We start from the raw sequence: 144,179 nt of genomic DNA, 5'->3' as shown, positions 1-144,179 counted from the left end.
TGTGTTCTAGGAATTATTTTGGGGAAATCCTCTGCCTTGTGCTACACAGGAGGTCAGACTAGATGATCACAATGGTCTCTTTCTGTTACTGTTGTCCCAATCCCAGGTTTAATATAGGATTTGGAATGGCTGGTGCAACCTTGAGTGGCATGGTTTATGCAATATTATTATAGTTTTTTATTGTTATTTCTAGCACACTGACATTATGCCAGTTAAATTAAAGACAGGTGTAAAGAGAAGGGTTGAAATCCTTGCCACAGTGAAATCAGTAGGAAAACTCCCATTGACTTCAGTGGGGCCAGGATTTCATCCCAGATGTCTCCTTGTGTTTCATATTGCAGTCCCTTGGCTTGAAATGGAAGCTGGAGATGCAGTTTTGAAAGTGGTTTGGTGAAAGTGAAAAGGACAGAATGTAATTGTTTTTGTGTAGCTGGAAGAGGGCAAACCTATCTGAGTGGGTCTTTGACTGGCTGGCATGTGTGTGTAACAGTGGTCATTCGACAAATATCAGGAATTTCTGGTTTGTGCTATTACATTCCATAAGAAGAGTCTTTTTATCTTGCTGTTTTATTGTATTTGTAAAAAGTCCTTGTAAATACAGAGCCTCTGATGTGCCAAGAGCCTTCACTTACCATTAAAGTCAGTGGAAATTGAGGACACTCAGCATCTTGCAGGATTGGGCCTATATTTTCACCACACTTCGTGTAAAAAGCAATGAGATCTTCCACAGTGAATTCAGCTTTAAGCTTAAGTCAAGACTTACTCTTTCCTTTGGGAAAGTGAGACCTTAATTTACAGTACTTCCTGTTTCTTCTCTTGCTTTTATATGCTCGTTCAGTGGAGTCTGCTGTGTATCTTTTGTTTCAACGTTCATCAATAAAAGCACTGTTGCTAGACGTTTTTATCCTGATTTTTAATGTTCTAAACGTATTTGTTTATTTTAACCACCCAGCCATTTTCCTTGTAACCACATTCTGATAAGCAATTTTTCTCTCAGAAATATTCCTTTTAGAAAGTAAATTATTGTTAAATCTGTTTAAAAAATCACTTTCCAACCTTTTCAAATGATTATTAATTATTTGTGTTACTGGAGCACCTAGGATCTCAAGTCATGGGCCAGGACCCCACTGTGCTAGGTGCTGTACAAACACAGAACACAAAGACAATCCCTGCTCTAAAGATATTCCAATCTCAGTATAAGGTACGAGACAACAGACGGATACAGACAGATGGGGGAGTAGAAGAACACAGAGAGACTCTGCTTGGCAGCATGTCAGGCTGTGACCTCAGCACACCAGCAACCTAACATTTGCTCCCTCTGTCTATTGTTTGTGTCGAATAACATTGCATTCATTGTAGTAATTCTGGGCCATATTGTTTCTTACCTCTGCCACCATAGGATCAGGGGACAGATACTGTGATTCTGGACAGTGTGGTGGGAAGGAGAAAAATACCATCTTTGTGACACTGTTCACCATCTCCACCACCCCTGAAAGACACACTGCAGGTGCTGCATAGCGATCAGACTCCATACAAGGGGAGGGTTAGACTGAGGGCACTATTCCTCCTCCCCCCACCTTGCCAAACTTTACTAGGTTACTGTAATCTTAATCTTGTTAGTATTAATATGCTGTTTTCTTCATTGGTACTGAGTAACCTAATAGCCACAAACATGGCTTTCTGAGGGAAGTGAGGACTGAAAGGGACTAAAAAAGGAAAGATGTACAGAACTTCCCCACAGCTATCCCAAGCACCTACAGAATGTGGGAGAACAGGAGTATCTGCCAGTTTTGATGGCTAAATTCCTACAATCCCAGTTTCTACTTCTGAGCAGGACAATCTGGCCTCCACAGTGAGCTCCCTGTGACAATAATGCAAAGGGAAATCCATGACATTGTCTATACCGGTGGTTCTCAAACTTTTTTTTCCGTGGACCACTTGAAAATTGCTGAGGGTCTCGGTGGACCACTTGATGATCTTTCCAAATGTTGTTTGTACCATTAGCTAACTATTGTAAAGCGCTTTGGACAAAAGGGCTATATACAAAAACCTTAATAATAATTAATGTTTTTGGTTCTACAAAAAAAAGTGCACAATTCATATTTTAATATCAGTAGTCTTAAGCTTTCTAATGCGATGGATGTGCCCTCTCTCCCCCGTCACGGCAGCCCCCGAACTGGTGCTGGGAAGGAGGGGGGGTCTCTCCCCCGCCATAGCAGCCACAGAGCTGAGGCTTGGAAGGAGAGCTGTCTCTCCCTAGCAGCCGCTGCCCTGGAGTTGGGGAAGGTCACCTCTTTCTTTGGTTGCTGCAGCCCTGCATGTCCCAAATTCCCACACCCCCTCTTCTCACCGCACTGCCCCCTCCCACCTATCCCCTATTCCCCCCAAGATCACCACCTCACCTTACATGTGCATCTTCTCCAGGGTCCAGGCACCTAATTAGCAGAGCGCCACCTGTGTGCTCCACTAATTAGGTGGGTGGCCCTTCATTTTCTCATGTGCGGCTGCCCAGGCACGCACCTTAGAGTGAACTATCCACGGACCACCTGAATGGAGCTCATGGACCACTGGTGGTCCGTGGACCACAGTTTGAGAACCTCTGGTCTACACTAACTTTTGTCTTAAAATTTTCTTAAAATATCACTGGTGGAGTTGCACCAGTACTAGTAATTGGGACTGCTAGTGTAAAGAAGCTGCCAGGTTTTCTACATAGTCTCAATGTGAGTTCTACATAGTCTCAATGTGGGGTTAGAGAAAAAGGTGGCAAAAATGCTAGCTTCCATCTAGACTAGCATTCCCATCATTGCTTTCACCGGTGGAGCTGACCTAGTCGTGGTACAACAGATGTGCCTGTGGGGGGGGGGGGGGGGGAGGGTGTCAGTGAGTTAAGAAAGAAGAAGTGGTTTTTTTTACCCATGAAAGCTTATGCCCAAATAAATCTGTTAGTCTTTAAGGTGCCACTGCACTCCTTGTTGTTTTTATGCTCATGTAGACTTCGCCCTAAAGTTCAAATCTGCACCATTTCATGTCATGTATGCAGGAGGAGCTCACATATGGGACGGTATGTATTCATTGCATTTAGATGTAGCTATTCTGTATGCTGAGCAACCAGAAAAAAAGTTATGGGCAGAGGCATACATACCCGAGTAATGGGTGATATGGAGTCACACCAACCCAAGGGCTTTCACCAGTGCTAAATTTGTAATGAGAGAGGTGCCGGACTCAAGCAATTAGGTGCCGGGGCTCAAGTAATGTTTTACTTTCAAAACTGACTCTGCAAGCCCAGAGGTGCCAGGGTTATGAACTGCCAACCTAGAGGTGCCGGGGCTTAGCCCTGGCAAGCCGCAGCACAAATTAAGCACTGACTTTCCATGCTGTGCTGTGTGGGATGGGATGCACAGGCACCTTTAGTTTGGTGAAGCCTATTCTTCCTGGGGCACTCTGCCTTCTTTGTGGGTTTGCAGCAATGCTATGGCCCCATCTCTTCTCTGTTCCCTATGAGGCAATATGTGCCTTCAGGGGTTCATAGAAGAAGCAGAAACTGGAATTTGCTGTGGCCTTTATGTGGTGTATGCAGCAAAGAGATGTGCAGCTCCTTGTACCCGTGGTGAGCTGGAGCCGGTTTGCACCGGTTCGCTAGAACCAGTTGTTAAATTTAGAAGCCCTTTGAGAACCAGTTGTCCCACAAGGAACAACTGGTTCTCAAAGGGCTTCTAAATTAATTTAACAACCAGCCAAAAGTGGCGCCTTAGGTGCCGACTCCGTGGGTGCTCCGGGGCTGTGCAAATTTGATGGGTGCAGAGCACCCACTGACAGCTCCCTGCTCCACGCCCGGCCACAGCTCACCTCCGCTCCGCCTCTGCCTCCTCCCCTGAATGCGCCACCCCACTCTGCTTCTTTGCCCCCCCAGCTTCTCGCAAATCAGCTGTTTGCCTGGGAAGCGGGGGGAGGGAGGGGTTGAGAAGCAAGCGGCGGCTTCGTGCTCAGGCCCAGGGAGGTGGAGGCGGAGGCAGAGTGGAGGTGAGCTGGGGCCGGGGGGATGTGTGTGTGAGGAGGGCTGCCCTCACCGAAGCAGGTAACCCCAGGGGAGGGGGGAGCAGGGGAACCACTCCCCGCCCCAGCTCACCTCCGCCTCCCTGGGCCTGAGCACGAAGCTGCCACTTGCTTCTCAGCCCTCCCCGGCTTCCCGCGCGAACAGCTGATTTGAGGGAAGCCGGGGCAGGGGGTGGAGAAGCAGAGTGGGGCAGCACGTTCAGGGGAGGAGGCAGAGGCGGAGCGGAGGGGAGGTGAGCTGGGGTCGGGTGTGGGGCAGGGAGCTGCCGGTGAGTGCTCTAGCTACACCCCCCCCTCCCCCCAGGAGCCAGGGGGACCTGCCGGATGCTTCCTGGGAGCTGCCCCAGGTAAGCACCGTCCGGACTCCCCACCTCGCCCCCCAGCAGATCTCTCTGGCTCTTAGGGGAGGGGTGAGCACCCACTATGGTGGCCCACGAGACCCTCCTGCCCAGTTCTGGGGCAGTCGGGGGACAGGGGAGGGGGTTGGATGGGGCAGGGGTGTGGGGGGGCGGGGGTTGGCCACGACCCCCTCGTAGGGTGAGGAGTAAACCGGTTGTTAAGATTTTGGCAGCTCATCACTGCTTGTACCCCTCCACATGCACCAGGTCACTTGCAAACTGGCTTTATATGTTGGCTATTTTATTTAATTCTTGGTGTCTTTTTTTTCTTAAGAACAATTGGACTGGATTTATGAACCTGTGCCACAAAATCCATTTGAGATAATCATTACAGCTTTTCCCTGCAAAATGTAGTCACTTCCAATTACTATACAAAGAGGCAGCAGAGGTTAATATTTGTCAAATGTTCTGGAAATCTAAGATTTAAGGTATTGGGAAAAATATCAACATTTCCATAAGTTTGCACTAGGTTAGAGAAATGACTCCATTACTATGGATTGGTTTTTCTCCTAATCAATTCAGGAAGCACTTTTGCAATTTCTAATTACATTAATTCACAGCAGAGGTTCCTCAGGGTAGTTACTACTTGCCCTATTTTGGGTCAGACACCGAAGGATCTTTACTCACTACTGTAAAATAGCTCAGAGTGCACCATTAGCAGACAGCTTTACCTATTCACGTTCAGCTATTACCATCTGCCAGTTGGAATTTATGAATTTTTAAAAACAAAATATTGAGAGTCAGTAAAGATTGAGACCTATTAATAAATCTTTCTTTATCTTTTAAGGAACTCCACACCTGATCAGCAGCTGGTTTCCACTCAAAAAGTCATGGAGAACTTAGCTTTCCTCTGGGTGTTGTTCTAGAACTACACGAACAAAAGAATGGCCATATTGGGTCAGACCAATGATACATCTAGCCCAATATCTCATCTCTGACCGTGGCCAGTGCCCGATGCTTCAGAGGGAATGAACAGAACAGGGCAATTTTGGGTGATCCATCTCTTGTCATCCAGTCACATCTTCTGGCAGAGGTTTAGGGACACCCAGAGCATGGGGTTGCATCCCTGAGCCTCTTGGCTAATACCCATTGATGGACCTTAACTAACCATTAACTAATCTAATTATTTTTGAACCTTTTGGATCTCACAATGTCCCCTGTAACAAGTTCCACAGGTTATATTCTTATGACTCTTTTCACAAAAGAAGACATTACCTACTTTTGCTCATTGATTCATTTCATCATCTCTTTCATCTCTTCTTTTTTTCTCATCTGGAAAAAAGAATGAAGATTCAATACCATGTGACCAGCCAGCTCTCTGTGGATCACCAGCAAGTGCTCCTGAAACCGCAGTGTGAAAACCTCTCTGTAGCGGAGTACTGCACTAATCAAGGTTCTGTCTTTTGGCTGTGGTGTATAATCAAGGTCCTATTTGTAGCAATCAACAGAGATTTAATCACATTTTTTTTATAGGATGAAGGTGGTTAGTCTCATGGTCCCGGTCACACTGTAATTTGGGTAATTATGTTCTGCCTACTTTAATTCCTACTGCAGTTTGATTTGGATCCAGAATCAAATTTGTCACCTAAATCACTAATTCAAAGATAAGATGTGTGCATTCTTTTTAAGCAGCAACTTTTGAAAATATGGCCCATAATACTCTTATTCACTTCTTCTCCTAATCTTTTGAGTGGTGTTGAGTCTGGCAGTAAACAGCTGCTGTGGAATGTCCCAGAGATGGTTGCATTTCAAGGGTGAATGAAATGATTCCTGTAGTCCCAACGTTTGTAAAATGCTGAGGTGGGCTATAGGAAGAAAAGAGCAATATAGAATATTACTAGTATTGTTTCTGTTTACTACGCTAATTAATTTCCGCTCTAGTTTTGGAGACCTTTTAGTTCACTCTCGGCTTTGGCATTTAGAGCTAAATTCTCCTTTCTTCACACAAGTCAAGTGAGTGAGCTGTATGCTGAGGGATCCACTGGAATCTGGTGGTAAGGAAATCTTCCCCTAAGGCTGTGGAGTATTTGCAGAGTCCAACTGCAATGGACTCTGAATTTTGTGCTCTTCCTATTGGGGTGGGAGGAATAGCTGATGGCTCTACATAGTTGCAGACCCCCTAGCACTGCCTCCACTCCTACTCTGGGGTCCACCTCAGCTGCACCCCACAACGGAATGTTGGGAGCCAATGTAGAGCTGCATTCTGGTGTGCAGGGCATAAGAACCTCACCTGTGGGCTCTCAGTATTCTGCCCACCCCTCCCATCCAAGAGAATTGGTATGGGCTTTTCATGACCGGGATGGGATAGCTAAGATTTGCCTGTAAAATAGTAAACAGAGCTTTTTTTTTTTAAACTGTCCTACACAGTGAACTGATTTCATTTTCCATTTTTATCATTTTATCCTAACTGCCTTTATCAGGATCTGGTGAGGCACCTTTCTCATGGCTCTCTGGTTTCTGACGGAAAAAGTAATGTATAATTTAAAACGAATGAAGTGCTTTTCTCTGGTTATCATTCTACTGCAGGCTTTTTTGTTGCAGATTGTCTAGCAGAATCTTATGACCATTTCCTCCTGTAGCTTGTGGAAACGATCTTTTTCCTCATCATTAGAGAGAAATATGCCCAAGGCAGATCTGTGGTTTATTTGTTGGGTTTACTTGCATTTTTCAGTTTGAACATCAACTGATTTTCTCTCTCTTTCCCTCCAGTGCACTTATGTTTTTATGTCAAGACTTCCACTGCACTGCAGATAATTGATAATATGCTTAGTAATTTGTATACACTTTGTTCATGTTTTTATTAACTCTTTGGTAAACACAGCAGATAAAATTCACCCTCTTGCTGTAATTCCACTAATTGCAATGGTCCAGTGACTATCCATTTCCATTATGCATATTTGACTGCATACAGTGCAGTGAAACAGAGTTAGCATCAGGTCTGAACAAGAATCACTGACAAATAGAGGGTGTACATGGACTGATTATCATCATTTCCTAAATGACACCCACCTCTTTTGGATTTGTTAAAAAGATTCATCCAGATTATCATGAAATCTGCTTTTGCAGGGTGTGCTATGAAGGAATAATATCATAATAACTAATCCAGTGTGACTGCTTTTGATCTTGAGTCAGTTCATTTATTTTATTTGTTTAATGGAGGGGAACACCCAGATATTTGGTTAGGAGCTAACTAGACCTTCTGCATTCAGAGGTTGCTTTTTTCTCCCCACCCTTCTCACAAATCCTCCTCCCTTGTAGCTGTGACTGTTTTGGCTCTTTTCCTCTGAAGCTGCTATCACAGCACTACACTGCAGATTGGCCAGATGGCACATTTCTCTCCCACTATAAATGCATCACCTTGGAGATACACCAAGCCTCCACTAGTGCAAGGAGTGAGCAGTGGACCTCACTTTGCAAGAATTGTGGGAATTTTATTGTAATTAAAATGAATCCCACTAAAATCAATGATTCTATTTTCATCTGATATGACTATAAAACATAGTGTCGTGAGAGCCAGGGAGGAACACAGTGCATTCAGTTCCTCAGAAAGCAATTAGTCAGACTCTGCCCATGCTTCTTGATTTGATAAAAGACATAGCATTTTAAGGTAGCTGGCTTTGGGGGTTTCCTGCAGCTGGGGCTGAAACAATTGATTCTCTAACATATTTTAAAGATGCATATTTTCTCCTTCTGTAGCCTCATGAAAACGTGAACTTTCAACCTTTCAACAGAAAACCTTTATTTTATTTGTGGCTTTTTTCAGCAACACTGATTTCAGTAGCTTCCCATTCATCCAGCAAAGTGGCTTTGCTACATTGATTTCAGTGTTTGCAGATATTTGAAATCTAGAAGCCTCCTGCATAACTTGATTTGTAAATAATGTTTTCTGTGTAGGATATGGTGAATTATTGTTTATCATCACAAATATGGAAAGAGGTAGCAGGCACTGGAGATGTTTTGACTAGAAGGATTAATGTGGCAAATAAAAAATAAAAGCCTTTCAACGAAATCTATTATCTAGTGAGGTAGAACTTGGAACTAAAATTTAGACCTAAACTGGAATTATCATACAAATGTGCTTAATACTAATATAATCACATGCTTGATTTTAACCCCAGCTCTGGCTCTTTCAATCTCCAACCCATTCCTTTGGTTTCTGGGGGGCTTGCACTATTAAGTGTATTTCTTATGCCACTTCTGCTCAGCCTAGCTGCTTGTTCCATGCCACTAATCAGGATTTCTCTCCACTTTTAGCATATAGCCAGAACTTGGCAGCTGAATGCTAAGAGCAGTGAAATAAACAGGACAGGCTCATGTGAACAGTGGTGGAGGTGGGGGAGATGTGTGGCCAACATAATTCTGGCATTTCCTAACTTTTGAGTGCTTGCCTTTGTAACCTTATATGTAATTTCCTAGGTTTTTTTTTAAAAAAGCAAACTAAATCCCTCCCCCCCCCAAAATTTTCATCATGTACAATCATACCGACAGCCATCTGGTTCATCAGCAGGGTTGAAACCTTTATATCCACCTCACAGACCCCGGACCCTTGAGCTAGTAGAGTAGGTTGCCAGCCACTATTAGGACCTGCCACTAAATGGGGCTGAGATATTTTTGCAGTAGGGTTAACAGCTATTTGCTGACATAGGAGAATGGTGAGACTCAGGGATCCTGAGTTTCATTCTCTGTTCTGGAGAGGACTTTTCTACTGGCCATAGGCCCTTTTGCCCCTGTTTCCCCCAAAGTGGACCCCTTTTGTCCTGTATCCTACAGCCTGTCCCAGTATCAGTCCTGTCACTCCCCCTCCCTCTAGCTCCTCAGTCCAGTCCCAGCCATCCCCCTCCCAGATCCCAGTCTCCTTTCCCAGCCAGTCTCAATACCCCCACTCCCGGATCCTTGTCTGACTGTGCTCCCCAAATTCATTGACTCCCTGTCCCTCCCCTAACTTCCTCATCTAATGGAAGTTCTAATGGAACTGTCAGGAGAACTTAACTATAATGGCATTACCAGCTGCACCTACAACAATATACCCATCCTACCTGCGCTTAATTACTTAAGTAACATATGCTCAGAGGTACAGAATGTTTTGACAAATTAGTTAAGCCTTTCTCCATTTAATGCCTACAGCTCTTCTGATGTTGTCAAATTCTGCCATTATCCTAGGAGGTATATGCTCAGTGTATAGCAAATTCATTAACATTATTAAATACTTGTCAGTGAGAAATGGGGTGATTTTCTTTGTTTTTAACATCCTCCAGTAAATGTGTAACACAATTACCTTCTGGCAATGCATACCTATTAATTTAACACCGTCTGTTTCTCCCCCTGCCCCACCCCTCATGGTGATAGGATAGGAGGATAATTTATGTTACTAAATCAGCATAAGCCAGTAGTGTATAAGTTGCATGAGAGGGTGGGGTTGTTGAAGGAAAAGCAATCAGCAGGAGAATGCAAGAAGGCTAAATATACCCAGGATCTGCACCAATTTACACTTGGAAAGAGATTTACTGTAGCATAAGGCAGCTCCCTCTCCCTTCCATGAACTGCCAAGGGCATGCAGCTCACCAGTGCAGCCCTACAAGTAGACAATATTGACTGGAGTGGGGTTAGGCAATGCATTGATTGAGTGCATCTCTTCAGCAGCGTCTGCTTGTGGAGACACTGGTGGAAATAAAATTGCCCTTTCCAATAGAAACCCTGAAGGAGGGCAGGTGGCATAACTATATATTTAAGTGCAGTAGGAAGGCTACCATAGGAGGTGAAGTATGGGAATTGCTGAAAGAGAATGGGGCCTCACTTTCTGTAGGGGACTGTGATAGGGTGCTCAGAGGGCCAGGTGGCCTAGTGGTTAGCAAACCTGTCCTCTACACTCTGTCGGTCTCTTGGGGCAGTGGTGCCTGGTTCCTGACACTGTGCCCCTGCATCTGGGTCTTTTCCCTTACATAGGGCATGGTAGGGAGGACCCTCGCCCTCCCTCTCCACCAGATCCCAGCCCAGGGTCTTGGCACGTTTCTTCTCTGCCATCCTAGGCTACTTCCTACCTATGTGCTCCTTCAGTCTGGGGCATGGCCTCTATAATGTCAATAATGTCACAAAAAAGTCCAAAGGAGCAGTGCCCTGCAAAACCTGATGTTTCTCAAACTGAATGGTGGTTGAAGAAGGCACTGCTTGGGGGCCTTACTTGCTCAGTGATTGCCTCTCAGGCTCTACCTTCTGTCTGGCTTCCCAGAAAAGGATTCTTCTGTCGCCCGTCCACTACCCCACGCCTGTCCTTCTGAGCTCCTTTTAACCCATTCCTCCAGTTAGAGTGTGCTTGGAGTGCATGTTGCCTTTTAACTCCTTTGGGCCCAGTGTGTCCTTTGTATACCCCATCACAGGAACTGCTGCCTATACTGTTTTACAGAAGGAGTAAGGGTACATCCCAGAGCAGAGCACAGGAGGTAAATTCCTTGCTTGGAGAAATGTGTAATCTGCAGTTGGAGCTGGGTAGAATATCTAGGCTAGCTTTAATCTAGCTAACTCAGGTACCAATAGCAGTGAAGTTGCAGAAACATGGGCTAGCCACAAGAGTACATACCCACGTTCCCTGGTGGGCTTGCACTCAGGAGGCTAGCTCATGTTGCTGCAACTTCAATGCTATTGGTACCCAAGCTACTTAAATTAAAGATAGCTCAGGTATAGCTATACATGCTGCATGTACACCACCAATTGCAGTATCAACATGACCTAATAGATGCTGCTTCCAGCCAAGTCAGCTGGGGTAACGTTTCTCCTCCTATCTCCCCAGACTGTTACAGCCATACAAGAATCATAGAAGATTAGGGTTGGAAGAGACCTCAGGAGGTCATCTAGTCCAACCCCCTGCTCAAAGCAGGACCAACCCCAACTAAATCATCCTAGCCAGGGCTTTGTCAAGTGGGGCCTTAAAAACATCTAAGGATGGAGATTCCACCACCTCCCTAGGTAACCCATTCCAGTGTTTCACCACTCTCCTAGTGAAATAGTTTTTCCTAATATCCAACCTGGACCTTCCCAACTGCAACTTGACACCACTGCTTCTTGTTCTGTCACCTGCCACCACTGAGAACAGCCTAGCTCCATCCTCTTTGGAATCCCCCTTCAGGTAGAATCATAGGACTGGAAGGGACCTTGAGAGGTCATCCAGTCCAGGTCCCTGCATTCATGGCTGGACTAAATATTATCTAGACCATTCCTGACAGATGTTTGTCTAACCTGCTCTTAAAAATCTCCAATAATGGAGATTCCACAACCTCCCTATGCAATTTATTCCAGTGCTTAGTCACCCTGACAAGAAGTTTTTCCTAATGTCCAACCTAAACCTCCCTTGCTGCAATTTAAGCCCATTGCTTCTTCTCCTATCCTCAGAGATTAAGAAAAACAATTTTTCTCCCTTCTCCTTGTAATAATCTTTTACGTACTTGAAAACTATTATCATGTCCCCCCTCAGTCTTCTCTTTTCTAGACTAAACAAACCCAATTTTATCAATCTTTCCTCATAAGTCATGTTTTCTAGACCTTTAATCATTTTTGTTGCTCTCCTCTGGACTATCTCCAATTTGTCCACACTCTTCCTGAAATGTGGCACCCAAAACTGGACACAATACTCCAGTTGAGGCCTAATCAGTGCAGAGTAGAGCAGAAGAATTACTTCTCGTATCTTGCTTACAACACTCCTGCTAATACATCCCAGAATGATGTTTGCTTTTTTTCCAACAGCGTTACACTGCTGAATAATATTGAATGTGTAATCCACAGATGGGGAAGAGATGGCCAGCCCTCTGTGGAGATAGAGGTGGTTAGGGACTATTTAGAAAAGCTGGACGTGCACAAGTCCATGGGGCCGGACGAGTTGCATCCGAGAGTGCTGAAGGAATTGGCGGCTGTGATTGCAGAGCCATTGGCCATTATCTTTGAAAACTCGTGGCGAACTGGGGAAGTCCCAGATGACTGGAAAAAGGCTAATGTAGTGCCAATCTTTAAAAAAGGGAAGAAGGAGGATCCTGGGAACTACAGGCCAGTCAGCCTCACTTCAGTCCCTGGAAAAATCATGGAGCAGGTCCTCAAAGAATCAATCCTGAAGCACTTGCATGAGAGGAAAGTGATCAGGAACAGCCAGCATGGATTCACCAAGGGAAGGTCATGCCTGATTAATCTAATCGCCTTTTATGATGAGATTACTGGTTCTGTGGATGAAGGGAAAGCAGTGGATGTATTGTTTCTTGACTTTAGCAAAGTTTTTGACACAGTCTCCCACAGTATTCTTGTCAGCAAGTTAAGGAAGTATGGGCTGGATGAATGCACTACAAGGTGGGTAGAAAGCTGGCTAGATTGTCGGGCTCAACGGGTAGTGATCAATGGCTCCATATCTAGTTGGCAGCCGGTATCAAGTGGAGTACCCCAAGGGTCGGTCCTGGGGCCAGTTTTGTTCAATATCTTCATAAATGATCTGGAGGATGGTGTGGATTGCACTCTCAGCAAATTTGCGGATGATACTAAACTGGGAGGAGTGGTAGATACGCTGGAGGGGAGGGATAGGATACAGAAAGACCTAGACAAATTGGAGGATTGGGCCAAAAGAAATCTGATGAGGTTCAATAAGGATAAGTGCAGGGTCCTGCACTTAGGACGAAAGAACCCAATGCACAGCTACAGACTAGGGACCGAATGGCTAGGCAGCAGTTCTGCAGAAAAGGACCTAGGGGTGACAGTGGACGAGAAGCTGGATATGAGTCAGCAGTGTGCCCTTGTTGCCAAGAAGGCCAATGGCATTTTGGGATGTATAAGTAGGGGCATAGCGAGCAGATCGAGGGACGTGATCGTTCCCCTCTATTCGACATTGGTGAGGCCTCATCTGGAGTACTGTGTCCAGTTTTGGGCCCCACACTTCAAGAAGGATGTGGATAAATTGGAGAGAGTCCAGCGAAGGGCAACAAAAATGATTAGGGGACTGGAACACATGAGTTATGAGGAGAGGCTGAGGGAGCTGGGATTGTTTAGCCTGCAGAAGAGAAGAATGAGGGGGGATTTGATAGCTGCTTTCAACTACCTGAAAGGGGGTTCCAAAGAGGATGGCTCTAGACTGTTCTCAATGGTAGCAGATGACAGAACGAGGAGTAATGGTCTCAAGTTGCAGTGGGGGAGGTTTAGATTGGATATTAGGAAAAACTTTTTCACTAAGAGGGTGGTGAAACACTGGAATGCGTTACCTAGGGAGGTGGTAGAATCTCCTTCCTTAGAGGTTTTTAAGGTCAGGCTTGACAAAACCCTGGCTGGGATGATTTAACTGGGAATTGGTCCTGCTTTGAGCAGGGGGTTGGACTAGATGACCTTCTGGGGTCCCTTCCAACCCTGATATTCTATGATTCTATGATTCTATGATCCCTTTCCACAATACTCCTTCGTAGGCTCTTATTTCCCATTTTGTATGTTTGCAACTGATTGTTGCTTCCTAAATGGAATACTTTGCATTTGTCCTTATTGAATTTCATCCTATTTACTTCAGACCATTTCTCCAGTTTATCCAGATTATTTTGAATTTTAATCCTATTCTCCAAAGCATTTGCGACCCCTCCCAGCTTGGTATCATCCGCAAACTTTGTAAGTGTACTCTCTATGCCATTATCTAAATCACTGATGATATTGAACTGAACTGGATGCAGAACTGATCCCCGCTGGACCCACTTGTTATGTCCTTCCAGCATGACTGTGAAACACTGTGAGGTCTCTGAACTCTCTAGGAACGGTTTTCTAACCAGTTTTTCACTCACCTTATAGTAGCGCCATCTAGGTTGCATTTCCCTAGTTTGTTTATGAGAAGGTCATGTGAGACAGTATCAAAAGTTTTACTAAAGTCAAGGTATACCATGTCTACCGCTTCCCCCGTCCACAAGGCTTGTTATCGTGTCAAGGTAGTTGAAGGCTGCTATCAAATCCCCCTTCACTCTTCTCTTCTGCAGACTAAATAAGCCCAGTTCCCTCAGCTTCTCCTCATAAGTCATGTGCCCCAGCCTGCTAATCTTTTTCATTGCCCTCTGCTGGACTCTCTCCAATTTGTCCACACCATTCTGTAGTGGGGGCCCCAAAACTGGATGCAGTACTACAGATGTGGCCTCACCAGTGTCGAATAGAGGGGAATAATCACTTCCCTCGATTGGCTGGCAATGCTCCTACTAATGCAGTCCAATATGCCGTTAGTCTTCTTGGCAACAAGAGCACACTGTTGACTCATATCCAGCTTCTCGTCCACTGTAATCACGAGGTCCTTTTCTGCAGAACTGCTGCAGAAGTCGCTCCCCAGCCTGTAGCAGTGCATGGGATTCTTCCATCCTAAGTGCAGGACTCTGCATTTGTCCTTGTTGAACCTCATCGGATTTCTTTTGGCCCAATCCTCCAATTTGTCTAGGTCACTCTGGACCCTATCCCTACCCTCCAATGTATCTACCTCTCTCCCTCCCCTACCAGCTTAGTGTCATCCATGAACTTGTTGAGGGTGCAATGCATCTGATCATACAGATCATTAATGAAGATGTTGAACAAGAGGCATAACTGTGCCTGGAATGTCATTGTTTAAAAATTTTCTTGACTCACAGAGAAGTAGATTTAGCTAAAAGAATCTTGTGTAGTCTTTTTCTTTGACCTGGAATCCAGAAGGGCTTGTGAAGTTGATTTGTATAATAAAATAGCACAATGCCCACTTCAATATCCAGAATAGATTTAGCTGGAAATACAAGTTTACAGCTGTCTGTTTCTGTCCCAGTGGCCTGAGGAAGTTGAACACCTGGGCTGTCTGTTCTTTCCATATAATTACCCTCCCACAGATGAATCAGATGTAAATAGAATATTAAAAAAACCCTGACCTATTAAAAGTGCTATCAGGATGCACTAGTGATTTGTAGATAATAATGAAGAGTTCCTTGGGGCTCATTCCAGTCTAGAGCCACCTTAACCTCTGAGGTATATGCTGCCCTCCTAATGATATAAAAATGTTCTTCCTCCTTTAGATTCTTTTCAACCATAACAATTAAAAAAAAAAAGGAAAGAAAAGACCCTGACAACTATCCAAATTTTTCAGCTGCTATGGAAACTAAATGCTCTTTCACACAGTAGTACATATTAATGTATTTGAACTTCATTATGAAATTCATGTAAGGCTTATCGTCTTGTCATAATGAAGAGTTTTATATAACCTCTATCTAAAGCTGATGCAAAATAGTAAGCCTAATCTATGGTAATGTTTCATTATATGATTTTAACTTGGGATACTTTGGGAAGCAGATCCTGTGGTCAGAGCAGCAAAGAATTCTGCATATATGAGAGTCATTTGTATGTGTTATAGTAAAATAGAAGAACACTTGTAAGGAATGTCCTCAGCCCTTTATTATGGCTTTGCTCAGATAAAGTATAAACCAAAAATCTGAAATATAGAGCAGTTCAGTAAAACTTCAGTGGAACGAAAAAGAAAAGGAGTACTAGTGGCACCTTAGAGACTAACCAATTTATTTGAGCCTAAGCTTTCGTGAGCTACAGCTCACTTCATCAGTTTTCCGTTGGAGAATGCAGTTCCATCAAAATTGAAACACTTTGTAAAATCATATCAGTTTAGCTGAAATTTCATTTCTTAAAAAAAGGTGAAAATATAAAAAGGTTGAAAAGATTTGATTTTTCCCTTTTGAAATGACTTTTCATTTGGTATTTTTTAACTTTGTATTAGAACATATAAACTAAAAGAAGGCAAAAGCAACAAGGAAATATCTTGATTTTGTCAAAACGAAATGTTTTGATCAGTCCAAAATTATTTTTTTCCTAGATTGTCTTTTGCAGAGATTTTCTAGTTTCATTCCTAATTGGAACAAAAACAAATTTCAAAACGTGAATACTCTGCTGTGAAATGGAATTTCTGTTCTTTGAACAGTTTGACTGAAATTACGCTCAGTTCATTCAAGTTTCAGAAACCAAGAGGAAAATATGCTCTTACTTCCCACTTAGCTCCACCCATCCTTCAAATCTTTGCTGCTAGACTCGCCCCCAAACTCCACTCAATGCATTTCTCAGTGTGTGGTGTGCTGGGGAAATTAATTTTCTAAAGCTGATCCAACTCCATTGCTTTACAAATACTTGCACTTGGATTATGCAACTGTGGTTCTTCCTCTTGCTAGAGGAAAAGTATTAACCCCTTTTCTAATTATACACCCCTGTCAAATTCTGTAAAGATTCAGATACTTTTGACACCTGTTAATAAAGGGATGGGACAAAATCCACATATTTACCTTCTTGGAGAACTTTTTGTGAAGGTGATTTGGAGAACACATCTGTGAGGTCTGCTTAACAAACCTTTCTCAATTACCGTCCACTTCTGGGAGGTATTATTTAGAATACCATTTTGCAGTTGGGTAAACTGAGGCACAGATTTTTTTTTTTTGGTCCAATGCCTACAGTAAGTCAGTGGCCAAAATGGAAGAACAATTCTGCTTTCAATTCGCAACCATTTGAGTTCTGACTTTTTGTTCAGATCTGAGACAATAAAAGTTTTTAAATTCTCAAAAATATTAAAGGGACAAGAAAACCATCTAAACATCTTTTGTGGGTAACAAAAAGGTCTCTAGACTTCACTGGTAATTCCTTTCATGTTCCTATTCAGAAAATGCAACAGACAAAATAGCCTAGCCTAGTCTTTTGACTAGTCCCTTAAGGGCTTAATCATGCTTCATCCAATTTTTTCTCCTTTTATGACGTGGTTGTTGGAGGGACCCCTTTTGTAGGATGCTCCAGAAGGAATGATATAAAGGAAAACATTACTTTGTTCAACAGAATACTAATGGGGGGCATCATTTCCAGTGTTGTGATTTAACATGCTGCTCATTAGAAACCCTGCCTGGTTAATGCTCTCCACACTAATGAGACAGGCCGTCAGAAATACTTCAGCACCCTATATTTTCTCTCATGCCACTCACTGAGGGGCATAAGACACCATGTATTATTTTTATATTGATGTAGCACCCAAAATGTTCTCGGCCCTGCACAAACAAATGGAGATGGTGTGCAAACTTATGTAAAACTCTCCTAATATCATTATAATAAGTGTGTTACCTATAAAATTGCACATGTGCTTTTACTCTACTGCTGTGTTTACCTGAAATCCATCAACAGGCCTCTCAACTTGGGCTGGCTTTAAGGTTGAAATGGAAATACAAACTTGCTCAAACTGGCCACATTCAAGTTTGCCACACCAAACCAAAAATGGTTTCACTTTGGAACATAGGAATTGCCATAGTGATCAGACAAGTGATCTATCTAGGCTAGTATCGTACCTGGGACTGTGGCAAGTACCTGATGGTTCAGAGTTTGCAGCACTAGATATGATGTAATGCAGCTTACTGCAGCAATTCCTCTGGGCAGCGCTAGTGGTAGCAGTGGGCTGGCTTTATTCTGTACTAAGGGGGGATATTAAGAAATCTTCAGGGGAGAGAAATAGGAGAAATATAAATAAAAAAGAGGTGCGTGTTTTGTTTAACTTCTGTGAATCCCTGTTTCATGAAGAAAAGGTCCAATCAATTAAGACCTTTATAGTTCCCAATAGTAGTCTGTGGTTAAATTTAACAATATAAAACTCTATGGTACTACTGAAATGCCAGACTTTAAACAAAAACTATTTCATTGTCAAAATATTACAATTTCATTCTTTGCTATAAATGTACTTTTTGATCTTCCTCCAAACAAAAGAGTCATTAGGTAAGTATCTCAGCATCAATCCTAACCAACAAGACTCATCTTTGCAGAAGGGGATTTAAGTTTCCTCTGTGCTATATCTTAATGGTTATTTCAATATGGCTGTTGCCAAGAAAGTATGCAGGCATTTAGTGTTTCTTCATGAAAAGGGAAGAGATTCCTGTGGAGATGTTGCGGATTTCCAGTTGAACATCTGGGTAGCTGCAGGCTGGGTGTTCTGATAAGCAAGTGGTTTTTATCTATCTATCCATCCATCTACAGGTTGCTGCGGCTATGGTTTCTGATGTCATTTCTGGAAGGAAGACATTAATTCAGAGCTACATATGCGGTTTTATAACCATTGTAACATTATCACCCTTCTTGAGGTCATATTTTTGGGAATTATATAACCACAGAAACAGACCAGAAGCTAAAGTAGATACAGCTGTGGACTAATATACTATAGATATTTTAATGCATCATTCATACATAGGTAGGCTGTGTGGTGTTTCCTGAACAGTGAATATAAACCAGGTGGTTTTACAAGGTGAAATGGAACTAGGCCATTAGACCTCTAACTTTAAACTTAAATGTTTAAAATATCATATTCCTTTCACAGATGAACACATACACATACATCTTATTTTTCCATCCCTATACTACAGGTAACACATGGATAAGCTTTCTTCTGATTTCATATTCATCATGACCTCAGACATTTTGGTCAGCAATACCCTTCCTCTTACATAGGACCCTTGTACCTCTAAGGCACAATTCTGTACTGTGGGAGTTACAGACACACACTGCCCTAGAGGGTTGAGGGGGAAGCCCTGGGAGAATACCAGCCACAGTTCCCTGGCATACGTCCCCTTTCATCATACCTACATGCTGGAAATGCTGTATTGGCCAGTGTGGGATGGGGCCATAGCTGACACTGTTTCTCCAGGCCCCTTTAGTGACATCACGCATCCCGGTGGGAGTATGCTGGGATTTTGGTTATGCCTGATTGTTACATGGGTCTCACACTGTGTGGAGGAAACTCCTCACACCCTGCCTCCACACATGTGGAAGGCCTAGGTACAGTCTCACTAGTAAAACACCTTCAAAATATTCCAAAGACAGGAATGTCTGCCATCTAGTGCTTCACCTATCTCTTTAAAACTCCACATCTTTGTGCCTTCTTTCTTTAAGATGCCACCAATGTTGCAGAGATGTTAATGTGTTATTCATCATCATACTTCTCTTCCCAAGTTTACTTTCTGGCCTGAATATTGTATACTACTTCCTGTTATGCAATATAATTTTGAACCCTGGCTTATTTCTTAACACTTCATGCAATGAATCATAAGTGCTGCTTCTCCAAATCAGCATGAGTGGGTTGGCTTGATTTTCATTTACTGCCCCCAGTATTTTCTCAAAAAAAATTTTAGGAACTTTGGAAACTCACCTTTTTAGGTTAAACTATGTAAACACAAGGCTAGCATCAGTGATTTCAGTGCTGATCCTGTTGTCATACCTATCTCTTTATACCCTGTAATGTTGTGTTCACATCCATAGTTGCCAAGAGCTATGCAGGTCTTTGAGTGACATTTTTCCCCAGATGAAAATTAGCTTTTTCTGACTCAACCCGACTCCCACAATCTGTTTTTAAATTTAAGATGAGGGAGAGAGAAGAGAAAACTTCTTATCTCTTTCCCTCTCCCCTTCATTTCTACCTCCTCCCACATTGTCTCTTCCTCCCTCCAGTTTCTGCCCCCCCTCACTTGTCCTCTCGCCCTCCCCTCCCAATCTGTACAAGCTCAGGTCCTGTCTTTCTCTCTCAGCACCTCTTTTCTGCCTGTTTCCCCTCCTCCCCCAATTTATGTAGTCCTATTAACCCTCTCCTCCCATCAGTCTGAGGTGCTGACTTTCAGCAGTATAGCTGGGAATATCAGTTACCATAGTCTTTGATCAAGTGTATGGAAGTCTATTAAAATGACATCATCTTCATAAAAAAGCATAATTAAAAATGAGGGGAAAAGAATCATTGAGAGAGCAGAGAAGAGATAGCATCTGCAAATGTGGTAAAACAGAGATGATCTAGTGCTTCTGACACAGCCAAAACAATGTTGTAACAGGAGAGGAAGTCATCTGGAAAATGGCTGTATTAGTCTCACACTGTAAGGCAATCTCCTCGTAGGTAATGATATCAAGATGAACAGCTTAAAAACGTGAGAGGGCAACTTGCTCTGTTTTCCACTTCAAGACACAAAACACATTCTTGTAGAATTTCCATTTTTTAAACTAATAATCATCTCCCCTGCGGCTCTTTCACAGCTCAAGTCTCCTTTTCCATCACGGCTTTGCATTTGCAGATCCCTCCCCGACACTCTTTTGCAGGCAATCCAGAAGGGTGAGTGATCATAGCAGACGCCACTCTGAGATCAAATAGAATAAGGTGTGAGATGGATCCATGCTCACAGGCAAGAAGCAGGTCATCAGGCAGCTGGGGAAAGGGGGTGGGTACATTGCTGTTAGAAGGTTGAAGAATAGAAAGTCAGGCTGAAAGCAAACAGGAAGATTCAACGGCAGAGATGTTTTGAGAGAAGACTATTTGCTCTAGAAATGGATGTTTGAGGCAAAATGGGAATTATCAAAGAAGTTTTTGCAGAAGAGGGGTGATAGCAGCAGCTTTAAGTGAGATGGGAAATCCAGTTGAAATGAAGTAGCTAACAATGGTAGTACTATAAGGTGTCCTACAGGGTGAAAACTGGAGTTGGAAAGAGGTCTAGGGAGGGGATCCTTTACTTCATAGAGGCCATAAGATTAATGATAATTTATTTAATGAAGACCAGAAAAGAAGGGATGAGCTCTGAAAGGATGCGTTGAGCACAACAGGAAGTGTGGGTTCAAGGCAGCATTTACAAATTGCTTCTTTGTGATTGCTTATTTAGTTATTGTTCAGACACATATTGTCCAAGTAAGAAAATAATATCCCTGAATTCTTCGAGCTGTGTTATGGCACAATCCTTCATTTGCCAGGAGAATGGATGTATTGTCCAACTACAAAAGTAGTAATAAATAAAAAGACAATAAAAATGGTAACAGTACAAAGACATTTACAATTTTTTATGGGATACACAATAAGACACCCACAGGATTTATATTCTGAAGTTAGTTCCACCATAAGGAATCAACCCTTTCTGTACCACTGCCTACCTTCACTTAGTGTCAGTCTCTAAGCTTTTGAATTGGTAATAGCTTGTATGTTTCCTAAAAGATATTTCTATGCCAACATTAGACAATTATCACTTATCTCAGTAACTAAGCCAGTCAGACAGCTGTGGAATTGTATAATTTTTTCCTTTGAAGAAGTGGTGTAGTAAACCTCCCTTCACAGTGCTCACTGGAATATAACATTTATATTATGCTATACTTATTAAAATAGCCAAACAAAACCAGAAAGAAACAGTGTACTTGCTCAGTTGAGCAATTAATGAACAGACTTGCATTACATTATTTAAAGGTTTTACAATCGTATGTTTAAAAAAGTGATTGGTTTCAGGAAATAGCAACAGAATCAACATTTCACTCCCAGTAATTATTTTAGAGGGCCTTTGCAGGCTAAATTAAATGCCACAGTCTGCTAGTCTTTTTGGTGTACCGGCACCTACTCTATCAATATTTTTTAAAAGCAAGGTGTGTGCCATAGGCATGCATTATTTAGGTATCTATGTCTTTGCAAAATAAAAGACATCCCACACATATTAGATATCCCATTCCACCAAAAAAAGTATGCTAGATCCTCAGAGGATATAAACTGGTGTAGCTCCATTGCCTTCGGGGGAGTTTGCAGATTTGCACCAGCTGAGGAATGTGAAATTACAAAAAGAGGATCCTGTCTCAATCACCTTACACAGCAATATTTCTTTCCTGGGAATCTGGCTGGTGAATCTTGCCCATATGCTCAGGGTTCAGCCGATCGCCATATTTGGGGTCGGGAAGGAATTTTCCTCCAGGGCAGATTGGAAGAGGCCCTGGAGGTTTTTTGCCTTCCTCTGTAGCATGGGGCACGGGTCACTTGCTGCAGGATTCTCTGCTCCTTGAAGTCTTTAAACCATGATTTGAGGACTTCAATAGCTCAGACATAGGTGAGAGGTTTTTCGCAGGAGTGGGTGGGTGAGGTTCTGTGGCCTGCTTTGTGCAGGAGGTCGGACTAGATGATCATAATGGTCCTTTCTGACCTTGGTATCTATGAATCTATATGTGGGAGGGCTGTTGGTTCTGTCAGCAGGCCTAGTGGCATCTCTTTTCATCCAATGTGTCCAGGACCCCTGAATTGGGTTCAGCTGGGTCAGCTTCATTGCTGCTAAATCTCTGGTCTTGCCCATGTCAGGGCTAGGCATAGAGGAATCCGGGTGAGGTGAGGGGGCGGACCCAGGCCTTCCCGCTCCACCAGGTCCCAGCCCAGGGGCCTGAAAGAATGGCAGCCCAGGCTGGCCTACACTTGGCCCACCACCTGTTCACCTGCTCCTGGGCCACTTCCTATCCCACCCAATATCTCAGTTTGGAGCATGACCGCTGTTTCATTATAATCCTTTGCTCCAAACTACCAGTATCAGGTTTGATGCAGACAACCCTCTGGTGCCCCCACACAAGTCTCTCTATGCCTGGAGTGATGTCTCAAAGGAGGGAGGGGAAGACTCACAGCCAGATCCCCTCACCAAGAGCCTCTTCTCCTCCTGTCTCAGGGCAATGCTCATCCTAGAAATAGCTTCTCTCCTCTCCTACTTGGGCTGCTGGAGCTCTTTTTATACTTCTCATTTCCCCAGGAGCATGCTCAGCAGTGCCTGAGGGGTGGAGCTTTCCTGGCCAAGTACTTCTCTAGCCTTTCCCCGGACTTGGCTTTAGTGAGGGTTTGTAAACCCCATGAAAGGATACTCCAAGTCCTACTAGTTTGTCTCTACCTTCAGCTTTCTTTTTTTCCTTGATCACTCTTTTCATCTTCCCTCATAAACCCCAGTCTTGGAATCAGTTTCATTCCTGCAGATCTGATTGCTAGACTGAGGCCACCATCTGAAATCAATCTGTACTCAGGATCTGGCTAATGTTTTCAGAAGCAAAATTGACACCATCTAGCAGGAGAGGGGCACGTAGAGAGAACTCTATACAGTTCTCTCCTAAACTTATCAGTACTGCTCAGATCAACCAGGAGAGTATGGGGAGGGTCATGCAAGAAAGGCAAAAGCTGATCCATTGACCCGTAGTAGACTTGTCACATTGATTTGACACTGCTCTGAACTGCCAACCCAAGGAATGGTTGTGCTCACAGTATGTTCTCTGATTAATGAATTGTCAGAATTGATTCTGCCATTTTTTTCTGGTAACAGGAGTGAAACTGCTCTCCAGTGATTCAGTAAACTTGTATACTCCAAGTAACTTTCCGTGGTAAATCAACATCACCCACCCTCTGTGTCACGCATCACCTTGTTTGCTCACACTTGAAATATTTTCAGTTATTCAGCACATAGTGGCATCACTAACAATAATCTCAAGCAAAAGAATTTCATTCATCTGGAATTAAAATTGCCAGGGCAGGGGTTGGGGTTGGGGTTGGGGTTGGGGGTAGGGAAAGCCTTTGGCTGCAGACATTTAAAATCCAATAAATTGAATCTATTTTTGCATTTTGCATGCATAGTCAGGAACTCTGTAGCAATTACTGTTGGTTTTGTACATAAGCATGTGATATCTAAGTGCAATTTTCCCTTCATTTTGCATCCCTGGCATGTCTGCACCTAATTTTGGTCCACCCCTTAAGAAGTTTGCAGATGTAGATTGTGTATCAAAGTCTCATAGTATGGCAACACATACACATGTGAAAACAAATCTCTCTGGGAAATTGTCCTGAAAGATTGTCCTGGATGTGGGCACTTCTAGTGAAGAGATGTAAAAACCTGTCTTTTTCTGATGACTACATATAGATTTAAGGAAGGCAGAAGTAGTTCACTTCACTGTTGTAAAGATGGGCAATTTGCATTAAATGCCACAGCAGTGTACAATACATCATCAAGAGTCAGGTATTGAGGACCAGTTCAATCCTCAAGTTTTAGAGCCTGTGTTGCAATGTGCATTGTTTAAGGGTAGGATTGTCTCTTATTTTTTGGTTGCTTTGTGGTTAGTGATATAAGGGCAGGTTGATGTTTAGATTATCTTGTATGTTTCCATACGTTTGAGTTTTTAAAATTGTGATATTAACTTTGAATTTCCAGTCTAATATGTTTGTTTTTCAGACAAATATAAAGTTCTAATGAGGGTCTTTTATTCTTAAGTCAGACTTCCCAACCTTCTATTACTGGAGCTTCCTGTGTGATTAATGTCTCCACCCATGTGTATACTGCCTTCCCATTCCTTCAACCCCTGTCCCTGAAAAGCCTACATGCTGCAAAGAGATGGGCCATGTTCCTCCCCAGATCAACCTCAGTCTTCACATGTGGCTTCTTTTCACAGTCTCCAGGCTGGACCATTTCGTCCCACTGTAGGGTTTGCCTGCTTCTTGCTCGCTCCATCATAGAAGTTTGGGGACATATCAGCTGAATTTAATGGAATTGAGGAATAATCTCTGGAGTGGTAGCTGGCTGCCCTTTCCTACTGGATTGTCCTCACTACTCCCCATGTGACTCGATCCCTTCTGCTCACCCACAGATCAGTCTCTACTGCTCCCATGTGGTTCTTTCTCCTGTTCTCCTACCAGACTCTTTACCCACCTGTATAAAATTTCTTATTTGCTATTTCTACCCTTGTGACCATTTACATTGCAGCCCTGCTGGCTTTAGAAGCTCTGTGATGTGGAAAGAAGATGGAAATTGCTTGTTACTGCCCAGTCTTGGTTCTAATGAAATAAATAATTTTGAAATAAGGAATTTTGCCAGTGATTTCCATAAATAATTCCACAAAGAAATCTCCTAGAACTAGTCAGAAGAACCAGCCCTCTTGATGACCAAGTGAAAAAAAAATGTGGAGACTGTAGGCAAAACAAATGTGGAGACTGTTTTGGAATTATAACCATCCAAAATGATTAGGAAAATCTTTAAAAGGTGCGATCACCTCATTTTCCTAATATGTCAGATATGTTTGCCTCAGACTTTACAGAACATGTCTGTCCTGTCGTAAAATAATGTGTGAAATAAAAGTGGATTGGTTTAGCTTTGGCCAACTTGCATGGCACCAAAAGCAGACCTATAATAGCAGCTCTCCATAATTCTATGCTTAGTCATTCAGACTAATATTACATTAATGGAACCATACTAGAGCAAAACTCCAAGGACCAGCTCACCTTCTCCCAGGAAGGGTCAGAGAAGCAAGAGAATACAATAAGTTTCTTTCACAGAGTCTCCTGCAAATATCTGAAAGGGTTAGGTGTTTGATACACTGTAAAATGTATAGGGGAAAGCCCTCTTTGCCCTATGAATCCTGGAGATCTGTGCACAAGAGACAAACTGCCCTCCTCAAACATCTCGTCTCATCTTCCCAGGAGTAGGAGCCAGGCTGCGGTTGGGTGGGTCCATTTTTCATATGATCAGTAGCAGCTGCAGAGGGGACCCCAGAGAAATTTAATGTACTTTATGGTGCATTAACTCTCCTTCAGATATCAAACCCCACACTAATCAGAGCAAGGCATGAAGCAATAGTGGGCTGTGGGGCATGCTCCTGAGGAAGGGACTACAGGTTGCAACAGGAAATGAGGGTAACATGTGGAATTGGGGGCAGAGTGACTAAAACATTGATAAATCCACTCCAGAAGCAGTGATCTGGATTTCTCTCCCCATTTTTGGAGATGGGAAACCACGAGAGGTCCTGAAGAGCAGGATGTTAATCCCATGGGCAGAGTAAATTGCTACTACTAAGATTGTGTCTGTGCCCCAAAGGGAGGAGCTCCAGCCCAGTAAGAAGAGATGAAGCGGGAAGTGTAACTTGGGCTGGACCATTGGGTGGTCTGGACACTACAAAACCCCTTTAGGGAACTGGGTTGGGAGCCAGTGGAGTGGGGGGGATCCAGGTCCCTTTACTATGTCACCCCTTCCCCTCTATTGTGACAGAGCCCTGACAGGAGAAGAGGAAACACAAAAGAGTGGTGCTGGGGAGTATGGCTGATCCTTTGGTCTTTCCTCAGCCATGCTCCCCCTCCCACTGCTGCAAAGCCTCTTCTGCATAAAGAGCATCTAGTGGGTGCTTCGGCGACTGGAGTCTTGGTCACCCACCTCTGTATGGGAGATTTCTCTCCACAAACAGATTACATGGAACTGACCTGGTTATAATGAAATAGGGCAGAATCTCTTTAACTCTGCCACATGGAAATTATTCAGACGTCTTGTAATATGTATATTTTTAAACATTGTAAGGGAATCTCTCAGGGGAAAAATGTGAGCTAAATCGGAGATTTTGTTGATAAGCTGAAGCTAGTGGAGTTATTTCAAGAAAGAATCTTGCCCTGTGTGTGAATATGTTGGAATCAGAGATTAATTTGTGCTGGGTATTTCCGGGGCTGAGCCCCAGCACCGCTAGACTTGGTAGTTTGTAGCCCCGGCACCTCTGGGCTTGCCACGTCAGTTATGAAAGTAAAAAAATCTCTATTTTTTTTTGCTAGGAAATGTGTTTTTTCTTAAAATTCACAACACAGTTGTACCCATTAGGGACGAAACCCAGGGTGGGGCAAGTGAGGCAGCTACACAGGGTGCAAAGCCAGGGTATGCATGTGGAAAATGAGGCGGATGAAAAAAATGGTAGGGGGTAGAGCCCTGCCGTGGGACTGGTATCCCATACGTCCTGTTACCCTTATTTCTGTGCTGCTGCTTGGGGTGGCGCTGTCTTCAGAGCTGGGTGCCTGGCCAGCAGCTCCTCCTCTCTGGCTGCCCAGCTCTGAAGGCATGCAGGTGGCAGCGCTGCCTTCGGAGATGGGCAACAGGAAAGCAGCGGCTGCTGGCCAGACCCCCAGGTCTGAAGGCAGTACCGCCGCCAGCAGCAGTGCAGGAGTAAGAGTGGCAATACCAGACCTTACTTCAGTGCTGCTGGTGGTGGCGGCACTGCCTTCAGAGTTGGTCACCTGGAGAACGCAGAGGGTGCAGAGGAGCCAATGATTCAGGAAGCAAGGAGAGAAGACCAGAGGACAGCCAACGAAATATGGCTATGTTATGGACTTTTCTGGAGAAGTAAAGCACAAGGCTGTATCCAGAACCACTGCTCCCATGCACTGCAAGGTTAGGGTAAGGAAAAATCTTAAATCTTTTTTTAAAGTTTGGTTACATTTATTCATTCCATACTGAAATATAATTTGTTGATTTCTATTAACAATGTTTCTTAATACTATAAAAAACAAAGCAGACATAATTAACGACTTTTATTGATTATTTATTTATTTAAAAGTGTTACTGTGATGTACCATAGCTGATTGTTAAGTATTAGTACAGTATAATACTGCAGTTATTGTTATTTCAGCTGAACAAAGAACAGTAGTGGAGAATGTGTTACGGGGGAGTGTTACAGAAAACGAGGGAGGCAGGAGAATAATATCCTCTACAAACACGTGGGAGAAAGCCAGAGCAAAGGTGGATAGGTCTGTAGCTAGAGAATATATTCAGACATATTTTTATTTTTTTATTTTTTCCTGCAGTTGCTTTTAATTTATTTTTCTGGACAAAGTACTACTTTGTAAATGATGTAGAATACGTGGTTGTAAACATCTAACACTAGTACATAAAGTAGGTTTCATAGTAGCAGCCGTGTTAGTCTGTATTCGCAAAAAGAAAAGGAGGACTTGTGGCACCTTAGAGACTAACCAATTGATTTGAGCATAAGCTTTCGTGAGCTACAGCTCACTTCATCGAATGCATCCGATGAAGTGAGCTGTAGCTCACAAAAGCTTATGCTCAAATAAATTGGTTAGTCTCTAAGGTGCCACAAGTCCTCCTTTTCTTTTTACATAAAGTAGGCCATTCTTTCAAATAAACTTGGTATGACTGAATGTGCGGCAATATTATTGTAATTGGTAATACAATAATACCACCACCCATTCAAAGTCATAACAAGTTTAAAATTTAAAATTAAATCATGCTTGAGCCCTGGCACCTCTTTCATTACAAATTAAGCGCTGGGTGGAATCCAACACCCGCTGAAACCACTGGGACTCTTTCCATTGACTTCAGTGGCCTCTGGATGAAAGCCTTGATATCTGTCTTGCAGGGTTATTCAACTTGGGCGTCCACAGAAGCACACCCATTTATCCTAAGAAAAAACAAGAAAAACGTTTGTTTTATCCATTTCTACTGGACATGCTTTGTGCCTCCTGTGGAAGATATTGGAGAGTTTTGAGAGAGGCCAACTCACAATTGAAAACACTGTTTTAGAAGAATGTTTTGACTTTAATTCTTTGATTATTGAAATATTCAAAAATATAGTGCCATTGGTATTTTTTTCAAGAGGAAGGAAAATAAAGGGTTCCATCTTGAGCTATGCACAGGTACTGCAGATAACTGATAGCCTACATATACTGTGTATGTAAATTTGACAAACTAGAAATCCATCTGCAGGTTTGTTTTGAGTATATAATTTGAGAGGTCACCAGGTCATATTCTTGGTGAAGGGAAAGTAAAGAAGGCAGCACTACTTTAACAGGCTGGAAAAGAAGCAAGACAGCTTTCATTGAGTATTATACTCTCGTCTGGATCTCCTATTTATTGCAATTTCATGCCAATGTTTGCTGCAGAATTTACCATTTCTTCCAGCTGCCACATAATTTTTTTTGCATTCACTGCAACTTTAGGCCTTGATCCCACAAAGACAATGCATCTACCTAACTTCACAAACTTCCTTGAAGTCAGTGGGAAAGTCAGTGTGCACCGTTAAGCTTGTATATAAGTCTTTGCAGGATCAGGGTCTTAGATGCCATCTTATGCTTTGTGTTTTTCCTCCAAGTCAAAATGTTGCCTTCCTCCTCATATAGTAAAAAATAAAAGACTAAAGAGGATGGTGCAAATACAGAGGGTTCAAGGTCCCTATTCTAACTCTCTGGGTCCTGCCACACTAAAAGAAGTAGGAGACCAGCAATCTTGTTGGAGCCACCATCCTAAACCTGGAACCTTTTAAGTTTTGCTGTTGCTATTTTTAATTTTATACAGGTATCCCCCTTCCTCCCCCCTGCCTTTAACTTCTGGCTGCACAATATTTTACTGATTTTTAACTTTTTACTGTTAGACACTGAATGTTCTTAAACACTAGGAAAGTTCTTGCAGAAATTACATCTCCATGGGGCTGCCCCAATAAGTATACATTTTCCCCTTTGTAGTACAATGATGGTTCATGTTTTCCTTTTGTATATATTTGACTTCTTTTCTTTTATATTTTTCCTCAAGGGTTTTACTTTTTTTAAAACTGTTTTTCATGTTTTTTTTTGTGATTGCCTCTTGTAATCCATATATTTTCTCTGGAGATAGATTGACCTTTTGGTGCTTTCCTCGCTTTTGTTCACCCTTGGTGTATGTGCAGCAAAAGGCTGCCTTTATTACACCATAGTCCAGGAAGGAGCTGAGATTTTGATCTCACATTGAACTCTGAAGCAGGTGGGCACTTCTGCATCCATATGCATCATTGATTTTAATGCCACCAGAGCTCTGCACAGGTTCAGGGTGGGGATTTACCCTTGTGAAGAGTGTAGGATAATTATGAAATTTCAAAAATTAAAGTTAGTTTAAGTTTAGTTAAGAAAACAATATATTTGCTTTGTGGCTTGTGGCTAGTAAGGAAAAGGCCCCAGTGAGCAAGTAAAAGAAAGCCACGAGAATAAGTAGCATTGCTTTTAGTGTGGGAAGGATGTATGGTTCAAAAGGTAACAAATAAAATAAACATCTGCAGTAACTATCGTAAAAGAAACAAGCACAAATCTTCCCACTGTTTTGAGGGTAAGCAAGGAGGAGGAAGAAATAGGAAAGAAAGGCCTTGGGGAGAAAGTAGGTTGTAAATCTTATTTGGATTAAGACTGAAAATAAAGGTGAATAGTCTCAGATTGGTTTTTAGCTGAAGTTTCTGGCAATGACTTCACCTGTTTGTTAAAGAGTATAAACAGCAAACTCTTAAAGGGTTCATTGCTAATACCTGTGCCTGATCACGCTGGAGCCTACCAATACGGGTGTAAGCAACCCGGAGTTAGCCTTTTTTAAGTAATTTGATCAATGCTTATCAATGTTTTGTTACTGTTGGGTGTAGTGACTGCTTATTTTTAGGCAGTTAGACATGTTTAGAGCAACTATGTAAAATACCATTTGGCCTTTGGACTTAATAAAGGAATTTATGGTTAAATTTGTGTTTGGTAGTTTCCCGTATCAATAATTTCAAATACTATTATTAATTCCAACAGAGGGCATTTTAGGATTGAATCCAAAGGGAGCTGTTCCTAGGCCATACATTCTGGCAGGTATTCTTTTGCAGTAAATCTTTGAACATGTTACTGTGATGACTGTATTCACAGAGCAAAATGGCCTGAGAGTGTTAAATTATGTTGATGTTTATACTAATTGTATGGGGCACTTTTACATTTAGAAAAACCCTACATTGTACAATGACTTTACAATCCGTTATCAGTGATGAATGACTTTGTTTTCTGCAGAATTTACCACTATGCATGAAGGATTCAGGGTCCCCTGATGTAGAATTTAGGTCCAGTATGCCACAGAAATCCACATTGTCACCCCCAAAGAAGAGTATAAGCAATCTATTGTAGGTAGGCTGAGAGTCCGTAGGCTATATTTTACTCTAATGAAACATTTCAATGACTAGTAACTTTGGCTCAGATGCTGCTAGAGAAAAAAGGCCCCATTTTTAAGATTTAAAAAGATAGCCGGGTGAAATATGAAAACAGTCATCCTCTTTTCTCACTGTTATACTTACTGCTCCATTCTTCTATTTTTCAAGTAATGCTGCAGCAGAATAAGTCACTTGCCATGGATAACCATTGCCTAACACTTCAAAGACAAATAAAGAAAACAATGGAGAACAGCTTTTCAGTTTGTTTCCTAGAAGTGACACAAATCTTTAATAATGTTTCCATTGATTACATCTTCCTGCTCAGCACTTAGGCTCATACAAATTTGTTATAGTCTATGACATACAGGGATCTAGTATTGGTGGCTGATTTTATATTTCTATCAATTACTTAATTGTAATTGAATTATTTGTAGACTTTCCTGATGAAAGACCAAGTTATTATGATAATCATGATTGTGATGCTGGCAGACCAGGTACCATCTAATGCCAAGGCCTAGGGCCTCACTGAATGCTGACGAATGCATAGCCTGAATCCAGCCTCACTTACCTGTGGGTTAGTAGAGTTAAAATAGATATTAATAATAATGGGAGATTTCAACTATCCCCACATTGACTGGGTACATGTCACCTCAGGATGGGATGCAGAGGTAAAGTTTCTTGATACCTTTAATGACTGCTTCTTGGAGCAGCTAGTCCTGTAATCCACAATAGGAGAGGCAATTCTTGATTTTGTCCTAAGTGGAGCATGGGATCTGGTCCAAGAGGTGAATATAACTGAATTGCTTGGTAATAGTGACCATAATATAATTAAATTTAACATCCCTGTGGTGGGGAAAACACATAGCAGCCCACCATGGTAGCATTTAATCTCAGAAAGGGGGACTACACAAAAATGAGGAAGTTAGTTAAACAGAAATTAAAAGGTACAGTGCCAAAAATGAAATCCCTGCAAGCTGCATGGAAACTTCTTACAGACACCATAATAGAGGCTCAACTTAAATGTATATCCCAAATTTAAAAAAAACATAGTAAGAGAACCAAAAAAGTGCCACCATGGCTAAACAACAAAGTAAAAGAAGCAGTGAGAGGCAAAAAGGCATCCTTTAAAAAGTGGAAGTTAAATCCTAGTGAGGAAAATAAAAAGGAGCATAAACTCTGGAAGTGAAGTGTAAAAATATAATTAAGAAGGCCAAAAAAGAATTTGAAGAACAGCTAGCCAAAGACTCAAAAAGTAATAGCAAGAATTTTTTTTTAAGTACATCACAAGCAGGAAGTCTGCTAAACAACCAGTGGGGCCACTGGACGATCAAGATGCTAAAGGAGCACTCAGAGATGATAAGGCCATTGCGGAGAAACCAAATGATTCTTTGCATCAGTTTTCACGGCTGAGGATATGAGGGAGATTCCCAAACCTGAGCCATTCTTTTTAGATGACAAATCTGAGGAACTGTTCCAGATTGAGGTGTCATTAGAGGAGGTTTTGGAACAAATTGATAAACTAAACAGTAATAAGTCACCAGGACCAGATGGTATTCACCCAAGAGTTCTGAAGGAACTCAACTGTAAAATTGCAGAACTACTAACTGTGGTATGTAACCTAACATTTAAATCAGCTTCTGTACCAAATGACTGGAGGATAGCTAATGTGATGCCAATTTTTAAATAGGGTTCCAGAGATGATCGTGGAAAATTACAGGCTAGTATGCCTGACTTCAAGAAAAAGATCTTGAGTCACTGTGAATAGTTCTCTGAAAACATCCACTCAGTGTGCAGTGGAAGTCAAAAAAGCTGACAGAATGCTGGGAATCATTAAGAAAGGGATAGACAATAAGACAGAAAATACATTGCCTCTATATAAATCCATGGTAGCCCACATCTTGAATACTGCATTCAGATGTGGTCACCCCATCTCAGAAAAGGAATTGAAAAGGTTCAGAAAAGGGCAACAAAAATGATTAGGAGTATGGAACAGCTTCCACATGAGGAGAGATTAATAAGACTGGGACTTTTCAGCTTGGAAAAGAGACAACTAAGAGGGGGATATGGTAGAGTTCTATAAAATCATGACTGGTGTGGAGAAAGTAAATAAGGAAGTAAAAAGAACAGGAGTACTTGTGGCACATTAGAGACAAACAAATTTAAGGAAGTGTTATTTGCTCCTTCTCATAACACAAGAACTAGGGGTCACCAAATGAAATTAATAGGCAGTAGGTTTAAAACAAAAAAAAGGAAGTATTTTTTCACAAAATGCAAAGTCAACTCTTCTTCCAGAGGTGGCCACACTCAGCCCAGGCACTGTATAAAAAATAAAGTAAAGAAATAAAAAGACTTAAGAGTATGTGGGCCAATATTTTAGCTAGACTGAAGGAGAGAAATAAAGAAGAAAAGCTGAGAATGAGGCATCTTGTGTATTGCAAGTGAGTGAGTTTCTTCCAGGTGGTGGAAAGGCTAACTCCTTAATTCTTCCTTTTTGACTTTGGGGGACACTGTCTTCAGCTGTAGTCTTCCCTTGTAAGAATGTCAAGATTGGACCCTGTATTTTGAGTCAACAGTGTGCTGTTGTTGCCAAGAAGGCCAATGGCATTTTGGGATGTATAAGTAAGGGCATTGCCAGCAGATCGAGGGATGTGATCATGCCTCTCTATTAGACATTGGTGAGGCCTCATCTGGAGTACTGCGCCCAGTTTTGGGCCCTGCACTACAAGAAGGATGTGGAAAAATTGGAAAACATCCAGCGGAGGGCAACAAAAATGATTAGGGGACTAGAACACAAGACTTATGAGGAGAGGCTGAGGGAACTGGGATTGTTTAGTCTACGGAAGAAAAGAATGAGGGGATGAGGGGAATGAGGAGAACCACCTGAAAGGGGGTTCCAAAGAGGATGGATCTCGACTGTTCTCAGTGGTAGCAGATGACAGAACGAAGAGTAATGGTCTCAAGTTGCAGTGGGGGAGGTTTAGGTTGGATATTAGGAAAAACTTTTTCACTAGGAGGGTAGTGAAGCACTGGAATGCGTTACCTAGGGAGGTGGTGGAATCTCCTTCCTTAGAAGTTTTTAAGGTCAGGCTTGACAAAGCCCTGGCTGGGATTATTTAGTTGGGGATTGGTCCTGCTTTGAGCAGGGGCTTGGACTAGATGACCTCCTGAGGTCCCTTCCAACCCTGATATTCTATGATTCTATGACCCTAGTATCCATTTTCAGACGATCCAGGAGCAAGTTTGGGCAATATCAGACTAGAGGTATCCAAAATCTGTCTTGTTCTTGTAGATCAGGAGGGGCTTAACTATCTGACACTGTAGATTAATTGGAGCCAGAGGGGAAGACCTCATCCTTTCCAAGCTGTAAAAAGTCTGAATTAGTTGACTAATTGTGACTGATGAGGCTGTGAATTCTGGCTGTTGAAGTATCTCACGTAGGCTTATTAGTAATGGTGAGAGCTTCTTCACTGTTCAGACTAAGTTTCATCTGGAACAAACTTTTAATGTTTTGGCACCTAACCAGAAATGTCTAGTAAGGACATGGTCACCGCTGACTGCTGTGGAATTGAGAGGGCTTGTTGTTAATTCAGTGCTATTGAGATTCTAAAGGTAAAAGTTGCTTCTCACATTGAAATTCAAGTCACCGCAATGCAGGAGAAAAATCCCCCCACCCCCCAACGCTTCCCTTCATTTACAGAGAACAGACAGTGGTTCAGGCTATTCCCATCGGCACCAGCCAATTTCAGCAAAAGACAGGTGGACACTTGCATTATAAGTCACATATAGTGTATCAAATTATTCTTATTAGTCTCCCTATAGGCTTCACCCACAAGTGATCACAGTACTGAACTCTCTACAATTGCTATAAAATAACAGTGCTCACCAGAACTCATAATTTATTCTGAATTTTTCCAGGTCTCTTTAGGTACTACGTAGACATCTCTTTTATTTTTGTGCTCAACTCTCAATTTATCTGAAATGAGCCATAAAGAATATGAATATAAGGGAAGCAGAATAAAGACACTGCTATCAGCTACATTTGTGTAAAGCCATAGTTTCCAGGCCCTCCTCCCCACTAAAATCAATGCAGTTGCTCTAGATAGAAATTGGCATAACTGAAGGAGGAAACTGGACCTTTATCTTTACTTTCTTTCTACTCATCTGATTGCCTGAAATTAACGAAATAGCATTAGCTTCTGCATCAAAGTATGGATGGGGAAGATTATTTTTATACCTGTTCTGTTAAATGATTGTAGTGATTTTTTTCAAGGCTGCAGAAAATGATGTTTTTAAAGTCTTTTTCTCAAGAATTGCAATTGCAGTGATGTTGTTAACTGTTCCAGTACAATATCAGCGGACTTTGTACAATAATTCAAGGTGTTAGTCATACTGATTTTGTTTTTTAAAAGAGGAAGTGTAACTAGCATCTCTGTTTGATGAAGTAGCATCTTCAGTCTGTTTATTTATTGGGATACATACCCTCATGTGGCAAAACATAAGTATTACATCTACACAGAAAAATGAACATTTGAAAATGTTGAAATATATTTTTCATCATGACATTTATATTTCATTTTTGTGGCAACACCCAACAATAACTAAAAGAGATTCCCAGCTGTTTGCAATGGAGTGTACTGTGGTCACAGTTCTGAATTGATTGATATCCTGTGCTGTCCTGTTTACTTCAGCAAGCTTGAATGGAGTCTCATTCAGCACAAAATTAGGCATGGTAAGTTTTAACTTATTCCCAGACATTTGGGAATGATGATGTAGTACCATCACCAGGACCAGCCAATACAACTCAGCTGCATGGAGTCTGTTCCTTGTGAAAGCTAACAATGTGACCCAAATAATTTCACTTAGCACATGAATCAAATACGAATCAAGATGGATGGAAGAGTAACTTGATATGTGATTGTTTTATACCCCTGCTAAAAGTCCTTTGTGTACGTTTGGATAAATAACTATAACTTTAGTATCCGAGTACACTGTAGTTTACCACCACATTTTGGAACCACTGAGTTCTTGTTTGTAGATTTGACCTCTTTGTCCTGCTCCTGACAACAGGCTGTGCTATAGCAGCAGCAATTGAATTAGATCAGTTGGGAGAGTGTTAGACTGAAGACCTAAAGGTCTATAGTTCAATCAAAGGCTTTGCCAGGACTCTCAGTTTCCTCTGGAGGTCAGAGTGGATAATGACAGTGGTCTTTTCTGTCCTTATCTATGAAAACTGTTCTTCAACTCACTATTTGTACCTGGTTCAAAGGAATGATAGACACTCATCCTGAGGAGTTGACAGCCTGGATTTTTAGCCAACACACACATGTGAGTCTGAACAAGGTTAATGGACGGTTTCAGAGTAACAGTCGTGTCAGTCTGTTCGCAAAAAGAAAAGGAGTACTTGTGGCACCTTAGAGACTAACCAATTTATTTGAGCATAAGTTTTCGTGAGCTACAGCTCACTTATTATGTAGTCACTCACTTCATCAGCACTTCTCTTTCAACGTTTTGAAAAATTACATTTGTTTGAATCTTAATTTACCCAATTTCCGTGGGTTTTGTGGCAGAAGACAGTTCTTATTGAGATGATAAACTGGGTTTGGAAGAGCCTGCCAGGAATAGAGGACAGCAGGAGAGCAAGCAAAGTGATGTTTGTGATAGGAGTTGAAGGATTATTAAGGCTGACACCCTTAGCAACACGGGGGGTGGAAGCTTACCGTGAACGGAGGAGCTGACGTTTGGGGTTAGAGTGCGTGCTGAGGAGCCCAGGGTGCAGAAGTAGCTTGGGTAGCTTCTAGGGCTCTGGCAGCAGTGGGGTGGGGAAGGGTGGCAAGGCAAGGGAAGCACTCGCATTGGCCTCGGAGACACATGACAGGCTGAGTAAGTGGTCAGTCTCTGCGTGGTCAGTGCGGCTGTGGGGGCACAATGTCTCCACTCGTCTACCTGGGGCATCCAGAGCAGCTTACTGCCTGGCTTCCTGCCCTGGCTGCTGCTTTCTCGGAACTGGCAGCAACTCCTGCCCTGGAGGTGAGACAGACCCCCTCATCCCCAACCCCAAAATGACTCAGCTCCACCTGGCTGCCTCTTCCCTGCCCAGCCCTGTTCCACCCCTGCCTCCAGGTGACCCCTCTGTGCAGTGCTGAGGGGGCTGGGCTGCAGAAGAAGTGGGAGCCAGGCTGCCCATCTCACCCCTTCCCTGGGTACGGAGGAAATATTGTGGGGGAAACAGAGCAGCCCCCACCAGTAATTCACCGCAGACCTCCTAGCTCCACTCCCCTGATTAGCAGAGCTAGGAATGTAAGGGTGAGGGGATCAACTCAATACTCTATGCTGCTGTCTTGCTGCAAGGCAGGTGGCTGCCAGAGCATATTATTTCTTCTTGGCATCCCTATGCACAGGACCAGCAGAAAACCGATGCACTACTTAAGCCTTATTTTGTTGGATCTCTGCTCAGGGGTGAATTTTACCCATACTTTCTTCCTAACACATTTCAGATTTATGTTTGGCAGCATTAAAACTTCCCATTTTTGACTGAGTTGTCTTACTAGAAATGTTTACTTTTTGATGATCCATAGATTCCAAGACCAGAAGGGATCAGTGTGATCATCTAGTGTTACCTCCTGTACGACACAGGCCAGAGAATTTCCCCAAAATAATTCCTAGAGCGTATCTTTTAGAAAAACATCCTGTTTTAGAGAAAAATTGCCACTAGAGGACAATCCAAAACAACCCTTACTAAATTGTTCTGATGGTTAACTACCCTCACTGTTAAATGTACACGTTATTCCAATCTAATATTATCTAGCTTCAACTTTGTGTTATACCTGTCTCTGCTGGACTGAAAAACCCATTATTAAATATTTGTTCCCTATTTAGCTACTAAAGGGATCACGATTACAATCTCAAACCTTCTCTTAGTTAAACTAAATAGATTAAGCTCCTTGCATCTCACTGTACGACGTTTTCTAATCGTTTTAATTATTCTCATTGCTCTTCTCTGAACCCTCTCCAATTTATCAACATCTGTCTTGAATTATGCACACCACAACTGTGCATAGTTTTTCAGCAACAGTCACACCAGTGCCAAATACAAAGGTAAAATAACTTTCTACTCCTACACAAGATTTTTGTTTTTGAACCCAAGGATTATGTTAGTCCTTTTGGCCACAGCATTGCACTAGGAGCTCAGGTTCAGCTGATTATCCACCATGACCCCCCAAATCTTATTCAGAGTCACTGCTTCCCAGGATAGAGTGCCCTATGCTGTAAGCCTATATTCTTTGTTCCTAGATGTATGCATTTATGTTTAGCTGTATTAAAATACTTATGGTTTGCTTGCCCCCAGCTTACCAAGGAATCCAGATCACTCTGTACAGTGACCTGTCCTCTTCATTATTTACCCCTTCCACAATTTTTGTCACCTGCAAACTTTATCAGTGATTTTGTTTTCCTCTAGGTCTTTGATAAAAATGTTAAATAGTGCAGGGCCAAGAACCAAGCCCTGCAGGACCCTGCTAGAAACATATCTGTTTCTGATTCCCTGTTTACAATTACATTTTGAAACCATGTGTTGGACACATTTTAATGTGTTCCAGGTTAATTTTAAATCATTAAGTTTTTAATCAAAATGTCATACAATACCAAGTCAAACACCTTACAGAAGTCTAGATCTGTATAGCATGATGTCAGAATATTAAATACAATTTAGTGTGAACACAATATTTATCATTTTTGTGCCTTTCCAGATTCCAGTGAACTTGGTGATTAGCTTAATGTCACTCCAAAAAGTGGCAGAAGCGGTGCCAGGTAAATGGCTGATAATTCAGAGTGGAAGCAGCACTAGATTGACACAGTGCTTTTTGTTGTTACATAGATATGTGAAATTATCCCTTCTTTGTTTAACAAATTTCCTTGCTAAGAAACCCACAACAAAAGCCCCATGTGTATACAACTGCTGACTGTCTAACGCATATTGATGAAATAGCGCTTGATTACTATATTACAGTGGTGGCACCAGTTATTTATTAGGCTATCACTAGATAACACAGTTGACTTACTGTGCAGTTGCTATGGTTTCCAAAGAGGGTACTGTGCAGACTAATTACCTCAAAACACTGTGTGGTATTGTATAATCCATCACCTCTGCTGCTCCTATATTTGTATAGCAAACAAAACGCTGATAATGGGGAGACTGAGAACACACTGATTTCCCCTTATAGGTCTACACCCGTTCCCAATTGCTCTTAGCATATTTACATTTTCCAGACTTTACATTCTTCTTTCATTTCTACAAGATCTTAAATGAACTAAAAATGCAAATAAACAGGGGAATTTATCAAATGTAAAGTGCCTTTAGTGTTGAACCATATTCTTCCCTATTCTGGTTTTAAAACATGGGGTTTCCTATCCACTGTTTGCTTGTTATGGAGGGATTTCTTTTCCCCCTTTCCTCACAAGGGAATCAAAAAGTTACATGTCCTAAACAAGTAGACCTTAAGAAATTCAGGGTAGTTCCAGGGCCCCCACACAACAACCCTGCTTCCCCCTCTCCTTGGGACAGCCTGATTCCTTCAGGCAGCTACTTGAAGCAGCAATTGAACATCATAGAATCATAGAATATCAGGGTTGGAAGGGACCTCAGGAGGTCATCTAGTCCAACCCCCTGCTCAAAAGCAGGACCCATCCCCAATTAAATCATCCCAGCCAGGGCTTTGTCAAGCCTGACCTTAAAAACTTCTAAGGAAGGAGATTCCACCACCTCCCTAGGCAACGCATTCCAGTGTTTCACCACCCTCCTAGTGAAAAAGTTTTTCCTAATATCCAACCTAAACCTCCCCCACTGCAACTTGAGACCATTACTCCTTGTCCTGTCCTCTTCCACCACTGAGAATAGTCTAGAACCATCCTCTCTGGAACCACCTCTCAGGTAGTTGAAAGCAGCTATCAAATCCCCCCTCATTCTTCTCTTCTGCAGACTAAACAATCCCAGTTCCCTCAGCCTCTCTTCATAAGTCATGTGTTCCAGACCCCTAATCATTTTTGTTGCCCTCCGCTGGACTCTTTCCAATTTATCCACATCCTTCTTGTAGTGTGGGGCCCAAAACTGGACACAGTACTCCAGATGAGGCCTCACCAATGTCGAATAGAGGGGGACGATCACGTCCCTCGATCTGCTCGCTATGCCCCTACTTATACATCCCAAAATGCCATTGGCCTTCTTGGCAACAAGGGCACACTGCTGACTCATATCCAGCTTCTCGTCCACTGTCACCCGTAGGTCCTTTTCCGCAGAACTGCTGCCTAGCCATTCGGTCCCTAGTCTGTAGCTGTGCATTGGGTTCTTCCGTCCTAAGTGCAGGACCCTGCACTTATCCTTATTGAACCTCATCAGATTTCTTTTGGCCCAATCCTCCAATTTGTCTAGGTCTTTCTGTATCCTATCCCTGCCCTCCAGCGTATCTACCACTCCTCCCAGTTTAGTATCATCCGCAAATTTGCTGAGAGTGCAATCCACACCATCCTCCAGATCATTTATGAAGATATTTATGACATCCATGAAGTCAGCATGGGTCAGTCCCACACAGCTATTCCCTTGCTCCGCCCTTTCACAAGAATTTCTTCAGGGATGAAGGAGCATGTTATGGCCTGGCATCTCCCCACTTCCATGCCACTTAGTCAAGATTCCTTTCAGTTTTGGCTCCCCTCTAATCACAGAATTGGACTAGGCCCAATAGGGCTTAGTCACAAAACTTCTTAAAGACTTCCATTTATATTAGATTTGTTTGGTTTAAACATTCCACCAGATTGCTGCAGGTTTGCACGTTGCCCAAGTGCCAAAGTATTTAATACTAGAGTATTTAATCATCTGAGCTGAGCAAAGTGCAAAATCTAGTACTTTTTAAATAATTCGTGGCACAAGTAAAGGGCCAGATCCCTAGTGGGTGTAAATTAATGTAGCTCTATTGAAATAGAGATCTTCTGATTTATACCCGTTAGAGGTCTGGACCAGAATTTTAAATCAAATTAATTTTAGGACTTGGTTGTAGAATCTAATGTTTACCTTTTCAAATGAAACTGAGAGGTTCATCATAGTCTAGACAATTCACAGCAAATGTTTAGAGTGCTTTGCTTGTTTGTTTTTTTCCCCCTCCATCATTAATATCAGCTAAAAATCAGGACTCAATGGGTAAAAATGAGAACTGGGTGAATAAGAGCTAGCAAATTATTTACTTGACAATTTTCACTTCTGTCTGTTTGGGGATTTCCCATGCCCAGGTTATGAGTTTCTCAAATTTATTCAATATTAAAAATTGTTAGCTGAGTATTTTAGCAAATACTTATTGGTCTCATTGTTTGCAGTTATTCCCTGTGAGTATTCAGTGTTGAAAATTCACATGGTATATCTTTGTTCCCTGTGATTGGATGAACATAGCAAGTATCCTCATGCAAATACTCATGTTTATTAATTCAAAATTCACTTTCTGCAAATGTTCCCCAGTATTCACTTAAGTTTGCTTTTTATATTAGCTTTGCTGCCAGTAAACTCATTTGCTAAAATATTCATGTTAGGTGCTCAGATGTTTGACCTGATAAAAACCTACATAGACCAAACAAATACAAAAGGGATGCAAACACACGCTAAACAAATTTGCTTAAAACAGCAACCAAATAAACATAAACTCTTATTTTTGTAATGTTTGACCAGCTTTAGTTGAGAAAAGTCCTTTCTGTGTCCCCAACTTTATAAATTAATTTATTTAAATATTAAACTAGAGGAACTGGATTCCCTATCTGTGTTCATTCCCTATCTGTGTTCAAGCTCTATTGAAAAGGTGTTTTGCATTTCTTATTCCTGCATACATTTTGTTTATTTGACTGAACCAAGGATAGGAAATAATAATGAAAACACCCCAAACCAATCCACGCATTTCATATCTGTCCTTACATATCAAAGTGCACGGTGCCTTAGAAATGCCTAAGTTAGATAATTCTCTGGTGTCAACAAACTGCATTACAAAATAAAGTGCCAGTAGAGTGTATCAGTTGTTCGCAAATGAGAGAAATATGTTCCTAGACAACACATTTAGCTATGTTATTAGTTTGAGGATAATTCACATGGTTCTGGTATACTAAAACTCTTTCAGTACCGGTTCCAAAGAGCTATGAAATCACTTCTTTCTATTACATTATCTATTGATCATGAAACAACAGATTTGATGTGTCCAGCAGTTTGTGATATGACTTTGCTCTAATGCAGTTTGTTCTATTCTGAGGGAATATGTAAATTTGGATAGGATTACCAAAACAGGACTTCATAGGACACAAAAATCAAAGTACAAATCTATCGGTTAGATATACATGGTATGAATTGTTTCATGAGGGCTGAAACATTCTGAGTAAGTGTTTGAGGTTGTATTACATTTAAAAAGTTCTTAAATAGTTCATGCTATGCCACAGTTTCTTAATAGCATTGCATTAAATGTATGTGAGCAGGGCTCCTAGGGCCAAATTTAGCTACTTTAAAATCATTATAACTAGAGCTGTCAATTAATCGCAATTAACTCACGTGATTAACTCAACAAAATTAACTGCGATTAAAAAAATTAATCACAGTTTTAATCACACTGTTAAACAATAGAATACCAATTGAGATTTATTAAATATTTTTGGATGTTCTTCTACATTTTCAAATATATCAATATCAATTACAACACAGAATACAAAGTGTACAGTGCTCACTTTATATTACTTTTGATTTCAATTCCCATCATATAAGTACTGTAGTGCAATCTCTTTATTGTGAAAGTGCAACTTACAAATGTATATATTTTTTGTTACAGAATGGCACTCCATAACAAAACAATGTAAAACTGTAGATCCTGCAGGTCCACTCAGTCCTACTTCTTGTTCAGCCAATCAGTTTGTTTGTTTACATTTATGGGAGATAATGCTGCCCACTTCTTATTTACAATGTCACCTGAAAATGAGAACAGGCATTGACATGACACTTTTGTAGCCGGCACTGCAAGGTATTTATGTGCCAGATATGCTAAACATTATTATGCCTCTTCATGCTTTGACCATCATTCCAGAGGACATGCTTCCATGCTGATGATGCTTGTTAAAAAAAAAAGTGTTAATTAAATTTGTGACTGAAGTCCTTGGAGGAGAATTGTATGTCTCCTGCTCCATGGTTTTACCGCATTCTGCCATATATTTTGTGTTATGATAGTCTCGGATGACGACCCAGCACATGTTGTTTGATTTAAGAACACTTGCATTGCAGATTTGGCAAAACACAAAGAAGGTTCCAATATCAGATTTCTAAAGATACCTACAGCACTTGACTCAAGGTTTAAGAATCCAAAGTGCCCTCCAAAATCTGAGAGGGGCGAAGTGAGGAGCATGGTTTCAGAAGTCTTAAAAGAGCAACACTCTGATGCAGAAACTACAGAACCCAAACCACCAAAAAGAAAATCAACCTTCTGTTGGTGGCATCTTGACTCAGATGATGAAAATGATCATGTGTTGGTCCACCCTGCGCTGGATAATTATCGAGCAGAATCCGTCATCAGCATGGACGCATTTCCTCTGGAATGGTGGTTGAAGCAGGAAGGGACATATGAATCTGTAGGGATGTTACACACTGGGAGGTGCTGAGATACTATGTTAATGGGGACATACAGGTCATGTAAGTAACTTAGATAAAATTATTTGCCTGATATCTCTCTGGTTAAATAGTGCATGGATAATTTTTTGTAGCTCTGGATAACTGAAGAGAACATCCCCGGACTTGGACATTGTCGAAGTTCACTAAATCAGGTTAGGCTAAATAGTGGTGGATTCATTCTAAGTCATGTGTCTCTGGAGAGGTTTTTTTTAAAAAATAGGGTTCTATTTTTGAGCTTTTGAGATCACATTAATGTTGAAAATAAATAGTATGAAAATTTAATTAGGACTCGTCGACTATTTCCTCCTGATTAGCAGACATAAAATATCGAATTTGCAGCATCTTCCAGACCTAAATTAAATAACTGTGGGAAAAGGGAGTTCATACTGATTGATTCTTAGTGTTCCCCAAAGCCTTCTATTTCTAATTTAATGCTCATTTCTGGTTTTCAGCTGTAAATTCCTGCAATTGGTCATGGGAGCAAATTCATCATTGTAATTCCTTGTTGTCCTGGGACCAAATTTTATTCAGTTACACCACTAAAAATACAGAGTAACTTCAATTACTTCAATGGGGTTTATTTGGATTTACAGTGGCACAGGTGACATTAGAATTACTTCCATAATACACATTTTTTATCCTAAATTCATTGAAAACTAAATTCACTCATACTGAGAATGTGATGTTACCTGTTTTAATAATTAAAGCTGAAGTTCAACCATTTTTCTCTGATCATATGGGATTTGTTTACGTCATCTCAGCTGGATTATTTTAATTCTTCATTTGCAGCACCTCTTAGAATTCCTCTAAGTTATTGATTCAGAACTCTCTCATTTAAGTGGCAACAACATGGTCTCCAGCATCTTGTGAAACGTACCTTCAAACAATCTCACATACACACAAGAGACTGTTAAAAAACTAATCTTCCTGCTGGTCATTTGACAGGTAACACAAAGCTCACTTTATATACTTAGCTCTGATGGAAATTTTAATAGCTTGTGATATATTGCTTAATAACTACCCCATACACCCAATTCATCAGACAGCTGCAGCTGAGTACTCAGTGTAGCTCAGGGGAGTAGAGCAAAGGTTTCTACCCTCTGCCTCTTGATCCTCACATGCAATGGTGCCAACTCTCACCATTTTTATCACAAGTCTCACAATTTTTTTTAAGCCTCAGTAGCTGGAACCTAGATCTTGCATGAGGATCTCAGCATTTTTAAAGCACATTTCTAATTCTCATGCTTGCAGAGAAATGTTCAAAAATATGAGGCAAGTGCAATTTAAAGCCTCAGAACCTAGAAAGGAAAGATCCCTCCCCCAAAATTATTTGGCTTAAAAATCATGAGGGCTTATTTAATCTCATGATTTTTGAACATTTGGGGCTAGCAATACTGCAGATGACTCAGAGCCAGGCCATTTCTTGGCACCTGTTTAAATAGCCTGATGGCTGTTCTAAACTGTCCCAAGAGCCATTATGGCAAGGGATATCAGTGTGTAGATGTGGATGTCCTTATTCCTATTTCATGATCCCTCTGCTGGGGAAGTTGGGAAGAAGGCGCTGTAGAAATCACTGTGGTAGATCTGCACCAACCAATATGTTCTCCTACCTAAGGGGAATTCTTATTGGGTGACCCAAGTCAGCTTTCAGGTTGGTTTCTGCTGCTGGAATGGCATGAAGCTACTGCAGGGCAGTTAAGGATCTGGCCAGAACCTGTAAGATACCAGAGTACCGAGGAAGACTTCACATGGCATTTGGCCTCATAACAGAAGGGAAGCAAAATGGCAGAAGAAAGATTTTAAATCTTATATATGTAAGTCCCTGGGCATTGAAATGAGCTTCTCGTGTCAATGCAAGTCTGTGAAGTGTCACTGTAGTGTCAGACATTCCAGGTGCTTATTGTACCAGTAATTATTGTGTTACTGAGTGTACCAAGCATAGTCCTGGCCACCAAATAGCTTTTTTATTGGAGAGCTGACACTCGGTGTTAATTATCTGAACCAAAAGGGATTTTTGTCCACGGTGTAACTGGAGACCGGGGCTGAATGACTAACATGGCTACGTAGTGGCACAGGCAATATCTTTTGATCAGCACTAATCCTGTGAGGTGTTGAAAAGCCACAACTCCTACTGAAAAAAGAAAAGGAGTACTTGTGGCACCTTAGAGACTAACCAATTTATTTGAGCATGAGCTTTCGTGAGCTACAGCTCACTTCATCGGATGCATACCGTGGAAACTGCAGCAGACTTTATATACACACAGAGAATATGAAACAATACCTCCTCCCACCCCACTGTCCTGCTGGTAATAGCTTATATTGTTTCATATTCTCTGTGTGTATATAAAGTCTGCTGCAGTTTCCACGGTATGCATCCGATGGAGTGAGCTGTAGCTCACGAAAGCTCATGCTCAAATAAATTGGTTAGTCTCTAAGGTGCCACAAGTACTCCTTTTCTTTTTGCGAATACAGACTAACACGGCTGTTACTCTGAAACTCCTACTGAATTATTGAGATTAGAGTGTTCTTATCACACTGCAGGAGACCTTGACACCTAACCTTTGTGACTAAACCCCCCCCTCCCTGTGTCCCCTCCTCACCAACTTGTGAATCTAATAAAGTGAGAGCAAGCCTTGGAATTAGTTTCTGAGGCAAATAAAATGCATCAGAAGTAGGAGACACTTCTATTTTAACTGAGATTCAAATGAAAACGGATGTATATTTAGCTCCAGAGGAAAGAGAAACTAAAAGAGAGAGAGAGAGCATTAGCAAACAGTTATACAAACATCATACACTGACCAGGAAAGTAGTTTCCTATCTCTGTTACATATTAAATACATTTAGCAGCAGCGGTGAGCAGGTTAGAAACAGGATTCATTGTCCTAGACCTTTCTTCTAGGTGAAGATGCTACGTGACTGATAGTTAGGCCAGGGAGGTGGGTGGGCCACATTGCCTTGACAGGGAGACTCAGCATATTAGTGTATTATGGGGAACATGCACCTGCTAAAATACATCTGGTGGAACATAGGGTCCACTGCAATCGCCTTCACTCAGGCAAACTCTCTTTGTAGCATGACATATGGGGCATTTGTCCCAAATATAAGGTTTAATCAGCACCACTCAATCAATCAAGTTGCAGTGGGGGAGGTTTAGATTGGATATTAGGAAAAACTTTTTCACTAAGAGGGTGGTGAAACACTGGAATGCGTTACCTAGGGAGGTGGTAGAATCTCCTTCCTTAGAGGTTTTTAAGGTCAGGCTTGACAAAGCCCTGGCTGGGATGATTTAACTGGGAATTGGTCCTGCTTTGAGCAGGGGGTTGGACTAGATGACCTTCTGGGGTCCCTTCCAACCCTGATATTCTATGATTCTATGAATTAAAAAGGAAGGAAAAGTATTTCCCTTAATTTTCAAACAGTTCCTAAAATGTAGTCCTGAGGCATCATCCAAGTCTCACTAGTGACTGATCTGCTCTTGAGTCAACTACTTTGAGACATGGGGTCAGTGCTGCTTGCAGAGTTACAGTGGAAGAAAACGGATTCCATAGGCCGAACAACAGGTGGGGTTTTATTTGGCGTTGAGGCAAAGCATTCTTAAAATTAAACCAGAAATAACTGGCATTTAGAATAAAATATAGATATACATTTCCACTTTTTGTCAAGTCAATCGCTTTTATATACTTCCTCAGAATGCTCAAGTATATATATTTTGCTGGAGTAAGGGGCATTAAATTGCTCTCCCATCAAACTCTTCTCTTTTTGGCTAGCCGGTAGATCCCCTCTTGGATTTCAGCTACAGGGAAGACAGATTTATGCTGCAGCAATACCCTCAGAGATTAAAAAGCCATAGGCACTGCAACTGATATTGAGAACTCCTGTGGAGACACACTGTATTCCCATTTGATTTGCTGTCTGGTTAATGAGCCTGTAAATTGAATTAGCTCAGTCTAAGTGCTCAAAATCCATGTTGAAATAAAAAAAGAGATCACAGTAGGACAAAACTATTGTGGATGAAAGCTGTGCTTGGTTTTGTGCTCAATGTCTCAGGCACTAAAGTAAGACTAAAATAATAATTCTGAAATAGCAATACTAGCTAACAATGTTAATACCAAAATAAGAGGGATCACTATTTCCCCCCTTTCCCCTGATGCAAAACTGCCTGCATCTTCTACCTGGAAGACATGTCTTCAGCTGACATGTTTGTTTTAATGGCAAAAGAATGCCCAGAGGAAGAGATTTACAAATTAGAGTAATGAATGACCTACAGTCCTTATAACCTCTATGCACTGAGCTGTGTAGAAGGTTAGTCAGTAGTTTATCATTTCCTAGCGAATGATTTTAGGCAATCAACATGAGAAAGTGATACTGTTTACTTTTTTTTCTCCCTACCTTAGATCAAAATGCAGATAGTTATTTTTCTGGTAAATGTTTTCTCTTTCCTTGTATTCATGATGATACTCTTCCAGCCTCTGATGCATCTGATTGTGGAGTGTCCTGTGGCGTGCCAGGCCTCACCAGAAAGATGGTGCTGACCGAGTCTTAAGGATTCCTAACCTTCAGATCATTAGTCCATCCACCTTTCACCCATACATGCATATCTAACCTCTGATTTTCTGAGGGCCTGTCTAGATGGGGCCAGGAACCACATTTGTTGAGGCAGTTTTAAAAACCCTTCTAAAATTTGTTTTAGTCCACTCAGTATAAATGTGGTTTGATCTGTCAATGTACATAAGTGTTTCCAGACAGCCTGGCCTTGCTCACACTAGCTGATCAGAGTTAACCTGGGCCAGTTTTAAAACAGCATCAAACTGAAGCAGTTGAAAAATACTTTTAGAAGCAGTTCAGTCACCATTCCTGGACTAGCATCAACAGAGCCTAAATGGCTTAGTGAATGATCTCTTTAACAATTAGCTCAGCCATTAAACAGAATGCTGCCCTAATCACTTGCTGCAGGTTTCTTTGCAGTTCATGCGGAGACTCAAGCTGTTGGTGACTATCTCTGCCACAGTGAAAAATCAAACCAGTCCCATCTATTCCGTGTCCATGGGCAGCTTTTCTCTCTCAAGGTACTTTGGTATTAGACACATTTCCAAAGATAATTGTTTATGTCTAAAATCTACTGAGAGGAATGCAGGGTGAAGATGGAGAACAGATTTTTGATTTAAAAACAAATCATATATACGCAAAAAGAAAAGGAGGACTTGTGGCACCTTAGAGACTAACCAATTTATTAGAGCATAAGCTTTCGTGAGCTACAGCTCACTTCCTCAGATGCATATCGTGGAAACTGCAGCAGGCTTTATATATACACAGAGAATATGAAACAATACCTATTCCCACCCCACTGTCCTGCTGGTAATAGTTAGTGCTGTCTCTTCTTTCCAGCTGTGATTTGATATACCTGATATAGAGTTCCTAAATTTAATACTGATATAGGCTCAGGATCATATTCTTAGCTAAACAGTAAAATAAGTATCCAGTCAGTCACTGGGCTGGATTTCTCACAGTCAGGAGCCAGATGAGGAACTGAAGAATGCATATTTGGTTGGCAACAATGCCTATGTAAGCGCCTCACTCGCCATCACTCACATGAAGGATGAGATCTAAATTTTATTATTTATCACTATAGTATCTAGGTGTCTAAAATGAAGACAAGATCACAATAACTGTAAATTACTGAAAAGTAAAAATTATGGGGAAAAACATTAACGATGAAATTCTCACATCAGAGTCACAGGGACAATCTAAGAAAAACAATGTCAGTCTCTGTTTCAAGGTAGAAATGTGACTTATGAAGTTTCTTATATCCTTTGTAGAAGGATTGCCACACACCACACCTGCATTAACTTTGGTGCAGGGGTGCCCAACCTACAGCTAAAAAGCCATTCAATGGCCCACCAGAGTATTTCATAAGGCCTGTGGCCACCCAGCTCTGAAGGCAGAACGGAGAGCGGTGGCTGCTTGCCTGGTGCCCAAATCTGAAGGCAGTGCCGCCATCAACAGCAGTGGAGAAGAATGGATAGCATGGTATGGTGTTGCCACCCTTACTTCTGCACTGCTACTGGCAGCCATGCTGCCTTCAAAGGTGGGTGCTCAGCCAGCAGCCACCACTCTCTGGGCACCAAGCCAGACTTTTACTCAAAGAATAGAAGTTATTGGTGCAGATTTAAAAGAAGAGCCCAAAACCCAAAATTTTGAGATATTTTTTAGTGGCTTTGGATGAAAGGACTGACATTACTGGCAGTTCTTAGCTGCTAATTTTCATTGTGGAATAGATGAGGCATTTCAAATAATTGAGGAGCTTGTGGGGCTCCAGACACATCATGGGAAAACTACATGTGAAGACTGAGATTTGCCGACACTATTAGTGAACTAGGTCTGTCTTGCCGGAGTGACAACGGATAGAGCTGAGAACATGGTAGGCTATAAGACTGGACTGATTTGGCTGGTGCATAAGGAGTTGGATTTGTGTAATGCTGAAAGGCCATTAGCGTTGCACTGTATTACTCACCAACATGCTCTGTATGGCAAAGTTCTAAATTTAGAAAATGTAGTGGCCACTGCAAGCTTGATCAGAGCATATAGGTTGTGTCACCGCTCATATCAACCATTCCTGAAGGAAACTGATTCAGAATATGAGGATGTGCGGTAATATAGTGAGGTGCATTAGCTCAGTTGCAGAAATGTGCTCAAATGTTTCTTTGCCTTGTGGAATGAAATCAATATTTTCATGAATGACAAGTCTAAAAATGTACCTGAACTCTCAGATTTGGGTTGTGGGATGGGTTGTGGGATTTGGGATTTGGCAAGTCTAACAGATCTAACAAGCACAGGCACCAACTTCTTCTCTAGCCTATTGGGTGCTTGACCCCTGCTCCACTCGAGGCCCTGCCCCCACTTCACCCCTTCCCTCAAGCCCCTACTTCTGCTCCACCTCTTCCCCACTTTTTTCCGCTCTATCCCCGCTCCTTCCTTGCCAGCCAATGCCTCCTGGGTGGGAAGTGCTGGGAGGGAGGGAGAGAGGGAGGAGGAGCAGTTGATCAGTGGGGCTGCTGGTGGATGGGAGGAGCTTGGCTGCTGGTGCGGTGGATGCTAAGCACCTGCTAATTTTTCCCATGGGTGCTCGACGGAATCAGCGCCTATGCTAACAAACCATTTGAATGATCTCAATTTGAAATCGCAAAGTAAAGAAAGGCTTGTTTCCCAGTTCTAAAGCCTTTCAAGCAAAACTGAAACTCTTGCAACAGCACTCAGAGAGGGGAACACTATCTCACTTTCCTTCCTGCAAAAAACTCCTTCCGGATGAAAAGGTCAGTGTTCCGGTCCCATGTGCTCAAATGGTAAAATAACTGGACCTCTTAGATAAGAATTTTGAGGACAGATTTTCTGACTTCAAGTCAGACGTCTGTTTGAAAATTTCTTTGTTGATAACGTGGATAATGTCCCTGCCCTTCTGCAAATGGAACTGATTAAGCTGCGAGTTAAGTCTTATTTAAAAGGACATGTTTCATGAAAAGAAACTGGTGGAGTTTTACTCACTGCTGCCCAATGGTCAGTTCCAAAATCTGCAGAGATTTGCTAGATGAACATGCACAATTTTCGGCAGTACATACATCTGTGAACAAACTTTCTGTTATAAGCTGGATACGCGTAAGCTGTGATGCCCCCTAACAGTTGACCATCTGCATGCTGTACTTCAGATGAGTGCCTCTCACTTTGAGCCAAACTTCAACAAGCTGGTTGCTGAGAAACAACCTGAGACTTCTTGCTAACACAGAAAGTGCACTTTTTGTTTGTTATTAGGGAGAGGGTTATGTGTTCGCTATTGTTCTTTTTCCTGTTTTCTATCATTCTAATACACATTTTAGGCACTGGATTTCTTTGTTTGTTTTTACATAGGTTGTTTCTATATACAGTATTATCTATCTAAATACATACAAAACAAGCTGAACTTAAAATATAAATCAGTACAAGGGGATTTTAAATCTTATTAAAATATGTAGAAGCTGTTTGGCCCACACAAGGTTGGGCTTAGGTTTATGTGGTCCTCCTGTGTAATAAGATCAGGCACCACTATTTTAGAGGATCCACAAAAGGGAACATGGTCTGGCCAAAAAAAAAAGAAAAAGGGTTATTTACACCCCTGAACCACTGATGATGGATGGGCATGTTTACTTACAGATGCCCTACTGGTAAGGTCACAAACAAACATTACCGATCTAGAATATCAGGCTGATTATAGACACTCCCTGAAGGACACTTTCTACATGAAATCGGTTTGACAGCTAGAGGAAAATGTAATAATAATTTGCACTTTGATAATTTATCCAAGATTTTCAGTGTGTTAATGCAATCATTTAATTAAGTCTTACAACATCCCTGTGAGACAAGAAAGATAAATTGAAGGAACTTCACTCAGTAATAAAATACAGCTAACTCTATGGTAGATTTCAGCAGCACTTGATGCTTTTGGACATGAAGTGAAGAATATTGTATCCAAGGATAACTGCAGGAGAACTTTAACAATGCAGAATGTTATTATCTGAGTGGGAATTTGGTGAGAATACGAGGACTATGATCTCTACGCTAGCAAAACATGCCCTTGGAACCTTCTTTAATATATATTTTTGGAGCCACACGATAACTACAAGTGGGTTAGGATTTCTGTTTCACCTCTGAGTCAAGTGATTTTATCTGGAGCAACATAATACCCCCTAATGCCATATAGGAACCCTCATGGACTGTTGATGCTTTGCAAATAATGAATGGTATGAGCAAATGCATCATTTAAATGAATGGTAACTGAGAGGCTACATTGTTACACTTTTTTATTCCAGCGTAACTGCTACCCAATTTGTCCCAACCCCAGAACATGGTACTATTTTCATATTAAAGCTGTAGCTCTTGACTCACAATCCAAACATAACCCCCACCACAAACAAATAAATCTTTTTAAGACAGACAGACACACGAACTTGGAACAGTGTGCACTTGGGAAACAGATTTCAGAGTAGCAGCCATGTTAGTCTGTAGCCGCAAAAAGAAAAGGAGTACTTGTGGCACCTTAGAGACTAAACTTTATGCTCAAATAAATTTGTTAGTCTAAGGTGCCACAACTACTCCTTTTCTTTTTTTGGGAACCAGAGAGACTTCTGCTGGAAAAGGTGCTTAGATGGACTTACTATTTCAGGTGGAGCTATGAGAATAGAAGTGTCTGTGTGAAATGTCAGTGTTTGTCATCTGTGTCCAGGAACAGTGCACATACCCTGAAAACAATAGATAGGAAAAGAATATACTGATGAATATGTGCATCATTTTCTTTCCCAACAAAGAGCCAAATGTTTCTTTAACCATTTGGAAATGGAACAATAATAAATTCAGTACTAATACCAAAGAGAATGTTCCATCCAGTGAAATACCACCATTTCCTGTCGCATATAGGTAATCCTTGGAGGCATTTCATCCAAATCTGACCTAACTTGGTGCTATGTGAATTGTGAGATCTGATGGGGATCACATCAGAAGATGATATAGCTATATGCCAGCTTTCAGACCAAGTGTTTGTAAACTGTACTACAAAAGGCTTGTTTCACACTCGGGAAGCCCCTGAGTTACAATGGGGATGGACGTGACATATGAACCTGAACAGAACAGCCCAAACCAAAAGTGTAATTAGAATTCACAGAAATATTTGCAAATATTTTCCCCAGTATTCACCTACTTCTAGTTCCATCATTTGACACAGTAAACACAATTTGACAAAGGCTAAAAAAGAAAAATTACATGATCTTTGGAATGTCTGACACAGAAAACAACTTTTTTAAAAAAAAATTATGGTCTGAGTTGATCCATTATGGAACAATCTTTTGGATTCAATGTTGTGAGCTTGGGCGCTATTCTGTGCTAGATTGTGACATGTAGGCACAGCTCTAAGGAGAGGGCTTGTGACATGTAGGTACAGCTCTAAGGAGAGGGCTTGTGCCTTGTGGAGACTCACCACCTCAGAGGCTGCTTTGGGTGTGATTGGGACTCCCTTTCCTCTCCCAGATGTCTTGTTCACAAACTGTGCTTACTCTCCACTAAGGGCTGGTAGAAAGTTGCAGTGAGCTTGGAGCTCTTTTGAAGACACAGGCCTACTCCTTGAAGGGTACTGTCCCCAAGATTTCCATGGACCTCAGTTCACAGTGCTTGTAAAAACCCATCCTCAACCTCCCCAAAGGCAGAATTCAAAGAAAAGTCTGAATGGAACCTGCAGCTTCTCTCTCCAGTCCATAAAATTACACTCAAATAGGAGGCAGAACACACAAAATGCAAGCCTATGGTTTTTCTTAAAAAAATTACAGCTTCCCATCAGTTCATGAAGTATATTCCTTGCACACACAAATTTCTATCAGTCACATAGGGTTTCACAATGATGTAGATTAGAAATCCAATATTAGCCTCTTCATGGGATACAAGGTATTACATCACAGCAATTTTACTGCTAATTATACATATTTATGATGCATGCTACACATTACAAACATTACCATGTATCACATCATCATTAATTATCTTATGGGTTACATTATTGCATACATCAATGACCTTTTCACTATGGTAGTGTACTTTATATATTCACAGTCAAAACAATTGAAGGCTACACAAACAGATGTCATTGTACAATATGTTGGTGACAAGGTAAATTGTCACACAACAGCAATGATTAGCCATCACCGTGATGGTTTTCTGAATCAGAGTCAATGTAAGCTACAGGAGTTTAAAGAGGCAAAAGGTTCATGCATGTCCCTTCAATCATATGGATTAGTCCAGTGTTCAAGGTATTTATGTTTGACATAGTGACAATTACACTTGCCCTAAGGCTTGCAGTCCCCACAAGAAATCATTTCAGCAAAACATCTGGAATAGCAGCTTTTTCAGTAGCCGTGGATACCTTCTGGAGGATCATCCCTTTATCCACTTTGTCTATTTGGCAATAATATATCTAGCTAGGCTATCAGTGAACTATACCAGAGTGGGGCCTGGCACAACAGTTAGCTTTTATGACATGCTAGTGCAATCTGTTTAGTTGGTAGGAGCTATTCATTTTCTTTTCTGCTGCAGCAAAACGTTGATAAAAAGATCAATTCCTTCCCTCTATAAATGTGTGCTATAAAATGTTCCATGGTAGCGAAACAAGATACAGTAAGTGTGTCTATTTCCTCCATTGTTCTAAAACCACTACATTTTTTCTGAAATCTCACTTACAATTCTCAATTATTTTACCTTTTCAATGCTAACTTGAAAAAGGGGGGAAGCATAACCTATAGCTGCATGAAGAACAAACACACACATTCAGTGGCGCACTAATTATTGGTAAGATTTGGGATTACCAAGTACTGTGTTATGGATTTTAGTTTTAATCTAAAAATCTTGGCAAGCCAGTTAGGTATTAACACATCACATTATCACCACCTCCATTACTATAATTAGTGGGCACTGACGTCTGATGTGCAATGGGTATAAAATCATATTTCCTGGCCTTAGTCGCATGCCCTGGGTTGAAGTTCACAACCACCAAATCTGATAGACAGATTGCAGGTGGGCATACTTAAAAATTCCATTAATTTAAAAGAGTTTATTGGTTCCAAGAATATTCCCTATTTTGAAAATGGGAAAGTTGGCTGAAAATGGAATCTCTCAAAACACTGGAACTTTGAGGGCACTCACTATATTAGTATCATATAAAGAAACATAGGCCAAGATTTAAAAAATTGGTGCCTGAAGTAAGACTCCTAAATTCACACCTGCAAAACTAAATAACTGGTCTGATTTTCAAAAGGACTGAGCAACCAGCTCTTAAAACGTTTTTTGCAAATCATAGCAAATATAACAACGTGGCAAACATAAAAACAACTGCTCCTAACGTTTGTGCTTTAAAAATAGCAAAACAATGCCAGATTTTTTCAAATTAGTTGTTTTCCAGTATAGCAGCTACCATGCCTACCTAATGGTTGCCAGATGCTAGAATAAACTTAAGCAGTTAGCAGAATTCCCCAATAGGTGGCTGGATTTGTCCTCTGTCCTCCTGGACAGCTGATACATTATATTCTGCACCTTAGAGTGTAGACAGCTGTTTTACAAGGTGAGCCAAAGGTAATATTTCTTTGGCTGAGCCCATAGGAAATGCATTACATTTGTCTCAGTTTGCAGCATGTTTATTCTATGCAGTCCAAATTATCTACCTCTCTAACTCCTCTTGGGCAATTCATTCCAGACCTTATGTTGTTGTTGCTCATGGTATTGAATAACCTCACTTAATCCACACAGAACAATCAGGGCCAGATTTTCAAAGGTTCATGCATTGACCAGAGCATGCACTTCCCAAGCATGTGTGTGCTTTTGAAAAGTCTAGGGCCTGGTTCTCTTTTCTGTTACTCATTTATTAAAAATTACAGATAACAGTGATATGATCATGGGTTGCTCTTACCATACCAAAGTCTACAGCCAGCTGCAAATAGATACCATAATGTACTCAAAAGTTAATATTACAAGAGATGTCAGTAATAATTCATACCATCTGATTACTAATGAATGGGACTGTTGTGCCATAGCTATTACCTTCACATTTGCTGTAGGTACTTAATAATCTGAAAACAATTTAAAACATCCACAACATGTGTGAATATGATAAAATGGTCTCATTTACAATGTTGATCATGAGTGCAAATGAAGTAGACATTATTTTAATCTAGCTATTTGCTCTTTACCTTTTCATGATTTTGTCATCTTATCTTCCACTACAGTCTCTTTTCTATGCTTCAATTTCCTATCTACTGCTATTTTTACATTACTCATTCCAACAGTTCTTTGTCACCTTTGCTTTTTACGTCCCACCTTTATCAGCTAGAGTCTTGTAAAGTACATTTTATAGTGGTTTTAAAAAGTACAGCTTACATCTCTTCAGCAGAGCTAGTCAATGAATATGGCAAATGTTCTTTGTCAAGCCATAGTCCTTAGACTCTGCTTCATTTGTGTGGATTTTATATTGCTGGAAATGGCTCACCTTGATCATCACTACAAAAGGTCCCCCCAGCCCTGCTCTCCTGCTAGTAATAGCTCACCTTAAGTAATCACTCTTGTTACAGTGTGTATGGTAACACCCATTGTTTCATGTTCTCTATGTATATGGTAAAAAATCCAATCTCTGTAATTTATGGTCCTCTACTGAAGTGAATTACAGCCAATATGAGCCATGTAAAGTCAAGAATAAAAAATGACCTCACAGAATTAAATTATACAGGGAATTGTACACTCAATGTTCAAATATAGAGATCACGGACGAGATCCTCAGTAGCTATAAATTGACAGGTCATTTGAAGTAAATGGAGCTAAGCAGATTTAAACTATCTGTGATCTGGTTCCTACATTCAAAAATCTGGTTTCGAAGATGTATATTTGGCATTCTCCTTCTGTTCTCTTGGGTACATGCATTGGTCTGGCTATGAGGGTTTCATCCCCAGTTGTATTCCTCCATTAACTTCTGCAGGATTAAAGCTTTCATCTTAATGTCATTACATTTCTACCCTGGTCTGGTAATAAAGATAGCTTTTCACAAGTAGATCAATACTGTGCTGTTTTCTCTAGCCTGCAGAAATAAGGACTGAATCCATAGCTCTAACAGAAGTGTGTACTGCTCCATTCATCTCAGCTGGATGATAACTCAGAAGCCTAATGAGGTCAATCAATGTGTCAATACCGATAACTCTTGCTATAGAACATGTTAATTAGTAGGGACATCAAGCTAACATGCTTATCTGGTGTTGTGAGATCCAGCGATGGATGGGTGCAGCCACTCCCTACATCATTTTCTAAAAAGTGACCCTCATGTAGTCTGTAGCGCCATCTCTGCCATTGTAATGCCCCTCTGCCATGTACATTGGTCAAACTGGACAGTCTCTACGTAAAAGAATAAATGGACACAAATCAGATGTCAAGAATTATAACATTCATAAACCAGTCGGAGAACACTTCAATCTCTCTGGTCATGCAATCACAGACATGAAGGTCGCTATCTTAAAACAAAAAAACTTCAAATCCAGACTCCAGCGAGAAACTGCTGAATTGGAATTCATTTGCAAATTGGATACTATTAATTTAGGCTTAAATAGAGACTGGGAGTGGCTAAGTCATTATGCAAGGTAGCCTGTTTCCTCTTGTTTTTTCCTAACCCCCCCCCCCCCCAGATGTTCTGGTTTAACTTGGATTTAAACCTGGAGAATGGTCAGTTTAGATGAGCTATTACCAGCAGGAGAGTGAGTTTGTGTGTGTATGGGGGTGGGGGGATGTGAGAAAACCTTGATCTATGCAGGAAATAGCCCGACTTGATTATGTAAAGAGTTGTCACTTTGGATGGGCTAGCACCAGCAGGAGAGTGAATTTGTGTGGCGGGGTGGAGGGTGAGAAAACCTGGATTTGTGCTGGAAATGGCCCACCTGTTGATCACTTTAGATAAGCTATTACCAGCAGGACAGTGGGGTGGGAGGAGGTATTGTTTCATGATTTCTGTGTGTATATAAAGTCTGCTGCAGTTTCCACGGTAAACATCTGATGAAGTGAGCTGTAGCTCACGAAAGCTCATGCTCAAATAAATTGGTTAGTCTCTAAGGTGCCACAAGTACTCCTTTCCTTTTTCTCCTGTACTTGGTGTGCTCTCTCAGATTTCCTTCCTGTTGTCCTGGAGAGGAATAGAAGTGGGAAGGGACATCATCATTGGACTTCCCTGCCTCTTGCATAGGGCAGAAAAAAATAACTTTTCTCCCCGAGGTTGCCCTCCAACTGTTAGGAGTCCCTCCTACATCTGCTGAGGAGTAGCCAGCAACTGCCACTCTTCTTCCTCCTCCCTGACATTCTTTTTTTCTCATTTCAGTGCAGCTCAATAGGAAGGAGACACTGGTTAAGAAAGAAAGAATCAGGGTAGTGCTGCTTATGGGGTTGCCAACCCCCCAGAATTGTCTTGGAGTCTCCAGGAATTAAAGACTAATCTTTAATTAAAAATTATTTTGTGTGATGAAACCTCCAGGAATGTGTCCAATCAAAATTGGCAACCCTAGCTGGTTAGGATCCTGAGGAAGAGGAAGAAAGGACTATATTGCTGCAACCCCTTTTGCCAGCAGGAAGAAGAGGAGGATCTGCTGCCAAAGATTCCTGGGGAAGTTATTATTTGGGGCTTGCAATGACGTAAGAGCAGATTGTGTTAAGTTAGGTGGTGGCTGGGAGTGAAACCTAAAGGAGAGGAGCTTTGAGTGTATGTGGGGGAACCAGGAGGACCATACTGTGAAAGTGTCACATTTGCCCTGGACCTGCATTTTGTTCATATTTGTTCATATTGCAAATCTACCTGCCTACCTACCCAGCTCCAATCACACAGGAAACTTACATTTTGGCTGTGCTTAGTGGTAGTCTTTGCTCTATTGGCTGTGCTTAGTGGTAGTCTTTGCCCAGGATTGGAGCAGGGGCAGCGATATTGACAAGTATTTTGGAGAATGGTAAAGCTTTCTCACCAGCTACCTGCACCATACCTTGTTCTCTTCAGTGCTATGCAGCCCTCATTTTCATAAGGGATAAAGAATGAACAAACAAACAAACAGAAATCAAAATGAATCAGAGTCTTCTAGATAAGGAGTTTAAGATTGCACAATGATTGTTTCATTCATGTACTGTACTTCTATGTCTAGTAGAAAAATCCAAAATGTACTTCTAAAGATCACACTAAAAATGTAATTTGCAAATATTCTTGCCAGGAGACAGGACATAAAAGACAAAGGAGGTAAAGAAAACTGAATTGCAACATTTTTAAAAAGAGAGAGAAATGGGAGAAGGGCAAACCGTCACTCAGCGCTGAACACCAGCAGTTAAAGGTGAAAGCACAAAAGACAGAGAAAGAGAAAGGAAGTAAGTTTGTCCCTGGATTTTATTTTCAAGTACAAAGAACAAAAAAAAAAAAAAAAAAGGGCTTCAGAAAGAATGACTTCATCAGGCAAGAAATGTGTCATTGCTGCCAAGCTCCACTGCATCCGGTTTGGATGGATACTGTCCACTCCATGAACCATCCTGCTGAATAAAAAGCACTTTGGCCACAAAAACTAGAAAAAGAAGGGGAAGACTGTGCAGTGGAAGCTGATGACATCTGAAAGTGCAGAGGCAATATTGACGCGTAAAGATATGTCAGGTTCCAACAGTAGGTAAACAACTCTGAATCTGTAAATGGGACAAAAACAGAGTAGGTAAAAATCTATCCTTCCTGTCCTCAAAGAGCTTCCGCTGAGAATACTGAACTTCATAGAGACCATAGCGCTTGTGTAAGACAATACAAACACATGCCTTTTAGCTCTTTGATCCTACATTCAAATTTCTTATGTCACAAATGAAACTAGCTTGTTGCTTTGGATCTGTTTCCTGGTGGATGTTTGTACATATGTAAGCGGGGGAATAGTTCCGCTCTTGTGGGGAACTTTCCTGGCTTCTCTACTACCCCGGTGAAGTGGGCTAGCGAAAGGATCTGAGTCCTCGCTCCCACTTCCTTTACCCAGTGGCCTCCCTGCCCTTGAGGACTCCCCTTCCACTCTCCTGTCTGGCAGAGTCCTCGTAACCCCAACAAGGCTGGGCCCAGGATTCCTGGGGGGCTCGACCTCCAACCCTGTTGTGGTCACCTAGGACAGGGGCTAGGGTGTCCCCACTGCGAGACTCTCTGCACTGGGCACTTCTCTGACCCACTGACCATTACATACAAGTTAAAGCAAATGCAAGTTATTTAATCAACAATTAATTTAAAAAAGAATAAGGGAAAATGAGAAAGGTTAAAGGAAACACAACCACCCGCTCTGTGGCAGGGAACATCACAAACAGCGTCTCTGGAATATCAGGGCAGTTCAGTCTGTTCCTTGTAAGTCCCAGGCCTTCTTCTCAGGCCCTGGCTTTGCTGAAGGTTGGACACTTACTCTGGTGGTGGCCATACGCTCTTAGGCTCTAAGTGGTAGGACCCTTCTTCCCAGTGTCGCCCCCACCCTGTCAGGGTTATGATCCAAGCCTGGCCTGCAGAGCCTCTTCGCTGAGGCGTCTCCATGTGCTGGGCCCGCTGCCCAGGGTCCCCCTCGCTCTCCCCAGCTGCTCACAGCACCCAGCTCTGGACTGCTCCAGCCCCAGCTCCACCATTCTGTCTCAGCACTGCTGCTGCTCTGCCTCCAGCTCCCTGGGCTGCTTCTCTGGCCCCTCTGCCTCTGGTTGCTACAGCTCTGCTCCCAAGACAGGTCTGCTCTGCAGGCTGCTTCTGTGACTCTGCTCCCAGCACTGACCTGCTTCCTGGGCTGCTTTTCTGGCCCCTTTGGCTCTGGTTGCTGCAGCTCTCCTCCCAGGACAAGTCTGCTCTCTCTGGGCTGTGCCTCTGGCTTTGGGGCTGCAGCTCTGCTCCCAGGACAGGGTCTGCTCTCTCTGGGCTGCTTTTCTGGTCTCTCTGGATCTGGCACAGCTCTGCTCCCCAGCTTAGCTTGGGCCCCTGCTTTCTCCTTAGCTCTGCCCCACTCTGTCTGACCCAGGCAAATCCAGCTCACAGGGAGGACGGGACCTCCCTGGCCTCCTGACTCCCTGATTATCCTGCTCGTCCTGTCATTCAGGCTGACCTGGAGCATTGGCCTCTCCCCATTGTTCCTGGGGGCTGTCAGTCTCAGGATACTGATTCTCCATCGACCCTTCCCCCTTTTTAGTATTGGGAGCTAGCAACTAAAACACCCCAGCTGAATGTTAGTAACGGGGCAACAGTCCTCCATATCCCAAAACTACTTTACAAGAGCCACATGTTTGCTCAGGAGAGGTCCACAACTGGAATACTGAGAGTGATTGTAGGTGAGGTTTGAAGTGCACGATGGGAGTGTGGTATTGGGCAGCTTGCACAGTGTTCACTTATCTTGCTCCAGAGCAACCAATGCATTCAGCATCTCATTGTCATGACCACACAGTGCCACATAAAATATTTTCTAATGAAAAGCTGAATTAGCATGTGACTGAATGATGCTCAAAATAATACAGCAGTAGCTGGTTAACACAGCTAGAATATATTTTAAAATGAAAGTCTGATTAATTCTGCATTTAGTTGCTGCTATATTAACACCATTTTTATTAAATGCATCAGGCCATCATTTAACTACTCAGATAGGGCCTAATCCTGCACACTGAAGTCAATGGGAGCTTTGCCACTGACTCAGATGGGCATGAGATCAAGCCCATGGTAAAATTCACATAGGATCTGCTAGAGAGAAAAAATAATTTAAATGTCTCATGTAAAGTGAGGCTCACACAGACATTCACATCTCCTAGTGCAGCCCAAATTCTTTGCAAACTAGTTGAGCTTTACTGTAGAAGTTTTAGGGAAAAAAGCATACCACCAGAAGCTATTATTCTGCTTCAAGAATGTTCTTAATTTTAAATCAGTGTTTGAAAATGAATTATGTTGGCTGTCACAGTTCACGTGAGTAAGCAGCAATTTTGCAATCACTGTGATTCAGCCCCTGGAGAGAATGAATTTTATACAGTGTCAGATACACGTATTTGATACAAATACAGAGTTCGATATAAGCTGTTTTTCTTCTTGAATGTATGATAATACATTGAGTCTTGTCATTTATTATTTTTAGTTCATTTCTTCTGTGTAAATAGTTGATAATGCAATAAATCACCTCTTTTCAGTGGGAAAATATGTCTGACAACCAGACAGTAATGTTATGAAATATCATTAATCATTAATATTTCTAGTTCATAGACTGAAGATAAGAAATGATCGTACAATCTCTGTTGGATGAAATTTGTACTTCTGTAAATCCTTTTAGCTTTAAAGAGTTACTCCTAATTTTCACTAATTAAGTGAGATAAGAATCAAACCTTGTGTACTTAAAATGCAGAAGTTTAATTCCTCCCCAGTTGCACCCAATCCCCAGGTGCAAAGTGGAGATGGTCCATATATCTGTACTTAGGCATCCAATACTCATTCAGGGACAGATAATTCCACCCAATCTAATAAACTCAATAAAAACATTTTTAAAAGGTGTTACTTTACATTTCTATTGCTTTACTCTTGCCCTTTTAAAGGCATTCCCAACCCTAACCCAGTTAAATGTAGCCTGATGAAAGTAAAAGGCTGAAAGCCTTTTCGAGCACACAAATTCGTACCCTCCTCCCCTTAATTTCCTTTAAACATTCTGATTTAGACCTGGAACTGCTTCCTTTAGCCACCAGAACCTTAACCAGAATATAGAAAGTCAGAGAATTACTTGATCACAGCAAATCTCTCAATATTCCAGTATATATTCTCCTTCTGGCCACCTTCAAACAAATACAGTCTGGGCTGAATTTTCAAAAGACAGCACCCAAGTTAGACCAGCAAGAAACTGACCTCTACACCCACAGATCCTGGTGAGGGTGCAATCACTTTTCAAAAGTGAATTGGGAGTGCTTTGTTCCAGGTGGGCTTTGAGTGGGCCTGACTGTTATAAAAAGGCAGCCAGTTGCAAACCAGCTGAGTGGCGAACAGCGGAGCGGCTAACAGAGGGAATTTGACTGGGATCTGTCCAAGAGAAGGTATACTAAGGGCTGCTTTAGGGGGGCTGTGTTGGTAAGTATCTGAGTGTCTGTTGCAGGGACAGTTTGTCAGTTTGGCATATTGAGCTGCATTAGTAGGAGCACTGCCAGCAGATTGAGGGAAATGATTATTCCCCTCTATTCGGCACTGGTGAGGCCACATCTGGAGTACTATGTCCAGTTTTGGGCCCCCCACTCTAAAAAGGATGTGGACAAATTGGAGAGAGTCCAGCGGAGGGCAATGAAAATGATCAGGGGGCTGGGGCACCTGACTTACGAGGAGAGGCTGAGGGAAATTGGTCTTATTTAATCTTCAGAAGAGAAGAATGAGGGGGGATTTGATAGCTGCTTTCAACTACCTGAAAGGGGGTTCCAAAGAGGATGGATCTCGACTTTTCTCAGTGGTACCAGATGACAGAACAAGGAATAATGGTTTCTAGTTGCAGTGGGAGGTTTAAGTTGGGTATTAGGAAAAACTTTTTCCACTAGGAGGGTGGTGAAGCACTGGGATGGGTTACCTAGGGAGGTGGTGGAATCTCCTTCCTTAGAGGTTTTTAAGGTCAGGCTCGACAAAGCCCTGGCTGGGATGATTTAGTTGGGGATTGGTTCTGCTTTGAGCAGGGGGTTGGACTAGATGACCTCCTGAGGTCCCTTCCAACCCTGATATTCTATGATTCTATGCTGTTAGCCTTCTTGGCAACAAGGGCACACCGTTGCCTCTTATCCAGCTTCTCATCCACCATAATCTCCAGGTCCTTTTCTGCAAAACTGCCGCTTAGCCAGTCGGTCCCCAGCCTATAGTAATGCATGGGATTCTTCCATCCTAAGTGCAGGACTCCACACTTTCCTTGTTGTACCTCATCAGATTTCTTTTGGCCCAATCCTCCAGTATGTCTAGGTCACTCTGGACCCTATCCCTACCTTCCAGCATATCTACCTCATGCCCCATCTTAGTGTCACCTGCGAACTTGATGAGCGTGCAATCCATCCCATCATCCAGATCATTAATGAAAATGTTGAACAAAACCGGCCCCAGGACCAACCACTGGGGCACTCCGCTTGATACCAGCTGCCAACTAGACATTGAGCCATTGATCACTACCTGTTGAGCCAGACGATCTAGCCAGCTTTCTATCCACCTTACAGTCCATTCATCCAATCCATTCTACTTTAACTTGCTGGCAAGAATACTGTGGGAGACCGTATCAAAAGATTTTCTAAAGTCAAGATATATCATGTTCACTGGTTTCCCCATATCCCCAGAGTCAGTTATCTCATCCTAAAAGGCAATCAGGTTGGTCAGGCATGACTTGCCCTTGGTGAATCCATGTTGACTTTTCCTGATCACTTTCCTTTCCTCCAAGTGCTTCAAAATGGATTCCTTGAGGACCTGCTCCATGATTTTTCCAGGGACTGAGGTGAGACTGACCAGTCTGTAATTCCCCAGATTCTCCTTCTTACCTTTTTTAAAGATGGGCACTATATTTACCTTTTTCCAAACATGTTCGCTCCTTATGCTAAAGAACCTGTTCCACCTTGAACTTGGCTGTGACACTCAGAGAACCTTTCCCAGAGCTGAAGAAGAAACTCAAACTCTTGTCTCTTTAACCAACATAAGTTGGTCCAATAAAAGATATTACCTCACCTGCTTTTTCTCTCTAACATCCTGGGACCAACACAGCTACAACACTGCAAACTAGAATTTATTTAACTTTTAAGTGCCTATCCAGAGCTTGGAAAACATTTAAAAAAATTGCTAAGGGGGCCAATGCTCATAAAGCATCTCCGATTCCCCACACCAACTCCTCCCTCTCACAACCCTTATGCCTAATTCCACCAATTGATGCTCCCTAAAAGAAGCTTTAGAAAACAGGATTGCTTATAGCTCTGCTTTGAAGATCAGCTTATCTAAACTGAGGGGATCCAATTCCAAACCTGAAGGCCTCGTTCTATTTACATTCTGCCAAAGATATGCAAGGTGCTAGGCTTTCAGAATGGACACATTTTTCAGGTACTTATGCACACGTTTGAAAATGTGGCTCATTATACAGATTTTTTTATTTTGTAATATTTTATTTAGATTTTAGAAAATATTAATCAATAATTAATCATTGCTATTTGTACTGCAGTAGAGGCTAGATGCTCCAATCAAGCATCGTGGGCCCATTTTGTTATGAGGGGGGGCAATGAGAGTATTTCTACAATACAGCTGGGAGTGAGCCTTCCAGCCGGAGCAGACAGACTCACGCTAGTGGGGCTCAAGCAAGCGTGCTAAAAATAGCTGTGTGAATGTTGAGGCTCAGGGGAAGCTCAGGTTCTCAAGCTGACCTGACCCTCTGGGTCTGAGCTACTGTGACTAACTCGAGTCTCAGCGGGGGCTGCAATGTCCACACTGTTATTTTTATCATGCTAGCTTGAGCTGCGCTAGTATGAAGCTGTCCACCCAGGCTGGGAGACTCACTCCCAGCCGCAGGCTTCCCTGGCACCAGGATTTCACCCAGAAGTTCCCAAAAAACATTTCACTTGAAGGATGCAATGTTAAAAAGCAACATCTAGGGACGTAATCCGTGCTTTGTTAACATATGTTTGACTGGTAAGAGAGAGTGATGCTAGCACTAAACACCACCATTTCTTCTTGAAAGTTAAACAGAACTTAACTACACATGTGGTTTTAAAAGATCCAATAAAAGTAATAACAAACTTCCAAGTTACTGTCCTTCAGGTTTTAAAACTAACTTTTAGGGATTAGAATGAGACCTTCGTGGAGGAGTAAATTATTCCATAGTGACCTGCTGCTGTTTTTCTTGTACCTTCTGCCGAAGAATCTGGCACTGGCCACTGCTGGAGACAGAATATTGAACCAGACGGATCATGGGTCTGATCCAGTATGGCAAGTCCTTTGTCACTATCCTTCCAAAGCCAAACTCTCATAAGCCACTTGTTTTCACTTTCAATACCCTTCAGGGCCTATTTTCACCCTACGCATCATCCTTCATTTGCTAATGACACCTGCCTTTAACCGGTGCACGATTCTGGCCTCCATTGCCCTTTTGTTAAATTTTCCACACAAGAACCTTTGTGCTTTTTCCCGTGCTGCTCCACAAGCTTGGGAAGGAATTCTCTGTAGACAACTGCAAAGTTATTTCATTATCCACCTTCAAAACCCTTCTGAAAACTCTCCTTTTCGGTGATGCCTCTAAAAATAAACTTGACAATAGGTCAGCTGCTGATGTGCGGAGACTACACCTCTCATGCTGACCAATATTGTCTCATTGTTTCCTGGTACTCCCTGTCGGTCTGTCTGTAGCCATCCGTTCTCTTGTCTTACACTTAGATTGTAAGCTTTTTCAGGCAGGGACTGTCTTTTTTTTCCTGTGTATGTACAGCACCCAGCACATGGGGTCCTGGTCCATGAATCGCGGTTCTTGGCACTATGGTTAATACAAATAATAAATCATCATCATTGGAGAAATTCAGGTTAAGATCAACACCCTCTTGCCTATTTTTCTTTTGATCATTTTAAAAAAGTCACAGAATCTTCATACTAAGATAAACACATAAATATACACACATACTTTTATGTGAATTTCTGATAGAGAGATAAGAGTCAGAATTAGAGTATTAATTCAAATGCCTTAGGCATGGCGCTAACAGGTTTAATTTTAATGGGATTCTCAAATATTGAAGAATGTAGACAGGAAGAGTAAATTCAGTATGTAATATTAATTCTAAACATTTAATTTAATTTATGGCAGGAATATGTAAAGTACATGTACTAGCAGTATGCTGAGATGCTAACAGCTTGGGAATTATTGGGTAACGTTTCAAACATTTTAATGTGGCTTGTCACCTCTATGCACTGGTTTCTTTTTTCCTGTAAGTGTTGTTTCACAAACAGCACTTTTTTGATGTATTTGATCTGAATGTTTAGATTTTAGTCTGAACTTGCAAAAAACACCCTTATTCACCACTCTGTTGTACTAGTTTTTGGTCAGTGGAATTCCATGGATTTTCAATGAGGTTATAATGGCATAAAATGGGACATACATAGTGTTGAGAAGTGACAACAGTAATTTTAAAAATGCGTTTACTATTCTTATTTGCAGGATAATTGGGATTTGGTGGAGTAATGTAGTGTTCTCTTATTGGGACAGTCTGCATTACTTTTGGAGCTCTGGAATATGTATTTCAAACTGACAGTCCAATACGAAAAAACACAGAATAGTGGGACTCAATCTGCAAAATCCACCACATACTGTAGAATGTATGATTTCTACCATGCCAACCCTGATATAATACAACTGATTTAAATATTAGGAGCTGCTTTTCAATACACCTAAAGACCATCTGAAATCAAAGAATTAATGAAGAAGTACTGTTAAGTGTATTGTAGTATGCTATCTTGTACACAATGTAAAATTGACTGTTCTCATTCACAGGGAATGGGAAATCTCTTTTACTGTGGTGAGGGAGAACCAAACAAGGATTTCCAAAACAAACCTCAGGAGAAAATACCCCCACTGTAGATTAGCAGGAAGGACATCAGCTGCTTTTAATGGAGGATCATTGGCTAAATCTATCATTATATACATATTTCTCTGGTCCCTGTATACCTGTTAAAAGCTGAGTTGTGTCACGGTTTAGTGTTACTTTTACTGTACATGCCTCTATGACTCCTGGCTTTCAACTGCTCTGAATAGAAGGGCAGACTATCAATCTTAAGTAGGTGGGAACTAATTAAAGTATTGGAATATAAATAACAGTATCATTTGATATTTATTCATTATTGTAGTTAACAAGAAATATGGAATATTCAGTATCAATGTAAACGTTGGTTATTTATCTGCTTTCATATTTTTAAGAGGGAGAAAGAGGCATTTATCTGCTAGCATTTAAAAAACAAGCCAAGAGTCTGACCACAGTGTTTCACAGTTCCTAATCCTCTGGGTTTTTCAAATGTGACAAATAATTTTTACTGTTTAGGATTATTTCTGAGGATGTCTGTGACTTTATGACCAATCACAACTCACCAACACAGGTTGAATTTTGAATATTAAAATACTGAATACTCACACAGTGAGCTGTTCACAATCGTTTTGGTGAATAAAATGGATATATCTTAAGAAATTGCAACTGGCTGATGGATGTTTTTACACTAGATGCCTAAAAGATGTCACTGACTTAAGCTGGTCTTCTTGATCTTTGAAGCCTTTACCATAGGTGGAACTGAAACTATTTGAGACATACCACTGGAGTCCTGGGTGATGGGTAGTTGCACCAATACCCCATCAACCTTTTACATCAGTAAAAGCTCAGTTCTGCCATTCTTACATTAAATAGGACCTTACTCCACAAGTAGTTTTACTGGTTTCAGTAGAACTATTTATGGAGTAAGGTACCACTCAACATAAGAGGAAGCCCTAGGTATTCATGGTTTGTTGTGAAGGGACCTAGATTGCTCTGTCATTAAGTTAATCTTGTCCCACTTTTCTTTGTTTGATCACTGTTTGTCTCAGTTTATTACCTTTCTCTTCTGTCTTTTTTTCCAGATTCCCTTGATCAAGCACATTGTGCAATTTACGTAACAGAATACAGACCAGTGTTATTTTTACATCAGTTTGTTACTTTACATATCAGAATGCGATTGGCCTTATTCTTCTCTTCCATTTTGCTCTTGCACCATAAATAAAAGGCCACCATCAGCACACACACAGACATAATTGTACTTTTATTCACATAATTCCATTGATATTGCACGGAGTTACAAAAAGAGCAAATTTTGGATGAACCTGTGACTGAGAGTTGAACAGCAGATCAAGAAAGTGGTATCTGTAAACATAGGCACTGACTGTCCGTGCTCTGGGGCTGGTAAAAAAACAGTGGGTGCTCAGCACCCACCGGCAGCACCGCAGACCAGCACCTTCCTCTCTCCCACCAGTGTCTCCCACTCATCATCAGCCCTGCTGATCAGCTTCTTTCCCTTCCTCCCAGTGCCTCTCCCTCACTGTGATCAGCCGTTCAGCAGCATGCAGGAGGTGCTGGGGAGAAGGGGCAGGAGCAGGGGGCGGGGTCAGAATGGTGGTGGGAAGAGGCGGGGCAGGGGCTTGCAGAAAGGGGTGGAGTGTGGCAAGGCCTGGGGCAGAGTGGTGGTCAGCGCCTCGGTTTGTAAAGCAATGTTCCCAGCATCCATCCCTCTCCAAAATTGGAGCTCAGGATTTTCACCTTAAGTGCAAAGTGTATATATAATTCTTGAACCCTTTCATTTTCAGTTTAAACTGATTTTTACTGTAAAATTCCCGGGTTTACAAAAAGTGTTCAGCTTTATTTTTCACCCTACTTTTTGTATCATTCAAATATATAAAAATAGCATGTTTTATTAGGAAAATACAATATGTTGCATGATATATAGATATCACAATAATACATTAGTTTGTGCGTATATGCAAAGCTGCCTGTTGAAGTAAGGCTATGTATTAGTCTAGAAGATGCACAGTAAACAAACAGGCATGCATGCAAGCTCTAATATGCATGTGCATCTGAATGTACTCATGAATCTCACGCTCATCACATACACCTTTCAAGCTGTTAGCAGATAACGGTTTAAAGATTTGACACTAACATGGGAAGAAAATGAAAATCTGTATTAGAATACAAGGAAGTATTTGAAAGTTTAAAAAAAAGAGAAAAGGAGGAAGTTGAGTATATGCGATGCAAATGGTATGGCTCAATTATGAAATGTAAATATATGTAGGCTAATAGTTTTAAGCCTACGACAGTGAACTATTTATTCAAATGAAAAGTTTTATTTGGGGATTAGAGATGTATTGTTTTCTTAAGCTCAAAGGTGGCATTGTGTTTTGAGTTCTGTTTTAGTTCTGCGGCAAACCACATTAATGAATGGAATTCAAAGCATTAATCTACTGAATACCTTTTTCCCCCGTCTTTCCATATACCAAAATAAACCAATATTTACCCAGTAAAATTAATAGGTTTTTTTGCACTGATTTTCACCTGTTTTTGTTGTTGTGGTAATAAACACTGATACATTCCTGGGAAAAATTAAATAAAATAAAAACTGAAAATGAAGGGCCCTAATAATTCTACACAGATGAACCCTGAGGAAAATTCTTCCTTCCTTTTTTGCGCTTTTCAACAAAGTTTTATTCACATGAACTCATGTAACTTATGTTTCTTTGATTGGAACCAAAATTCAGATCAGCATCTATTCATATTCTCTCTCTCTAACTGCTAAAAAACCAACACAATGGCTCTTTAATATTTAATTGATGATATCATTTTGCAGGTTTTAGTTTAAAGGTAACCATAGCACAAACACATTCATTATTAACTGTAGAACTGCAGTGTAGGCTCTTGGGAATCCTCTTTCCTTTACACTTCAGTTTAATATGAGTGCTGCTGTCCCTGGAAAACAGTTCTGATATTGTTTTAAAGTGTGGCAAGTTGGCAATTACAGTCACAGCCTAAACCAGAACAATGTAAATGGCGGATATCAATAGATGGGACAATGCTTAAAAGCGAGATGAAGACTGAAGGTGAGAGGAAGCTGAGGAAAGTCCGATTTCGAATTGCTTCCTCTCACAGTGGGAGAGTACTAAAGGAAGTGTATGCAGATGGAGAAACCGCAGACTCTTTGGATTCTGAATATACCAGTAGTTCAGAGACTGACCAAACCAGCAGACTGAGTGAAGCGGATGGACAGCAGAATGGACATTTAGGATCTGAGTGTGATGAAAATGAGAATGAGCAAGATGACTTGTTCATTTTAGTGAGAGCTACTAAAGAGAGGGGCTTTGGTACAAAACGAGTCAACATTCTAAGCAAAAATGGTACAGTGAGAGGAGTCAAACACAAAGTCAGTGCTGGTCAAGCCCTCTTTAACAATTTGTCAAAAATATTTCAGGTAAGTGAAGCAGCTTTGCTAATTGTGAAAACTTTCATTTACCCTGTGTCTCATCTTTTTCTCCTATTTCTTTCAAGCCTCTCTTATTTTATGAGTTCTCATACTTCAGTATTCATAACTGATGCCACTGAAGGCTCCCATGTACAGGAGAGAATGATTGTTCCTATACCAACTCCACAGCACAAATTGGTTTGGAAACTTCTCTCAGTATTCACCTCCCCTAGGGTTTGCTGGCTAAAAATGGATACTCTCTGCCTAGCATGTAAAGACCTGGAGTGAGGATATGACTGAAGAAATTAATTTTCAGCTTCATTAGAAGCATTAAGAGTGATATATGGGGTCATATGCCATTTCCAGCCCTATGGTATCTGTTTTAACTGGTTTACCATGACATCTGCTATCCTTTCTCTATAAATAATTCTGTTGTGTTTAACCCAATTAGTAAGTCAAATTAGATGCAGAATACCACCAATGACACATCTCCCATTTAAAGGTTAATGATATCTAGTCAGATGTCTCTCTTATTAAGGTCTGTTTCTCACTAATCTGCTGGAAGGAACTGAAAACCTATATTTAAAATGGTTTATGCCACTTTGAACCCTTAGGCTGAAAGCCAGATTTCTCAGAAAAATAAAATAAAATTGTCTTTTTTTAAAATAGCTTAGATTTCATACAATAATACTACAACATCTACTATTCACTAGCTCTGCTATACTATTTTTGAATTATTAATGTTCAAATTGTGCTAGCATGCGTATTGTTATTCATGGTTTCCCAGAAGGAATCGATGTCCAATGTGTTTATCATGATATTGAAAATTAACACATGCTAGTTTTAGAGGATGTATTGTTTTAGAAGCATTTGTGTAATATCTAAGGGGGGTGGGGTTTTATATAAGTACTTATTTATTTAAATTAAATGTTCTATTTATGATTTATGAGAAGTCTCTCTGAGTTTTATGCTGTGTTCTTATTTAACAAACATGTAATCTTATTACAGTCACCCTTGCCTTCCTATCCCCGGGTTTAGAACATAAGATCTTCAGGGCAGGAACCATGGGCCTAATTCTGCTCTCACCAATTTTATACCAGTGTAAATCCATTGACTTCAGTGGAGTCACTCCTGTTAAGTGCAATAAGAATCTGGTCCAGCAACTTTACTTATTTCTGTGAAATGTCTAGAAGGATGGCATTCGGGAAAGGCTTCACAGGAAAATAGCCAGAGAAAACTATACACAGAGAAGGTAGATTAGACTCTTGGTTTTCATGTGTTCCTCCACTGGATGATATCATTGCCAACAGAAAGAAACTACTCTGAAAAACTGGAACACACAGATATTTTAAACAGTTTGAACAAAGCATAAGGAAAGTTCCCTGCACAACAGTCACCACAAATTCAAGGTTCAGAGTCTAGCGGAGAGGAATTATCTTTTGCCAATGATTTCTATGGCATGAAGTCTGTAACACTGATTAGTATAAATGTGGGATACCAGAGTGCAAAGGTTTCCTTTGAGACTGCTGGAGTCCTGTGTGAGATCTGTTCAGATATCCCTCCTTATTAAAAATGGAATGGTATCTGCCTTCCTCTTGAAAAAAGATCACCACCGCATGATTTCTATTGTTATTCCATGAGCTTGATCAGGACCTTCTCTTCCCCAACAAAAGAGAGTGTAAAAAGTAGTAATTTTGTGGTAAAAGGTATGACAAGATAATTTTGTTTCTCTCTCAAAAGGATATGCTTCAGCACCCTCTGGTCTATGGACCTTCTAGAGGGTCCAATGTTGAAGAGCTGTGACTGTCTGCAGTTGTATTCTTTTCTCTATAGGGAAGGGGCAACTAGCTGTATAACAGTTCAGTCAAACTTTTATGGAGGTTCCAATATCTGAGGTGAGATTCTGACCTTGCTTGCATGTTGATTCAGAACTAAATGGCCTGATTATATGTTTGTCAGGATCCTTACCTGAAACAGTCATTTGAAATCCCAAAGTATGCACAGAAATTCCTGGGTCAATCCTGAGTCTAAGTTGTGGATGGATTCTTGAATATTATTATTTGGATCAGAGTAACTAAGAAATGATTTATAATGAAAAATGTGATTTGGAATCTCAAGCATGCAGTATGTGTGTGTCCTGTGATCACTAACAGTGGCTTCTCGAGGTATACTGCCAGTTGTGGCCACACGATTTTGGTCCTCTGGCCCAACTTCCACATCAAAGCCTTTGTTAACAACTACTAACTGTGGCAAATATTCTCTAGTGTTGAGCAATGGCAGACTTCAAAACAAGTAATTTCTAGCAGGAAGTAGAGACACTCCATATATATACAGAGACAAGTGCAGATTTTGGTAAATGGAGTTTGGTGAAGCAGGCAAGCTGTTTTCATCTTTTATACTCAGAAGGACTAAGAATACCTGAGCCCAGCAAGTCTTCTGTGAATTTTAAATGTTCCAGAGAGATTTTTGGATTTTGAATAATTCTCTATTCATGCTACTGAGTGCACCCCTATGGAAGTGCTGCAGATAGTTCCTTCAAAAAGGCTACCTATTCAGACATGGCTCATGGCCACCACACCTTTAATGAATATGAGCAGAGTAGATCTGTTAGGTGGGAAATATTTCTAGATTAAAACAAGAATTTGCCTGTTGTTGAAGCCCAGTCAGAGAGAGAGTTTACACATAGATCCGTTGCTCACTTCTACAAGAAGACTTGGAGCATCTCTGCCACAAGGCAGATGGATGGCTAATGATTTCAGCCATTTGTGAAACAGTAACTGGGATTGAAACCTCAGTTTATCTAATAATTGGTCCCTGTACATACTTTTGGGTTCAACCATATATTGAAATGCTCTGCAAATAAGAGGGGCCACAGCAATTCAACCAAGCTTAATCATTTACACCTGAGGTTTGAGGCAGGTATTGAAAGTGCTGAAAGATGGCCAAGACAGCACCAAGAAAGTTACTTTCTCGGCTCGCAGGGTGGGGATGCTATTACCCTTGGCAATTCAAACAGGTCATGCAGGGAACTGCATGGTGTGAAGGGAATTATGCTGGGGTTCGGGGCGGGTTTAATTCCATTTTAGGATGTGGATGCTTTGAAATTGGGGTAGGGAGGCTGCCACGAAACCAGCCCTTCTGATACCCCAATGGGAGCTTGGTTTCTATAGCAACTCCTTCCCACTTTCCTCTAAGCTGCTGGTGCCTGAAATAGAGAATGTTGCCATAGCAACCCCCTCAGCCTCTCCTTGTGCTTCAGTGAAGATGGGAACAAGGTTGCCATGGCAACATCTTCCCACTTCCTTTTAATGTGAGTTGATGCCTCCAGCAAGGAAGGAGACATAATTCCCCTGTCTTCCTGCAGCATGCTCTGAAGCCTGTGGGTGGAGGACTCACTTTGTGTCCAGCCTGGAGCACAGGGCCGGGGAGGCCTCAACCCAGTTGATATAAAGCATTTTCCACTGAGTCCAGAGTGGGGTTCTAAGTTAATGACCCTCACTGGCTACTCAGTACTAGGCCTGAGACCCTATCAGCGACTCCACTGGGTACTTGGAACCAGGCTTAAGTAATATCAATGACCTTGTTGGATGCTCAAGACTAGGCCTGGGGCCTACTGAGGGTCATGTTATCACTCAGAACAAGGTTTGAACCTCATAGATGTCTTCTTTAGGTATTCAAGATTAGGACTGGAACACATTGATAACCTTTTTGAATGCTCAGGACCAGGCCTAAGACATGTTGATATGCACTCAGGACTCAGTGTGTTGGTGACAAGGCATTTGTCACTAGGAGTTCAGTATAGCTAAATTGAGCAGATACTTGTGATTGAAGCTACAGCAGACAATCAACTAGAGATCCTCAACCATCAGCATTTGAAAAGGAACTGCACTCCAAGAATGCCCTACTGCTGCATGCCCTCAATGGGAAGGAAGATACCACCTTCTGGCATAGAACTATGGGAGTGACCTGCTACTTATACTCAGGGTGGGATCCAGGAAGGGACTTAGGTGTTGCAATACTGACTGTCACAGTACCTAACTTTTAGGTGCCTAGAAAATCATAGGAACAAGATTGCAATCCACGAAGCTGAGTAAGACACCTAGGCTCCCTATACAATGAATGGGAGGAGAGAGAAGGACTGTGTAGCCCAGAGATTGGGGCACGCACCTGGGATGTCAGAGACCCTGAGTCCCTTCCCCCTGCTCCAACCTCTCTTTCATTATTTATCCACGGTGGAACAACTTCAACAGGAACGACTGAGGGAGCCCCACATCAGAATAACTCAGTGGCTAGAGCTCTGTCCTGACAGGTGGGAGACCCCTGTTCAAATCCTCTCTCACCCTCTGGCAGAGAGAGTGGTGACATGAACCTGAGTCTCTCACATCGCAGGTGAGTGCTCTAAGCACTGGGCTAAAAGTTATAAGGTGGGTACCACCATCTCATCCAGCTGGTGCCCTATGCATAGGTGCAGTCTGAACATGCCTACCATACTGGGTCCTCCCATGAGAGTTAGGTGGATGACTGCCTGTCTTTCCCTGGTTTGTGAATCACCCTGGGGCTTAGGTTGGAGAGGAGTCTTGGTGCCCAGAGTAGCACTGCACATGTTCAGAGGTAGAGACATAAGGACATTTTAATCTGAAAAGCTGAGGCACTGAATGAGTTTAGGCACCTACTGGGTCAGTGGGAGTGTTGTGGGTGGCAGTGGAACCAAAACTGGGATGTAGGCACTGAAAACAGGAACTTAGTTGCCTAAGTCTGGAGTTTAGGTGCCTAAATTCTCTCATGGATCTTATTTTAGGAGCATATACTCATTGGATGCAGCTGTGGTTTAACTGTTGTCTTTAGATTAGTTTAGTAATATTGATTTGAGGTTTATAGTAATACTCTGCACACTCATTAATTAAATATACTTAATCTCTATGGCACACGTTTTTAGTACCTCTACAGGCTTGAATATGCCTACGATTTTTCTATAAAATATAAGAATGGCGTGATTTCTGTTTTCTTAAAATAAATGCTAACACTCCTCAGAACCAATCTTTGGTGACTTGCGTATGCCTCATATAGCATCTAGGTAATATAGAGCAAAACTGAGTGAATCATTTGGTACATCGCTAACTAGCATGATGTTCAATTCATGCTAGATTTCCTACCACAAGGTGTGGTACAGTGGAGCCCAGGCAAAAGATTTGTACAGATCCTTTCCCTCCTTATCACAGTTCCAGCAGAGATCTTTTTATTTAATTCCAGGCTTATAACACTCTGCTGGGCATCTAGTATGTTCTGAAAGGTCACTTGCTGTTTGATTAACTGCAGAACTAAATCAAGGCAAGCCTGCTAGCATCCATTATATTAGGGGAGGTGCGGTTAACAAATCTGATTAATGTATTTGTGGATGTAGCAATAAGTGCTTTTCAAGCTCTTTTCCAATACAATGTCATAGACAAGACTAATGTGTAATGTTGCAAAGTATAGTATTGACAATGAAATACTCAGCTAGATAGAGTTAGCTTGTTAAGACTGAAGAGAGGGGTGGTAAATGGTGAAATCAGATAAAAATGCAACAAATGGAGTGCTTCAGGGATTGTTTTGCAAGCCCCTTGTCATTTTCTCTGTTCATCGGTGACCTGGGGGAGTGAATATGTGATGATGTTTTCAACTTTGCAGATGCTGCAAAAATAGGAGGGCTGACCAATACCAAATAGCAAGCAGAATAGAGCCAATGGGAGTTCAAAAAAGAATTGTGCTTTAAATAGTACAAGCTGCAAAACACTGTTTGGGAAAGGATTTGGGAGTGACAGGTGAAGGGAAACCTAAAATTATAGGCTGGATGGAATGTAGCTACAGCCCCTTATTAGGGGCAGAGTGGAGGTCATAATCCCCAGAACTCTAGAGGACACAGGAGAAGAATGAATACTGTACCCCTATTTGGAGAGAGTCATTGCTCTTGCCCTCCCACTCCCTGGTCAGATTTTCATCATGGGCCACAGTAGTCCTGCAGAGTCCTTTGACTCCCTTAACATAAAGGTTCCCACTGGACCTGAATCATACTTATGGGGAGCAAGAGGAAGAGAAGCTTCTTGTGCCAGAGCCTCCTTGTGGGATGTCTGCACAAGACATAGGTTCCAAAATAGCAGATTTCACAGAAAAGGGAATTGCAAGGTCAGCAGTACCAGTCAGCCAGGCTGCTATGGAACCCCAGCTGTAATCTAAAGCTACATCATTTGTATGGATCTTGAAGGAGAGTGACCTTCCTCCTTTGGGATAAATTCTGATATGCAGGTTTATTTTAACTTATACTTCCTTGTGCCAGCTTTCACTTGGAATCTTGTGACCATTCTGAGCACTATATTATAGAAGTCTATTGAAGAATTAGAGAGTAGATGAAAAATGGTAACAAGGCTGACAAATGCCAGTGGAGTAATAGCTGTGAGAAGTTAGGAAAATTAGATTTCTGTCCATTAGAAAATAGAAAAGGCATAACTGGAGTGTCCAAAATCTGAGAGAGGCATGGGAAGGGAGAAAACTGTTGTTGCAAAACAATTTAAAGAAGCCATGTAATTTTGTCAAGTTACCTCAACTGCTTGGGACTAATACTGTAGTTTTCCTATAGTTAGTTTTATAGAACCACGTGCTGAATAATTACATTGATTCCAAAAGGAGGATTTTAAACTCTGGGTTAATGGTCTTTCAGTTAGAGTCTATGGTTGATTAATTAGTGTATTAGTACCTGTTGTTCCCAGACTGCAAAAACAGCTATACATCAGCAGGTTTAGACAAGAGCATTATTATAGTGGCACTGTGCATGCTGTTACAGTTAAGGGTTTACTGGTGCTGCGTTGAAACACCTTACTGTTAAGGGTTTATAAATAGACTGGAAAAAATACAAGTTTCTGAAAGCTGATATACAAGATTTCAGACACGAGGGACTTCCCCTCCCCTCCAATTTTCCCCTAAGTTAGAGGGAAAAAAATCTTTTGACTGCTTGATTTACTGAATATCAAGAAACCAGCAACCAAAGCAAACCATGATATTTGATTGTTTGATTTCATCAGCGATTGTTCCATAAAAGTGGATTAGTTTTTGTTATTTTGGAGAAAGTAATATACATGTTTTTATTTTGAAAATTTCATCCAGCTCTGTATAGTACAGGCTCTTAGACCATGACCTACATGTAATCAGAGCTCCACAGATGCCGGTAAAGGATTCTTGCTCTATCCTGCTGAGGGACCCACAAGTGTGAACCCTTATTCTCATGTGGAATACTGGTGAAATCAGTGGTGCTCTGGATATAAATGGGATTTCTTGGCATTTCTTTTCCATGTTTGCATACATACCTATCTAATTATCCAGAATATTTCCTGAATCAGGAAAATCTACATGTTTATCCACTGCTCCTTGGATCCTCTGTAGTCATTTTCACCTCTTCATGGCCTTTTATGATGAGATTACTGGTTCTGTGGATGAAGGGAAAGCAGTGGATGTATTGTTTCTTGACTTTAGCAAAGCTTTTGACATGGTCTCCCACAGTATTCTTGTCAGCAAGTTAAGGAAGTATGGGCTGGATGAATGCACTATAAGGTGGGTAGAAAGCTGGCTAGATAGTTGGGCTCAACGGGTAGTGATCAATGGCTCCATGTCTAGTTGGCAGCCGGTATCAAGTGGAGTGCCCCAAGGGTCGGTCCTGGGGCCGGTTTTGTTCAATATCTTCATAAATGATCTCAAGGATGGTGTGGATTGCACTCTCAGCAAATTTGCAGATGATACGAAACTGGGAGAAGTGGTAGATACGCTGGAGGGGAGGGATAGGATAAAGAAGGACCTAGACAAATTGGAGGATTGGGCCAAAAGAAATCTGATGAGGTTCAATAAGGATAAGTGCAGGGTCCTGCACTTAGGATGGAAGAATCCAATGCACCGCTACAGACTAGGGACCGAATGGCTAGGCAGCAGTTCTGCGGAAAAGGACCTAGGGGTGACAGTGGACGAGAAGCTGGATATGAGTCAGCAGTGTGCCCTTGTTGCCAAGAAGGCCAATGGCATTTTGGGATGTATAAGTAGGGGCATAGCGAGCAGATCGAAGGACGTGATCGTTCCCCTCTATTCGACATTGGTGAGGCCTCATCTGGAGTACTGTGTCCAGTTTTGGGCCCCACACTACAGGAAGGATGTGGATAAATTGGAGAGAGTCCAGCGAAGGGCAACAAAAATGATTAGGGGTCTGGAACATATGACTTATGAGGAGAGGCTGAGGGAGCTGGGATTGTTTAGCCTGCAGAAGAGAAGAATGAGGGGGGATTTGATAGCTGCTTTCAACTACCTGAAAGGGGGTTCCAAAGAGGATGGCTCTAGACTGTTCTCAATGATAGCAGATGACAGAACGAGGAGTAATGGTCTCAAGTTGCAGTGGGGGAGGTTTAGATTGGATATTAGGAAAAACTTTTTCACTAAGAGGGTGGTGAAACACTGGAATGCATTACCTAGGGAGGTGGTAGAATCTCCTTCCTTAGAGGTTTTTAAGGTCAGGCTTGACAAAGCCCTGGCTGGGATGATTTAACTGGGAATTGGTCCTGCTTCGAGCAGGGCGTTGGACTAGATGACCTTCAGGGGTCCCTTCCAACCCTGATATTCTATGATTCTATGGTGAGTGTATATTGTTACCAAACTGAGTTCTCTGTTCACACTGGCAGCAGCATTTATATCTCCTTTGCATGGGTGACAATGCCTACAATAGGCACAAGGCAGTTGAGAATTGTCTTATGCATTTGCAGTACAATATTAAAGAGGATGTTAGTTTAAAAATCTCTAGACAACCTAGAACCACACGTTCAAATCTTAACAGGATTGCCTCTGCACTCCATCCTTCCATGGTAGAAAAACTGAGCTTCCTGCAGCTTTCCACACATGGGTCTGAATTCCAGATGCCACCAGGATCCAAGGGTAGGAGGCAATTGTAACTTCACACCTACCCTATTCAAGGTCTGGGTGGGGGCTGTTTTGACTTCTGGCACAGATTAGAGCACTCAGGCCTACCCTAACTTGTGCCTAATTGCCTATGGTCACAAGGAGTTATTGCAGAGTTCACAAAAGCAAGCTGCTGTCAGCTACATGAGAAGGGCAAGAGTGAGCTAGAGCTCTGCAGCCATTTCTATGCCAGGGATACTTTCCATAAAGAGGAGGAAATTCCCTAATAGGCACATCCATTGACTTTACAACCTCTTAACAGCAGCAGCAGAGCCCGCACACAGGGGAAACAGTATAACAGTGAATGAAGCTCCTAACTTTAGTCTCTAGCCTGTCTTCAACAAGGCATTCAGATTCTGAATTAGCATCCAAAATGCATTCCCTTCCTTCAATGTGGCATCATCATTAACACATTCTCCCCAAAACTAGCTGTTCTTGGGTTTCACTGCAGGACCTACTCTATCCTTCTTCTATCCCCTCACCCCCTTCCATCTTTTAGAGAGTCACCAGCCTCTCTTCTATCCAGCTGGTCACTAACAAGATCCATCTGCCAGCATTAATCATCAATCAACAGTAACAACCCTGCACCTTTTTGCAGAGTCTACTACCTGTGCTTTGTAGGGTGACTCAACAGAACAATGATGTGTTCCTGTTGCAAGGTCTTTCTGAACCAACCTTAAAACTTGGTCCTGTGTACAGACATTTTAAAAATGCTTGTCATGTTTGCAGGAGTAGGGGAGTAGCTTGTCATGTTTGCTGTCCTGACCAAATTCCTGCCCGGCCCCCCATTATTGAGCAACAAGCTGTTCACTGGTTGCCTTTCTCCTCTGTGCTGGATGGATTCCTGTGATGCTGTATATATATATAGTTTGTGAAGAACTTTAGGTTAAAAGGTGAAATGTAAATGTTGTAAATAATTTACATGTATAAACTGTCCTAGGTGCTTAGCAGCTGAAGTCAACCATCCAGGTTCAGGATAGTGCATATGTGGAAACTGAATGTCCTGCAGCTGATTTTAATATTTGCATGGAAGGTCATTTAGAGTAATGTCTAAACCATGAAAATATTATAACAAACGTCTGGCCTCTTCAGTCTTCACATCTGTCATCAAACTGTGCAACTATTGATGTTGTGAAAATGGGGACAGAACTCTCCTCTTCCTAGTCCAAAAGCACATGCTCCTACCATTTGAGCTAAAAGGGAATCTCCTTTAGTGGCTCGTTGTCTGGGGCCCATGACAAATAGTGCTGATTTCATCCAGTAGAAGGCAATGGTACAAATACACAGCCAGTTAATTACAGCATAATACTATTTAGTTCTGAAGTTTTGTCACACTCTTAACAGCACCTCAGAAGGCACTGAGCCTGCACTGGGGTTTGCAAATACTGACTAGCTGAATAAGAATATTACACAATATTCCTGCAATACTGATGTTGTGCAGCAAAGGAAATCTGATATACAGTTTTAGCACCTGATCATAAACCAGTGACAAGTCAGCCAATCATATGCTAACCAGCATGACTGCCACGTGGAAGTGGTTAAGTAGCAGTTTCCTTCAGACCAAAAAAAAAAAAAAAAAAAAAGAGAAAGTAATGATGTATTTGCAGATGAGAATCAGAATGAGAAGCAGCTAGACTACTCAGGTCTGTCAGAGCAGGCTGCAGACATCTGCGTGCTGTGGCTGGCGGTTTATTGCACACTGCATCCATACAAGATACATAATTAACAGCTTAAAGAAAGAAACAGTTGAAAGTATCCTGTAGGTGGTCTATCGGTTGGCTAAGAACAAAGTTTCCAGCAGCTACTGCAATAGTCTGCAGGATTATGAGTAAATCCCTAGTTTAACTGCATTAAAATAGGTTTTAAAATGAGGGAAATTTGCAGCCAGAAATAAAGGTATGGAACTTTAAATTTTCCTTTGCCCCCTTTCATCACATGCTCATAGCATCTGGTAGCAAATATGAAAAGTACTGGAGTATAAACATTTATCAAACTTCACCATTTAAGCCAGTCTCTATTTATAAGTAATTCGTGTACTACCTCTTTTCTGCTGGTGCTGGATAAGGTTCAGGAGAAAGATTCCTCCCAAACCAAACAGCCGAACTGCAGCGTTTTGCTAGGCACAAGAAACACATGCAGCAGCAGCATAATTCTACACAGCCTTCCTCCGCTATCCAAATCAGCAAAGCTGGTCACAGAAATGCTGCTGGAGTCAGTGAAGTATGGACTCATTTCGCACATGACAAGAAAGATGACAGAAAAGCTATTTACTGTAAGTTGTGGGAAGCATTTAAACAACCATACAACAACTCTGCTTTTAGCGATCTCCAGAGGCACCGTCCATCAATACTATCAGAGGAGAATGTCTGCTATACCACAAAATCACCACATCTTTCCTTTGCCCTCCTCCCCTGCCCCCAGAAACATGCAAAAGTTTGTCCTCAGCTGATATGTGCACAGGTCTACAGCAACGAACAATATCATGTCTTATACTTATGAACCCCTGAACCAATCAATAAATACCAATGCAAAAGTCCAATCATAAAATCCTTCTGTATCAGGTTGCCCCCTAGTAACTAGTTTGGAACATCAGTGGCTACTGAATGGGTGATAATACTTTCAAAAGAAGCCCACAGAAAAACGAAGGCTTAACAAGACATGCAGCAGCTAGTTGTAAGTAAATTATTTTTACAAAATCCTTCTTGTTCACACAGTTCATGTGATATAGAATGCAGTCAGAACCCCCTCTAATCCTGCGACTGGGGCCATAATCTTTAAAAAGAAAATGCAGTGTTGTGTGTGTGTAACTGAATGATGATGTGCTTCTGCTTTCCATATACTGCATCTTTTATTGCAAGAGGAGTATCTCTGCCTGCTGCAGAGCCATCTGTGAAGCAGTTGCCTTTGTGTTTCAATTCAGATGCAGAACGTCACAAAGTGCAGAACAGCAGAACTGGTGAAAGATGACAATGTTAAACACCGCCACACCTGCCTCCACCAATCATAGGTCTTAATGTGCTTCTTGAAAGTTACAGTTTAGTTCTTTCAATCAGGCTGATGCACAACTGAAGCATCCATAAGCCACAACCCCCAATGCCATCCGGAGAAACAACAAAACAGAAACACAACCCATCTCAGCACCCCCTCCCACAAAAAACCAAAGACCAGCCACCAGCCTCAACCTCCCCAAACAAAAAAAAAAAATCCCTCCTAAATAAACCCTTCAAAAAACACACACCAAAGGAAGAAAGTAATTTACAAAAGCAAATACTTCCTTAGTGATTCATTCAGAGGATGGATTCTGTGGGAGCTGCTGAGTGCTCAGGACTTTTGAAACCCAGGTTACTGATCTAGAGGCTTTGATCTGGACCTAGAAGTCTCTCTCTGAGCACCCATTTTTGAGATTAGCCATGACAGAAAGAAAAATTATCACACATTCTTCATATGACTGTTTGGTGGTTAGAAGGGCATTTTTACAGTTAATATTTGCAACTAAGTGCAAATTACTTCATCTTCACTTACAGAACTTTGTGTTCCTGTAAGTAACCTTGTACAGTATGGAGACATCACATCCTCAGCTGTTCTAAAATTCTGTAATGAAGGCATGATACAGGAGGGCGAGAGGTATAAAAATAGGGACGGTGTCCCACATTGAAAAAATTCAGCCCAAGATTTTATTCTGTCCATACTCGGACTTCAGTGGAGGATCTAGGTACTCACACTTTTGGAAAAAATCAGGCTACTTAGTTAGGTGCCTATCTTTAGGCATCCACTGAGAAGCTTGGCGATCTATCTGCTTACTTCAGTTTTTTCTATAGCACCTATCACTGAAGTATCAGAGCACTTCCTTGAACTCTCATGAACACTTTGCCCGACAGTCTTTTCCCTAGAAGATATTGGTCCCTCTCCCTAAGGATCTATGAAAACAGTAAATCCAGGTGTTTTTTTCCCCCTTCTTCATTTTGATATTGTTCTCCCATGTATTTCTGTTGTTTTAATTGTAGCTCTGATTGGCGATTCTCTAGTAATGGGGGTGGATGAGATCTATCCAGGACCATAGGTTTGTCATGACACATGGCTGCCACAGGCCCCTCCCTGCATCATGACTCTCCACCCACCTAGAGTAGAGGTTGCAGGGAGGAAGTCTTCTCCTTTCCCAGATAGGCAAGAGCAGCAGTAATGGGACCCTTATATCCCCCACTCGAACAGTAGCAGGGCTTCTCTTTCCCTTTGAGAGCTGCAGGGGTCACAGCAGGAGTTCCCTCTCTTTCCCTGGAGAGACAGTGGCCCCACTATTTACCGCAGCACTGGGGTTTTATCTACATGGGTGGGTGGCCAGGCCCACTGCACTCCTCTCTTCCTGCCATACATTGAGTTCTTGGTTGTGGTGATATTGGTGGGACCTGCAGAGCAATGTATCTAGGAGTTAATATAACCCATGCTTGCTTGTTGTGGTGCTTCCCCCCCGACTCCCAGTGGTACCTAAACCATCTAGAGAGTAATGAGTCTGCTATAGTCTTAACTAAGAGCAAGTGTTTAGTGCATGCAATAGAGGCTCATGGATTTAGCACCAGAGGTCCCAGGTTTAATCTTACCTGCCAACGGCATTCCATTTAACACGCCATTGAGCTGAATGTGGAAGTTCACATCTCTTGTAGCTATTGCTTCAGGCTCTCTGCAAACTCAGGCAGTCATCATTGTGTTGGTTACACTTAAGTCACAAGTGACAAAGGGAACTAGCAGGCTAATTAACCCAGATTCAGCCTGTAGAGACATGAGACATATTAGTAGATAATGATTGTGGTGTGTGTGAGTTATATATACATATACACACACACACTAGTTAGTTCCTGTCTATCACTGTATTCTGGTAATTCAGAGATCAAAAATAGATATGAACATTTAAATGAACTATGAATATAGTAATATCACTGTCTTGTGATATCATAGAATATCAGCTTTGGAAGGGACCTCAGGAGGTCATCTAGTCCAACCCCCTTGCTCAAAGCAGGACCAATCCCCAACTAAATCATCCCAGCCAGGGCTTTGTCAAGCCTGACCTTAAAAATATCTAAGGAAGGAGATTCCACCACTTCCCTAGGTAATGCATTCCAGTGTTTCACCACCCTCCTAGTGAAAACATTTTTCCTAATATCCAACCTAAACCTCCCACACTGCAACTGGAGACCATTACTCCTCATTCTGTCATCTGCTACCACTGAGAACAGTCTAGATCCATCCTCTTTGGAACCCCCTTTCAGGTAATTGAAATCAGCTATCAAATCCCCCCTCATTCTTCTCTTCCGCAGACTAAACAATCCCAGTTCCCTCAGCCTCTCCTCATAAGTCATGTGTTCCAGTCCCCTAATCATTTTTGTTGCCCTCTGCTGGACGTTTTCCAATTTTTCCACATCCTTCTTGTAGTGTGGGGCCCAAAACTGGACACAGTACTCCAGATGAGGCCTCACCAATGTCGAACAGAGGGGAACGATCGCGTCCCTCGATCTGCTGGCAATGCCCCTACTTATACATCCCAAAATGCCACTGGCCTTCTTGGCAACAAGTGCACACTGTTGACTTATATCCAACTTCTCGTCCACTGTTACCCCTAGGTCCTTTTCTGCAGAACTGCTGCAGAGTCATTTGGTCCCTAGTCTGTAGCGGTGCATGGGATTCTTCTGTCCTAAGTGCAGGACTCTGCACTTGTCCTGGTTGAACCTCATCAGATTTCCTTTGGCCCAATCCTCTAATTTGTCTAGGGCCCTCTGTATCCTATCCCTACCCTCCAGTGTATCTACCTCTCCTCCCAGTTTAGTGTCACCTGCAAACTTGCTGAGGGTGCAAGCCACACCATCCTCCAGATCATTAATAAAGATATTGAACAAAACTGGCTTGAGGACTGACCCTTGGGGCACTCCACTTGATACCGGCTCCCAACTGGACATGGAGCCATTGATCACTACCCGTTGAGCCCGACAATCTAGCCAGCTTTCTATCCACCTTATAGTCCATTCATCCAGCCCATACTTCTTTAACTTACTGGCAAGAATACTGTGGGAGACCGTGTCAAAAGCTATGCTAAAGTCAAGGAACACCTCCACTGGTTTCCCCGCATCCACAGAGCCAGTTATCTTATCATAGAAGGCAATTAGATTAGTCAGGCATGACTTGCCCTTGGTGAATCCATGCTGACTGTTCCTGATCACTTTCCTCTCCTCTAAGTGCTTCAGAATGGATTCCTTGAGGACCTGCTCCATGATTTTTCCAGGGACTGAGGTGAGGCTGACTGGCCTGTAGTTCCCCGGATCCTCATCCTCCCCTTTTTTAAAGATGGGCACTACATTAACCTTTTTCCAGTCATCCGGGACCTCCCCCGATTGCTATGAGTTTTCAAAGATAATAGCCAATGGCTCTCCAATCACATTTGCCAACTCCTTTAGCACTCTCTGATGCAGTGCATGTGGCCCCATAGACTTGTGCTTGTCCAGCTTTTCTAAATAGTCCCGAACCACTTCTTTCTTCACAGAGGGCTGGTCACCTCCTCCCCATGCTGTGCTGCCCCGTGCAGTAGTCTCTCTTTGAGGTATAAAGCAAATCACCTGCAAATGATGGGAGACAGGCATTTGCCTTAAGTTAATCTATGTAGCTCATTACCGTTGATGTTTAGGAAATAGGAGGTTACTTCAAAGACACTATTGTTCATCCTAGGATTGGGTGCTGTCAAGAGGGTGCCTAGAAACTGTATAAAGGGTTCTTGGTACAGATCCTTTTTATCTCAAATCTGTTTGTTTTATCAGGGGATGCTTGAGCCACAAGATTGAGGTTTCCAATTTCATTTTGGATCACCCTGATATTGAACATTGAACTAAACCTATGGACTAGTTCTGAAAGAACTCTTTGCAACTCTAGAACTCACCATTTCTACTATGAAACTGACCTAAGAACTATATTAATATCTATATGTATAATCTTTTAACCAATACCCTCTCTTTTCTTTAATAAATTTTTGTTTAGTCAATAAGAATTGGCTTTGAGTGTGTATTTGGGTAAGATCTGAAATATTCATTAACTTGCTTGGTAATGTGTCAGATCCTTTAGAATTGGTAGAACAAGATTTATATGATGAACAAGATTTTCAATAATCCTCATTATATTTGACTTGGCTGTCTGGGAGGAAGCCCAAGGCTGGGTTACTTTAAGGGAACTGTGTTTTTGACTTCTGGGTAACCAGTATGGTATTATAGAAGATCCACTAAGCTAGCAACAAAACAGCTAAGTACCAGAATAACCACCAGTTTTGGGGATTGTCTGCCCATTCTTTGCAGTTTGCCCTGATTGAGCAATGTCAGCATGGCACCCCTGGGATTCCGGTCACATCACGTTTTCAAGTTTTTCTTTGCAACCACAAGGGCAAGAACGTTATTTTTAATTTTGAACAAAAGCTGAGATTCTGTGATGGGTCCAGAATGACTATACCAGGGGTCGGCAACCTTCAGCACGTGGCCCATTAGGGTCATCCACTGGCGGGCTGCAAGACATTTTTTTTACATTGATCATCCGCAGGCACAGTCCCCCACAGCTCCCAGTGGCTGCAATTCACCATTCCCAGCCAATGGGGGCTGCAGGAAGCAGTGGCCAGCAGGTCCCCAGGAGTCTGGTTGTGAGATACAGTGTCCTGAGGGTATCTGTATAGGGCCCATGTGGCTGCCCAGTTGGTCTCTCCACCCATGGTATGTCTAGAGTAGGATAAAAGGTAGTGTTTAAAATGTGTTAGCTAACATGTTTTAATTAGTATGTTTTATACCCTCATGTAGACATTGTACATTGCATTCTAATATGTATTAGCTGGTCCCCATTGGCTCACTACTTGGGTCCATGTTAATCAGCCAACATGTATTAAAATACAGCTTGAGTGGTCTACAGTAGGGTTTTAAAATTTTTGGTAAAACGTGCAAGCTAATGTGTTTAAACCCCCCACACCTTTTATGCTAGTCTAGACATTCTCCCAGGCACAAGGCCTGTGGCCTTAAAATGAATGTGTGTGCAGTCTGCCCCAGCTTGCATAGTGAGCCATCTGGCCTCAGGAGAAGTTGGGTCCAATGTAGAGCCAGTCCATGTTACATATGGATTAGGCACCTCTTATGTCTGCATAAAATACCCTAACACCTTAGTCCTATAACCTCAGATTTGTGGTTCAGATGTAATTTACATGAAAAGAGGAAACTCCAGCATGTGTGATACAGAGGTAAAATTTAGTTTTAAAAATAGAGAGGATTGAATATGTAATTAGTTAATGAATTAGTTAAAGTCTGAAGATGAAGGGGGTATCCAAGTCCTAGGTATTATTAAGTGAGGAGGAACAGTTGAGAGGTATAGTTCCAATTATGTTAAGTAAGTGGCAAGGGGACTGAAATCCTCTGACATGATAACTTGAAGAGGTCCTTTTTCTTCACTACTGGGCTTTTAGTTCAATAAGGCACAGCTCCAGCCCAGCAGACTCAGGACTGAGTCAATACTTTATCAGCACTTTGTCAGGGTAAACACAGTCCAGTTCTATGCTTTGTCTCACTGAAGTTTCAATGTGAAAGTTATTAATGTTTGCCTAGTGTTTTGGGATCCTTTGAGAGGAAATGTGTTGTTTGGGGTAAAGTATTACTATTTTTATTTACAATAACTGTGCCTTAAACATGAAAACTTCAGCTTTTCCAAAGATGCCTGTTTTCTGTTTATTACTACTTTTTAGCTCAGTTGATTAACATTTTCACCAATAAGGTATCATTTAAATAATAAGCACATTGTATATTACAACTATTGAGAAAAAAGTAGCAGATCATTTTATATGTAAATGGCAGAAATTTAGAAATGGAAATTAAATATATTAAGTACAACCTACTATGGACCTAGTTTTGCTGTTTTATTTTATAAATAAAATACTTTCATGGTCTCTGTTCATCCTGTTGCAGGTTCCACTCATGGAAATATTTGTAAAATATGAGCTGACATTTAAAAGAAAGTTTAATATCTGCCAAATTTACAAACTCAGGGGTATATCTCAGACCAATCACAAACTCTAACTGATTTCAGGGATTGAATTTATTGCTTGGAAGAATAAACTGTGAAGAATGGATTAAAATTTTACATTTTCTCTATTGATTGCACATGTAGCAGTCTGAAGTAACACCTTATTTCAGTAACCCCATTGCTTTCTTTAGTCTTTCACTTGTACTGGATGAACAAAAGTTGTTTTGTTATGCCAGACAGACTGATCCTGGAGTGTAATTAATCCATGGTGAAAGCTGGATCAGCTGCCAATGAAAACACTAAATTTTCAACTGAGCTAAGTCCAACAGATAAGATCTTTACTGGCAACTGCTTGTTTACTTGCTGATTACTGTCTATGACACTAAAGGGTTTCTAACAGAATCCAAGACATTTGTTTTAATTAAAATAAGGTATTTCAAATGGTTGGCAAATAAAAATAAAGTCAGGGAACACTGCACATACAGGCATTTTTATGTTTCTCTGGGATGTTAAAAGCCAGGCTCAGACAAAGTGATCTATTTTCAGCACACTAAGCCCATCTCGGAGAGAGAAAAGTAACCTAACAAAGGCTGGACATTAGACAGTTTTTACCACCTCAGCATACTTTCCTCTGGCCAGCATTATGATGAGTCACAATAGTAGGGAGCTCAGCAATCTGGATTTCATTTTCCCAGAGCAGTAATGCCTTTAAATTAAATTAAATGCAGTCAGCTCTTTGAGATCTGTATAGGGATCATTGAATGAGTAAACTGCACCTGGTTATGTTTAAATGTGAAGTGGCTGACCCACAGTTTCATGTATATATTATTAATCTCTCTATATCTTTGTTGAGGTTTAGAGGTATAAGGGAGATCTATCTCTCTCTCTTAGAAGGGGAAAGAATAAGAGGCTAGAAGAAGACAGAAGGGAGAGAGTGGTTTCTTTTGCAAGGCAGAAAACCATGCCATAAAATAGGAAGAAGAAACAGTGCCCTTTTCTAACTTCAGCTGGTTGCCTGAGAACACACGGGTGTTTTTTTCAAAAACACCGACAAGCTGAAAAGAAATGGGGAAAAATAGGTATAGTATTTTTCAGGACTGCCATTCACTACCTGTGCTCCTGAACAGTACAACGATGCTTCTTTGCAGCGTGAAATGTTCCACTGTGTGATACAGCATATGCTGGAGGAAGACACAAGCATCACAAGGTTCCCTCCTGCTCTATGATACGCAAGCTTAATCTGTGCTGTAAAGTGGGACAAATAAATGAGCAGAAATATAGTCTTATTGCTAAAGCAGAGGACAAGGAATCAGGAGACTTGGGTGCTGTACCAGAGGGGGACGGTTAAGGCTTAATCTATTAATGTTTAAAAAGTGCTTTAAAGTTCTGAGGGAAAGTGGTATGATGTTCGTGCCAAGTATTAGAATTATAACCTGAGTGAATAGCAGGTTAAAATGTTCTCATGCTGGACAACTAAGCAAGTTTGAGAAATTTTACCCGTGCATAATTTTAGAAAAGGAAGATCTCAAAAAAAAAAAAAAGAGATGACAAAATAACCTGTTATAATGTTTAATCACTCAGGATTAAATAGTGACAGGCAATTCTCTGAATATTTGGATAAGCAAAAGTCTGGATACCTATCTAAACTCTATATATCCCTTTAGTTTCCAAACTGTGTTGGAAAATCTTTTAAGTGCCAGCTGTCGTTTGTGATTTCCAGCACTTTTGCTTCTCATCCTGATCAGAATCAGAAAATGCAGAGGAATAAGAAAAACTCATAAACAGTAATGAAATAGTTAGCCAACATTTTCTCCCACACCCCTACACACAGACTTTGACATCAGTTGGTAACACATTAACCTTAAGTAGTAGGAATTTAAATTACATTATCTAGGTGCAATTTTCTGCCATGAAGGTAACCTCTAGTTATAATTAATATTAACATCCTAATTAATTGCCACATATGTGATCCATTGTTTAAACCCTTCATATTTCACTGTTTGTAGACATAAGTTTAGACAAGCAAATGCTATGCACACCATGGCATGCATTTTTAATGTCCTGAGAGCAACCTTCCTTAAGTTGACATTCAGTGGAATTTTTTTCTCTGCTCTTAGATTAACTAATGTTAATGTTTGTTAAGTACTTTGGAGATGTAAAGATGTTAACACTTTGCTAGCTCACTAAGTTCAGGCTGTGTGTTAGTGATCAGAGACAGGGAAAATTTGAAGGAATGAAAAATTATGAGTTCTGCAGTGGCCTCTCTACACTTTTTGCTTTACTCCATAACTTTCCATACATTCTAAAATGTCTATCTTGCTATTGCAAAAATTAATATTGCATTTATAGCATCTTTCACTATCTAAGCTGTTATGCTGCTGTCTGGCTAACATCAGCTTCAGAAAACTGTCTCCAGTTAAACAATGACAGCTGCAAAGGTAGGAACTCAACCTCTTCCCCCGTTCCTTCTCATGTATGAAATGTGAACATCAAAACCTCCAAGGATCGTTTACAGAAGCATAGAACATTGTCTGTTCTAGGATATGCTTAACATTCAGCGGGGGTCAAGGCACATTTAAAATACCCTAAGAACTTAAGCCACAATCAGGAACTAAACTCAAAGGACTCCAAAATGGGCATGCTGTTATGCGGCTAAAACAGTGTTTGTATGCACACATATCTTGGCCATTAGCAGTTCTGTGTAGTCCACACACAACAGAAGTTATTCCTGCCAGAAGTAATATTCTGCATGCAGGGGTTAGGGAAGCAGGGGGAGGTCCATTAGAGCCTTTGCAGTTCAGGACGTTTCATAGCTGCCAAGATTTATGCAAATTATGTATAAAAATACATATTCTTTAAATAGTTTGTATGTTTGCAAATTTACATATGATCATAAACTACAGGTTAACAGCAATATACCTTGCACCAAACAGTGGTGGGGGTAGAACACAGAGCTGTACCAAATCTGACAGCGGTGGCAAGTGGGTGTGTACTGAAGGGTGTCTGGAGTGTATGTGGGTACATTCAAAGTCAGGGCAGCTGGGTTTGTGGGGTGTTTGGGTGGAAGATAAAGATGGTGGGGAGCTGTGGTAGCGGTTGTGAGGGTGGAGATGGTTGGGGAAGCTGGGTGGCACCTAAGGGAAGTTGTTTTGTGGAGGTAACTGGGAGCTGAGGGAAGCTGTAACGTAGCTAAGAGAGGCTGGGTTTGCAGGTGTATCCAGGAGAGAAAGATGGGAGCAAACTCAGTGGTTGGAGGGGGCTGGGGGTAGAGGTTGGGGTGGGAAGGGAGAAGCTAGGAACAGTTGGGATTATGGGGGTTTCCAGGAGATAGTTGGATAACCTGGGGGAAGAGCTGGGTTTGTGATGGTGTCCAAGGGGTGACTGGGGGCTGGGGAAAGCTGGAGGGGGTAGCTAGCTTTGTGGAGGTGTCCAAAGGGGTACATGGGAAAGCTTGGGAGAGAAGCTGGGGACATTTGGGTTTGGGAGGGTGATCAAGAGGGCAGCTAAGTGGCTGAGTGGCAGCTGATGTGATGGATCTGGAGCAGCTATGTAATAACTGATGAATCATAGGACTGGAAGGGACCTCAAGAGGTCAACTAGTCCAGTCCCCTGCATGCATGGCAGGACTAAGTATTATCTAGACCATTCCTGGCAGGTGTTTGTCTAACCTGCTCTTAAAAATCTTCAATGATGGAGATTCCACAACCTCCCTAGGTAGTCTATTCCAGTGCTCAATTGTAATATATGTGGACCTGGTTACTGAGATATTTACTATATGACTGGGCTGGCACAAGAAGAAAGAAGTTAATCTGGGCTATAGATGGGCTGAAAATCACTCTGTCCCTCAACAGCTGCTGGATATGTCAAGTCAGGAGGGAAAGCCTTCCGGATAGATAGAACAATCAGGAGGGAAAAAGGAGATGAGAGAGGTCGCAGCCTTCTGTGAACTGGCTGCCCTGACAACGGAAGGATGTCTCTCGGACAAAACTAGAGACTAGAGACCTAAGAATTGAAGTTGGCCTGGAAGAGAGAGGATGAGCAGTAGATCTTCACTGAGGGGAAGGGAAGCTTAAAAAGCAGACTGTTCTCTGCTCAATATGTGGGAAGACTGGTTGGTTTCCCTGAGCCCACAAGATGTTAGAGAGCCTGGTGAGCAGGAGAGAAATTCCAACCTCTCTTGAGGGGAATAGTAAGCTTGGGAATGGAATAGAGCAGCGATACTCAGACCTCAGTGGTTCAGGAGCCAAATTAGTGATCAACATTACCCAAAAGAGCCACAGTAGTGTGAATTCATTGTTTCATTTTCTAAATTATATACTCATTTAAACAGTATAACAGGAAATATTAAATTACATATATATTTATATATATAAATAATTCTCACAGCAAAATGGCTGACCAAGTATTATTATATCCACTACAATTGGTTACTAACATAGTAAAAGCATCCAGATGGGTTAATAGCTTAGATTGGTTAATAATTAAATCACCCAGTGTTTTAATGTCATGTGCCGCAAAGAGCTGCAGGAGACTATTAAAGAGCCACTTGCAGCTCGCGAGCCTCAGTCTGTGTATCACTGGAATAGAGGATTGGTAGGTTGTTCGTTGAACTCTTTGGTAGTGATCCCTGTCTTTACCTGGCATTGGCATTTTGTTCATTCTTTGGATTACTGTTTTCTTAAAGGTGTTTATTTCCTAGCCCTATCCCAAGGTGGGTTTTCCTTCTGTCCCTTCCTGTGATCAATTGGGACTATCCTGATGGGATTCCTGTACAGTTCTCCAAAGTAGGACTTCAGCCCTTGGACTGAAGGATACTGAGTTTTCTTAGATTCTTGGATACTTAGAGTTTTCCCCTTTTCATTTTCTGAGTCTCTACCTCCTCATATGAATCACTAGTAATAGAGGATTGGTACATGGCTCATTTTAAAAACTTCTGCTTGCATGAATGATTTGTTATCAGCAGTCAAAGAACCAAGGAGAGAACCAGGCAGATTCTATCTGCTATAACCCTGTAGCACCATTTTGGATGAGAAAAGGGAAAAGACTTCAATTTATAGTGAACACGGGATCCAGTGATTTAACTCAAGCAAAGAGAACCTGTTTATCTCTATAATAGGATGCAAACTGTTCAGCAGAGAAGCCATTTATTACACAGCAGGTAATTAAACAATGTTAGAATTAATTTGCTACCCGGGGCCTTAGCAACTTCAGTACACACACTAAATATGGTTTCTATAGCCATATATTAAACTTATGGTTACAGGATGCCACACTGATGCATAAAGCAGGAGCATAACAGAGTAGGCATACTGGGGAAAGCTGGAAGACTCAAATGCCATACAAAGCTAATTTTTAGGACAGGTACTCAGATCTGATGATGATATACAAAGTACAAGATAGATGTTTATACTGTTAACATTAAATGTGGCATATGAATCTAGCTTTTTGATTAGATTCAGTAGGATTTTCCCATGAACAGCTGTCTTCATTATGCAGGAAAAAAGGCTTCTGCTGTTTAGACTTCCTTGTAAACTGACTCAAGAGCCATTTCTAAATAACTGTGTTTATGAACTTCGCGTCATGCTATTACACCATGGAAAGAAAACAAGCCAGACATTGTTCTTCCTATATAGAGTCACGGCAGGGTCTTTGTATCCCTGATTTTGCCTACATAAATACACAGTCATCTCTGGTTTTGCCCTCCCTTCCCTTTCTTGTAAAATCTGGCATTTTTAGCCAACCAACTGTTAGCCAAAGAAGACTAGACTGGAGTATGTCTGATCCTGTCATTGCCACTTCTTACTGAACTAGAGTGCCCGCCATTGAGTAATGAGAGGGTCTCAATCTGTGTACAGATTAAATGTACAGTATATCCAAAATTAAAAAAAACATAGTAAGAAAACCAAAATGTGTCACTTTTCCTTCAGAACTCTTGGGTGAATACCGTCAGGTCCTGGTGACTTATTACTGTTTAGTTTATCAATTGTTCCAAAACCACCTCCTAATGACACCTCAATCTGGGACAGTTCCTCAGATTTGTCACCTAAAAAGAATGTCTCGGGTTTGGGATTCTCCCTCACATCCTCAGCTGCATTCTTTTTTGGTGACAAATCTGAGGAACTGTCCCAGATTGAGGTGTCATTAGGAGGTGGTTTTGGAACAATTGATAAACTGAACAGTAATAAGTCACCAGGACCTGACGGTATTCACCCAAGAGTTCTGAAGGAACTCAAATGTGAAATTGCAGAACTACTAACTGTAGTTTGTAACCTATCATTTAAATCAGCTTCTGTTCCAAATGACTAGAGGATAGCTAATGTGATGCCAATTTTTTAAAAGGGCTCCAGAGTTGACCCTGGAAATTACAGGCCGGTAAGCCTGACTTCAGTACCGGGCAAACTGGTTGAAACTATAGTAAAGAACAAAATTAGAGATGTAGATGAACATAATTTGTTGGGGAAAGTCAACATGTTTTTTGTAAAGGGAAACCACGCCTCACCAATGTACTAGGATTCTTTGAGGGGGTCAACAAGCATGTGGACAAGGAAGATCCAGTGGCTATTGTGTATTTAGATTTTCAGAAAGCCTTTGACAATGTCCCTTACCAAAGGCCCTTAAGCAAAGTAAGCTGTCATGGGATAAGAGGAAAGGTCCTCTTATGGAGTGGTAACTGGTTAAAAGATAGGAAACAGAGTAGGAATAAATGGTCAGTTTTCAGAATGGAGAGAGGTAAATAGTGGTATCCCCTAGGGGTCTGTACTGGGCCCAGTCCTATTCAACCTATTCATAAATGATCTGGAAAAAGGGGTAAACAGTAAGGTGACAAAATGTTGCCGATGATACAAAACTATTCAAGATATTTAAGTCCCAAGCAGACTGCAAAGAGCTACAAAAGGATCTCAGAGAACTAGGTGACTGGGCAACAAAATTGCATTTATCAACATTGAATTTATCTGCCAAGTAATGCACATTTGAAAACATAATCCAAACTATACATATAAAATGATGGGGTATAAATTAGCTGTTACCATTCAAGAAACAGATCTTGGAGTCATTGTGGATAGTTCTGTGAAAACATCCACTCAATGTGCAGCGACAGTCAAAAAGGCGACCAGAACATTGGGAATCATTAACAAAAGGGATAGACAATAAAACAGAAAATATATTGCCTCTATATAAATCCTTGGTGCACCCACATCTTGAGTACTGCATTCAGATGTGGTTGCCCCCTCTCAAAAAAGATATTGGAATTGGGAAAGGTTCAGAAAAGGGCAACAAAAATGGTTATGGGTATGGAACAGCCTCCATATGAGGAGAGAATAATAAGACTGGGACTTTTCAACTTGGAAATGAGATGACTAAGGGGGGGATATGATTGAAGTCTATAAAATCATGACTGGTGTGCAGAAAGTAAATAAGTGTTGTTTACTCCTTCTCATAACACAAGAACTAGGGGTCACCAAACGAAATTATAGTAAGCCTGGGAGAAATTATAGTAAGCCTGGGAGAAGTTTGGATCTGGATCCACACTTTGCATCATTAAGGAATCCGATTAAGATGAGAGGGATAATATGTACCTGTAGTAATATTAAAAGTAGGTCCTAACTGCTTGTGGTTGTGTAAGCTCCCAATGTACATTCTGCAAAAGAAGGGTTGTCATATATTTTGTTTAAAATTCAGTTTGAGTAATTCCAGTCTGCTTACTTAAAATTTGCCCTGTAGTTGCAGTTGAATAAAATTATTCTTCACCTCCTGCCCTAAGCTGTGATGCAGTCTCGCTGTGAGCTTTTCAACAGTAACCACAATACATTTCAGTGCTGGCAACATTTCGCTGGTGGGTGATGAAATTCCTATGGACCCAGGTTCCACTGCCATTACCACTGGTGGAATTGTACTGGTGGTGAATTGTGTGTCTGAATTTTGGCAATGTAGTTGCAGCTATACAGATTTTCTTTGTATTGGGAGCGGGAGATTCAAATCCGTCTATTTTCCCAAGGCTATAGAGATCAACTGTGAAAAAGCTGTTAGTGTGATCATTAGCTTGTGTCATAAATATAAAGGGAAGGGTAAACCCCTTTGAAATCCCTCCTGGCCAGGGGAAAGCTCCTCTCACCTGTAAAGGGTTAAGAAGCTAAAGGTAACCTCGCTGCCACCTGACCAAAATGACCAATGAGGAGACAAGATACTTTCAAAAGCTGGGAGGAGGGAGAGAAACAAAGGGTCTGTGTGTCTGTCTATATTCTGTCTTGGCTGGGGATAGCCCAGAACTTTTAGTAAGTAATCTAGCTAGGTACGTGTTAGATTATGATTTCTTTAAATGGCTGAGAAAAGAACTGTGCTGAATAGAATAACTATTTCTGTCTGTGTATCTTTTTTGTAACTTAAGGTTTTGCCTAGAGGGGTTCTCTATGTTTTTGAATCTAATTACCCTGTAAGGTATCTACCATCCTGATTTTACAGGGGGGATTTCTTTATTTCTATTTACTTCTATTTTTATTAAAAGTCTTCTTGTAAGAAAACTGAATGCTTTTTCATTGTTCTCAGATCCCAGGGTTTGGGTCTGTGGTCACCTATGCAAATTGGTGAGGCTTTTTATCCAACATTTCCCAGGAAAGGGGGGGTGCAAGTGTTGGGAGGATTGTTCATTGTTCTTAAGATCCAAGGGTCTGGGTCTGTAGTCACCTAGGCAAATTGGTGAGGCTTTTTACCAAACCTTGTCCAGGAAGTAGGGTGCAAGGTTTTGGGAAGTATTTTGGGGGGAAAGACGCGTCCAAACAGCTCTTCCCTAGTAACCAGTATTAGTTTGGTGGTGGTAGCTGCCAATCCAAGGACAAAGGGTGGAATATTTTGTACCTTGGGGAAGTTTTGACCTAAGCTGGTAAAGATAAGCTTAGGAGGTTTTTCATGTAGGTCCCCACATCTGTACCCTAGAGTTCAGAGTGGGGGAGGAACCTTGACAGCTTGGCTTTAACATTGTAATGCTATTTTCCTTGTGCGGTCTTATTCTGTTTCTCTGTCTTTAAAAGCTTTATGACAAGGGTGGGGAGGCTAACAAATTTCATTTCAGATCTGTGCAGTAGTGAAGTGTTTTAAATAATGAGAACACATGTACTACTATAATCAATCAACTAAGAAGTAGAATGTTAAGCAGATGATTCTATTTTTGGATTTACGTGAGACAGCCTTTTGACTACATTTTAGTTGTAAAGGCATTTTTGTCAATTGGCATTATGTTAGTGAGTGAAATATAATTCTGAGTAGCATTTTAGGAAATTACTTTAATATAGAGATGCTGACTACATTTCCAGCTATCTGTGAATATAAACAGGACATGAAGAGGAATTTAATATCTGAAGATTTTTCCTAGCTCATTAAGAAAATTGTATATGAGAGCTCTGTATTGAAAATAAGATTGAGCAGCTGAATTAGCTGCATTTTTGTGATTTCACTAAAGTCTGTTGTTTTCATAACAATAATTTGATCATTGTTACACCTTACTCCAGTCATTTCCTTCCAGAAATAAGTGCAATGGGCCATACTGGGAGCTGGTGTAAAGAGGCAGTAATCCACTGAAGCCTGAATTGGGCCTCTGAGGTCTTTACAATGCTTATATTTTACCATCCATCAAAGATACTATTGTGCTTCAGAAAACAGGCTAGACTGCTTTCAGTTTAGAAATACCACGGCTTGTGTTAGGTCAGTATGTTTCCTTTGGAGATGAAGTGAAGGGTGAGATTTCCTTATTATGATGAAGACTGTAAATGTGGAGGAGAAAAGCACTCAGCTAGCAAACAGCTGAGTTACAAATACACATCTTAATCTGAGCCCTAAACGTCAGGCTAGCTAATGGAGACTTCAGCGGTTTTACAAAACAATCTAGCTGCAACTTGTTTAGCTTGAGGCCTGTGCTACTGAATAAGGAGAGCACATGGTATACTTCAGATCAGAGGATAGCATGATACATTAGATTAGATTGCTAGATGCTGTAGTGGAATAACCTCTTGAAGTGCATCATGTGAGCTGCTGAGAACAGAATTTTTTTAAATTTATTTTCAATAATTCTTGTTTCGCCTCATTCTGTCCTTACTAGATGTTCTCTTTTTATTGTGTTTTAATGGAGAGCAATACTTATAAATTGGCTTTACAAAAATTTGTTTCCAGGCTGTTGCAGGGGAGAACCAGTCAGTGGCTTTCCTTTCTTATATACCAGATTTCCATTTCCAGGAGAGTGTACCCAGGGATGGGGAGATGAGAAGTATGTCAAAAGCCATGGCCTTGTTCCTGGAAGGTTAAGGAATAGATTACAGAAACCCACGCTGGTGCACCTATGGTTCTTGGTTTACAGAGGTCCCAGAAGCTGTAAAAAGCCAGAAGTGATATCCCTCCGTTATCAGAATATGTAGAAAGGAATAAATCATGAAGCACACAGTAATGTGCTACATTAAAAAGAAAATACTGATGGTGCTTTCAGGGAGTGGACTACTTTTCATAAGTCCAGCCAGGTGTGGAAAGATACTGTTAGTAATTGTTTGTAATATGATCATTACAAATGATGTCCTGGACAAATTCCAAGCTGGGTAAATGCATTTTGCCTGCTTTACATCCTCCTTGTAGTTTTAATTGGATATGGTGTTTTTCCTTTGTTTAATGTCCTTAAACATTGTTGTGCATTGTTAAACAGGAACTGTATTCCTCCCTAGAGCTGGTTGCATACCAGTAGTGGTAAATTTGTGTATGAGTTTATGAAGTCAGGGGCAGCAGAATCTAATGACCCAGGAGCAGGAAGCTATGAATTCCAGAGTGCTAGTCCATGCTCTGATATTAGCTCATTTTGTGGCCATTGGTAAATCTCTGAGGGACAATGGGTGACCTGTTCCTGTGGCGATGTGCATGGTGCGGAGGAATGAGAGCATGAGGAGCCAGGCACAATTGCAGTCTTTGAACTTGAAGTGCTCCAGCCTAGTGATAGGTGAAGTGCTACTCTTGTGGTAGATATGACAATTTCCTGCAATATCTTTGAAAGACTTTATGGCATTAAATTTATGGATTATTGTGGGTTAGGATTGTATGTGACCTCTATATGGGGGAGATGTGACAGATGTCACACCTGGGAGTTCAAAAGACTATATTGAAAATGTGCCAGACAAGTATGGACTTTTGGGATAATAAGTGTAAAGTGAATTTCCTAGGGAGAAGTTAATGCAAATTCCTCAATTCCAGTTATGCAACCCCCCAGCATTTTGAAGCTACTCCCTAAAGAGAGGGACATTGTTTGCTGGTTACTTGTTACAGAAGGCCAAGATCAAAGGCCTGAGCTGTATAGAAGAGCAACTGATCTGCCCAGCCTTGATCCTGGATTTAAGACAGATGAACCTGTAAACTTGGGGAAAACCCAGCTGTAGCTTTTGAAGTGCTAAAATCAACCAGAGCCCTCAGCTGGAGTTGGGGGGTGACCTCAGGTAAGCATTTTAGTATGCATGTAGGTTCTTTTAATATGTTTCCTCTGTAATGCTTTTACTTTAAAATAAACATGCTTGCTCAGAATGAGCTGTGTGGTAACTTGTAACTGGCAATACACTGTTCATAGCCCTTGGAGAGAAAGCAAGCCCAGGCATTGCCCTTTTCAGTCAGTCTGGTTTGCTGAGGATATCACAGTGTAAGGCAAGGAGCTGGGCAGCTTTTAAATCCCTGGTCAGGAATAGTGCATGCAGGTGTCTGCCTAGGAGAGGTGACTGCTGGGAGTTAGAGGCCTAAAGTGGGTGCCATTGGTGGAGCACGGAGGGGAAATACAGGTACTGTTGCCATGAAACTGTGACAACTCCATCCTATAGATGACAGGAAAGTGAAGGGCCATGCTCTAGTCCCTTGCATTGGTGTTTCAAGTATTTTTTCTTACTTGAAAGCACATCTTTTTGTTAGCATGTACTCTGATCTACAAGATGTGTTGGTAAATTTAAGCTTGCCAAAAAACCAGTATGATATTACATTGTACTATTTGAGAAATCACATGGGATCATAGTAAGAGGTGGGGAAATAATTGGTTTGAGTTTGTCGGCAATTTAAAAAAAAAGTTAGAAAATTTTTGGCAAACTGAAAAGAAAAAATATTGTTTCATTTTGATTTGGAGCATTTAATGTTTTTGATTTAAAAAAAATAAAGTTAGTTGTTTCAAATTGAACAAAATGTTTTGTTTCAAAAATGTCAAAATGAAACATGTAGTTTTTTCAGAATTGTCTTGGTTTCTTTTTCCAAAAATGAAAAATTCACCAAAAAATGTTTTGTCAAAAAGTTTTACCCATTTCTAATCATAATGCAGACACAGATGGGGTTAGAGGAGAGGCAGACCCTCCAGCCTTAACTTAATCTATTGTCTTTTGAGTGCTTAGTCACACAACTTCAACGTTCTTAGTCATAATTCCATCAGAAAACGACATTAAATTCCTAAAATGGTTTGGGATTCTTTAAGACAAAGGTATAATATACATACAATTTACTTTTTACACTATTATTACAGCAATTTCCTTTATGATATCCCTAAAAGACATACATTGTCTTAAATATAAAAATGGATTACAACCCTCCATATCATACGTTTTATAAACATGTTTTATTATTGATACCCTGCTTCCTGGCAAGGAGGTATTGTATGCCAATCTGCACTGAAGGAGTACAGCAACTATTTTTCTGAACTATACCACTGGCTATGAGTAATTGTGAGGGGACAAACCTTATAAAGATTATAACACTAAGGAAGCAACCCTTAAGGGCATATCCAAAGGGTACGGAAAGGTAAACAGGGCTATTTCTTGTAGATAGTTATCAAAGCCATGTTAAGTAAACAAGAATCTTTAACATGCTTACCTGTATAGTTAGAGAATCAACAGAGGCTAAGTGTATTTGACTGTGTTTATGTATGTCTTGTTAAAAGTTTAACAATGTAACCAGATTAGTTTGTGGATGCTAATTCCCTTTCATGTCTTTATGGCCTTACAGTATGCATGTGGATGGTTCAATTAACCTTAAGAGCAAAGATGCAAGATACTGTAGGAACTCATAATATTATTTGCATGGTCTTCAGTTTAATTATCTATGCTATAGATAACTATATGCTATAGATAATTCCCACCTTTTCATATGCTGTGTATTTATACCTCCCTACTGTATGTTCCACTCCATAAATCTAATGAAGTGGGATTTAGCCCACGAAAGTTTATGCCCAAATACATGTGTTAGTCTCCAAGGTGCCACAAGGACTCCTTGTTGTTTTTGCTGATACAGACCAACACAGCTACCACTCTGAAACCTATGATATAATGAACTGTATTGATTGTTTGACTGGCTAATTGCCTTGTATTAATGAATGCAACTAGTTTACCTGTGTATGCAAAGGAAATAGAAGATTAGTTTCAAAACAACAATCTGCACTGCCTATTCTTCACCTGGGAAGGTCCTACTGTGACAATTGCTGTCAAGAGGCTAATCAGCTTTCTAGAGGACTATAAAGAAAAGTCCCAGGCCTGATCCTTTTTATCTCAGATCTGCTTAAACTTTAACAGGGAAGGTCTAAGCCTTAAAGTCTGAGGTCTCCAGGTTTACCCTGGATTACTCTGGAATTCTCCTGGAAGAACCTGAGCAGACTCTACAGCTGGACTGCTCCCTGGACTATAAACTGGAATCAACTGATAAGAAAGACTTTTACAAATCAGCAGAGTCACCTTCTCTGCTATGACACTGACCTAAGGACTTTATGCATATCTGTTTGTATATTGATCTTTTAACCACAGCAACTCTTTTTTTATTATTAAACCTTTAGTCTTTTAGTTATTAAAGGACCATCTGCGTGATTATTGGGTAAGATCTGAGACTCATATTGACCTGGTGATTAGAGTCCAGTCTTTTGGGACTGGCGAACCTCACATATGGAAAATCAGGTTTTCAATAACCTCTCATTAAATTAGACTTGGCAGCCCAGAGAGGGGCAAAGTCTGGGTTGCTTAAAGGGGACTGTATTTGGCTTCTTAGTAGTCAGCGTGGTATTACAGAAATTGTTTGGTTACTGGCTTGGTGAACCTAATTATAGAATAAACCATTTTGGGATTTCTCTGTCCTATTCCTTGCAGTCTGCCCTTAATATACCATTCTCAGCATTGCCTATCCAGCTACCAGGTCACATAAAATAGGAAATTGCAAGAAAATGGGCTATATTCCCAACAGCTGTAGGAGGAGGCTCTAGAGAGGCAGGATGATCTAGTGGCTAGAGCACTAGCCTAGGACTTGGAAGATCAACATTCAAGTCCCTGCTGGGCCACAGATTTCCTGCATTTCACTTAGCATCTCTATGACTCAGTTTCTCACCCATAGAATGGGGATAAGGAGTACTTCCCTACATCACAGCTGTGTCACGAGGGTAAATACACTGAAGATTGTGAGGTGCTCAGATGCTAGAGAACCTCACTATATCTATCATAGTACCTAAAAGAGATATATAGGTATAGTATAAGAAAAATGGGTTATGTTTTTGAAATGATGTACATGGGAGGAAGACAAATCCTATTAACATGTAATGGAATTAGAATTAATACTGTTCTTCGCATGGTTTTGAAAATGGCTAAATGAAATGGAAAGTGATTTTGTACTGAAGTACATCACAGATAATGAGAGATGACTAAGTATGATCTTGACAAGGAAGTTTCAGTATCTATCTTTCTATCTATCACTGTGTGCAATTCCTTCTCTCTCAGAGCACTGAAAGTTAGGAACTGTTTATTGAGAGAGAAGGAATGATGGTCAGGAAACCAGTTATTTTATTCTATATTAAAGATGCCATTATATCTTTAACTTTCAAATGGACAGCCCCCAATGACAGACCGAAGGGATGTGGGTTTAATGTATCACATGGATAGCATCTTTAATGGTACAGCACAACCAGTATTTCATTATTTTGTCAGCAATGGGTAGAATCCCAAGTCTGTGTAGTCTTAAGCCTACAGCCTTCTTCTCCAGAGAATTTTACCAGCTGAGGCCACAAAATATCCCAACAGGTGGACTAAAGCCTCATCTAAGACTCGTGAATGAAAATGTTGGCCAAATTTTTTTTCAGTGCAACATTCACTATCAGCTGCAAGTGCTTATTCACCAAATAAAACCCCATTGGCACAGATCTTGCTGTGTACTGTGACTTTCTTCTTCAGAAGAATCAGTGGATAGTAGATACCTGTTCCAACCTGATATGATCTTATTACAAGGCCAAGGGGTACATATTTCAGTAGAACATTTCAAGATGTGGCAAGATGATATTCTTAGATTGAGAAGGAAGTGTCAGTCATTTGTATGCATTAGTGATGCATTTTGCTACTGCTTGAATGAAATTATTTAAATGATATATACTAACATACTAAGAACCTTAAGAAATCTCATATTTACTACAGGTTGATGTTAACATTTCAGCATTAGTGATTCAAAGTATTGTTCCAGACCATCAAATGCAGCAGATAAGATATTGTGCCTTCGCTCAAGCACAAAATATAAAGCCAAGTTTCATTGCATATACTATTTGCAACACACAGGACTGTGAAAAAGATAAGTACATTGAAAGACACAGGGCTAAATTCAGAAGTGAACCAATTGGTGGTATAATTATATGGAGGTGTGAATGTGAGCTGATGTCACTTTCACACTGAGGGGGGCCAAAAAACAAGGCTGTAATACAGGGATAGCAACCATCAGGAGGATGTATTGACATGTAAAGTACGTAGACCAGCATTTGTATCTCCTCTGAATTTTGCCCACACAGAGCAGCAGTAAGCAAATATCTATGTTACAAGAGTACGTAGCTCATAAGATGCATCTACTTCCAACAATGGCAGATCAGGGAAGATGGTGCATGTGCTCCTCCCTTGCCAAAGGCTTGACCCAAATCTCAGTGAAGTCAATCACATCTGCAAAGGGCCTGATTGATCTTCATGCACCTCACAATGCAAAGGGTCAGTCCAGTCTGATGTTTCATTTTTCTCTCCTGACAGAGAAAATGGCAGATACTGATCCCTGCTCCTTTGTGCTCATCCACTAGGATAGGCTACTGGGGCTTGTTCCCTGGAGTTATGTTGCTGATGCCTTGAAGTCCCCAAGGGAAATGAAGGCTGTAAAGTTTGAGGCCCTGGAGCAGCTACCCCATATGGACCTTTCCTTGGCAAATGGAAGCATTGCACTGTTAACTTAATAGCTGTAAATAGTATATAGACTTGTTATAAAAGGAAGCTTGTTTTTTTCTGACTCTGTAAATCCCGCCCTGACACTTGTTCCATGCAGGTGCCGTCCCTGGAATTCAGTGCAGGTTCACCTGAAACGTGACCCAAGTTCAGGAGCCTTGGTGAACCGGATCCAACGTTTGAGTTGGTAATGATATCGCAAACCAAAATCAACTGCTCTTTGCTTCAAGTTTCCGCATAAAAGTTTTTCAAAAGGATGTTCACTGGACAGCATAAACCATTGCAGCTGAACCTTTGTAATTTGTTACATCATCAGTCCACCCTGGGCTGAACAGCAGCTTTTTCATGTTTATTGACCCATGAATGAAATTAACACCCTATTTCAGGGGTGACGCTAGGGAGGGGCATGAATGGTCACATGACCCTCCCCAGACACGGGGGAGGGCACATTCCAGAGGGGGCTGGTGGGAAGCTGTCCCTGTCTTGTCCCACCCACCAGCTGTGCTCAGGTACATGCCTGCCTGCTTGAGCTCGCTGGAGTCATTCTGCCTGCCGCTGCCAGTGAGTAAGAAGGGGGGCTTCTTTTTTGCGGTCACGGGAAAAATAGTAGGGCTCAGGGGAGGGAGGAAGGGAAGCAGGGAGGAACGGGGGGCCGCTGGGGGAAAATCATGGGGGGGACGGGGAGGCAGCATAGGCCAGGGCTGGGAATCTGGTGGGGGCAGGGGGTGCGCAAGGAAGGAGCCATGTGACTGGCCTGGATGCTCCCTGGATGGGGGAGTGGCAGGGTGAGGCAAAACCCATGGGGGATTTATGTGGGAGAGAGGTTTCTTGGCCTGGGTTCCTCCGGCCACAGAATAAGATAGACAGAAATCCCTGATGTTCTTTTAGCAATGCACAGGATTCCTTTAAAGCCATAAGGGTAGGAAACAGGTATTTTTCTTTAAAGACCCTGCCTGAGTTCCAAATGCTGAATACGTGCAGAATCAGACCATTTTTCATGAAAGGAAACCAAACTTCTCCTATGATCTGGGCCAGCCTACTAGTAGCTGGTGAGCACTTAAAACTCCAGTGCATCCTCCAAATGTTTGTTGTGTGTTGATATGAAATTCAAAGGAGGGGCAGGATGGTCTTGTGGTTTTGGCTTCTCTTTATAAGACCTAAATATTATTATTTTGCCACAGACTTCCTTTATGCAAGTCGCTTAATTTCTCTCTGCCTTAGTTTCCCTCTCTGTAAAATGGGGATAATTCTTAGCTAAGAAGGGCATGTGATGATGAACTTGTCTGTGAAACTTTGGAAGAACGTGCTATAGAAGGACAAAGTATTTATTAAAATATTAGGGATGAGACCTCAAAGAATGGGTGCTTAAATTAGGCACAAAGGGCATTATCTTGCATCACTGAACTCCAGGATACCATTGCCATTGATCTCAGTTGGAACAGGATCAGAGCCCTAAATCCTTACAGAGGTTCCTAAGTGGCCCAGGTTTTCAAAGCACCCATCAATTTCATTTTTGAAAAATTGGGTCATGTATTTCAGAGCCTAACTGGGGCACATATTTAAAGGGGAAAAAAAGAGTCTTCATCTGTGTGTCTGGAGGTTATTGTCTTCCTTGAGGCAACAATTATTGCTCTTTGAGCATTTAAGAAAAATCTGCAGCCAACACTTGTAGAACATTTAAGAGCAATTGTCATGCAAGGGTATGGAACTGATAACTGACATGTAAGCGATATCAAAATAACTTGGTGCAAGTTACTCATCTTCCTTGACTATGAATAAATTTTGCATTTGAGTTACTTGCAAAATTATGAAAATTTACTAATGGATGCGCAAATTCTACTAATCTGAACTGACAATATTTTAATGAAAGCAATATTTTACTTGCTTGTTTCCCCCCTAAAAAAAATTTACCATGAGTGTGTGGAGTTTTGCAAGGCAGAATCAAGTCAGACTATGGGAAATGCTTCAGGAATGAGTGCTAGTCTACACTGGCAATGCTAAATCAATTAGAGTATTGATGTGGAATACAGCTAATGTTGGTACGTTGATTACTTGTGTGAGTACTATTTGCAGTGTTTGTACAATATGGTTTCAATCTGAGGACCCAATTCTGCACTTAATGGAAGAGTAAAATCTTTAGCAAAAGCCATGAAGAAGACAGTGCTGTCTTCCACTTTTGGAAGGGATATAAACCCTTAACATGCTGTAGGGCATAAAATAACCTCTACTATTGGGGAATAGGAGTAAACTTTCCCTGGGGCACATTACACAATATCTTCTCCAGGCTTTCTTGAACCTTATTCTGAAGCATCTGGTACTAGTCACTGTTGATGACAGAATACTGTACTAGATTGACCGCTGGTCTGATCCAGTCTGGGAATTTGGCAATTCCCTTATTTCTGTATTCCTGTTATTAGAAACAAATATGACCAATTTTGGGGGTCCATCTAGATTTAAAAGTGAGGGTGTTCAGTTTATATATATTTAAAATATCCATTAAATTAACCCTATGCAATATGCATTCTCTAACCAACTTGCATATTAAAAAGAAAGCAAAATAAAAAAAATAAATAAATTTTTAGAAAACTAAGCAGCATCTGTTGTCCATCTTGTTAAACTGCCATCTTCACAATAAATCTTGAGTTGCACTGTTTATACTACTGAATGCTAGAGGCAGGGTCAGAAAAGATGGGTAAATATGCATTTATTTTGTGGATTTCTAATAGTGCACTACAGTGCTGCATTTAATTGTATGTTACCAGCTGCCTCATCATTCAGTTTATTTTTTACTTTTTCTGCAAATGAAATATTCCTTTTATTACAAGTCAAGAACTCAGGAGATAACGGGATATTCATGGTTAACAGGACGCTACATCTTTATATATAGTTCAAGTGTGTTGCTCACTTTGAGCCTTTTAAGGTATGGGTCCTCAAGAAGAAATAGAGGTCTATAATGTTTAACTATGGTTTGATGCACTCTTGTGTTCTGTGTATGACCGAGCCATTGAGCTTCTTTATGCTACACAGAACACTTCTGTGCACTCGAGTTCTCTTGTGCATCTAGGAATATCCCTTTCAGTCAACAGGAGGATAGACTGAACAGGAGAGTTCCTTCAGGCCCGAGCTCAGTAGAACCTCCCAGTATCTTGTTAGATCTTAAGAGCTCTAAAGAATAATTTTCAAGTCCTGGGTGGTCCATGAATGCCTGTGTCAGGGTTCCATCCCCAATCTGAACTCTGGGGTATTGATGTGGGGACCCACATGAAAGACCCCCTAAACTTATTTCCACCAGCTTAGGTTAAAAACTTCCCCCAGGCACAAATCCTTCCTTGTCCTTGGATGGTACTGCTGCCACCACCAAGTGAGCTAGGCAAAGATTTAGGAAAGGGACCACTTGGAGTTCCTGTTTCCCCAAAATATCCCCCCCAAGCCCCTTCACCCCCTTTCCTGGGGAGTTTTGAGAATCACATACCAACCAAATAGGTAAACAAGCTGAGCACAAGCCGGACACTAAAAACCAATCAGATTCTAAACAGAACTTTATTATAAAGTAAAAGAAGCACCTTTGTAAAATCAGGATGGAAGGTAGTTTTACAGGGTAATAAGATTTACCACACAGAGGATTCCCCTCTAGGCAAAACTTTAAAGTTACAAAAAAAAAACAAACCCAAAAAACACAAGGAATAAACCTCCTTCTTAGCATAGGGAAAATTCACAAGCTAAAATAAAAGATAAGCTAACACATTTACTTGCTATTACTTACAATTTTTTTAAATCTTGGATGCTTATTTCAGGTAGGGTTTTAGGAGATGGTTTTTCCTACCCTGGTCCCTCTCTGTCCAAGAGAGAACAACAAAGAGCACAAAACAAAGCCTCCCCCCCGCAGATTTGAAAGGATCTTCTTCCCTTATTGGTCCTTTTGGTCAGGTGCCAACCAGGTTATTTGAGTTTCTTAACCCCTTACAGGTAAAGGAGGGATTTTATGCTACCCTTATCTATATGTTTATGACAGCCTGTCAGCTTTATTTTGCTCTTGTCAAAGCATCTGTTATAGGGGTACAAATATGTGGTAATTGTTCCAACTTAAAAATAAACCATACAAATTCCTCCTCCTCCTCACAGCAGGGAGTATCTTTGCAGACATTTTTCCATCAGATGCTCTTTTTAGGTGTTTCTATATCTGAGGGCAAACACAATTTCCCATATAGGGAGAGATAGGAATAAATTACTTGTGTCTCCTGCTTGCAATATGGACTAGACCACTTGCAGCGATTCTGGAAACATACTTTCTCCTGGGGTCTTTCTGCAGTACAAACTGCTTGATTGATAATGATTTGTCAAGTTTCCAGTCTATATGAAAGATGTAAGGTTAGCTGTAGAGTAATATTTCCTGAAAGCAGGATTGCAAAAAAGTGCTTATACTTTTTATTAAGATGGCCACCATCCAAGTCCTACTTTACACCAGGCCTGTGACAGTCTGTCTGGAATTCCCTATGAGTCTAGGAGTCCTGCATTCCTCTCCAGGTGAGCAGAAATGTAGGATCACGGCTAAAGGCACAATGTCAACTTGAAAAAAAAAAATCACGTCTGTCTGAAAACTTTGTACCTACTATAGTGACAAGCTAACAAGTAAGATTACGAAAACCAAAAGAGTTTAGGGTGTGTGGGAAGGGGGGGGGGGCGAGAAAGAGGGAGGAAAGTGTCTCCTCTCCTTTTTTTCAGTTTATTTTATGTATTGATGGCACTTTGTGTATAGTCAGTTTCACAGTGTCCTTGTAAGGTCTGTTAGGGCTAAATTTGGGCTGTGCTGCAAGCACCACGTATGGAGCAATGCAATACCATCATAACCTTTAAATTGTGCCTCTTTACGATCAGCAGTTACTAGTCACCTATGCCCTCTGTTTTATTCCAACTCAAAACACGAAATGCATTCATATATTTAATGATCTAAGGTTCATTACAGTAAACGGTGAAAGTTCATTTTCTGAACTGCTTTTCCATTAATTTATTTTTTGCTGCCATTTAGTTTATTACAATTCTGCTGCCATGTGAGACTAACAGATAAGAACCTACATTTACAGCTCAGCAAAGCAAAGCTACAGGGATATTGGTTCAGAATAGAACTCTGCCGATTTACTGCAAAGGTTTATATTCTATAGTACATATCGTGGGTTACTATCCTTCAAACTGGGTAACAAAATAGGAATTAGTACTAATCAGAGAAAAGAGAATTTCACTTTCACATTTTCTGTATATTTACATGTAGGATTTTGAATGATCAAGTGCAGCCACAGTAGGCAACAGTATAGTGCAAAGAGGAAAAGCTTAATGTTCCAATGCCAAGCACAGTCAGCCTCTAGTTTGGAAAGCCATTTGAAGAAATCTAATATGTCCTGAGTTCCTATTTATCTTGCACCCTTGGTACATCTTTGCAGCACATACAAGTGTTCTTCATTACCCCATTAGGCAAAAGAAACATAAAAGCAAATGCAGACACATAAACCTGCCTAATCTCTGCTTGATATCACTCCAAATAGTCTTTCATCTCTCTACTTTCCCCATGTCTGTTGATTTGTATGCTGCTAGAACACCTCAAGTGCTGATGCTAATTCAGATAATGACCCTTTGTTTCAATCCCATCTGCTGTGACTGGGAACCACTAGTACTAGAAATTAGAGCTGTGTGGTAAGTGGTATTTCTAGAAAATGTTGCATTTAAAAAAAAAAAAAACGTTCCAAATCAGAACAAAACAGGCTATGCTAAGCTGTGGCTTCCTCTCTCCCTCAAAAGGCAGGCTGCCAAAGAGCCAGAGAAGTGGGTGCACAAGCTGGTTTACTTGGTTGGTTTCCCCCTAAAGTTTCAATAGAAGCAACACGTTCATGGGAATGTTCTGATTCTGCTCAAAAAAAAAAAATTCCAATGGAAAAACAATTCCACTGGAAAGTGGTTGACCAGGTTTATTAGAGAGGATGATTCTGGCTCCTGTTCATTATGACAATGCTACCAAGATCCAGCATGACTTTATTCGTTTAATGTTGGAAAACATCATTTGTGAGAACCAAAGTTCTTTCACTTCCAGTCAGGTATACATGAAAGTTATTTTTGCCTCTGGAATTGTGAATTAGCATTGTTAAAGAAATTATTTGGAGTTAGCATTTCCATTAGTTCAAAAATAGCTTACTTCTCAACTCCCCCACTCTTTTGTCCTGTGCATAAGAAGCTGTCCCCCCCCCCAAAACTGTGCAACGTGTTATACATTTGCTTGCTAAAAATTCTCTATTTTTAGTACTTTTGCAAATCTTTTGGACTTTGGCATCAGCTCTTCTGCTCTGTAAGGAATCTTGTTTAATTGTGGATCATTACTCAGCAATCCTAGTTCCATAACAAATCTGTAACCATATTATCAATTATTTTTTTCCTTTCACTTTAGTTTAGTTTTGTTGAGAGAGTGTAACTATGCAGGATTCACCCCTGCAGCACCTCCTGCTGGCTGTCTGGGAATTAGCTTGTTTTCCAGCTCCGGAGCACCCTCTGCAGGCCAGTGTCATCACTGCTGCTGGACCCTGGTGCCCCTTTGGCCGGGGGCTCTGCCCCAGCAGTATCCCCTCAGTCTCCAGGTCTCCCCTCCCCAGGGAACCCCTAACCCCCCAATGCCACCTTGCCTCAGTGCCTACTGCCAGTCATCATTTAACCCACACTCACTGGGACCAACTGTAGCCTGTAATGGCCACTCATCATTGGCAAGATGGGGTAGGACCTGCTGCCTTTGCCTATCCCCAGGCTGCTCCTTTGTAGTCCCAGAACCTGGTTTGGGCCCTGCAGTCTGGGGGGTTGTCAGGCTGGAGCTCCCCAGTCCCTCTTGCCTTTCCCCCAGCACTGCCCTACCTCAGGTCCCTGTTCAGCTCCCAGAAAGGCAAGTCCTTCCCTTAGAAAAGCTAGAGAAAGAATCTTAAACACCTGGCTCACTGGCCTTTTGTAGGGCCAGCTGCAACCTGATTGGGGCGTGGCCCCAGCTGTGGCTGCCTTCCCCATCAGCCTAACTGCTTCTCACAGCCCCAGCCCTCTCCCAGGGCTGGCTTTAACCCTTTCCAGGGCTGGAGCGGGTAACCACCCAGCTACAGAGAGTCTTATGATTAAAGAATACAACTAAGCCACATTACCGATTCTAGTCTTGGTTGTACTCCAGCCTTCCTGTGTGACTTTAGGAAAGTTTCTTAATCACTTTGTGCCTCAATTTTCTCATTTGTGAAATAGGAATAATGGTACCATACTACCACACATGGGCATTACAAGAATAAATTAATGTTCATAAAGAGATCTGAGATGTTTGTGTGAACAATGCTGAAAAAGTATTACTTTGTGTTCTGAGATACTATAGTGATGGGCATTTTAGATGCTAGGAATAGTATAATAACCAGAAAGGAGGAGAATATAATTTATAAGACAAAGGTGACAGATGAGGCTTATTGCAATGTTTTGCACCATTACTGTAGAATATTGAATGGTTTAATAAGGGATAAGCTATTCCTCTCATTCAGGAGTTGTGAAAAATGCTAAGGAAGAGTTAATTGCCTCAGCAGATGTATAGTAGATTCTAGGGATAAAATACAGACCAATGAGTAATGGGTCAATTTTACACTAACTTTTCCTACAAACAGAAGAGCCAAGAAGTATAACCAGCGAGAAAGAACCTTTGGATCCTTTATGGGATGATTTCCTGGGATGGTGGGTAGGAAATTGGTAAATTCCATATTTTTGAAGCATCCCTTTGGTGATTTGGAAGAGCTGAAAGTTCTTCTTGGGGACTTTCCTTAACTACAAATTAAATCCTTTAAAAATCTAAGTAAAATAAATTTGCTGCCAGTGACATTTCAGTCACTTCCAGTGGTGTTTGTCCTAGTCTGACTGCAATTTTACCCCTGCAGTTAGTTTACACAATTCAAAAATGAACAATCACACATCAAGAATCATTTTCTACAAATTGCTGCAGTATAATGTAAGTCTTTGTTCTGTAGTGTTTCCTAACTTGTGGCTTTATTTCTGTAACATTGCCAAAATAATGAAACCCTCTCATGTTGGCTCTTGCAAAGGGTAACTCAAAAGGCTTGGAAGCTCACTTTGCTTTAGTTAATAACCTAGGAGTTCTACTATTTATCCAGTTTTTGTCTGAACTTAATATCTCTTTGATCTACAACAATGGTTCTTTGACATTATTATAATGCAAGCTACTTTTTTAAAGAGGGGAGACTCTCTCGCACACTCTCTCTCTTTCAACCTCTATTGACTACAATAGGCTTTGGATCTGACCCTTATTATAAATTTACCATTTTAAAAGGGAAAACTGTTGGTTGAATCCCCAGCAAAGACCAGGAAGTACTGAGCTGCCTCTCAAGAGATGCCAGTCCTTTTCAGTTAGACAGACAAAATTGTCTGCCTTTCTCTTGCATCCTTTTTTCCTAGCAGTAGCATTGGCTTTTCATGAGGAATCATGATAGCAAGGGCTCTAGCAGGGGTAATCATTTATTTTTTGTCAAGGTCTACATTTCTTGGTCAAGGTATAGTCGAAGTCCAGACTCCAGAGAAAATAATGATAATACTAAATGAAAACAAGTAAATAAAAATATTTGGGGGTCTGTTCAAAAGCGTCTGGTAGTCCAGATTTGGTCTGCAATTTGCCTATTGACTGCCCCTGTGCTATTATGTGAGATCAAGATATAATGTACTACCCCTGTACTATAATGTGAGATCAAGATATCATTGGCTATATGGGTCCCTAGTCCCCAACTGATAGGGGAAAAACAAAACCGTATTTGATACAGGATCTGGCAAATCCCCAAAAAGTGGATTAATCACATACCTAGATGAAGGTCACAGCTGGATAACTGTGTATTTGTGCTTTTAGAGTAGTGGTTCCCAAACTTGTTCAGCTGCTTGTGCAAGGAAAGCCTCTGCCGGGCCGGGCCGGTTTGTTTACCTGCCGCATCCGCAGATTTGGCCAGTCGTGGCTCCCAGTGGCTGTGGTTCGCTGCTCCAGGCCAATGGGGCTGCTGGAAGCGGCGGCCAGTACGTCACTCGGCCCGCGCCGCTTCCAGCAGCTCCCATTGGCCTGGAGCAGCGAACTGCAGCCAGTGGGAGCCACGATCGGCTGAACCTGCGGATGTGGCAGATAAACAAACCGGCCCAGCCCGGCTTTCCCTGAACAAGCGGCGGAACAAGTTTGGGAACCATTGTTTTAGAGACTGGAACAAGTGGGGCTGATTCATCACTGTTCAAAGCTGCTTGCAAAGCCAACATAAGTCCTCTTAATTGGGCCCCTGCATGGCAATTATGACAGCTTAATCCAAGATCACACCTCATCCTCTTCCATACTTATGTTTGAGGAGAGAAAAACAAAACAACAATTTTGGAAAAGAGGTTAAGATGTGCTTACTGCTTAAATAATATTTCAAAAGAACAGAATAATCACTGAAAGGTACTGGTACAGCCATGAAATAAATGTAACTACTAACATTTTATTTACTGGAGTGAACAATAAAAACATTTCGTTTTCCAGGTGTCTACAGTTCTAGAATTTGGTCGCATCGTAATTTACACTACCAGCCTTCGTGTGGTGAGAACCACGTTTGAAAGATGCGAGCTAGTAAGAAAGATCTTCCAAAATCACAGAGTGAAATTTGAAGAAAAAAACATTGCTCTGAACAGCGATTATGGAAAAGAACTAGAAGAAAGATGCAGGAGGGTGTGTGAAATCCCATCACTACCTGTTGTCTTTATTGATGGCCAATATCTTGGGGTAAGTTCTGCACAAGTTTAAATTTCACTCTGCAGTGTGTGTGTGTAGATGCTAACCGATAAGAATGGGAAATTATTTTCTTTTATTGTTTGTATTACAGGAGCAATCAAGGATTGGGGCCCTATTGTGCTAGGCTCTGTACACATACACAGCGAAACATGGTCCCTGTCCCAAAGAGCCCACAGTCTAGTTACTACAAGATGCAACAGGTGGATAAAACAAACAGGGAAAAGTTGGGGGGCATGCTTAAGTAACAGACAAGTGAACAAGTTATGCTTAGCCTCTGATTTTTCACTCTACTTCAATAGCTCAGCATTTTCAGCAAGTAGGTGATACAAAAAAGGAATTGTAGCATTCATTTATCCTTTTCCAAGGGCATTCAGAACTGTCAGAGACCAGTCAGATGTAAAGCCCCAGGGGTTTTTTGTGGAGGGGGGATGGGGAGAAAAGGATGTATGTAAAATATGCAAAGGGGCTGGTTGAATGATATTTTGCAAGTTAAAGTAGAACTTATCGAATAATTTATCTTCATATGAAACATTTGATTAATTTTATCTTCCATTATTCATTCATCTTAGAGATCTGATTGAAGAAATTGAGTTTTATATCCATTTAATCAATTTCACATTTTTTTATAATATTATATTTCTCCCCTTCATTTGGCCAGTTCTAATGTGGTGGCAGGTTTAAGAATTAGATTTTTATTTGCTTCATACTCTGTGAAGATTTACTTATGATGATGATGACATTTGTATGTAGTTCTTTAAGAAAATACCAATTGTTTTATTATAAACTATGTAGCGATGACAAGTTTCAGAGTAGCAGCTGTGTTAAAGTCTGTATCCACAAAAAGAAAAGGAGGACTTGTGGTACCTTAGAGACTAATAAATTTATCTGAGCATAGCTGTAGCTCACGAAAGCTTATGCTCAAATAAACTTGTTAGTCGCTAAGGTGCCACAAGTACTCCTTTTCTTTTTAAGTAGCGATGTCATTGCAGCGAATTGATGCATTTACCCTACTCTAAAACGCTTTTGTATTTTGCAACAAAATATTCTATGGCTTTCCTTTGGTGGTATGAATGGTGAACGGCCTTACAACCACTGTCCCACTAATATGAGTGTGGTGTAACTATTGTGCATCTGTTACCAGAACAAGCCTCTAGTGTTTCCCCATCTTGCAGAGGTCAGCACTCCTAAAGGGTAGGCATTAATAATATCTTTTTAAAGACCAATAAGCCAGCAATTTAGCTTTTTGAAGACTAAATTTAGCTTTTCCTTTTCTAGGCTATGTAACAATACTACATTCACAGTATTCTCATTTTGTGGCAAGGTTCCCAGCCGTATGAACATGTCTGACTACTGCCTGTTGCAATGGGTGAGATCATCTGTCCAACAGTAGGATCCTGTGGATGTGTAAAGATGAATACTTGACTCTGTTCCCTACCCGCCCCCAGCCCCTTATGAAAAAACTGCAGCTTGGAGTTGGATTAATTCCTCTGTGCTGGGAAAACCCTCCTCAAAGATGGCGGAGGAGATGTGGGTTGGGTCATTAACTTTATGAGGGATAATGAGCAAGGAAAGGGACTCATTCTGTAGGCTAAACAGGGTCAAGAGATGTCCTTGAGTTTGCCATTTTCGCTTGGGCCTCTTATTTCTTGTAAACCCACTCTTTTCAGACAAAAAGAAAAGAAGTACTTGTGGCACCTTAGAGACTAACAAATTTATTAGTCTCTATGGTGCCACAAGTACTCCTTTTCTTTTTGCGGATACAGACTAACATGGCTCCTACTCTGAAATCTTTTCAGACAGTAGTTACTGTTGCCACACAACCCCCTGCTTCATTAAAAGGTTGTAATAAGTTGTTATTTGTCTTTATATAAAGTGATATAAGCCTGTGTCTACTCCCTGAAACAAGCAACATGCATTTTAATATGAACAAATGCAAGGTCATGCATCCAAGAACCAAGACTGTAAGTCATATTTCCAGGATGACGGATTGTATCATCCAAAACAGTGACTCCGGAAAGGACCTATAGGTCATAGTGAATAACCAACTGAACACGAGCTGGTATGGCTACGAGGGTGTACACAGAGGATGTAGAGTCATAGCAGGAAGGTGGTATTATGTCTATATTTGGTGAGATCATTTCTGGAATATCATGTCATGTCTGGTCTCCACATTTTAAAAAAAGATGTTGAAAAATTGGAAAGGGTTGAAAAAAAAAAAAAAAGTTACCCCAAGAATTATTCCAGGTCTAGAAAGCCTGCCTTACCATGAGAGATTTAAGAAGCTCAACCCGATTATATTATCAAAGACAAGGTTAATAGGTAACTTGATCATAGCCTATTAATGCCTCCATTGAGAATATTTCTGATAGCAGAGAGCTATTTAACTTAGCAGACAAAGGCATAATAAGATTCAATGGCAGGAAGTTGAAGCAAGATAAATTCAAACTGAAAGTAAGATACAGCAATGGTAATTAATATTAGAACAATTTATCCAGGAATGCAGTGGATTATTCATATTAATATCAGCCAGTTTTTAAAAAGACATGCTTTAGTTCAGTGAGAAATTAGGGTCTTTGTTATGCAGGAGGTCAGACTTGATGATCATAAAGACAGGTTTCAGAGTAGCAGCTGTGTTAGTCTGTATTCGCAAAAAGAAAAGGAGTACTTGTGGCACCTTAGAGACTAACCAATTTATTTGAGCATAAGCTTTCGTGAGTGAGCTGTAACTCACGAAAGCTTATGCTCAAATAAATTTGTTAGTCTGTAAGGTGCCACAAGTACTCCTTTTCTTTTTGATGATCATAAAGGTACCCTTGGGCCTTATAATCTACAGATCAATGATACTACAAGTGTTGCCTTCATAAACTGATAAATCCAGCAGTAACTGCTGAATCTTGGTCTCCTGCAATTGTTTAATGGCAATCTGAGAAACAGATATTCTATACACGGGAGCTTGCTGGGCTACCTCTTACAGATACTTTACTCTTCCATGGAGATGACCAGTGTTTCATAAACTACAGTTTGTGAACTGTGGGTAATACTAAGCATCACTTGCTATGCCACACACATCCCATTCAGCCTTCTAAAAGGAGTCAATATGCACTCACCTGTGGCATGAAGATACTAGGCCAAAAATCAAAGAAGTTACCCTGGATTAATGACAGCATAAGTGAGACCAGAATTTTGCACAATGACCTTAATAAAATAAACATCTTCAGTGAATAACAGGACTTGGTGCACTCAAGCTCCCCTTATATTTCTTTTCTCACTGACAGATTTGACATTAGTACAAATGTTCTCTCATTTTCTGGATGGGGATAAACTTGCCGAAAGCCAAGCAAATAGTAAGAATGTATATGAAAAAAGAGTGTCATTTTAAGGTGTTATAGAATCTGAACCCAACAGTCAAGCCGGCAATCCAGAGAGATGGACCAAACCAAGAAAGAATATGCTTTTTTTGGCAGAGGAGTCAGTCTTTACTCTACTAACGTAAAAGCAGAGTTATAGACTGAAGAACAAGATTTCCTAGAATACAGGGGGATGTTTTACCAACGCAACTAACTACCACACCAAGAGATGTCATGTTAAAGGTGTTTCTTCTACTATTATGGAAGTATTCATAACTAGAGCGAGGTGAAATTTTTCAAACAAATTTTTTTCTGAGAAAAATGAAGACTCAAGTCAACCAAAACATTTTGTAAATTTATGTCAAATTCACTGAATTGTTTTGACTGGAAAAAATCCAAAACAAGGTTCTGTAAAAATAGAAACATTGGCATTTGCAAAATAAAATATTGTATTTTTTCAACTCTTATACTTTTATTTTGAATTTTTCTTTATTTTAAAAAAACACTTTAGAACTAGAAATCAAACCATTTTGTTTTGGGTTGAACAAAACATTTATTTTATTTTATTATTTTTTGGAACTGCCACTGAACTGAAAAATCAGTTATTTGCACAGCTCTATTCACAACTATACACTTTCCTCCCAAAGACAGCGATGGATTTAATCTAAACTCAAATGCACTTTCACTGCAGTGTGGTGGAGGGTAGAGAGTGATGATTCTGTTTTAGTGACATTTGTTCTCACTTCATCTTTTCAAACTTTTAATAAATCCCAACCATACAGCAGCAGATTTATTTCACTAAAGTTCCATTAAAATATAATATTATTTTTCCTTATCATTACTGGTCGATAAAAATAGTTTTGTGTGAATGATAGCTCTCTTTAAACTAGAGACAGTCTGAAAAACCAAATGAAAAATAAATGAATGCACATATCAATGAGATAGGGGATAAAGTTGAAAGGAAATTCAGAGACAGCTTTAGGCCCAGATCCTGCATCAGGGTCCCAGATCATGACATGATCTTCATGTATCTACAATCAACATACCTCATTCACATCACACTCTAACTTAGTGTATATAGAAAGACATGCATGTCACTAAATTCCCATACAGACACTGTCAGCTAGTCCTTGCTCAGAGAGAGACAACATCTGCAATTCTCCTCATGCAAGTAAGGCATATGGTGCATTGGCAGGACAGTGTAGGAAAGCTTCCACCTTATGTCCCTGAACTATGCCTCTTGCCAATTCTCTTAGACCAAATCCTTAGGGAGTTAGGTCCTAACCTCAGGCAAAACTCTCATTGAACCATTGCTAAACAAGGACTTCAAAGTGTGTGACTTACTCCTTACTTTCCTGTACATTAAAACTCAGTCTGACTGAAGAAAAATTAAAAGAAAATAATTATTTAAGACAATGCACCTCAGGACCCCTTTTCATGTATGCCTTTTGTTTGCCATTTCTGTGCAAAACCGTTAATACAAGCATTAAGTGCTGTGGCTTACATTTAAATCCACACTAATATTAGGTTAATGTTAGATTACTAATGGATGATAGCATCTATTCATCCAACAAGATAGCTTTCCTCTCACTAGAAATTCTTCACACTGTGAGATAGTTCTTTAATTGTGGGATAGAGAAGGATTTACTCAAAAAACAAACAAAAATGAAACAGGTAGAAGGGCAGGCTTTTTACTTTAGTGGATTTAAGGGTCTAAGATGAATAACCTGATTATTTGGATCATAATTCTAGATCCTGCTAGTAAACCCAGCACTTGAAGTTAGTTTATTTCAGTTCTTCATACTGAAGTAGTCTCAGAGACCCCTGTACTGCAATAGTCTGAAGATAGAGCCAGAGGTGCTGTAACTAGAGGTGTGGGGGGTGCAGTAACACCCCCTGGCTTGAAGTGGTTTCCATCATATACAGGGTTTACAGTTTGTTTCAATGGCTCTCAGCACCCCCACTATACAAATTGCTCCAACACCCTGGAAAGAGCGAGTGCACACTCAGTGAAAGAGCTCCCATTAACATAAAAATGGTGTCTATGGAATAGGTACAATTAAATCTATTTTAGCATGCTACCTACATAGGGCTAGATCAGGGGTTCTCAAACTTCATTGCACTGCAGCCCCCTTCTGTTAACAAAAATTACTACACGACCACAGGATGGGTGACCGAACCTTGAGTCCGCTCAAGCCCCACTGCTGCGGGTGGTGGGGCCAAAGCCAAACCCCAACCCCGACTGTCCCAGGTGGTGGGGGGCCAAAGCTGAAGCCCGAGGGCTTCACCCCCAGGCAGAGGGCCTATAACCTTGAGCCCCGCTGCCCTGGGCGGTAGGGCTTGGGCTTGAGCTTTGGCCCTGGGCCCCAGCAAGTCTAAGACAGCCTTAGCGACCCCATTAAAATGGGGTTCCAACCCACTTTGGGGTCCCAACACACAGTTTGAGAACCACTGGGCTAGATCATGCTTTTAGCATGGAGCCCATGCTAAGGGGGTGCTAGGGAGCTGTACTACCCGCAGAGGACTGGGTGTGGGAGTAATGAATAAGTAACTACACTTATTTAAAGGGTGTTACATTCAGCTGGTACATGTAGGAGGAGGAGGGAGGCTTATGGTTGTGTCATCTTTCAGCTTGTCATCACAACCCACTCTCTGTCCCTGATGCACATGCATACAGGGGAGTAGTCTATGCCTGTGTCCATCAGGAACTGTGTCTGTGTGCTACCCTGAGTACTAGAGCTGTAATTATGGATAGCCCTTATGTTGGCCTCAGAAGGGGCAGAATACTTACTTCTTACCACCCCAGTGCAGCTGCATAAGTGCAGGGCATAATCTAGCCCATAGCCTGTGTCATTGATACAGATGTTATGAAAAGCAGCTATCATGATAACACAGTAGCTGACCTAAACAATGGAGCCTTAATTTTTATTCTTAGAGTCCCAGGTCCACAATATAGATTAGCTCCTTGTAAAATATTCTTACATTTCATTTTTAGTTCAGAATAGAACTGTCAAGCAACTAAAAAAATTAACCGTGCTTAATCGTACTGTTAAACAATAATAGAATACTATTTATATTAATATTTTTGGATGTTTTCCACATTTTTAAATATACTGATTTCAATTACAACACAGAATATAAAGTGTACAGGGCTCACTTTATATTTATTAAAAATATTTGTAGTGTTAAAAGAAAAGAAATAGTATTTTTCAGTTCACTCAGTACAAGTATTGTAGTACAATATCTTTACCATGAAAGTTGAACTTACAAATGTAGAGTTATGTACAAAAAATAACTGCATTCAAAAATAAAACAATGTAAAACTTTAGAGCCTATAAGTCCACTCAGTCCTGCTTCTTGTTCAGCCAATCGCACAGACAAACAAGTTTTTTACATTTGCAGGAGATAATGCTGCCCGCTTCTTGTTGACAATGTCAACTGAAAGTGAGAACAGGTGTTTGCATGGCACTGTTGTAGCTGGTGTTGCAAGATATTTACATGCCAGATGCACTAATGATTCATATGTCCCTTCATACTTCAACCACCATTCCAGATGACATGTGTCCATGCTGATGATGGCTTCCGCTTGATAACGATCCAAAGCAGTGCAGACTGACGCATGTTCACTTTCATCATCGGAGTCAGATGCAACCTACTGAAGGCTGATTTTCTTTTTTGGTGGTTCGGGTTCTTTAGTTTCCGCATCTGACTGTTGCTCTTTTAAGACTTCTGAAAGCATGCTCCACACCCCGTCCCTCTCAGATTGTAGATGCCACTTCAGATTCTTAAATCTTCGGTCGAGTGCTGTAGCTATCTGTAGAAATCTCACATTGATACCTCCTTTGCGTTTCGTCAGATTTGCAGTGAAATTGTTCTTAAAACAAACAACATGCTGGGTCATCATCTGAAACTGCTATAACATGAAATATATGGCAGAATGCAGGTAAAACACAGAGCAGGAGACAGACAATTCTCCCTCAAGGAGTTCACTCACAAATTTAATTAACGCATTTTTTTTTAAATGAGCATCATCAGCATGGAAGCATGTCCTCTGAAATGGTGGCTGAAGCATGAAGGCGCATGTGAATGTTTCGCATGATTAATTTATTTTGGGTTAATCACATGAGTTAACTGCGATTATTCGACAGCCCTAGTTCAGACTAATCAGAAAAAAGCATATTAAAGACTTTAAAACTATTGCTAACTACTGTATCATTAAAAAAAGATGCAGTAATGTGAATTTCTGGTTTGCAGCTGGGATGATAAAGTTTTAGCTGAATGCAAGCTGAAATATAAACCCTTTCAAACCTGTGTTCATAATGGAAAGCATGTCAAATTTTGAATTATACTGTTGTGACAGTAGCTTTACACTACAATCCAGTATCAAAGTAGCATAAAATAGGAACCACGGAAATGGTTTTCACCAATAGATATTTCTATTCTAAATAGAAATAAACTGTAATCATCTCAGGGCTTGTCTAGATTTAGGGAATTTGCACTGATGTATCTAACATCAGTGGAATAGTAAATCCTTAAATGTTGCTACATTGCATGGTAAATCACAGCAGTGCAACCTGTGTCTTCTACCAGTGCAGTGCATTTATATCAGGGGTTTGCACTGGTGTACTCATGAGTTTAGCTCCTCCCACCTCATATAGATAGGCCTCAGCAAACACTATTGTATTTGTTGGCAAATGTTGGCTTTGTAGCAACAGTCACTTGTGTGACTGGGATGTTCATGTGTCAGATTTTGCCAGTCTTACCCACACTGAATAGCACCCTCCCCCAGTCATCCCAGTGAACTGAAGGGGTGGTGCGTTCAAGCTAAAGGTGTAGTGGGAGTGGCTCATAGAAGTCCCTGTGTAGGCGTCACAGAGGGCCATGGAACAGTCTTTGAAGCAGCTATTCCATCAGCCCATCATCTGTAGTAGATTTCAATAGGACAACTCATGGAGGAAGGCACTACTCACCATGAACAAAGGTGGCAGAGTTGAGTGCACAGTCAGCTTTGCTTCTGTAACTAACCACAGCCAGATATATATTGCCTCTCCTTTTCAATTCCTGTAAATGTGAAATAATGGAATAGCAATCCGTTGTTAAATAAGTGTTGGCTAAAATATTCATATGTTGTCATTTGAAGAGATAAAATACTTAATTATAAACTGTGTCGCTGAATAACAGCCCATAGCTATAGCAGAGAAATTACCCACAGCATCTGGTGTGTCTGCCTGAGAGAGAAAAAAAATGCCATTCCTCGGCAAAAGTTAAAGCAAAACAACTTTATGCTGGGAATCTAAGTTGGGCGGGCAGGCATGAGGAATCTTCCCCAATGCTAGATACAAGCAGATCCTCAGCTGGTGTAAGAATTGTCATAGCTCCAATTACTTTAATGGAACTATGACAATTTATACCATCTGAGGATCTGTAGAACACCTGTGCCTCCACTCTGTTGTCCCAGTCAACTAATAGGTTGTAGAAGTAATTGGGGACCCGTATACTCCCATGCACAAGGGTTTCAGTTCTGTGTTTCCACCTAGTGGCATAACCACCAGCCACTCACTGACTCCTCCTCTGGGCTGATCTTTCACCACACTCCCATCCCAGCTGCCACAGAAACAGTATCATGGAGTAGAGTCCCATGGTGTGTGCACTGAGTCCCTCTGTTTGGCCTGCACATGGCCTGCCTCCCTGTTCTGTAGAACAACATATATTTGTCTGCATTCAGGGCCTTCCCAGCCCCCACAGGGGACTTGGGGAGGGAGGTGGGGCACGGTGCAGGTAGGGGAGAAGCAGCATTTGGCCATGGAGAACAGGATACCAGTATGTGACACTCCAACATATTGTCAGTTGAACTAAGTGTGTGTTCAGATATGCACATACAGAAGCCTCTTATCCAGAGTACTTTGTATTTGGTGCAATGACAGTAACTACTGAGCTACAGGAGAGACAGAGTTGCCTAGTAGCTAGAGAATTGGACTGGGACTCAGAATTCTACTCCTGGCTCTGCCACCAGTTGCCTTCTGGGTGACTCTGGGAAAGTTGCTTGAATGCCTTGTGCTTCAGTTTCTGCATCTGTGAAATGGGAATAGTGAGGTTTAGCTACTTTGTAAAGCACCTTGAGCACTACAGATTAAGTGCTATGTAAGAGCTAGGTATTATTATTCAAGACACTCATAGCTACATAAGTTAAATGCAAAACATTCAAATTGGACCCTCAATTAGTTGCAAAAAGAAAAAAAAACAGAAAATAAAAAGTTTTACATCTTCTTTGGCATGTTCATTTTGTTTGTACTAATCTCTGAACATTTACTTTCAGAAAGAAAAATGAGAAACTATTTCATTACTACTCTGATTCAGATGACAGAAATCTCCAAAGGCCTAATGTACTAGGGCTTCATTATTATTATTCACTACAGAGTTTTGACTTCAATGTTGTTACAGAATTTTCATTGTCCGTACTCACTCTTATTAGGAATGTTATGTCTGAATTCAATACTCACCTGCCAGAATAGTTGAAATACAGTTTCCCCGATATCATTTAGCTACATTCTCTGATGCAGTGTATATTTATATAATTGTATTTTTGACATATAAGACATTTTCTATTCTGCCAGGAAGTGCATAATGTAAAATAAGGCGAAAACAGTCTCTATAATTAAGTTGCATAGAATGGAACATATAGTAAGAAGATATGTGTGTGTGTATATATATATATATATATATATTATATACACATACAGATAAATCGGAAGTTGCCATACAAACTGTGAGAGGCTAATTAGTTAAAATGAGCTTTTATCAGCAGGAGAAAAAAACTTTTGTAGTGAAAATCAAGATGGCCTATTTAGACAGTTGACAAGAAGGTGTGAGGATACTTAACATGGGGAAATAGATTCAATATGTGTAATGACCTAGCCACTCCCAGTCTCTATTCAAACCCAAGTTAATGGTATCTAGTGGTGGCAATTTTGCAACAGAAAAGCTTCAAAAACAGACTCCAAGGAGAAACTGCTGAGCTTGAATTAATATGCAACCTAGATACCATTAACTTGGGTTTGAATAGAGACTGGGAGTGGCTGGGTCATTACACATATTGAATCTATTTCCCTAAGTTAAGTACCCCCACACCTTCTTGTCAACTGTCTAAATGGACCATCTTGATTGTCACTACAAAGGTTTTTTTCTCCTACTGATAATAGCTCATCTTAACGAATTAGCCTCTCACAGTTTGTATGGCAACTTTCACCTTCTCTGTATGTATATACATCTTCTTACTATATGTTCCATTCTATGCATCCGATGAAGTGGGCTGTAGCCCATGAAAGCTTATGCTCTAATACATTTGTTAGTCTCTAAGGTGCCACAAGTACTTCTGTTCTTTTTGCGGATATAGACTAACACGGCTGCTACTCTGAAACCTATAATTAAGTTGTGGTGAATTCCCAAGAAAAATGCAATATAGAGTTCAATAACCAACCCTGGACAGCTTTTCAGGAACTTGAGTTGGTTATTTTCACCTTTCAGCCATCCTAAGGTTCATCTCATAACAAAAATACTTCACGTGAACAAAATTCAATCTTTTCTTCAACCTAGTTACATTTCCAAGAGTAAACCCTCAGGTAATTCCAGTCCCCTCAATGGTAAATCTGCTGTGTTTTTTCTTTTTGCTAATAGGGAGCTGAGAAAATTCTGTCAATGAATGAATCAGGGGAGCTGCAGGATCTCTTAACCAAAATTGAGGTAATTGTATTTTTACAAACTCTCTGGAGAAACTACAAATGGAAGTTGTGCTGTTAAAATTAAATTATTTGCTAGGTATTTCCTTTCTTTCTGTTTTAAACTGATCACAAATCCTGTTTTTCAAAACCAACAACTACTTAATGTTACAAACCAGCAAAGATTCCAGCCCCATCAGAACGGATTGCCACTATGCCAAACTCAACAGTCCACATCCATTGTACCTGAATTTGACAGGGAGAAGACCCAAGACATTTATCCTCTGTAAGACCTATTTATGCAATCTCCATGATTTGAGCTGGGACAAATCCAGCATAAGGAGTCTGATATTTAATCAGACAGCAAATTCTTTGATCCTGATAGAAGAGAAACACAATGGTGAACACAACAAAAAGCAACATCCAACACAGTACAACTGAAAAAGAGACCAAACCATCTCCACTCAACAAATGGGTGTTCCTGAGGGAACTTAGCAGTAGTAGCAGTTAGGGTAGCAGAATGCCCCTCACTCCTCCATCCACTGGCCACCTCTGGGCTCAAAAGGACTGGCCAGTGAGACAGCTTTACATGCAGTTAAGCTGTGTTTGTAGGCGGAGCCTCTAGCATCCTTCTCCAGAAGGATGGGTGGTTAAAGCCCTGGTCTGGGACCAACGAGATAGGGGTTTAATTCCCAGCTCTATCACAGAGTTCATGTGTGATTTCTTGCAAGTCAAGCTTGGTTTCTCCTTTCCCCATCAGTAAAACAGATATACTTCTTTTCTCCCGCTCTTTGCCTGTCCTATCTGCTTAGAATGTAACCTCAGTCTCTTACTATGTGTATGTACAGCACCCAGCACAATGGGTGTCCTGATCTTTGTAGGGGCCATTAAGTGCCACTAAAGTACAAATAATAAATAGCAGGCTAGAGCAGACTATGATCATAACTGTACACAGAGTACATCCACTGATGTGTTAATACCAGTTTATTTTCATGGTCTAGAATGAAACAAATTACAGAGATGGCTTTGCCGGAAATCAGCTATAAGGTTCAGTCATGACTCATTTTCACTGAAGATCCAGAACACAGGAACTCACTATATGCAGTCCAGTCTTTCAGCAAGTCCAGTTCAGTTCTTTCAAGGCAAAGCTAGACCTCCCCTCCCAAAATCCAACTTTTTCAAAGGGTTACATCTAGAGCTGACAAGTGATTAAAAAAATTAATTGTGATTAATCATGCTGTTAAACAATAATAGAATACCATTTATATAAATATTTTGGGGTAAGTACTTTGAAGTAAGCCAGTATGGGCCAGTACGGCATACCAGTAAAAGGTGGCCTCCAGTACTGGCCAGTAACCAGCTGACTTTAATGTTGCTGCCCCTTTTGTGCCCCCCATCGGCAATGCTGCTGGGTTCCTACCAACAGGGCTGCTGACGGGGGGGGGGGTGGGTCCTTAAAGCGCTGCCATGGCAAAGGACCCTGCTTAAAGTGCTGCTGTGGCAGCACTTTAATGTCGTTGCCCCTTTTGCCCTCCTGGGCTGCCGAAAGCGATTTAAAAGCGCCCGGGGCTCCAGCTGCCACTGCTGCTACCGTGGCAGTGGCCAGAGCCCCGGGCCCTTTAAATGGCAGCTGGAGCCCCGGGCCGCGTGGGCCAGGCAGTGCAGATGGGCTGGCTGGGGGATGCTGACCCTCAGCCCTGCCCCTTCCCCCCGAGGGCCCGCCCCTTCCCAGGGCCAGAGCCGGCCCCCATACCAGTAAGTCTTCGGCTTTACTTTCACCCCTGGGTGTTTTCCACCTTTTCAAATATATTGATTTCAATTACAACACAGAATATACAAAGTTTACAGTGCTCACTTTATATTTTTTTATTATAAATATTTGCACTGTAAAAACAAAAGAAATAGTATTTTTCAATTCACTTAATACAAGTACTGTAGTGCAATCTCTTTATCATGAAAGTTGAACTTACAAATGTAGAATTATGTACAAAAAATAACTGCATTTAAAAATGTCCCTCCATGCTTCAACCACCATTCCAGAGGACATACATCCATGCTGATGACGGGTTCTGCTCAATAACCATCTAAAGCAGTGCAGACCAGCACATGCTCATTTTCATCATCTGAGTCAAGATGCCACCAGCAGAAGGTTGATTTTCAATTATGGTGGTTCGGGTTCTGTAGTTTATACATCAGAGTGTTGCTCTTTTAAGACTTCTGAAACCATGCTCCACACCCCGTCCCTCTCAGATTTTGGATGGCACTTCAGATTCTTAAACCTTGGGTTGAGTGCTGTACTGTCTTTAGAAATCTCACATTGGTATCTTCTTTGCATTTTGTCAAATCTGCAGTGAAGTGTTTTTAAAATGAACAACATACTGGGTCATAATCTGGGACATGCTATAACACAGAGCCGGAGACATACAATTCTCCCCCAAAGAGTTCAGTCACAAATTTAATTAACTAATTTTTTTTTAAATGATCATCATCAGCATGGAAGCATGTCCTCTGGAATGGTGGCTGAAGCATGAAGGGGCATATGAATGTTTAGCATATCTGGCAAGTAAATACCTTGCAATGCTAGCTGCAAAAGTGCCATGTGAACGTCTGTTCTCACTTTCAGGTGACACTGTAAATAAGAAGCGGGCAGCATTATCTCCTGTAAATGTAAACAAACTTGTTTCTCTTAGCGATTGGCTGAACAAGAAGTAGGACTGAGTGGACTTGTAGGCTCTAAAGTTTTACATTGTTTTGTTTTTGAATGCAGTTATGTAACAAAAAAAATCTACATTTGTAAGTTGCGCTTTCACGATAAAGAGATTGCACTACAATACTTGTATGAGTTGAATGGAAAAATACTATTTCTTTTGTTTATCATTCTTACAGTGCAAATATTTGTAAACAAAATGATTTAAAGTGAGCACTGTATTCTGTGTTGTAATTGAAATCTATATATTTGAAAATGTAAAAGAACATCCAAAATATTTAATAAATGTCAATTGGTATTCTATTGTTTAACAGTGTGATTAATACTGAGATTAATCATGATTAATTTTTTTTAATCGTGATTGTTTTTTATTTAATCGCATGAGTTAACTCTGATTAATTGACAGCCCTAGTTACATCCCTTCACTAAGTGTTGCTAGGTGGCACACCATTGCTTTTTCACATGATGCCAGAAATAGAAATTTTAGGAATTTAATTATAAGAATGTGGTTCTCTTTTAATTTTGGAGTTAGTTGCAAAAATATCCATATAAGTAAAAAGGTTAGTATCATAAGCTGCCACAGAAAATGTGGGCATTGCTAGATATGAAAAATGAATTTTGCTATAAACACTTCCCCACAGAGACTAATCAAAAATAGGAATTGCTTGCTGAATGAGACAGTGGTAAAAGCCACTTTTGTGAGATGCAGGGAAAAACAAGAAGGATTTCACATTACCTCTAAGTTTGACTTTCTATACCCTGACAAGAATTCAAAAGCTCGCTTTGCCTTTGGCTAACATTGGTATATGCTGGATCGGCTTCTTCAGCATGATAATTCTTACACACACACACACACAGAGGGATGATCTAATGGCCAAATTGAGGTCAGGAAGTTATGTTTTCCCACAGCATTTTGGCTGAGATCTTTTTCTGCAGCTTTGTGTAGAGATTATATATCTCAGAATCAGGTAGGCATTTTACATACCACTGATTTATTTATCTAGTTTTGCATGTATACTTATGTAGCACGTCTATCAAACATACAGCAAACATTTTAAGCACAGAAGCTTTCCACAAGTCTTTCCCAAGCATTAGAAGGTTGAGCCCCAAGATAAAACTAATCATGCCCCTCTACAACCTTGCCATGTTATCAGTGCAGCATTTGGGAAGCTTATGCTGTCATTGGTCTGGACCACTCCCTTGCCCTCACCCAGCTTCAGGGGCATATCTCATGCTGCTCCATGCAGCATATCAGATACATTAGGAAACAAGAATTTAAGAGATTCTTGGGCCAGATCCTCAACTGAAATGAACTGACATTGACTTCAAAGGAACTGTACTGACTTATACCAGCTAGGGATCTGCCTTTCCTCATCCTTTCGCTTTTTACGTGGCTATGCACACTGATCTGCATTACTGGTAGACAACTACTTTTTTGGACAGTTTTGCATCACTTCTGTTGCATTTGATGAAATTACAAAAAAGCAGTATGTTCGCTGTACATATTTTAGCATAATTTACTAATTATTTAAGTATGATACCTCTGGGAAATACTAACAGGGATTGTATATATAACTGCCTTTCTTCTGTAAATGAACCCTAAAAGCCTTCACTCAACACAGCAGCTCTAAAAAAGCCCACACACCTGTGCTACTGTAAGTACTTGCTATATGTCATTTCTCTCAAGTAAAACTCCAGGATGATCATTAAATTAAGGGTGATGTTTTCATTAAAGGAGATTTAAGTCTGCTTCTTAAATCTCTTTAATGCATCATAAAAAGAAAAAGAAAATAAAGACAGAATTATTAAAGGTTTCAGAGTAGCAGCCGTGTTAGTCTGTATTCGGAAAAAGAAAAGGAGTACTTGTGGCACCTTAGAGACTAACAAATTTATTATTATTAAAACAATTCAGGAACAACTGAGAGATTTGAGTCTTATTCTCTCCTTGCTCACACCAGTTTCCCCAGTGTAACTATTGATTTCAAAGGCATTTACTCCTGATTTATACAAATGTGAGAAGAATCAGACCCATGGCTGGTATATATCGTTTACAATTAAAACCTAAGATAATCTCCTCAATACTTAGATTTGTATATACCTGTTTTCTAAAGAGCTCTGCCTTGCTTAGAGGCTATGAATCATTTTAAGATATGAGCAATTGTCAAATGCTGAATCACACAATTCAAACATAAACATGAAAAATTATACACGTCATACTATTATAATATGCACCATATATAGTATAAACACAAAACACCATGTTTCTTACCCCAGAATTTAGAACAGGCCAGTTAAGTTATCTAATAGATCATAACTAGACAATAAAATATGTAGAACCTGGCTAATTCTTTTGGCAAATGAAAACACAAACCCTTAAGCATTACGTTAGATATACCAACTTGTAATGAACTTGGTTGATCACTGAATGCTGCTCTTACCACCTGAAAGGACAGATAAAGCAAGATTCTATGGCAGTAGGACGACAAAAACCAAGTTCAGTGTTCAGATTTTGCCGTTTCCTAGAATAGGAATTGGGGGGATGGGAGAGATAGCTCAGTGGTTTGAGCATTGGCCTCCTAAACCCAGGGTTGTGAGTTCAATCCTTGAGGGGGCCATTTAGGGATCTGTGGCAATAAAATAAAATTGGGGATTGGCCCTGGTTTGAGCAGGGGGTTGGACAAGACGACCTTCTGAGGTCACTTCCAACCCTGGTATTCTACGATATTGCAGAGTGAATTCCGACTCAGAATCCTCATTTTGCTAGAGATTACAGTCATTAATGGAAACGCTTTTCCTCTCTTGCTTTCTTTTTCCTTGCGCAGAGAGTGCAGCATCCCCATGAATGCCCTTCCTGTGGTGGTTTTGGCTTCCTTCCGTGCTCAGCGTGCCATGGGAGCAAGATGTCTGTTTTTCGGAACTGTTTTACAGACTCTTTCAAAGCCCTCAAGTGTACCTCTTGCAACGAGAACGGGTTACAGCGCTGCAAGAGCTGTGCAAGTTAAGAATGGCATCTTCCCATGTAGAACCTCATATTATGATATTACTGCAGCAGTTTGTTACATACTTTTTAAAAACAACCATGTTTCTGATGCAGTCAATAAAATGTATTTGTAATAAACTTTTTCTTATTCAGTTGCTAAAGCCATTAGCTCAGGCCAGTGCCTGTCACGTGCACTGAGTCTTAAATAAAGGGAAAGTATAGGCTACTTAAGAGAACAAAGTGCTCACAAACGTTATTAGATTGACAGCCTTTGGATCTGAAATCTTTATTCACATAAGAGATTTAGCAGCAGGAGCACACTTTTCCTCACATCACCCCGCCCAAGGACCTCAATTCTGACCTGGAGAAAACATCAGAAGGAAGTTTAGACTTCATATCTGTTTGATAGTTTCTGCACAGACTGCCAATGATGATAGTGATTTTGTGATGTGGACTAACTTCAGACCACAATTCTTTCTGCATAGCATTTCACTAAACTGTCAGTTTGGTCACAACTCACCTGGGCTAAAATTTAACATATATGTAAAATATCCCATAACAATCCCTTGAACCATTAACTCCCCTTAGCCTGCTACTTTAAATGCCAAAATAGTTTTATTTTAAAAAGTTATATAAATATTTGGTGTTGTAGCTTCTACTTGTAATGATCTCTAAACCATCACAAAGAAGTATTGATTTGCTGCATACTGTAGTGATAACTTGGGATCACAAGAAAGCCTTACAAACTACAGGGTAGGTAAGGAATTACAATGAGCGTTCTGCTTTTGTGGCTTAGTAACAAAGAATCTCTTCTTTCTCATGGATCATCTGCATGGCAGGACAGATGTATTTGCATTTGCTCCAAGGAGTAGTCAAAATGCAATGTGGCCTGGAGTTATTAGAGAGTGAACTACAAATGTGCAAACTTTTTTGCATATTATTTCCCTTATATAGTCTATATCCTATCTATATGTTATGCTGCCACAAAGAGGCAGCCTCTCTTAGTGGCTAATGCACAAGGACTGGTTGGATTAATGGGAAATTGAATGGTATTAAGGAATATGCTTAAACTCTTTATCCTGCGATTTACGATGAATGAAACCCTGCTTCTTTACATTCTTTGCCACAATTGTTAACTAGCACTGGATATAGACTATGAGCACACTCTGAACAGTGACTACCAGGATGTGTACTAGATAATCAAACTCCTTCCAAGAGGGAATTACTACTAAAAAAAGGCAAAAAATATTTCCGATTGGTTTATAGCACTGAAATTCTAAAGTCCCTCACCGATGAAAAGAACTCTGCACTTTATATTGATGATCCATCCTTCCACAGAAATAGCATATGTGAATTAGAGCTGGTTAAGTATTATCTCATCACAGAAAGTTGTTTTATTCACCCTGAAATGTTCTTCTGTTAGGGAGAAGGGACTTGAACCTAGGTTTTTTTTACACTGCAGGCTAGTACCCAACCACCATGCCAGAGGAAGTCTTTGAAAGCCTTCAAAAGATCTTGGCTTTATAGGAAGAAAAATTTTGAAGCCTCATATTATTTTGTGAACCACAATGGTTTTCCATCCACCCCTCATGTAGCTATTACAAGAGATACTCAGGAACTAAAAAATTGGGCCTTGCATTGCCCACAATAAATTACAGAGACCAATCTTCAGCTATTATAAACTGTTGTGTCTCTGTTGACTTTAGTGAAGGGGTGACCATTTACACCAGGTAAGGATATGCTCCCTGATAATCTCCTGTATTAAGAAACTCTCCATAAGTTTCCTCAAACTTACTGAGTATAGTTCTGCTAGAATTTTAATAAGTTACTGTCTGTGCTATGCAACCCATTTTTGTTGCTCCCTTGCATGGTTGTGAAAGGCAAGTTTCACTAGATTTTGTTTGCAAAGACTGAATGAGGAAAGCAAAAGGGGATGTGATGGTAGAAAAATAAGCTTTAAAAGTTGTAAAATAGTTACAGATAAAGAACATAATAAAAACATGAGAAAGAGATACAAAAATGAAACAAAGTTCTAGTTATTTTAAATGCATACAATAAAATGTCATTACTGTGCAAGCCAATGTTTGCGTTTCCAGTCTTCCCATGAATTACCAGTCTGTTCTATCCAAATGTATTTTCCTTGTAGTCAGCCCACCTGAGAAATATCACGAGAAATAATTTGTGAAGGAAGGAGTAATTTTGATAATAAGTAAAAATACACTGTGTATTACTTGTCACAGTTATTGGGCCAGATCCTCAACTAGTGTGAAGCAGTCTAGTACCATTGAAGTCAATGGCGTGATGCCAATTTATACCAGCTAAAGATTTGGTGGTAATAACATAAATATGCATGGTGCTTTACAGACATAGAAGACTGTCCCTGAGCCATGGAGCTTGTAATCTACGTTTTAAGCAATATTTGTCTACAACTAGACATAGGACTTGATTCTATTGTGACTTGCCCAAGTTTTGCACCCATGTAACACCACTGACTTCAAAGGAGTTATAGTCCTCTCTTACACCAGCCTAGATCACAGGTCAGACCCTCCTGACTAGTTCTTTGTGCAACTGGAAAGAAAAGTTGTACTACCAGATGTATTTACAGTAGAGCATGGGGGACAAGAATTTTGTTTGGATCATTAGGAATTCAGACAATTGAGAGGGCAGGAGCCATTCAGCTGCAGGGTGGCCTTTTCATGCAGTCTTGGCCAAGGACCAGGTCTCTGCTTTATTATCCTAGTTGCCACATTATCCTAATCCCTTCCTTGTCCCCCAGCATGGAGATATATTCTTCTCTGCAGAATGTGTCTCCATGCTGGGGGACAAGGAAGGGAATTCAGATAATATGGAGTTTTGGGTAATAGGGTTTCAGAGAAATGGGAGTATGTAAATTAATAATCGGAAGGAATAAATAAACCAATATAGACCAAGTTGTACTTCTCGCTGCAAAAGCTGTGCTAGACTGGGGAGAGGGCTCAAGGGGTTGGTGACCTAGCAGAGCTCAAATGTATAAGAACCATAATTGAGCCCTGTATATCACAAAGTCATGTAACTGCTCTGGCAAGTCATGATTATTGTTAGTGAGACATTAGACTGAAAGAGCAATTAAGGTTGTTGTAGCAAGTAGGCTGCACAGCAGGGAGTGAAAGGTTTGCTACCGCCAACCCTGATATGCCCAGTCAGAAAAGCATTGGGTGGCATGCTTTTCCCTCTTAACATGATTCATGTCACATGTCGTGAAATGCTAAAATCCGCTCTCTGATTTGCTGTAAAAAGTTTCCATTCTGTTGTGTGCTCAGAAAATTGGGCTTATTTTTACTAAGAACAAGCAAAAGTCTAGAATATATTGACAAATATTGTAGCAAATCCATGGCTATGACTACATAGTTTTCACTATGATATACAGTAGGGCCATTCAATGGCTCACACTCCAGGGCATTTAGAACTTCTTGGTGACTAGGATAGACATCAGAGCCTCCTCTTCCAGAAGTAAAGACCTCTTACTACTTGAAATAAAGGACAAATTCCCATAGCTGTAGGCAACATAGGATCTATGGTGTACAGCTGAGCAGTTCTGATTACATCCAGTACAATTCAGTTGACCTACAAACTAGCCAGTTGGTTACATTATAATTATGATATTGCAAAATAACCATGGTAAATACATGCACTGTGTTTGCTACCTGACACCTCATTATCCATTTTTTGGAAGGGAGGAAAAATGAGACACAAAGCCAAGAACCACCGGGTATTTAATATTCTCAGGAAAAAAAATCTGTGGAAGACAGAAAATACTAGACTACATACCATGCTGGTAACTACCCCAGGCTAATCGCATAAATGGGAACAATGAGTGTGACTGTTGGATAAAAACAGGTTGTTTGGAGAGAGAGCAGCAAAAGTATATGCCTATTTATAAAAGGGTCCCGCAGAAAGTTAAATTGTCACAGCAATGGTTCTTCATTATGGACTGAATTCACCCCTGTGCAAAGAACTATCAGGTCTATGCACCACTTAAATACTACTTATATAGGGTTTACATAGTCCCTGAGTGGAATTTAAGTGGCACGTACATCTTGTGTTCATGGGTGAGTTTCTACATGAGGCTGGAGTGTAAGTGAACCTTTCACTCTATGAGACAATTTTGGGTTTCTCAGAAAAGTTATTTCTTTGTACGGGGTTCTTGGTTTGTTTGTTTGTTTTTTTTAAAAGGTGCCAGAGCTGAGGTATTTACTAAGTAATTAATTTTTTCTATAGCTCTGGTGCAGGGATTTGTATTTATTTAATCCCTTCTTAATTTTTTTTTAAATTTGCTATTCTGTGGAATAAGTGCACTTTAACACATTGAAAGGGATTATTTTTATTTTGCTTTCGGAAGTGTCCAGTCATTTTTCTTATGAGAAACAGTGCCTCTAGGAACTGCTTTCTGTTAAGTCTATGGCTTTTCCTTGGTGTGGGATAAGGTAGGTGAGGTAATCTTTTATTGGACCAGTTTCTGCTGGTGGAAGGTACAACTAGGGTGACCAGACAGCAAATGTGAAAAATTGGGACGGGGGTGGGGGTGTAATAGGAGCCTATGTAAGAAAAAAGACCCAAAAATCAGGACTTAGTCTCTAATGAGGCTAATGAGGAGCTTAGGGATAATGGCAGGATGATAAATGGGAATGAGGATATGGAGGTAGATATTACCACATTCGAGGTAGAAGCCAAACTTGAACAGCTTAATGGGACTAAATTGTGGGGCCCAGATAATCTTCATCCAAGAATATTAAAGGAACTGGCACATGAAATTGCAAGCCCATTAGCAAGAATTTTTAACGAATCTGTAAACTCAGGGGTTGTATCGTATGACTGGAGAATTGCTAACATAGTTCCTATTTTTAAGAAAGGGAAAAAAAGTGATCCAGGCAACTACAGGCCTGTTAGTTTGACATCTGTAGTATGCAAGGTCTTGGAAAAAATTTTGAAGTAGAAAGTAGTTAAGGACATTGAGGTCAATGGTAACTGGGACAAAATACAACATGGTTTTACAAAAGGTAGATCTTGCCAAACCAACCTGATCTCCTTCTTTGAGAAGGTAACAGATTTTTTAGACAAAGGAAATGCAGTGGATCTAATTTACCTCAATTTCAGTAACACATTTGATATGGTTCCACATGGGGAATTATTAGTTAAATTGGAAAAGATGGAGATCAATATGAAAATTGAAAGGTGAATAAAGAACTGGTTAAAGGGCAGACTACAATGGGTCATAATGAAAGGTGAACTGTCAGGCTGGGGGGAGGTTACCCGTGGAGTTCCTCAGGGATCGGTTTTGGGACCAATCTTATTTAATCTTTTTATTACTGACCTTGGCACAAAAAGTGGGAGTGTGCTAATAAAGTTTGTGGAGGACACAAAGCTGGGAGGTATTGCCAATACAGAGAAGGACTGGGATATCACACAAAAGAATCTAGATGACCTTGTAAACTGGACTAATAGTAATAGGATGAAATTTAATAGTGAAAAGTACAAGGTCATGCATTTAGGGATTAACAACAAAATTTTTTGTTATAAACTGGGGACTTATCAGCTGGAAGTAAGAGAGGAGGAGAAGGACCTCGGAGTATTGGTTGATCATAGGATGACTATGAGCCGCCAATGTGATATAGCCGTGAAGAAAGCTAATGCGGTCTTGGGATGCATCAGGCGAGGTATTTCCAGTAGAGATAAGGAGGTGTTAGTACCGTTATACAAGGCACTGGTAAGACCTCATCTGGAATATTATGTGCAGTTCTGGTCTCCCATGTTTAAAAAGGATGAATTCAAACTGGAACAGGTACAGAGAAGGGCTAGTAGGTTGATCTGAGGAATGGAAAACCTGTCTTATGAAAGGAGACTCAAAGAGCTTGGCTTGTTTAGCCTAACCAAAAGAAGGCTGAGGGGAGATATGATTGCTCTCTATAAATATATCAGAGGGATAAATACCAGGGATGGAGAGGAATTATTTAAGCTCAGTACCAATGTGAACACAAGAACAAACATATAAACTGGCCATCAGGAAGTTTAGACTTGAAATTAGATGAAGGTTTCTAATCAGCATAGGAGTGAATTTCTGGAACAGCCTTTCAAGGGGAGCAGAGGGGGCAAAAGACATATCTGGCTTCAAGATTAAGCTTGATAAATTTATGGAGGGGATGGTATGATGGGATAGCCAAATTTTGGCAATTAATTGATCTTTGACTATTAGCGGTAAATATGCCCAATGACCTATGATGGGATGTTAGATGGGGTGGGATCTGAGTTACTATAGAGAATTCTTTCCTGGGTGTCTGGCTGGTGAATCTTGCCCATATGTTCATGGTTTAGCTGATCACCATATTTGGGGTTGGGAAGGAATTTTCCTCCAGGGCAGATTGGCAGAGGCCCTGGGGGGTTTTCGCCTTCCTCTGCAGTGTGGGGCACGGGTCACTTGCTGGAGGATTCTCTGAACCTTGAAGTCTTTAAACCATGATTTGAGGACTTCAAGAGCTCAGACATATGTTAGGGGTTTATTACGGGAGTGGATGGGTGAGATTCCGTGGCCTGCGTTGTGCAGGAGGTCAGACTAGACGATCATAATGGTCCCTTCTGACCTTAAAGTCTATGAGACTGCCCCTATAAAATCGGGACATCTGGTCTCCCTAGGTACAACCCTTTGGAGGTCACATAACTCTTTTTCAGGTCTGGGAAAGGTAGCAGAGTGTCTGAGCTAAATACAAGATGGCACAGACAGTTAAGCAGAAGGGGTAACATTACAGGTGATCACTTGAAATGAAATGGGCAATTGAGGGTTAGATTGTTATGTACAAAGGATTTGAAGTGGGGAATTAAGGGTATCAGGCAGTGTGGAATTTTACAAATTGTTGTAATGAGCCATTAAACCAGTGTCCCTGTTAAATCCATGGTTTTTGATGTCTAGCAGAGTTATGACTAAGTTCCCAGGCTTGCCTTTTGAAGATGTTGTGCAGGTTTCCCTTGATGACAAATATTGAAAGATCAGATATGGAGTGATCACTTTGTGAAAGGTGTTTGCCCGTGGGTGATCAGGTGTTTTTGTCTTTTATCATTTTTCTGTATGAGTTCATTTGATTGTAGTGATTGTCTGGTTTCACCCATGTAGTTGTTATTATGGCCTTTGATGCACTGGATAAGGATCCCCCACATGTTGTGATAAGCACATGTAGGACCTATGAATCATGAAAGGTGTGTTGTTGGGGTATTGATCCTTGTAGGAGTGGAGTTCTTTGCAGGTTTTGTATATGTTGTTCTGAAAGGGTCAGGTGCTGCTTTGAGGTGGTGTGTCCTGGTATGTGGAGAGCTTGCTTTTGATGATCTTGGCAAGGTTAGCTGGTTGTTTGAAGGCCAGAAGTGGTGGTTTGGGAGAGATTTTTCAGGATGTGGTTCCCCTTAAATATTTGTTGTTACTGCTTCAGGATACCCTGTCTGGGTTCCAGTATGGGGTGGCAGGCGACAAGTGGAGTTTTGCAGTAAGTGGATTCCCCCCACCTCCTCACACACATTTCAAAGCAGGTTCTCTCAGGGTGTTCAGGTGGCTTGTTCCATGATGCAATCTACTTCTCTGGAGGAGTGTCTTCATTTGGTAAAGGCTGTTTTAAGTATTTTAATGTGTGTATCCCAGCCTTTCTCCTCAGAACACATTCTGTGCTATCTGAATGCCTGGATGGAGTTAACCGATTTTTTGGTGCATCTGGGGTGCTTGCTGGATCTGCGGAAATAAGTGTGGTGATAGTGGGTTTCTTGTACATAGTTGTTTGTAGGGTTCCATTGTTTAAGTTAATCGTGGTGTCCAGCAAGTTGTTGCTGGTGTGGGAATGTTCTAGAGAGAGTTTGATCCATGGGGGTGGTTGTTGAAGCTGTGGTGAAATCTGTGAGTGAGTTTAGGTCATCGATCCCAAAGATAAAAATATCATCAATGTATCTCAGGTATAGCATCGGTTTTGTGGTGCCTTTTTCCAGAAATTCTTACTCAGTGTACCCCATGAAGAAGTTGGCATATTGGGGAGCCATCTTGATGTGTTATGTCAAGAGATATATAAAAGCAGAGACACTGTCATACCTGACAATAGGCTACACCAATACAATGTTTTACATTATATTGGGATAGCAAGGATTGCTGCAAGCAATTCTGGTTAGAATTTTTATAATTTTCTTGACCAGTGAATTCATCCTGATAAATCATATAGAGCTACTGGCCTCTAGCTTCTAATTCTATGGTCTCTAAAGCGTACCAAAGCCTATTGAAATCTGTGGGAGTCGTTCCATTGATTTCAATGGACTTTTGACTGAGACTTTAAAGTTTACAATAAACTCTTCATTACTCCAATGTCAAGGTATATGGAGTTACCAGACCACTACAGAATGTAATATGAAAGCGTCCTTTTAGAGTGATAATGCATTGTATTTTGAATACATGGTAGAAGGCATGCTTTCCCTGAGTGAGGTAATTTGTTATACCTGTACACTGGCTATTGTTTACATAAAAAAAGTCTGGATAAATCTTGAGACATGAGAGTAAAAGCTAGTTTTGCCATAAGTAGTGTCAAATATAATAATTTTTCCTTTGACTTCATATGGTGCAAAAATAAAAAATAAAACAAAAAAAAAGGCCTACACGTTTTTCCAGAGGCCCTGGGTTTTATTAAAGAAAATAAGAAATTAATTTTGTTGCTGAAATATGCTTTATCATTTTCATGAGAAACAAAATAACAGTATGCACTTCATGTATTATTTCTATCTACTGCCTTTGTATGATTGCATTAAAGATAGTTTTATTCACTTAGACTGTGACACATAATGTGACCACAAAAGCATTCAACAGGAAACATTTATACCCTAAATAATTTAGGCAGAAAGAATTTAGATTGCTCAGCTTACTTTAAATTATTTAGAGATGATAGTAAAGGACATTGTAATCCAGCCACAATTTGAACAGTAAAAATTATAAGAAATCATTTTTTGTTTAATCCTATTTTTTTCCTTTCTTCCTGCATTCTTTTACTCATGGGTAATGAATCAGGAAGTAGTTGTGTTAGAAGAAAAGTTTTATGAACAGACTCAGACACTAGTGCTTGGGGCTTATCAGTGCTACTTTACAAAACTGCTTTCAAATGAGTTAAAAGATTTATGAAATACAGTAAGTTCTCACTAAAGTAAAGCTGTGTTGTTGTGTTTCGGTAGGACTTTCACTGCCTGCTTTGTTTCATGATTCTAGACACCATATTTTGTCTTGACTAAAAGACAACCCATCTCCCTGAAAATGAAGAACTTTCAAAGCCAATTAGCAACAAAAATGCATTCTGCTGCATGTAGCTCTAATGACTTAAGGTTTGAATGCATATGTGGAAAATACTGCAGGGTAAAATTCTCCAGGAAATTGTCAGTGGGTATACTTTGAACTCAGAAACAAAGCTCCTACATGGTACATTGTTGTTAATCCCTTTTAAAAACGCAGATAATGATAGCCAATAAAAAAAAATAAGGAAACAAAAGTTACCATAAGAAAATCAGCGTTTACCAAATTACCATTTTGCTATCACCAGTAACAAAACGGCTCTGATCCTGCAGGCTGATCTACTCAGGTGAATCTTGTGCCAGCACTCGGGTGTCCATATTTCCCTAAACTGAAAACAGAACACTGAGAGTGGATATAGACCTTCTGCCCCAGTACTTCTCCCTCCTATTTTTCCCTATCCCCTCCTCATTGTACCACTTCTTGACCCACTCTGCTCCTATTTCCCTCCTTCCCTGCCCTCTCTTCACCTAATTGCATTGAGAGAACATGAGCTGCCTGCCATCGCTGCTGGCCTGAGCCCCACTTGACATCATAAACATCACAGCTTTTTTGGCAAAACTGGACATTTGTCCCATTTGCTCTTGCTCGAACATTCTTCAGGACTCCCACAGGGCAAGAACAAATGGGGAAAATGCTCAGTTTTGCCAAAAGAGTCATGATGTCTGGGACAGAGCTTAAAAAGGGGACTGTCCCAGCCAAAAAGGTAATTTATTGTCATGCTAGCCAGCACAGATACCCACTGATCATCAACAGGGCTTCAGTTGGCTTCCAAGGTCTACCCAGATGGATCAGGAATGTGTCTTAGATTGTGTGGATATTAGTTCAGTGATGGGTACAATTAGAAGATTCAGTTTAAATTGTTATTTTTAGAAAGAAAATGTTTGTTCAGTGTTTGAGATACTGTAGTTATAGCCTATTATTATGAGTAGGTAAATATTTCTGCATCTGAGATACCATGGTGTGGTAACTGTTGGCAAATACAGACTTTTTGCCACAATCTTATCATAAAATACATTAAGAATTCATTAAACAATAAAGCTGTAGTTTTAAGTGTAATTGGTTTAAAAATGGTGTTACTATTATTATTTTGAATTTATATAGCACTTTCCTGCCATGAATCTCAGATCATATTACAAACACTCAAGAGCCTCACAACAACTTTTACTCAGGTCAACATTATTACTCCTATTTTCCAGATAGGGACACAGAGTGAATAAGCCGGAGTCTCCACTTCAGTGGAGTTACACTGATGTGTAACTGTGGCAGTGGAATGGAGAATTAGGCCTTTGATGATTGCCCAAAATCAGATGGCAATTACAAGGCAGAACTGAAAATAGAACCCATTTTTCCCTGACACCCAGGCTTGTGCCCCTCTGGACCACCCTTCCTCCCTTGAAGCGCCTCACAATTTTCTTAAATATGAAGGGCTGAATTTCCAGTCATGTTCACCTGAAAAAATGAGCAAGCATTTGCTCACCTGCAGAAACTAACACTGGTACATGCCAACATGCAAAATGTTTTTTGTAAGAGTTTTTTACCTTTGAAAATCTGGTCCTGGATGTATGTTCTATAAAAATGAGTTGAAAATGAACCAAACTTTTCTTGTCACTTGGTGTTATTTACCAGACTTACGTTTATTGTGTCATAACTATACACCAAATATAAATGGACTGCAAATGCTATTCTCAGGAGGAGACTGGTAACAAATCTGATGATATTTTATTTAACACTAGCAATGTCTGATTCTGTTTTATTGTGCATTAGTAATAACTTTCAGTAATCATTACATTTGCTGAGGGTGGCTTCTTATATACACAATATCACAAAAGAACACGCCATGTCCCTGAAAGCAAGCGCTCATGTTCTATACTAACAGCAGTAACAATAAGCTGACGGGAATACTTTATGGCTTATCATTCAGCACACATGCTCAGAAACATACATCTGTGTTGTAAGCAGCCATTGACTGATTGCAAATAACTTGCCTTTACATGCAATGATTTAAGGAGTCTTTTAAAAAAGCCATTTCTATTGACTAAATACTGTAGAAAGCCTCATCCATGAAGGACGACTGTTCTCTGCTTTAATTACAGGAGAAAATTTTTAAAACGATGACACATGAGTTATTTGGATCTTTCACGTGACTGGGGGAAAATAACCACGCTTCATGGAGGAGTGTTTTATGCATTTTGCAGTTATTAATTTGACTGATTAAATTTATTGGCTCAATATAATTTCCCCTGTAACCCTCAAAAATTCATTTGAGAGCATATTGTGGGCTTTTCCCCCATTCATTTGAAAGTGGAATCTATGAAAAAGATATTAGAAGTGAAATTAATAATGGTCTGCAAATAAAAAAAACCCACAAAAAGTAACAATTCCAGTCTCTCCGTCCTCATGAAGGTAATTATAAAAACACACATCCTAGTTTCCTTATAATTCATCATGGCTGACACCATCTTGACAGGAAAAACCCACATCTGGAATAGCCAGAGTCTCATGAATCAGGCTCAAGTTGCATTCACAGCAACTGTTCCTCTTCCCATATACACCTCTACCCCGATATAACGTGGTCCTCGGGAGCCAAAAAAATCTTACTGCCTTATAGGTGAAACTGTGTTATATCGAACTTGCTTTGTCCTCGAGCATTTCCGTTATTAGTAGTCACTTCCCACCCCCTGACTGACCCCTCAGAACCTCTGATCCATCCAATCCCTCCTGCCCCCTGTCCCCTGACTCCTATCCACACCTCTGCACCCTGACAGAACCCCTGGGACTCCCACGCCCTATCCAACGCCCCTGATCGCCATCCCCTGATTGCCCTGCCCCCAGAACCTCCAAACCATCCAACCTCCCCTGCTCCCTGTCCCCTGACTGCCCCCTGAGACCCTCTGCCCCTTATCCAACCCCTCGGCCCCGGCCCGGCACCCTTAACATGCCGCTCAGAGTGGTGTGTCACAGCCCGAC

At 40.9% G+C, this 144,179-nt stretch overlaps 1 protein-coding gene across 1 annotated transcript; it reads left to right on the top strand.

The window, feature by feature from the left end:
- The first annotated feature begins 70,747 nt into the window (after window positions 1-70,747).
- On the top strand, window positions 70,748-131,970 carry GRXCR1 (glutaredoxin and cysteine rich domain containing 1). Its single transcript, XM_073340109.1, has 5 exons — window positions 70,748-71,143; window positions 91,188-91,200; window positions 114,891-115,120; window positions 126,151-126,216; window positions 131,721-131,970. Exons 1-5 carry the CDS (start codon window positions 70,748-70,750, stop codon window positions 131,898-131,900), a joined length of 885 nt encoding a protein of 294 aa, XP_073196210.1. The 3' UTR covers window positions 131,901-131,970.
- The last annotated feature ends 12,209 nt before the right edge of the window (window positions 131,971-144,179 follow it).

The sequence above is a fragment of the Lepidochelys kempii genome, chromosome 4 (genome assembly GCF_965140265.1).
Source record: "Lepidochelys kempii isolate rLepKem1 chromosome 4, rLepKem1.hap2, whole genome shotgun sequence".
In the NCBI taxonomy this organism is placed as follows: Eukaryota; Metazoa; Chordata; order Testudines; family Cheloniidae; genus Lepidochelys; species Lepidochelys kempii.
The sequence above is the reverse complement of the archived record's forward strand: the minus strand, read 5'-3'. Positions and strand labels throughout refer to the sequence as shown.

Bases quoted from the DNA above. Each gene is read 5' to 3' on its own strand.
- GRXCR1 (XM_073340109.1), top strand. From the start codon at position 70,748: ATGCTTAAAAGCGAGATGAAGACTGAAGGTGAGAGGAAGCTGAGGAAA. The intron at 115,121-126,150 runs GTAAGTTCTGCA...TTTTGCTAATAG, and splicing joins TTGATGGCCAATATCTTGGG to GGAGCTGAGAAAATTCTGTC. The intron at 126,217-131,720 runs GTAATTGTATTT...TTCCTTGCGCAG, and splicing joins ATCTCTTAACCAAAATTGAG to AGAGTGCAGCATCCCCATGA.